Source organism: Triplophysa dalaica, chromosome 2 (genome assembly GCF_015846415.1).
Source record: "Triplophysa dalaica isolate WHDGS20190420 chromosome 2, ASM1584641v1, whole genome shotgun sequence".
In the NCBI taxonomy this organism is placed as follows: Eukaryota; Metazoa; Chordata; class Actinopteri; order Cypriniformes; family Nemacheilidae; genus Triplophysa; species Triplophysa dalaica.
This window is the reverse complement of record NC_079543.1, coordinates 13,845,009-13,989,187: the sequence shown is the minus strand read 5'-3', so window position 1 is coordinate 13,989,187 and position 144,179 is coordinate 13,845,009. Positions and strand designations below refer to the sequence as shown.

Sequence of the window (144,179 nt, the reverse complement as noted above, 5' to 3'; positions counted from 1 at the left end):
ACAGTGGTGAGTAAGAAACAGGTGGGTGTCCCAAGGGAACAGGGGAGTCGGAGCTTACTCCCTTCTGGCGCTGACGCCGGACTCAGTGGCGAATAGTGGACGGGTAACTCACACTACACCGATGGGTTTCAGAGCTGCAACAAACTCATGTCACAAGCGGAGCGGGGCTTTCGCTGGAACAGACAGAATCAAAGCTTCAGACAGCATTGAACAGGCCTCACGGGGGTGGCAGGAGACAGATTCTTCACGCTATGCAGATGGGCTTCAGCGCCACAACAGTAACAAGGTAGCAGTATTTAACTGTTCAACAGTCTATGCAACATCCAGCTGAGATACCTTCTTCCTTTCTGACCAGGACAGAGGCTTTCGGCGGGGGCATGTGGAGACCACCAGGCGAACAGGACACTTTAAGCGGAACACTCCACTTCAGCTATTCACTGGAACGATACAGCCGGGTTTAACTGTTCAACAGCATGTAAAACCTTCAGAATTGACAGAGCCGGGTTGCCTCGAAGTAATAAATCGGGCGCTTTGTTGTATCAAAAAGCCCTTCCCTGGAGACAGCGGATGAAAGACTGGGAGGAGAGTGCACAGCAGACTACTATTACTTCTCCACACAATAAACCTCACTCCATAACACAAACCGTGTGAATCGTCACTTCAGGCACAGCATCTCACTCGCACACCGTGCATTCGGGCCAGCACTCACCCCTCCGGTCCTTCTCCCACCAGCTCAAATCTCGTCCTTGCAAGGGTTCGATTTCTCTCCAGAGAAAAGCAGAAGACGGGTACAGATATCGTCACATTCAGCAAAGGGGAGGACAGAAGTTAGAGTCAGATCAACAATCCACTCGGTGTACTAATTCACTCGTGCCACACACTATCCGAACTCTCAATACCACTTCAGTGTTTAGTGCATAAAAACGATGGATCAAATACTCATCACTGGCGTCCTTTCCACTGCTGAAGATATTCCTTGAATTTTCCCTGATAATCCTTCACTCTCTCCCAGTCCAGGCGACGAATTCCACTCTCTTTCACTGCCCTTGGGTCCCACAAGCCACACTCTTCTTCCTTCACGATAACTCTTCAGCTGTAATACTCCACACACATTTCCCGATGGGAGAGACCAATCCCGGAGAAGGAAGCACAGCACAGCACAGCACAGCACAGCACAGCACAGCACACGGCACAGCACACGGCACAGCACACGGCACAGCACACGGCACAGCACACGGCAAAGCACACGGCACAGCACACGGCACAGCACACGGCACAGCACACGGCACAGCACACGGCACACGGCACGGCACACGGCACGGCACACGGCACGGCACACGGCACGGCACACGGCACGGCACACGGCACGGCACACGGCACGGCACACGGCACGGCACACGGCACGGCACACGGCACGGCACACGGCACGGCACACGGCACGGCACACGGCACGGCACACGGCACGGCACACGGCACGGCACAGCACACGGCACAGCACACGGCACAGCACACGGCACAGCACACGGCACAGCACACGGCACAGCACAGCACACGGCACAACCCGACCCAACGCACCAGCCTTCTCTTCCCCTTGTGTTTTATCCTCTCAAGAATGCTAGCGTGGCCTCAATCAAACACTCACAGTAAAGTCCCCACACCTGTTGCCAATCTGCCGGTTAGTTGCCATGGCGACAGACACACACACAGGCTCGGGGACAGTGTTACACTGGGAGTATCCCCACGGGAACACTTCTCTGGCGAATAGTTCCGGGGGTTGTTTGTCACCCCGTGACAAATGGGTACCTTTGTCCAATGTTAAAAAAAAACAGCCACATTGTTATGTTGAAAATGTCATGCAATCAAATAGGTGAAAATGATATACCCTGTGGCAGAAGCAATTAAACAACAGCTTTTTCATTTATTAAAAAGGCCATTTTGCCCAGTTATTAGTCAATGTAACCCCTGTCCAGCTGACCACTTCCTCTTTCGTCCATTGCTGGCGATTGGGAGGCTCGTCCTCTCAGCCAATATGCTGCAGATGGTGCATTAGGATTTCTTGTACTGTTCACAATATGCATTTCCTCTTGACAATTGGTAGCAAAATTGCCTGAATAATACTCAGTCATTGTTTCCTTGATGTGAATTTCACACTGAATAATTTTTCTAAGAGAAACAAATTATATAGAAATATTCATATCAAAATAACGTTTAGATATATAAATTTCTAACCGCTATATATCATATATGTTTACACTTTGTATACAATTTATGTCGTTATTCATTTATCTCACTCCTCTGTCATCGTGACCTTTTTCCAGTACTGACTGCGAGTTATGCTCTAGAGCTGTCCATGAAAACTTCATTTCCCACAAGTCTTTGCAACAAAATGGCGAGTTATAAGTTGCCCCGAGTTTCCCAAAAAACGTTGTCTCTGAATTAGGAATATGATAGTTTATTGTATAATTATAACACAAAATATATTTATTTGAGCTCTCAGTGAGCAATTGGCAATAAAAAAAACAATAGATATTCATTAAAAATGGGCGTTATTTATATTTCTGTTTGAACTTCGTTTGTCCAACAGGTTCCGCGTTTGTCTGTTTTCTTTTTCAATGACTCAATGTGGTTCTGTCAAGAAGTGTAACCCACGCGTCGCTTCAAACATGTCATATAAACAAGTAACACATGTACTTTTTGATATGGACGGCTTGTTATTGGGTGGGTGAAATCATTTTTAAAAGCACGCTTGAAAATCAGCTCCCATAATTCATTTGCTGACTTTTCTTTCTGTAACTCAAATGTCATGGAATCAGTTAATATGAGACCTTATTTCACGAGTCTGTTTAGATAGACGTGAACCGAAAGAGCATAACGCTTAAAGCTTTTTTATTCCGTTAATTAACATTGCAGTATCGCATGTTTCATTTAAATATCTGTTACAGATACAGAGAGACTGTACACAGTTTCGTTTCAGGAAGTTTGTGACCGTTTCAGTAAGAAGTACACATGGGAAGTAAAGTCGTCTGTGATGGGAAAGAAGGCTCTGGATGCTGCGAGATTTATCACAGACAAACTGGAACTCCCAATGACACCTGAGGAGCTCCTGGAGGAGAGCAGGAAAATTCAGGAGAGATTATTCCCCACTGCCTCTATTATGCCAGGTAATGACCCTGTAGGATTTAAAGTGGAACGTGTTTGAAGCAGAATGTAACTGAGGGATTGACATAGCCTCCAAGTCATAATAATAATGAAATCTGATAATCATCTTTAATCTTAATTTAAATAGACTGAATTTATTTTAGGTATAGAAAAGCTTATCAATCATCTCAACAAGCATGGCATTCCTATTGCTGTGGCCACAAGTTCAGCAGGCTTGACTTTTGAAATGAAGACCAGCCGTCATAAAGAGTTCTTCAGCCTCTTTAGTCACATTGTACTTGGAGATGATCCAGAAGTCATGAATGGCAAGCCACAACCAGACATCTTTTTGGTGTGTGCCAAGAGATTCAGTCCCTCTGCAAACCCAGAACAGGTAGGGGTATTAATTCTATTCTATTCCATTCCATTCCACTGCATTGCATTGCATCCCATTCTATTCCTATCCATCCTATCCCATTCTATTCTACACACTTAACCCTTTAGCAGAATGGAGATTCCAGTAGTCAGAGAGTTAGCATGCTGGCTGCTACTTTTCTATGAAAGTATAATCAAATTCACAAACAATTGAGGTTTTTGAAAATAAGTTTTCTAAGTAAGAGTAGAATTGTCAATTAAGATTCAGTCACTGCTGATGATAATTAAAGGGTCAGGTAAACAGCCCTGCTAGGCAGATATTTGAATAGACATTTCACTGCTTCTAGAAATAGTGTGGAATGTATCACTATACTGCCAGCCTAAAATAATGACATAAAATGTTGTCACAGTCACTCACTCACACCTTTGCTATTACTGCACTGTTTTTCTCGTCCGGTTGTTGTGATTTATGAATTTGAACTATTATTTAACTAGTCATATTTGTGGGCTTTGTTTGACATCTCGCTAAGCCGTCTAAACAAACAGTTGGCTTATTGCTAACAAAAGGGTGATTGCTGCATTGTTTTTACAATTCCAGTTGTCTAATTTCAGTGGATGAAGCTGTTTATAATCTTTTGTAAGTCAGCTACTAATTGCATATAAGACTTTAAACCCGGCTGTGAGATGAGAGAATTAGCAAATCATTGCACCCCTCATTTTTTTCTCAAACTTACAGAGTGAGCACTATGAAAATTAATGATTTCCTGTCTTGCATGCCTCATAGTTTGCAACTTGGCAGTGTTAAAATGCAAATGATATTTCCATTATTTCGTTCTGAAATGTTTAACTGTTTAAAGCTGCTTGTCTCTTCGCTAAGTGGCAAGCTGCTCATTTTCTTCTCTAATTGCCTTACATGACGGTCGCTAACAAAGTCTAGCAGGAAATAATCAATGGCAAATGGGGATTAACTTGATAAATGTTTCGTTTTATACCACCATAAAACCAGTTTGAGCTTTGAAAGGAAGAAATAAAAGAGATACAGGACTATGAATTGACTTGTTTCTTTTGTCCTTGAGGGATTGATATCCGTCCCTTCACTCTGTAAGGAGGTATTTCTTTTGTTCTGTTTTTGATCAGCTTCCTCCACCACAGTAATATAAGGCAGAAAATGAGGAATAAATTGGAAATATAGAGCCCATGCTTAAAGAATAGTTATAACTTTCATCTTACATATTCCTGCATATATATTATATATAGCAAAAGTATTCAGTAATTTGTTCTTTGTGATATTTAGGGTTTTACAGCTTTGCAGCACTTAAGTAACTTTATAATGACATTGATTTATGTTGGAAATTATATTCTTAGAAAAAAATGACTTTTACATTTACTTTTTGTAGAGCCAACTTTTGCAGCGATTCAGATAGCTTTAAGATGCTTCTCACACCAAGCACCCCTTTTATCACGCTGCCCCAACTCCTAATCATTTCGAAAATAAGTGTCAATAATCACCATGTCAACAAAGTTATTTTGTGGGTTGCATACATGTTTTCATTGAATATGGCTATCTGAGCTTTGCTCCAAATGTCCAGTATGGCAGTTTGTCGAACCCCGATTTAGATTTTGCAGCTTATGTACTCCACAGAAGTGTAAACACACTTTTTCTACTTGATTTATTTCGAAATAATTAATTCTGTTGGTGGTCATTATTAATTTAAATTAATAACATTAAGTTCTACCAATGTACTGTATGATTCTTGCTCATTTTTATGGTGGAGTTCCAGGTTGTTCTGAATACTTTTTCATTTGATTCTCAATAAAAAAGAATCAATAGGGCAGTGACATTTTTGGTGTTGGTTTTCTTCAATGTGTTTGGACTCATTATCTTGCTGGAAGATGAATATTCAAAGCGTAAGTTAAGTTGCAGATATTTTGCAGTTTAGTATTTTCATAGGAGTAGCACAAGCTTACACATACCACTGTAGGAATAGTGTTTACTGAGATGTGGACAGTGTCTGGTTCTTGCCACACATATAGCTTTGAATTTTGGCTAACAATCTCTATGTGTTTGCTGCTGGATCACCTCAGGAGCGGATTGACAAACTGTGTGCATTTACAGTCCAACTGTAAGATAACTGTGTCCTTGTTAGAGCAGTTGTTTTTCATTTAATTTTAGAGCTCCTGGGACAAAGGGCCTAGATGTGGAAAGAGAGAACATTTTCAGTTTATACATTTTGATTTTTGGATAAGTATTAGAATCAGTTGTAAATAAAGTTGTAAAAAAGATTTGAATACCTTGCATAAAAGCATACAGATATACATACACAGCAATCCTTAATATTGATATTTTGTTAGTAAGGTATGTTCTGTATGGATAACTTTGTGCTCTGGATTTTTAGTTTATATATTACATGCAGAGTGTCACTAACTGTGATTGGAAATGTTTTCTGTTTCAACTGCGATATTATACCTCCCTCCTGTGCACTGATGAGAGCTAAATCACAATCCCTCAAGGGTTCTTGAGAAATCAGAGTCAATTGGGTACTTAAGATCTTAGAATCATCAAACATCCCATTCTTTGTGGCTCTGTTAGAAGAGCATCATCAGTGTCAGATAAGCTTAGCTGCAGGATTTATATCAACAGCTATAGCCTATAGGTCATTGTGTGATTTCTTGAATATGGGAAGATGAAAAGCTCATGCAATGTTTGTTGAGGAATGTCTTTTGCGTCATGCCTTCTTTGGGATGTTTTATGAAAGGTCCACTGAACAGTCGGCTTGGTCTTAAACGGCACGATTATAACCTGCATCTCCCCTGATAAGATATGAAAGCAGCGCTGAGAGGGAATCTACAGTGATCAAGGGAATAACAAATGTTGCCGCACCACACGCCTGCCTCAAAGTGATCCATATGCTTCAACATTCGACCTGTGTTTGTATGAAAGAGCATCAGCAGATGAAACGACAGAGGCACAGTGGCATTTACATTAAGGGAAAATCCAGAAGACACACAGAGGAGAAATGAAGGGAGGATTGTGAGAAGAAGCTATTCAGAAGTTTATATGTTTGAGCTTGATTGCTTCCAAACCAGCATAAACCAGTTAACACCAGCATGGAAATTGTTCTATGTCAGTCATCCTCAATTGACGGACCACGGTCCAGATAGAACGAAGCAAAGGTCCGGATCCGGCTCGCGTTCTGCCAATTGAGGATGACTGACATAGACCAATTCCCATGCTGTAAACTGGATATGCATAGCCTAATAATCTATTTAAAACATTTGACTATTTTGCTTGTTTCACTCTCAGGAACATGTAACATGTTATGTAATTGATCTTTTGCCACTATATCCTCTAATTATCATTATCCATACATGCTTTGTTTTAACCCTTTCCGCTCTGCACGCACTGCTTCTCCCCCACCAAAGACGCACTGCATGAAGAGCAGCAGACACGTGCTTATTTTAAAAACAGTTGTGCAGATACGCAGAGGATGTAAATGGACACACAACAGTAAACAAAATGCAGCAATATAAAAGCATTTGTATCTTTCAGTCTGTTTTGCAAATGTATGGATACTGATCCTACTTTGTGTTGTTGTGGTGACCATTAAACAGGATACAAACAAATATCACACATCAATCAAGTCTGAAATAGTTAAAAATTCATTAATTTTGTTCTATATGTTTTCACGCATGGTCTGTAGGGCAAAGTTGCTTTAGAAGGTCTGAAGTCGAGGGGCTGTGAAACGATATAATAAAAACTATCATCATTACTTGTGCTATCATATCAGGTGGACACTTGGAAAGGTGAAAACCCTGTGAAATATTGCATCGATTATATCTGATCAAAGCAAAAGGGCATAGGAGGTAAAGAAAACTGGATGTTATTTTTTTTTACAGTGCTAGATCAGAACCAAATCAACGTATTTCATGTCATTTCAAAACACGGTCATCTAAGAAAATATTCTAAGCATGAATGTCTGTCTGTGAAATCAGACTGTTCATCAGCCTGCACCAGAATACTCTCAATAATATATGTGGGTTCTTGCTCTTCAAAGAAAACCTCAGATCAAAAATTTATACATCTCCATTGTGCATGCGTTGGCCTTGGACATGGTCAATACATAGTTTCCCTTTGAAAAAAAACATTCGTTTTGCTTTTGTGTTTAGATCTTTTTCAGGATTGCCTAGTCTCAAGCACATATTGAGAAAATTGGACCAAAAATCACCACATTGAAAAGCCATTAATCCGAATTGGATCGGAAACTGAACCTTTTAGTTCATACTAGTTAGCAGTAAAGTGGCATTAAAGGGTGACTTTAAAGAGGATTTTCTGGTCCCCCTTCATCGCATGCACGTGGCGATGTGAGGAGGCTAGCATGACGTGAATACTGAGTAGTCACTCCAAAGGCATGGAAGCCCTCTCATGCATGTGAGTAATATATGTATGCCCAGTCATCTGTCTCTATTGTGACCAGAGGCAAGGAAATGCGCCACCTCTTTAGAAGAGGCAGACATTTCATATCCTTCAATGCTGAGCAGTGGCCTGAAGGAAGTGGAGGTTTACAAAAGGTGGGTTCAGTCCTTTGGCGTAGACTAGTGAAAAATAGAGGAACAGAAGTTCACATTCTTCTGTGAACATGGTGGAAGTCGGATTACAGCATTGTCTATCATAACGTCAAAGAAAATGTGGATTGATCTGGCACATTTAAAAGAGAGACCAGGGGGCGCGTTTCGTGACACCTTCTTATCGCTTGGTCGTTCCAAAGTTATCCCTTATACTCTACCTTATCGTTAATATGAGTTTCCCGAAACGTTCTTAGTTAAGTACACCTTCTGTAAGTCATAAGTTCAGAAGGTTGGTCTGGAGCGCTCTTAGCTATACCTCATCACTGTTAAGGGTTTACCCCGCTAGTGGCTACTGTGACAAAAAGCATATTTGGAATTGTATTTGTGTAGCCTGCGATGTAAAGTTAAATGCACCAGTATATTGATGTGTTTTCATACAAAGAATATAATTGTATTTACACTGATGGTTTTTAGTTTTTTAATTATATTATATAAAGGTGCATCAGCTGGCAAACCAAAGAATTTAGAGTATATTTAGAGAGACAAATTGTGTTAGGAAGGTTAGTCAAACTACAGCGATACAGCATTTTTTCTACCAAATCAAAGACGGCGCCATCCACGGAGCATTTTAGTGCATTTAATCCATGCAAACCTGGCTAAAATGATTTTAAAATGGCATTTTAGCTTATTATAGAAATGTTAACCTGCCGGCAGCAAATTCAGCAGCTTTTTGATCTTTTGTTGGTCTGACTTTGTCAAGACAAACTCAACTGAGCAGCCCCCTAAATTCAGCTATAGGTTTTTTTTTTTTTGCTTTACCTGTTTACTATATGTTCCTCGTTCTGCGCTTTTATTGAGTAAACATAGCAACATATATTATGATAATATAAATTAGGGGTTCCCCAAACACAGGTATAGTAAAAGGAAGGCTATTTTATGGCACACATTTTAATTAGAAAATATGGGAAAAACACACAAATTCACTCCCATTTCTTTTTTTCTTGTCATGAATGAACACTTTTAATTGCTATATCAAAATACCTTATTTTAGGGCTGCAAAATGATGGCATACTTGTTTATATTATTTAACTTCATATTGTAAGTGTGATTAATAATGATGATCATATTTTAATGTTTTAATAAACGCGACCATAAGCTACATACTTAGCGCTGTAAATGCGGCGCTTGCGCATCAAGAGTCCAAGCACAATAAATGTGTAAACTAAACTGTACAAGTCTAATTGTTAGTTGCTGGTATATTTTTTTTTAATCCACCACAACATCAAGTGGCTTTGCCTGACCCTCCTTAGTTTGAGAACCTTTGATATAAATTACCATACTGCCAGTAAGTGATACATTTGTGCATGAGATTGCGGGTTCACAATTAAATAATATCCATGGTTGGATTTAGTTTGCAATTTGGTTTATTTTGATCCTATGATGCTGCTATCTCACATAACGCAGTGAATCAGTCCATGTAAAGAGTGAATAATTGATTATCGAACGATGGATAGCCATAAATTCAGCACCACAGCCATGGACCGCACCTGGTAACATGGGACGAAAGAAAGTAACCTCCTAAGGTATATTTCGGGAAACCCCTAGAAAAGGTATACCTGTATTTGAGGTGTAGCTTTAGAATCTTTGTAGTGCACTGAAACACTATTGGGAAATGCAGCCCAGAACAGAAGATAAGCGAGCGTGGTTTTAAGGGGTAATGATATCTTCCCCTTTTAGCTCTAGTGTACTTCAGAATCATTTAAAAAAATGCCGATTTAAATTGATCTGACCAAAAGGTTGTCTATATAAAGATTGACTTTCCAAATCAGAAAATCGTATGTCATCATAAAAATGTGATATGTACACTAGGTGACTAATTTATTGGTGTGTAAATATATTGGCTGTATACATGTTGTCCCTGTGCCGATTTATAAAAAAAGTTACTAATATCAGCATTGAAACGACAACTGAGTTTCAAAAAAATATTAGTTTGCAACATGTGTCAAATTTATTGTTCTATCACAGTGTGTAAATGTGTTATTTGTTGGGGGCACTTTGAACATGACAGTTATGAGCTACAAAATGGGATTTATGTATTTTCTGTTTGAGGGAGATGAGTAATGCAAAAACCTGCTCTACAGTGCCTTTGTACACTATACTGTTCTTACATGTATTTCACAAGTGTCTTCCACACAAACTGTTGAACAGAACACACTACCATTTTTTAAATTAGTTTGTTGCTGTTTGGTTACTGTTGGTTGGGTTAATGTGATTCAGACTTTGTGCATGGACAACTGCGAGAAAAAGGGAGTGGGTGGATGACCAATTGTTGGCTGTCTGTGACCCATGCCAGCACCAACTAAATATCAGCCATGAAGTGTGAAGAATTGTATGATTTTTGTTATTGGAAAAGTTCAATGAGTACCCACCCACAAGTACACCCAATTGTGTCTGTTGCTCGATTACTTCATTTGATTAGAACATATCTAGTCTCATAAACATTTATAAGACACCAATACATCAACCTGTAGTCTATGTACTAGGAATTGTTTCGCCAAGTCACAAACTTTGACGTTGAGACAATGTAGATTTTAATCCTGGAAGTGGTAAACAGCAGAGTTTTCTCCTACATTATAATGAATGAATTCTAGTGTCCTTTATGATGTGCAACAAATAAACCTCTGTTATAGTCTTAAAAAATACAGCTCTGTTTTTTTATGATGTTGTTAATGTCCAGTGAATACAATTTTGCAAATTGCGAATTTGGCTCACTCCACTCCTCCCTTTCGAAGCACTACGGAGGCTGACACAGGGCTTAGACAATTTCACGTTTTTTTTCTTTGCAGAAGAAAATAATGTATTAATGAAATGCGCTCTGTAGAGAAGTTTGTCCATTAAGGTTTACTAGAATTTAGAAACAACATGGCAAATTCCACATAAGGGGACCCACAGTGTATGTACCCACTGCCTGCAATTTGGGTTTTCTCCCCGAACACACTCCTGACACATAATACCCATACACAGTAGAGGTCGACCGATATTGGATTTTGCTGATATCGATAACTAAGGTGGTCATTACATACCAATAACGATTAATTATCGATAGTTTTTTTAATGGTATATTTCAAATAAAAATAACCCAAAAGTAAATTAACAATGACGTGTATTACATCAATAAACACGTTTTACAATACAAAAACTGTATTGTACTTTTAAATAAAACACATCAAAATTAACTACATTAATAATGTATATGTATGATTTAAAAAAATTATAAGTAGGTCATTTCTAAAATTGTAATAACTTAAAACATTCTTGGCACCAAATAGCAGAATGACGGATCCATTGTTGTTTGTTTACATTAAAACGAATGTCATTAACATTTGCCGTGGGTGCTGTTTCTGTCATCTGTTTTCTATTTCAGAGACGGATCTCACACGCACACAAACGCACATACACACACACACACACACACACAATACTCACAAATGCCTATCCATAGTTACAATAATGAAATTTAAACATTTCTGCGTGTATTTTTGTCACCATGTTATAACTTCTGAAGCTAAAGTTAATAGGCTACTAATGTAAGCGCTCTCTCAGCCCTGTCGGCAAAAATACTGCTGTTCACCATTAAACGCAGCATATAGTTAATACATCAATTACTTTCTAACATCATGTTTACTGCAATTGGCCCAACCTTGTCATCGCAAAATTTTTAAACCCCCATCTGATGTATTCCACTCCGTGCAGGCTCTGGTCTCGTGTCTCCAAACCATACAATGTATAGATCCAAACCAAACAGCCTGTCAGTTTTATTTCCACCTCTAGAGGTCGCTGTTTTACACTATACTCGGAAATCTCCACCTGCGTTTCACAGTAGAGCTTTTCCTGCTGGGTGTGGATCAACCAGGAAAACTATCGGTGGGGATTATTGCCAATAGCCGATAGTTCAATTTAACGTTATCAGTGCCGATTAATCGGCAAAAACAATGAATCAGTCGACCTCTAATACACAGAGACATGCGTACAATCATGTGACAAACATACAGTCACTTGAAAAGTCTTTTGATGAGCGCCCACGCCTCTCGCTTCTTGTTGTTGTCATCTCTTTTTTGTCATGTCTGTGTTCTGGCTGCTTATTGGAGCAGATGGACTTTGGCAAAGTAATTTCTGCAGCCTTATGAAACCGATGCGCGTTCATTGATTTGTGGTTGCATATCACAGGCTTTTTCAGCATGACTGTCAGCTGTCATGAATTAACCATTGGCACTTTTCTGTGTAGTTACATGCTATGCAGTTATTGCTTATAGCTGGATCAAGTCTCTGTGCCCAGCTATATAGCTAATATGTTATATAAGGCTCCAGAGGAACAGCAAAAGGTTTCCCAGTCAATTAAAAATTGACTTGCGTGACTTGTAGAGAAATAAGATATTCCTTCAGGGCTGCATCATGCACATTCTAAAACTCGGGATGCACTGATACCATTTTTTAAAGACTGAGTACGAGTACCAATATATTTTTTTCTGGTAGTCGCCGATACCGATGCCTGTCCCAATGCATGTACCTTTTCACAACACAGTGACACTAATAAAAAAAGAATAGCTTCATAATTGCAAACAACTCCACCTTAAACACATTATGAAAAAAAAATGTAATGTGTTGGTCACAAACTTTCAAAGCAAAGTTTACAACATATTTCAATCAGTTATGTCACATGAGGTATCGGTATTTGGTTTCGGTGAACTTTAACGAGGACGAGTACATAAGCTCAGTATTGGGCCCAGTACCGATACTGGTATATGTATCGGTGCATCCGTAACCAAAGCCTGTGCTGGGTTTATAGACATACTACTTTCTTTAAGATCTCAAAAGAATAGATAATTGAAAAATATCAGGACGACGTGTGTTTGTTAGCTTCTGTGATATATCTTCTCTGTATAACACGTGATGTTAGTCACACTGATGTAGTCTAGTAGAGATGGTCATCTGGCCCTTGACATTTCCCAGAGCGCTGGACTCCACTGTGTCAGTTCATCTCTGCATCATCTTAAAAATTCACATTGTTAAGTATGGCACGTTTGTGTGTGCGTATCAGAGAATATGTTTTTTTTACTATACAATAGTTATATAGAAGAAAGATATTTGGAAGAATTTTGGTAACAAACAGTTCTTGGACCCCATTGACTACCATACTAGGAAAATTACTTTATATTTTTTTGTTCTATTTAACACAAAAAAAGATATTTTTGAAGAATGTAGGAGAGCAAACAGTTCTAGGGCACTTTTGACTACCACTGTAGTCAATGGGGTCCAAGAACTGTTTGGTTACAAGCATTCATCCACATATCTTTCTCTGCGTTCAACCAAACAAAAACATTTATACAGGTTTGGAACAACTAGATATAATTCATGACAGAATTCACATTTTTAGGTGAACTATCCCTTAAAATGATTGCATAATTTTACACATTTCACATTTACTATAAAGATTATTAATTATCACTATGTTTCTTTTTTATTATCAGTGCTGTCCCACTGCACACAACTACAGTATACTATAGATTTAACTGTGGCACAGCGTCACTCTTGCATAGTGGTACATTAAACAGATTGCAGACAGATTTGTGGAGGTAGATGACTGAATCATTTATTATATCTATTTATTATATATGTATTATATCTGTGGCTGTTTTATGGATGGCCATTTACTTTTTGTTGTGATGTGTATTTACACAATTTGCATAATTAGCAAAAAGCACCATTTGTTTGGCTTAGTTCGAGCTCCTTAACTCAGTTCTCCTGATGCCTAGAAATATAGGCGAAGATGAGCTTTTAATAAATTGTGTCCTTTCGAACAAAAAACAATGTCTACCTTTCAACTTTTGGCTGTAAACGCTGATTCACTTCTTAATTGGAGGTGTTTGAGACTGTCGTCTCACCCTCTCATCCCTGGCTGTCTGCGCAAGTGACATGTGAATCTTAAGCCTTCTCATACGCCAGCTATGACTAATTACTGATTACTGAAATTAGACGTCCTGGACCGTTTCTAATCCAACAAGATGCTCCACTTCAAATTGCTGACAGTGAAAAAGCACACAATTGGCTGCAGCGCGGAGCTTTTGTCCTCCAGCTTTTTTATTTCCTTTCTTTTCACAAAAAATGCGTGCTTTAGTAATTATGGGTAATTTGCCGGCCTTTATGTGAAGTTGTAATTGCGCTGCCAGTATAAGGGAATTAGCTTAGCTTTACTCTCCAAAGGCAGCCCAGTGCTTCCGCTGGCCTTTGTGATGTTCTTCCACTTATGGTAAAACTGGTTAGTAACTTCAGTCAATTAGGGCCATTCATTAAACTCAAGTGCCTTTTTGTTTTGTCCCTGTATGTGATGAGAGGAACAGAATGTTAAGACTGTTCTTGTTTCCTAATAAAACATCTTGACTCTCTGATGGCTTTTGTCCTTACTAAAATATGGTCTAGGCTAATTTCTCCATATTTGGCTAATTTGTGATTAATTAAGTGAAATTTCCCCCTTGAGAAATCCCATGTCAATGGATTTTTCTGATTTATAGTATTTTTGTTGATTGTACCTCTTGTTTACTTAGTGGTTGATAAATTTAATTTAGCATTTTATTATAATTTTAACAGTTTGTATCATGTCATCCTTAAATTGTGTATTGGCATTAAACTGGCCATCATTTATCTTGATCTCTAGATATCAGTGTCTGCATAGAAAAGCTATTTCTAGCATATGCAACAAAGTCTCATGACAGTTCGTCACATAGTAATGAATTCCTAATTTATTGATTTGTGTTTATGGACATAAACGACGTGACTTTTTTGTGTTACCCTGCACAACCTTTTTTCGTATCTCTCAGCAAGACTTTCAAAACACTTACTGCTGGTTTATATACAACACCGTGCAAAAGCCATGGGCATCTTTGCAGTTTCGACCCCTATGCCAGTTATTTATATCTTATGCTGTAGTCTATTAGTAAGGAATATCAGTGTACATTTTCAAACTTTTCTTTTGCCATTTTTTTATTAATATAGTGAGGGTTTAGAATGCACAAGGTCTTTGACAATAGCTGGTGCTTAACATGGATATTTGGTTAAGACCACAAGAGCTGTGGAAATGTCTCCAAGATGCTATAAGAAACCTAACTGAAAAGTACTTTTGTAAAATTTCTGTGAATTGGAAATGCTTTAAAAAAATAATGTCATGAATAAATGTATTTATTCAATAACTTCTATTAACTACATCAGATTAATATTTGGTGTGGCAACAACGCTTTGTGTTAAAAGCTTCTTTTGTCCTAGATACACTTGCACAGTTTTTATAGTTTTGCAGGTAAGTTTCTTCTTGTTCAGTAATATCCTCTGTCTACTATCAAAGAGTACTTATACAAATGCATTAGATTTAACCACCTCCTCCTTCTATTCCAAGACAGAAATGTGCAGAATTTCTCTAAATATGGTGAAAATCAGAGGATTCAGATGCATTAATGTAATAGTCTGTTCTGGTTCTGCCTCTACAGTGTCTGGTGTTTGAAGATGCTCCAAATGGGGTAAAGGCAGGCCTGGCAGCTGGGATGCAGGTGGTGATGATCCCAGATGATAATCTGGACCGCAGCCTTACCGAGGAGGCCACCTTGGTACTCAGAAGCATGGAAGATTTTAAACCAGAGCTCTTTGGACTCCCAGCCTACAAATGACAGTAATAATCAGAGTGATTACAATAATGCTGCACTTTATCTCGTGAGTTTATGAAATATAAAATCAAGCTGCAGCATGGCTCATGCAGTCAAAAAAACAGAAGAAACTGATCTTTATTTCTGTTATCTGTGGATTTTGTCATCCAGGTGCAAAAAATAATGTTTTTCTTGTCTTTGCATCATTGTTCCAAATGATCACCTGAGGGACACACAAACTAAATTTGATTATTCGGCTCAGTTGGGCTTAGTTAAACCAAAAAGCCATATTGACATTTTGCATTTGAACCAATTACAGTGTGTATTGTTGAATTTTATCCAATTTATAATTGTACAATCTCATGTATTTGTGTTCTTTCTACATGTGCCTAGGTGTGTAAATCTTTTATTCAGTACAGCTTTCAACATGTTCACAACATTGCTGTCATGGTTATTATATACAGCATGTGATGGTTTAACAATACTGCTCAACCGTATGTGAATTCTATTACCATTACCTTTACTCCTAGGAGAGCTTTAAAAAAATATAAACGAGATTTTGGGGTTCCATCCACGTGTGATAATCCATTAACGCAGATCCGAGAACGCAGCAGAGACCAACACCTCAGAGAACTTAAGCCCATCTCCTTCAACCCCCCCTCCGGTAACAAGAAAAGTTTTTTTTCTGGCATCCACTTCCTCTGTATATGCCACGTCCTTTCATCCTCAAAGATGGGGTATTCTGGGAAGCTTTTCTTTCTGTAGGACTTTCCGTTCCAAGAAGGCCTTTTACATGTCATTTAATCTATTCATTTACCATGAACTAATAATTGTATTGCCATTAACCACCATTAAAATTGCGAATCACTAATTTGTTGATTTGATTGTTTGAAGAAAAACAATAAATGAGACCAATTAAGCATCATGATTTTGACAAAGCACTTGTGTGCACATGTGAGAACATGTGTACGTGGTGTATGTGAATAGACTGTACCTCCATTGAGAAACAAACCTGAATGAAGAGTGAAGAAAACCTTTGTGATATTTCTATTGTTTAAATGTCTGGCGGAACAAATAAAACAACATTTTAGTATATCATTGACCTCTATGATGTTATACCAAATGAATGAGTGTTGGAGTATGACATTTACACTAATAAATATGAGATTTCTAAAAAATGAAACTTACTGTAATGCTCTCTTAACACACAATTTGTACAAATACTTTTCATTTAAAGAGACATAATCTTGCCGGTATATAAAAAAATATTACGGGAATACTTGATTTTGATTGGTCAGTCATGGTCAGTTATTCCACCATAACATCCAGTAAAACTGCAGGTCATTTTGAATGGCACTTTCACACTGTAATACCAGATTGTATGCCAGATGTGTGATATAATGGGGTGTATTTAGTTGCTTGCTCTTGTTGCAAGTATTATTATCATTATTATTGGTTTTGACCACTGCAACGTTACGCAAACTATAGACCTCAAACCTGCACTGGCCCAAGCCCAACCACATTTGGTTGACACATGCAAACAACTAGTAAGGACTGATTCCCAAGTGATTTGCCTTAACATCATAAACAGTTAGAAGCTAGTAAGTGTTTTCCCCCAGTCAAATGGTAATAATTATATATACTGGCAAGGGAAGTTTCTTTAGCATGTCTGGAATACGCATGATTTAAATAAACTGTAAAAACTCAAACATTGCATAACAGTAAAATAGATTTTATGTGTACCCGTAATAGTGTCTGTTGCTTTTGCTTATTCACTTTGAGACAGACGGAGAGGCAACGCCTAAGGCTGCCCATCGGCCATGTCCACAGTTTACGTAAAAATGAGTCACCCCTGCATGACCAGAGTGCAGAAAGCCCATCCTGGGAACAGTTTGATTGGTCAGATATGGGACTGTCACCTGACTGCCAGCAGGCATTGTATAATATGCAGGCTGTGGGGAGATGAGCTTGCTTTATTTAAGGGCATTTTAAAAGACTCTGGAGACCAGCAGGGAAATAATGATTAGTGAAGATATGAAGCTTAAAGAGAGGACAAGGATAAGGAAAGAAAACAATGAAGGTTTAGGAAGGAATAATGAGACAGTGATATATATAAAAAAGAGGGAGCTGATTCCAGGAGAGATGTCGTTTTTCACACATTCTGTACCTCTATTCACTGCAACGCCAGAGGGGCAGTGTGTGTGGACTACATTTATCCACAATGTAAGTCTTTGTCAGGATTTTATCAACACTCTGGGAACCTACCCTTACCCAGGCCAACAGAACACAGTTGTGGAAGAGACTTTTGGTATGGATGACCTCATTTCAAACATAAAAGCTTTTTTATCCTCTTAGAAACTGACAGTGCATGCTTGAAAAACACCATTCAGACATATACTGTATTATATTATTAAATAAAAGTATTTTTACTGTGTATATATTTAGGTAGGTTTTATATGACATTTCAACATTTAGTTCTTTTCTGCAGCATATTTCATTTATAATTAAGCACCATTATGTACTGAAACAAAAAAGCAAATATAGCTAATAGGGATGTAACAATATTATCGATGTTGTCTTATCGCAATAGCAAAATTGTCTCAATATTATCGTGGTCACATGACTGTATGAAACGATAGGTCTTCCGGGCATGACATACAGAATGTTAGAAAAAAAATATAGATTTGTATAAATAATAACCTTTAACAATGTTCATCTGGTGCAATTATTTTATTTTATTAAAGGGATTTTTAGGTCATTTGACCCATCTCATACCATAACTCATACCTCTAAGCACACTTATGCTTGTGGCACGTTTCAAAGTCATCATTTGTTAATTTTGTCATCAATTTTAAATATTGCAATAAATATTGTACCGCAGACTTTATACAGAGGAATTACCATACAGTGAGATTTTGATATTGTTACAGCCCCAATTGTTAACCAGTGTTCTTACCAAGACATTGTTTTGGATCATAATATATATTTTAAACAAAATATATTTGTACATGCAGTATAAGAAATCAGAGCACTTAGACTGTTGTATGAAATATCAAATGCAACAACTGTTCATATATTTTGTCACTGCATCATTGTGTATCAAGTGGAAAGCATATTGCACTAATAATAAAGGGGAAAAATATTCAGACTCCTGGTTTTGACTGATCCGTCTTTGTTTACAAAGAAAAATAAAGATATTGCTCTGCAATTTTCCTGTAAGTGAAATGCAGGGGAAACCAGGCATAAGGTTTCAGCATCCTTTTTTCACACAGGCTTGATAAGAGAACTAACTCTATTATAAATTCTATTATGGCAGCAGGTGGTTTGGCAGAAATGGTGGAGCAAGAGAAAAACAAATATATAAATAAATGAACACCAAAACAGAATTGGATATGCAGGGAGATTTAGACTAACAATCCAGTTGCCAAATATTAAACTATGGTTGTAACATCACTACTAAATATATGCCATGTGAATGAGATGACCTTCATTGTTTAGTTATCAAATTGTTACTTTTCAAATAAATTTTGTGTATTCTGTTAAGTGTGGAAATCTTTGTTTCTTTGTAACTATTATTTTTCCATGTTTGCCAGTTTTTCTTTATCCTGAGTCTGTACCTTGTCAATGTGGCTCCCTGTTATTTTATCTAGTTGTATCTGTCACTGTATACAGTCTTCAGTGGTGTAGTTTTTGGAGGACAGATAGCATTGCACTTTTTTTTCAGCTTGTAGTTAATTTCACAGGGTTCCCTGAAAAGTTCTTCTCTGCTGTACAACAGGGCCACCGAGCCTAACTTTATTATACTGTTTGTGTGAACAGGTCAGAACCCTGTATGAAAAGCTCTTATGATTCAACCTCCACACATTACACTGGCTCAGGAAAGCTGATCCTTTGAAAAATAACCGAAAAATGATGTCAGAATAGAAAAGGATGATGTTTTTGTTATGCTTTCTGCTTTCTTTTGCAAATGCACAAGTTTAACTATATAGTTTGCTTACCTGTCTTTTTTCGCAGCTCTCCTCCTTGATTCTGATTTGTCGGTCACAACAATCGAAATGTTTTTATTTATATACCGATAATGGACCTCTCATCTGGGCACTGTGAATCATCTTGACCAGTTCTACAAATATTTAACTTACTGTATTTTTTCACATGCGACTTATACTAAACAACTAAACTAAATCAAGCACCAACATATTTCAAATCAAAATTTTGTGTCCAATGCTTTACTCCATAAGTGGTCAAATAAACATTCATGCAGTTGTTATCACAAACTAAACCCATTCAGGATGATACAAGCACTGTAAAACCTGAAAAGTTTTGAGAACTCAAACCATTGAAATCGATTGCCTCATTCTGTTTATCTTTTATAACCAGTTATTATGAGTATTATGCTTTTATTGCTTTTGACATTAGCATTATTTATGCTGCAATGAATCCTAGGTACAGCATCAAGATGTTATCCCATCATGCATTGCATCATAAATCGAAATATATTCGTTCATTCTCACCACTTTTGACTTTCACATGCAGGTTGGTGATTTCTGTGTGAGATAGAACTTTAAATCTTCCTATACAGCTTTTTTATTCCTTAAGAACATATTACATTTTATTATAGTAGAGCAGGTTTGGTACTGTAAGGAAATGATAAATGTTCTAGTGAAACCACACTCACTTCAAACTGAACTCAGTTAAACATTAATAATAACAAATCTCTGATTATTCTGAATTACAACTTTGTTCTTGTGAAAGAAGTCGAATATGTTACAATTATTATTTTTTCTTAAAAATGTATTCATTTTGTATTAGTCATTTCAGTTGTAAAAACTAAAAACTTTTTGATAATGGTACTTCATGAATTGAAAGGCCGTAACATGAATCAATAACTTAAGTTAAAATAATTTCTTAAAACTTAAAAGTTTGATTCACTAATCTCACATAAGTTTTTTTATGTGTGGACATAATTTTGTTTCAATATAAATAAAGGAAAATAAACTTACATTTAGTGGCAGTTTTACAGGTCCATTTTGAAATAACAACTGTCTGGATATACATAATCCCCTATATATTGCATGTAATATGTTCATGGAATATGCATTACATAAATTATAACAATTAAAATATATATATATATATATATATATATATATATATATATATATATACTGTATATAAATATCTTCATTAGCTCATTTTAAAAGTTTCTACAGTGTGACAGATGATTGTTTAAATCGCAGATATGCAATATAGTTTTCCAATTAATTTGAGGTCATAAAAACGGCATGCAAAATAATAAAAAATAATTATTAAACTGTTTGAAAGAGGTTTAGATGGAATAGCAGGGCACACCAGAACTTTCCATATCAGAAATCTCTATACATTTTTTAAAATACTTCGATAAGTAATTAGAAAGTTTAAATGTTAAAGTATTATGACACTCTGCTGTGTGTGTTCATTTTATTAGTCCTATTCAAAACATAATTTCTAAGAAAGCATTTATGATAGCATTTTAGTTTGTGTATTCTCTGACTATATGATTTCTTTGCTCTCTTATTCTTTCCCTTCCGTAGAATTGTATTCAGGAATCTGGCCCATTAGTTCAGTATTTTCCATTGTGACCATTGGAAATAGTCTCCTGCCTGCTCTCTCACTTCAATACCTCCTGGCACAGGAGGGGGTTTGGGCAGGTCGATGCCTCTGTTTCTGTTGGGGCTTGTTGCATGCTGAGATATCAATAGATTGTCGACCATGGGAGAGTGTTGTTGAACAGCGTCCACAAACTGTGTGAGCTTTAAAAACAAAGTGCTTCTCACTGACAGCCATTTTACAAGTGTATGTATGTATTGCCTGCTGTTATCAAACTGATATTGAACTGACCCTATTCTTGTGAAACTTTTTCTTTGTGAAATACATTGTGATATACAGAAACAGTACATGAAGTGACTCACATTTAATAACAAGTGTTGTTATTATTTGTGCTTCCTTTGATGAAATGTGTATTTTTAATCTGGTTAGAAATGCCAGGCTTCATGACTCAAATAAATACAGTATAGAGGGTTGAGGTTTCCTTGTGTGATTAAGCACAATGTCAGGGATAATCAGAAGAGTTGTTTCTGTTGGGGTATGGCAAGGATAAATGTCAGCACTTGTGGTTGAGAAATAAATTACACCCAGCATGTTAATCAATGTCATGAAGGCATTTATTATTATGATTATTGTTTTGATTGATTGATTCTTATATGCCTATTTGATTACCCATTTTGATTATTTTTCTCTCAGTCGTCTTTTTTCTTTGTACAAAGAATAGCATTCTTATCTTAGGGAAGGTGCTTTATAAACTTAATATTTAAACATTATTCACACACAATCAAAAACTATATATATTCAATGAAAAGAAAAATATAGCTGTTTATACATATTTTGTGTTCGTTTTGCTAATCATGGCACTATTTACAAACTCCTTACAGACAAATTGCTAATTAAAGGTCACACCTGATAAGTGTTTTAAGAAAGAGTATTAATGAGTTATTCTGTCACTATTCACAAATACAAAGACATCAACTGAACATAATACCAAAATGACTCGGAATATTCAGAAAATTATAGTGCACTATAAAGGATTCATGCTGAGCTGAGTTGCTGTCCAAGGTGCTGAAACAGCATGTGCTGAATGATGGTCTTCCAACTCTTTCCAAATGCTGATCAAGCTAACATAACACTCCACCAAATGGTCAATGGAAATTGGGTCAGTATAGTGCTTAAGTTTCTTTGTTTACATATCTATCTAAATGTAAATCTGTCTAAATTAAATGTATATATATATATCATATATAGTCACTGGTTTTGGTATCCTAGTAAACGTCATATGAGTTGTCAGTGCAAGGCAAACCTCTTGGAAACCCACAGGGCTGGTCTTCCACAGAATTGCTTTTTCGGTCTTTGCTGAATCTGCAAAAAAAATCCATCCTGCCATAATGTTGTATAGTACTCGGTTTTGTTGTCAAGATGGGGTAAAATTTACATTAGCGAAAGTGGGAATGCATTTTTTCCAGCCTTGCTATTTCTTTCCTGTTCATTCTTCTGCTAGACCTGCAATACTCATATAATAGCAGCTGTCATTTATCAACCTGCCCAGAAGAGCAGATGAACAAAGGAGAGGAAAAAGGAAGGACAAAAAGATGGAATCATTAGGAGGAAGACAAAAGAGGCCACCTCTGTTTTTCTTCTTTTTGATTAGAAAGTTATTGCTTTGTGTTTTGAATATATACAATCATCTCTCAAGGATACAATGGAGCAGACCCCAAGCAGCCTTATATTTTTGCAAGAAGTAAAATAATCAATTATATTAGAAGCAGTGGGGCAAACAAATCTATCTATGAGCAATTGATGAACACAAAATGGAGAATGCCCGCAAGTGGAAATATTAAGTGCCTCTCACAGTGTGAATGCAGAATGGAAGAATGGAATTTGAGGAGGCAGACACAGGACAAAGAGAGGTACTATTGGTCAGTGTTTATCCTTTTTGTGCATGTGTGTATAGTTGTGTATGTATACTTAAAAAAAAAAAAATATATATATATATATATATACACATGCATGTATGAGTGAGAATCACAGATTCACCTGTTGTTATCATGGCAGAATTGAGATTTAAGATCTTTATACAGTATATTTATTTGCGACCCATTGTTAATGTATATGTGTCATGTCTACAATTCATATTGATTCTTTAGAAATACATATTTAAGTCAATTTTAAATAAATAAGTAAATTAACCCAAGGATATAATAGAGAAAATTTATGAAAATGTCAGTTTTTTCTTAATTTCAAATGCATATCTTTGGTTTCTAACCTGGAAAAAGGTTGAGAAGTTATGGAAACTCTTTAAAATCAACTCTAGCCTATTGAACACATTTACAGATCACTCTCTCACATCACATTGTCCGAAATACATAATGGGTTGAGAACACATTGCGTTTCACCGCAGTAAAAGTTTAAAAGTTTAAACAGGTAATTGGAAGGCGTTGGTAAATAAATGGATGTTGTCTTGCTATGACGGTCTCTAAAGACTCATGTCCCTTAAGTTGTTACTTGTACCATGAATTGAAAAGAAAAAAAACACATGAAAAGTTCTCCCACAGTCTCAGAGGGAACTAAGCACTATTGATGTTGTTCCTTTCTTGACCTCACAGCTTCCAGATCCGGTGTGGGAGCACTCATGGGCTCTGGACAAAACGGAACTATCACAAGGATAAATTAGCAACGTCCCATGCGGCTCAGGACAAAAAGAGTGGCATTTTTACAGAGCTCCTTTGTTCTGCAGAACGTCAGAAGAAATCGTAGAGATTACTCTCTCATTCATTTCCACCCTTCACAATGCACATGCATGCTGTGAACAAGGGATGAGGAAAAATGGGAGGAAGATTAGAGATTTCGCTCTTCTCCCAGCAGGAGCGGCTATCGAATCACAGGCCACGGACGGAATGGGTTTTAAAGAGCCATCAAACATTTTAAGACTGATAAAAAAAACAGCCATATCCTCTAATTTGCCTTTGTTAATTAGACGGAAGCTAGACTCATCAAAGGCAGCACAGGAGTCTCCACATGGTGGGAACAGGAATTGGGTAAAGAGGGGAGATTTTGTTCCAGGGCGATTTAAAGGGATAGTTCTCCCAAAAATTCACCAAACTATAGGGCTGTGACGAAATATATGACGAATCCCACTAATTATACAGTGCCTGTCTCGGTCAATTCTGAAATTGCAAAGGCTTCGATTCTGAGTTTTATGCACTACGGCTCTGTGATCAGTAGGAAGTACTGCTCGATCTTAAATCACAAAGAGATTGAATCTTTATAATGTGCGACACATTGAATGTTTATAAAGCAACACTCTTCTTACATCATCATTATAAATATACATCATTATCATAAAAATACCTGAAAAGGTTTGAAGAACAGCAACATGACCATGGGCATTTCCTGGAACTACGTGTGTAAATCGTTCTTCATCTGTGTCCCATATTCTGAGTTTCTGCACGATAGCACCCTCTGGTTTTCAGATGTGGCGGCATTTAACCGTAATTCATTGAGAAACTGAACATAAAAATGACACAATATATCTATATATACACCTAACATTCTTCAAAATATATTATTTTGTGTTCTGCAGAAGAAAGAATGTCATACAGGTTTGAGTATATATATTTATTTGCTCATGGTATATATTCTATGTACTACACAGCAGGGAAAAGAGCATGATGGTATGACACAATGGCATAATGAAAGAAACTGTGCGAGCAATAGACAAAAAGCATTCGAAAAAGAGGTGCCGGATGCTTGGGGCCGGATGAAAGAACATTTAGTCACGTCTCCAGAAAATTTTCTTAGATCTAGAATTGTTTCACAGATTATGTAAGGCACCAAATAATATGTGTATTAATAGTACCATTATTTGAGCAAACCTTGTATATTAGAATGTAATAAAAGATGCAGCTTGTTTTCGAGGCAGGTCACACTTTGTCACAGGCATCCCTGAGTTTCATACTCTCCCAGGGCTTAGTAAATAGAACATAATTGTTTTATCTACTGTGGCAAGTGTGTACTAAAATTGTGTGTCTTTGTTGTTGCTGAAGCAGGACACCAGGAGGCAGAGACACTTCTTTGACTGTGAATACCTTCTGGCATGTCCTCAAAGAAAACACTCTTGGGAAGAAATGGGAAAAAACAATGATTTGAATTTGGGATTGACAAATAAGAACTGACCAATAAACCACCACTAATGCGGATCTTTACTGGATGAAAGTAATGATGCACTTATTACACTTCAGGAAATTTTGACTGCACCCTTCTGACCCAAAGGTGAAAATGAAAAGCAGCTTAAACTGAAAGAACTCAAGTGTTCCACAAAGGTTAGACTGGCTAGGGGCGACCGAGGATTTGACAAGAAAACACAGTCACTTAAAATGAAGCAAAAGAAGGATCTGCTAGTGCAGCACTGCCCCAGGTTAGTCTGCCTTTTACTGTTAGGAGAGCGAATAACAATGCAGTCAATCTTCCTCAATTTATTTCTCAATATAATTCCATTTCTTCTTCAATCCCTTTACTTCAAGGTATACAACGATTTTCTCTTTAAACCCCATTCGAGCCGTGTGTGAATATATCTCAGCCCATGAACTGGTGCGGAAATGAAACTAAACTGACACACCCTAGCAGGCTTGTATTGCATCTGCATGAATTAGCGCTTTCATTTGTCAGCCAGGTAAGACACGAGCAAAAGAGAGCCTGGAAGAATCACGCGAGATGGGCCCTGTTGACTTGCTGAAATATGTTGCCAACCTTTCCTCATGAATTCTAAATCAGGATGAATTAATTCATGTCCAAAGCACACCGCAAATAGAAATTCCTCGGCGGGTGTACAGGTTCTCTTAGACTTTGTGCATGAGGCATTTTTCAATGTCGACTCACCTCTGTAGGCCGTGTAAGAATGTGGTTTTCACATTTTGGAGTAAATATTGTTGCACCACTATATTTAGGCCAGCGGTTAGAGCAGAGCGATGTCTGTACATATTTAGCATCAGGGGGTTGATCTAGGTTTTGCTTTCCCTTGTTTATTCTAATCACCATCAGTTGGATGTTAATGGCATATATTACAATATATTACAAACCATCTGGGGCATGATTATAATATATGCTAAGGCTGGCCTTTAGGCGCACATGCTGAGGTGCTACATGTATAGCAGTTCCGGAATAAAGAGTTCTGCTTAACCTCCAAGGATATTCCCAGAAATATCTATTGAATGAATGGACTGTGGAGAATGTTCTCGAACACTCCGTAGTCCATTAGGATTATGCGGTAGATAGAGTTGACAATTTGAGAAAAAAGCTTTATATTCTGGTTAGAATATGAATCCTGAACATTACTGTATTTTAAAGTCGGAGTATCATTTTTGATTATTTTAAAGCTGCAATCTGTAACCTTTTTATTTATCAAAAAGCAGTTATTGAGGGAGTCTGTAAAAATGTGATTTTTAATCTTTCGAAAGATCAGTTTAATTTCATTTACGTTTGAAATTAAGTGTCAAAGAACTGCCATCTTTCAAGCAGAGATGGCCATATATAGTTACAGTACAGATTGCAGCTTTTAGCACAATTTGTTTAAAAATTCTGTCATTTTGAAAAGCCTAGGGAACCTACAGTTCCCCTGTTGTGGCATAACTCACAACATAAAGTGATTTAATAAAATCTATCACATGTCATTGCATTTATTTGTTCCCTTCCAGATGTTATTAAGTCTAGCACTCGCTGCGTCTGTCCTACCTATTTCTAAAAACTCTGTCTGTACACAACTGAGTGTTAAGAGTCTTAAAAATTGAAATAAAAATTTCTCTTTAGACAAAATAGTCACAGAGTAAATGGCAAACAACACTAAGCATCCAACATTTAAAGAGAATTCCACACATACAATTACAAAGTCATGGATATGTGGTGGTGTGCAGCACTGAGCCAACCAGGGCATTTGATACACAAATGCACGGTGGGACTAGGTTATGGTACAAAAATTCTAGTAGCAGCCATTAGAACCGAAGTGTAACAAAGGAAGTGGTTAAGGGTTTAAAGCTTTTTAGTGCGAGGAACTCTTTGAATAACTGCAAGCTGCAAACCACAGCGACACAGTTAATTTTTTCCCCTTTTAAAGGTGTTTGTTCATAATAGTCAATACTTGTGGCGAAAGATTTTTTTATTACTTCTACAAGGAATAATGTTGTAATGACATTTGATAGGTGCCTGGGTTTACCACGTCATCCGGTGAGTCATTGTAGTGTAATTGCTAATGGCACTGAAATACGGTCACAATCTTTCAATTATGCTTCTTTGATAGAGCACCGATAGAGCAAATGGAAATGACTAATTGTTACAATGACCTGCCAGCTACTTTAAGTCATACTGTATATAGGTGCATAAAGCCACAAGCCTGTCAAATAAAATTTGTAGGTAAGAAACAGTGATGTTTGGGGGAACAAACAGTAAATGGGGAAGAAATTAATTATTGGTAAGTCTTTTATACTCACCGGAAGTAACAGGTAACACTCACTGGTTTAGAGGGATAAGGTGTGATGATGTAGCTTAAAGGTAGATGAATGTTGTGTTGTGTTTGAGTTTGAGTGTTGATTATGTGAATGAATGAGTGAGAGACATTATTTTTTTATAAAAATCAAAGGAGAGAGGGCTCTTGAAAAAGAGTGAAATGGTACAGTGTAACTCATTGACTGCTATCAGCAACTGTAAACAAATCCGCTCTAATTTTGCTTCATTTGATCAGCCTCAGATTCAGCTGTTCCTTTAGAAAAGATAATTTTGGCATGAATATATGAACTAATAACTTCACGAACCCGTGAAACACCTCTTGTCAGTCCCTTTCAGAAAATATCACCTTTCTCTCTATATGCTCATGCTGTGAAAACTTCCACCAAAACTGAAAAGATGTTATCTCTTTCAGCTCGGAACACTATCTCCATTTCACCTGCTCATGCGGTGTGCTTCCAACTTTCTGCTCCTAGTTATATTTAATTGAAAAGCTGATTAAATTTTAAAACCTCAATTTGGTACAATGTGAAACTGTCTTTTTGTGTAAAGCAGCCAGTTGTGCGTCTTTGGAGGCTCAGACTGCCTAGAGGTGTTGCTGAAATATGCCATCGTAAAAACTGCTTCAACCTTACCTGGATATTACATTATATATCAGGTTGAACAATAAAATCCACCGTACTGGTCTCAGGCCAGTATTTATATATATACAGTAAATCATGAATATTTTATTCAAACTTAAACATCCAGTTCATTGTTTAAAGCAAATAAATCAAGCAAAGGTCACTAAATTCATTTAAATTCACAAATAAATGTACACATTAAAAAATAATGTTATGCCGTCAGCCTATTTGCACCGTTATCTGCAGTCACAGAGTCCAGTGGAGAGTAATGGCTACCCACTGTTTGATAGCAAACATCTCCCCACCTGTGTGTTCACACAATTTTTCATCCATCTGCGCGAATCAATCACATCCGGTCTCTCACGTCTCTCTCATTTGACATCTCACTATGTGTTGACTCGCTGCCACTCTGAATGCAAAACCTGACACATGAATACTGTAATACATGAGTTGCTGCAGCTACAGATATGTACACTACTTACTAAGTATAGCTGTCTGCTTGTGCGGTGTATAAATCCTCACCACATGCGGCCTGTTGGGTCAGACGAGGCGACATGCTCCACAGAGCGAGGATCAGATCCTGCAGGCTAAGGAAGTATCAAAGCCTCGGATAGTCGACCCTAGAGTTTCCCTTTTCGCCCCCGAGCAAAGAGATAAGACAGACTTCATAACAACAGCAAATCATGAGCCTTGGATAGAGTTTAGTGAAAGTGCTAAAAATATGCTGGTTTATGTAAACTCAAAGTCTTAGAAGGCAGCAAATAGTTTGATCAATGATGCATAGGAGTTCGGTTTTCTGATTACGTGGGATAACATTTTCATTGATTAAGGGGAAATAAACACAGCAGCCAAATGTCTTTGACTTTTAAATGTTCTTTCATTTAAAAATGTCTAGGTGTGCTGACTTGAGATGAGATTTTTTTCGGTGTGATATTTGATTAAATAAGCTTTTTTGTTCACTGAGAACTGACCCGCAAGATTGTAAATTACGGTGTGAAAATTACATTCAGCACTACGTTTTTGAGCATATTCGCAATGTTACCTGATTTGCATAATTCCTGCAGATAATCGTGTATTGATGATCCACGCTTACTATCGAGCAATTCTTGGACAGAATAAGAAAAATATTGAGCCAGATTGTCGATAGTATGTCAGTAGTAGAAATGCCTGGCTCTGCTGAATTTCTGAGGTGATGATATTTAGATACACTTTATCACACTGCCCTTCCTTAGCCTATGTGTGTCACATTACATAAGAGCTCAGAATGTGTTGCTGTATCCCAGTGGCTTAACTGAAGCAATGCTGATCCGACCGCCATGTCACAACTGGAAGTTTGAGTCTATACTGTCATTTATCTGACGATACATCAGTCTTTTCTGTTACCTGATATAATCACCTAATACAAGCATACAAACAGACAAACCAATGGCCTAAAAGGTTCAAATATTTTCTGCAAGTTCTGGCTTTTTTAAGACTCGAAGTGATACTTTACCCAAAAATGAAAATTCTTTCATCATTTACTCGCCTCGAGTTCTTCCAAATGTGTGTAAATGTCTTTGTTTTGATGAACACAGAGAAAGATATTTGGTAGCATGCTTATAACCAAACACATCTCAACACCCATTAACTCCCATGGTAGGAAAAATTACTTTATCGTTATAAAGTAGACATTTTGAAGAATGTAGGAAAGCAAACAGTTCCTGGGCACTTTTCAGTACCCTTTGTTTTTTTCCTACTATGGTAGTCAATGGGGGTTGAGATCTGTTTGGTAATACATATACTTCCAAATATTTTTCTTTGTGTTCATCAGAAGAAAGAAATGTATAAACATTTTGAACATCTGAGTTTTCATTTTTGGATGCAGTTTCACTTCAAGATTCTAAAATTCCAGGCATTATATTAAGACATTGCTACAGTAGCTTTAATGTTCTACTTGAGTTTTTGAATTTGTGATAGATACTTCAGTGCATTTTTGTACACTTTCAGCGTAAACCCTAACATGGAACTCATGATATCTTTGATAATCACTAGTTCCAGAAAAGAAGCACTTCAGCAATACAGTTGCACATGATTATGAATCCCAGTGATTCCCAGAACTGCAAAAACATAATAAAAATGTGGAGACCCCTGTGGCTGTCACTTGTCAAATAATCAGCCCTTAAACAGCCCTCTCAATGATGCACAACAAGACGATTCTTGTGATGATTCTGCCACTACAATGAATCTTCACAGCCTTGCAGAAGCATCTAGACGTTGAATATCCACACTACAGCTGTCAGCAACCCATTCTTAAAATGTTCTGTTCCTGCTCCATTTCTCATGCACTTCAGGCCAGAGATGTGGATGCTTTGTAATGCTTGGCGGCAGAATGATTTACAGATGAATACAGTGCAGTCTGAATACTGTATACCTCTGTAAAGGTCAGCTGGATGGCGAGAGAATAGGAGCAGCGCCTGTCTGAGACTCATATCATGCTGCCTGTTCCTCATGGTAGAGCTTGTCCTTTCAAGCTGATTTAGGATCAGACTTCCCCTGAGTAAATCTTAACTTCATGGTGAGAGCAGAAGTACAACAGATTTTGGATCAGTTTGGAACCGGGACTTCAGCCGACTTCTTTCAGTCGGGTCAGGTTGCAGAAATGAATAGCCATCACATGGGAAGACAGCAAGCACATAGAACACAAAAGTACTCTTACTAGACAGTAAAGATGCATCCTTTAAATAATAAAACACTCCTAGGTCTGAAGATATGCAGGGTATTTTTGTATGAAAGTTGCTGAAGGCTTTTTTGTATTGCTGATCTGTGTTGGAGTAAAAATGGAGCTGCAAGGATGTTCAAGTGCAGACATTTGTGGCCCACAAACTCATTCCCATGTGTTGAGATTTGTTAAGATACATTTCCACAGGGCATTCTCAGAATGTTAAACAGAAAGCCCATTGGTGTTCATTAAGCCTGATAGAAAATAGCTCCACTTGACACTCCCCACTGGATTATTAAATTGCAAGTGCAACACTGAAAGAAAGAGGAGCAGGGTGGCTCCACTTTAATTTAATACTCTTTGGGGGAAGTCTTTTTAATTAATAACCATTTCTGCACCATTTGTGAAAGACCACCTCGATGAGCTCCATTCTGGAACATGGCGTAATGAACACTTCTTGGAGTAATGTGCCGCCCCATTACAGTAAACCTGCTTGTACTGCATAAATTAACCCAACATGCTTTTAGGACTACAGCATAAGAGCTTTTTAGGACAGGAGAATCTGTGCACAAGTAGCATGCAGAAAACCCATCCAAATGTTGTAATCGTCCAAAATGTAGTAATTAGTCTGTGATCACCCATGAATGGTTCCGTCGTGTTGTAAGTTAAAGCACTGAACCAATTCAACCTTTGTTATTGTACCATTTTCACTTAATGTATTAAAACTTGTAACTTAATTATGGCTGTAAGCGAGTAACCTTGTTCGAGCTGGCTGTGGTGTGAACAGCATGACAAATTATACACAGACACTCTTGAAACAATTGGCGAAACTCCAGCTTAAATGTTATGCCACCTGTTTTAAAGCTATTTGTCTCTGGTTTGGGTTAATAAAGAGTGGAGTGAGGAGGATTTTGTAATCAGAACAAAAATATGGTATGAAACAAAAGTTTATATTTTGTGCACCAGCACCTTTAGCAGAAACCATGAGAAAGCAATGCACATTTTTGGTCCCTGCACTTCTGATATCCTAAGAGGCATAGGCACCGATCTTTTTGGAATGGCAGTATCACTGCAGTGTGATTTGGCACACACCTTTTGGCGTATGAGATCAAAGTACAATGAGAGCAGACTGCTCCATATATACTCCATATGTTCTCGAATTGCTCTCGCAGTACTTTGATGTTGGGGGGTTGCAGGATGAGCACTCATAAATTGACATGTACAGCATGCTGAGTGGAGAACCAGTTGTAGCAGATTTATTGATTTCAGATTCAACTTTTAATATTATATACAAATCCCAAGAGAAGTGTTAACTTTGCTGAAAGCCTTCCCTTACAAAAAAGACAAAAGAGTTTAACATGAGATCACATGTGTACAACATGTGTTTTACATGTGCAAATATACGTGTGAATCCCGTGTAAATTCCCAAGTGCAACATGTGGTGACATGTGAAAAACATGTGATCTGTGGAGACATATCACCAAACGTTGAAGACACATTTCATGTTTTAGCTCAATGAAATTTCATGTGTCTTTTCTGTAAGGGAATTGAAGATTTTTTTCCTCAGACATTGTGCTTAGTCACTGAGTCCTAAAAATGATCTGACATTTGTAAACATCTCTCTTATAGTCATCTGACTGATCTAGGAAAGGTTGAGAATTAACCGCAGGAACAGTCAGAGTTAATGAGGAAGTCTGTAATCTGTCAATGTAAGTCTACATCACACGAAACCAGGTCAATAAGTTCCTCTTAAAAATAGAGAAAATATTGTGTTTCAGCAACCAAAGTGTGTAAGATCATGTTGTTTTACAAAAATAACTACAATAATAATCTTTTTAGAATTTGTTTGGGAGTGAACAGCAAAATATACAAAATCAAAAGGCTATACGCCCTGTGCAAAAGTGTAGCGACGAAAGTTCGCTGTCGCCAGAAGTCGGGATGTCAGTTTTTGGTTTGCACTCACACTAATGCATTCTTTTTTTTTAAATATTGCTTTATAGTTGAAAAGTTCAGATGCAAAACCCTCTAAACTCATCAGATGACATACCTTTTACATCAGGCTCCTACATACTTTCAGCAATACCATTTGTTCAGAGTGTAGTATTTAGTGGGTTTTGAAGATAATTTTTTTGAGTAACATTACGTTTACTATTGGTGTAGAGCATTCACTTATCATCGTAATCTCATTTGGCTTTAAGAGGGTTTGCATCTGAACTTTCAGTTTTTCTGCTTTAATCTGTTGTAATTTGAACAACCTTGCAGCACTTCATAATTTCCTGCCCTGTCTCCTTGAAAAAAGTGTCTAGTACAGGAGAAACTCTTAAACAACTGAATGATGTGGAAGTATGAAATGGAATTGGACAAATGTTTTCACTTCAATCCCAGTGGGCAATTGATGTTAAATAGACATCAAATTGACGTCAAACATCGGCATCAAAGAATTGGTCAAAAATGCAAATCAAATCGATGTCAAAATTTGACATCAAATTGACATCAAGTTTTGACGTTAATTTGATTAGCAATTTCTTTTACATTTTTTAACAAATTGATGTCCTATTCTAGACCAATAAATAATGAAACAACAGTACTTAATGTAAGACATGTTTTATTAAATACAATCAGCTACAATTCCAGAAATTTAAAATGTTCTTAAACCACTAATAAATATAAAATCCTCCTTGAATTACTTTTTAATTAAATATTAACATTTAAATTGATATATAAATATTAAGTGATCTGGAAAAAGCCATCACATGACAAAATTGTACATATTACAGGTTTTGATATCATATGAAAGCTCTCAAGCCCTTTCCATTTGTTAAAAACATTTACATTTACGTGTAGTTATTTAGCAGACGCTTTTATCCAAAGCGACTTACAGTGCACTTATTACAGGGACAATCCCCCTGGAGCAACGGGGAGTAAAGTGTCTTGCTCAAGGACACAGTGGTGGTGGCTACTAGGATAGAACCAGCAACCTTTTGATTTACCAGTTCAGTGGTTTAACCCACTAGACCACCCACTCCATAAAAACAATTTGTAAATTAAATAAAAACAGTTTTGGAAAGGGCTTAATAGCTTTCATATGATACTAAAACCAGTATTTTTTATTTCACCATGTGATGGGTTTTCCCAGATCATATCCCAAATGAACAAAAATAATTTTGATAAACAATTGGCTTAAGGCCTACTTATTCAGAATCTGAACACACATCAATCGCCGATTTCCCCTTTTGTCGTCCCATACCCCCACATCTATCGGGAGCAGACCGGAGATTTTTTAGCTGTATTTTTTTATTTCAGCCTCTGATAATGAAGGTTTGGACTGCTGTAGTGCACCTAAATGAAGATGAAACCACAATTAGCACACCTTTTAAGACATTAAAATATACCTAACATTTTTCAGCAACCATCACTTGTACATAGAAGTTAATGCAAGTTGCTGCTCTTAAATGTTTATTAACACTAAGATGTTCCCAGGTTTAAATAAGTATCTGTTAAATTTAGAAATGTGCACTACTTGCAAATATTTAAGAGTTGTTAAATGTTTTAAATGTGTCAGTTTACTAAGATAAGATTGTAATTTAAGCATTACATGTTTAATTTACTTAAAATGTAGCATATGTTGATAGACACTACATCCTCTAATCATACAAGAAAAGTAATGTAGTACCTATTATAACACGACATAGCCGTGTTTTCCAAAGGCCTTCTTCATTCCTGAGCCATCCATATTCATTGTTGACATCAATTTGTTTGTAAGAATTCTGAAAAAAAAGACAACCATATCAGTATTCAATGATTGTTAAGATTGTTGAACAATACAACTAAGTGACCAGAACAGCTGAGAAGTTTTCCTTTGAGCACAGTAACACAAATTGTCATTGAACCAGCTTTTGGTACCTTTAGTAGTGTGGGCTGGTCCTGCTTGACACAGTGGACCTTCTACCAGGACATTTTAGAACACATCAGTGTGTATCAAATTATGAATTATAATTATGGGTATGTTTCGCTTTGTCGCATAGCATCGGTAAAGAGATTCAAATGAGGGCATTTTTATTTTATCCTAATATTAATTGCAAAACTAACATTACTCACTGACATTTCTAAATCGTTAACTCAACGTTACACGCTTAATGGATCGCACATTAACATTACCTCAGAAATCTTCACGGTACTTCTGGCGGGATATTTCAACTCACCAGATTCTAATATATCGCCAAGTCATATATTTCATCAAAACACAATCTTCTAGGTTTTCAAAGTTACCCAATATATATCGTATTTTTTATTTCATGAGACGTTTATTACTCACCTGATAAAAAGCGACAACCTTCTCCAATGCTTCGACCGCATAGCAAACACTGGCCTCTACGCAAGACGTGATGACGTACGTTTCAACGGTCAACGTAGTAAATCCTCCAAATATTTTTATAAATTTTATATTTTTACGTGTATGTATAAAATAATATGTTATACTACATTTGCATCAAATTTCACACAAAAAATAAATTAATTGTTGTAGTCCATTCACTAACTTCAGCTGCTGAGAAACCCGGAAATGTGAAATAGGCCATGGCGCCGTCTACAGGTGGTATTAAGAAATACATAAGACAGATAATAAATGGGCATTAAAACTACAGAGAATGAATGGGCATTGTAGGCCCAACATTTTTCATAATAAAATTAATGATTAATTAATGATTATTAATAAAAATTAAGGAAAAATAAAAATTTATAAAAAATAATAAAAAAGTTATAAGAGTTTTTTGACTAAAATGAACATGAAGTTGTAATACTGTAAAAATGGTACATACATTATAAGGTATTACAATTTTATGAGTATTTTCAATTACAGCAATGTTTTTCTAATTTTACAGTAATATAATATCACTATAAATAACCAAAATAAGGAAACATAATACTTTATGTGGGGTTACAGCAAAAATGCTGCTTTTGTTTTTAATATTTTAAATTGTAATTACATCTGAATGTATTATTGGCAAATCAGTATATTTTCTTGTAAAATTTAACAATCACTGTTTCCTTTTATTTCAGCATGAGTATTTACATACTTTTAAAAAAAGTGTTTTTTACCACAGAAGTTACAGCAGTCCACTTTCATGTACAAATCCAACAACTGCTTCAAAAGATGTGACAAATAGATGCATTTTGAGGGGCCAGTTAGAAGAAAAATGCTATTTCAACTGGATTTACATTGATGTCAATATGATGTCAATACAACATCAAATGAATGCCTATAATGCAACGTTGATTTGACGTCATTTCAATGTCAAACATATTGGGCTATACTTACATTAACCAATTTCAGTATGGGATAAACCTCATATTTTCACCTCATTAAAAACCTTGAAGAATTTAATGTATGATTTGAATTTGAAATGATGTGGTGCACCATCTTGATCAAATCTTGTCTGAAATTTGACGTCAAATTGACATCGAGGTGCCCGCTGGGATGCCTTGTTAGTAGCTTCTCCAATCCTAGCAGTGTGCATAATTCATAAATACTAAATCCAAGTAGGCGCAAACAGAAATTACACCAAGGCATGTGTATGGTCATGAACTTAATTACATCTGTGAAGCACGAATATCCCTGTCAGTTTTTAATCATTGGAGCTCCGCGACATAGTGAGAGCTTCTGCACCAGTGACATCCACTCAAGCGAAGCCTTGAAAATGTCATTCATATGCTCAGATATGCCTCTGAGGCGTCACAATAGCAAAACCTCTGTTACTGAATGTAACATTTCATCAGTACCTTCCAAGGACTTGTCTCTCAAGCATAACAAAAATGGAGCAGGGGATTGAAAATGACATTGGGCTTTATGAATGTAGTACATATTTCTATATATTTTTTTGTCAAACACATATAATGACAACCCATTAGACTGAATTTACACTACACCACAAGCACTGACATTTGCTGTTGGGGCAAGATGGGGTAAGTTTTTCCTAGTTGCAGTGTGTCCACGAGTCACTCTACAGATTTGGGGCAATCTGAATTGACATGTTCTCATAGTTTATGATTCTGATTTTATCTTTAGACTATGATTCCATCTAGTTAGTGGATATTAAACATTTTTGACTCAAATCTGAGGTTTCATACGCCATCGTTTTCATGTCTGTGAATTCTGGTTATACAACAATACAGTTATTTCTGAAAGCACCTGACTTGTGATATGTATGTTTGCAATTCCAGTTAACTAATGTAACAGCAAGAGCATTTACCCATCACATATTTACCATGGTGGGATCAATAAATCTGCACCTACAGAAGGTTAGAACTTCACGCTTCCCCACTGCTGCTTTCCATTTGAGATGAATGACTTCCGATGTATCAAACCTAGTTTACGGAGACAATGAAAAGGTGCATTTAGTGTGCGATGACCAATGTTTCAAAACCTGTTTTATAAATCAAGCAATGCGATCTAGTCATCTAACTGGCCATTTTTATTCTAGGCCAAGTTGCACGGGTGCTATCTGATATTAAAATAAATGTGTGGTGGTGTCTTATAAGACACAATCAGTTCTATTCCAAATCAGTTACTGTTGGGTGCTGTGGTCACATATCGGATGTTCAAGGTTACAGCTGTCAGCATATAGCCTCTCGGTTTAGAATCACCACATTAAACAAGCTAAAGTCTCTGTTTGATGATGCTGTTGACACTAACCGATAAATCTGAATTATGAGGCAAAGATAGAGGACCACAGCCAAAGTAACACCAGGGAGCAGTTGAGACAGTTTCACTTAATAAAACAGATTGTTTTTTTAATTGAATTTCAAGTGTTAATGCTACTCCAAACAAATATGATTGTTAGCTTATGTAAATCGGGAGATTCTGGCTGAGGGCTGCATGCAAGCTGCAGGAATTCATTTCCAAACTACAGGGCGGCACATGATCAACAGCAATCAAATTGCAATTAAGATTTTGCTGTAGTACATACAGCTTGGTTAGCCATGGCAATATGGAATGGCACAGATTTTTGATTAGGTAGTTTGATTCATTAAATATGCACACAGAATAAGATCAAATTGAAACCTTTGAATGTGCAGATATGTGTATGTATGTATAGAATGGGTATACATTACAGAATCTGGTGTACGTATGTCCGTGTTCAAAAGGCATTTTGAAAAAGTTAACATTTAACTGGAAATATCAAAGATAGACAAAATTGAAGTTTATTATAGACTAGAATGTACTGTAGCTCTCCCACACTAGCAAGGAAAGAAACAGATAAGGATTAACTGAAAAACATGGGTTAAATGATGCATACAGAAGAAACAGTCACAAGGGGCATCATTGCTTTGCTTTCGTCAATTCCGCTTTTTTCTCGTGCACTCATTCGCTAAGCTGATAGCCAATCAGTGTACTTATTCTTGCAGACGAGCTCCACATCCAAGTGCAGATTCAACACGCAGAATCGACTGAAAAACAGCTAATGGTGTCTGACTAGAGTAAACTATGGGGAACACACAGACAAAACTAAAGCTGACACTCAAAAATCACCTAGCATTGCCCAACTGCCGACTGTCGACTTGGTGTGTCCCAGGCTTCAAGCCAGCTCAGACTAGTCCAGTGGAGTGCTCCCTCTGGCATGTGTGTAGTGTAATGTGAGCATGTTTAAAATTAAAAAATCTGAAAAAAATCTATCAAGATTCTCCATGTATGTGTGATTTGAACCCATTTTTCATAGTCAGTTAGGACTTTAAAAACTGTAGTCTGAGCTGTTTTCCTCCATCTCCTCCATTAATCTCTGGTATAAGATCAGTTGAATGTTTCAACTGTCCTATCACATTACGTGTTTGTGTTTGCATTTGTCAGACTTGTCAATCTGTGCATTAGAATAAAAAATTAGCAGGTAACATTTTAACAGTGATTATCTTCACAGATCATTCAGGAACAAAACATCTCCTATTCATGCTGCTCAAAGACTATCAACAGTTGATTCTGCTTTGATTTCATATAGAGCAATTTTTGTTAAAAATTAAACAAAGCAACGGGCAATATTGTGTCGAACATTTACTTAATAATCATTCAATGTTTCTTATTAAACTGCTGTAAAAACATGTTATTGTTTTAATATCAGCACAGCTGTAATTATCTCTGACAACCTACCTCAGAGTAGCTGATATTAGAAAAGAACATTAAGTGTGATATTGCCAAATTATTTATGTTAGAGCCATATGTGATGGCTAAAACAATACAAATCTTTACATAGTTTCAAGTCATAAAAATTATGGCGATTTAAAAGAAAAGTATACAATATGGCAATATCTTTTCGTTGACTTCTTTATTAGATCGGCCCTATTATCTTACACTGAAAAACTTTTCTGTAATTTCGCAGGAGGTTTGCAAGTAATTTACTGTAGATTTAATGTACAATATTGTTTAAAGCATTGGTATCAGTTTTGCATAAAATATTTCACAAGCGAATTGACCAGAAGCATTCTTGCAAGCGCAATGAAGTCCTGCTAGGGGATAAACATTGTGTGTTGTGTAAATAGAGTATTAATAGAGTGCGTGACTCCCAATTTCCAACGGGTTAAAGACATACAAATGAAAAAGGCCGTTTCACAGAGGTATGTTAAAGCGCCCGTGCAACGGTGTTTCATGCATTCTGACTTCTTTACAATGTTAAACGTGTTGTCTTCTCATGCTCAACATTGTCAACTTGTCAAAAAACGAGTCGGGCGTATTACGTAATATTTCTGTGCTCAATACACTCCCCCAGCAATCGTACAGGCTTTGGAAAGTTTTTTTCAACATACTGTTTCGTAACAACTTTTCTTAGTCCCTTATTGGAGAATTATCCTAGAAAAGCACGCGCCACGGCCACAGGAGAGCAGGAGAGAGAGAGAGCATACTTTCGCAAAGGTCTGTGTGTTTGTTCACTGGATTTGGGTGATGCAAGTTATATAAACTGGGTATATTTCACTGGATTTGGAAATCGTTTGAAACTTATATATGGAGCCGTCCCAGAGCTCAAAGATCCCAGACATGAACCGCATGCCGTGAGTGAAACTGATGTCTGTGTTTTGTTGACAATGTGCTTTAGTTCAGCCTACCCCTCCCCCCCCCGTATGATTTCGGAATCAATCGTAAAGCTGTATCTATCTTTTATAAATGTGATCAAACTAAATACTCTTCGAAGATACAAAGTATGCCATACTACTCTATAGGTACTCAAGATTAATATGAGATCGGCAGGAACTACGTGTGTTAGGGCGGCTTTAAAAAATGCAAGTGGAACTACATTACATCAATATTTATCCATCTCATGAAGGCTGAAAAAATTGGGTTTATAATCAGGGTCAGGAAAATTGTGTATTTTCGCCCTCCTTCTTGTGTGTTCTGTAGGTAGTGTTTACTTAAATGAGGGCCATTGCAGTTCTTGAAAAGCATTCTCTATTAAAGAGAATAAATCATTTTGCAGTGGATTTTGAGCTTTGCATCATTGCAGATCTTTTAATCCTCACACAGCATCAAGCGATGCACTATACACAAAAGGGGCCTCACAGCGAAAACTTTGAGAACCACTGATTTAATGTAGCTGTAAAGTTCACCTTGTACCCCGTCTAATATAAGGCAACTTTGACAAAAAGGCAAAGTAACATTTTAAAGTAGAACAGTGATGTAATGAAAAGTGTAGACAAGGTACATCTTTGGAACTTAAACAATATACTGTGTCTCAGAGAACTTAACTGTATTTAGACAATCTCACAGTGAGATCAAATGTTGTCACCGGCTAGTCATACCCTTCAGGAAGGGCAGAGGTGCTGGTATTTGATCTGAAATAGATTTTAATTTGTCATTCATGCAACTGCTGCAAGTCTCACAGCATGGACTGTCAGGAAATAGATGATATTAGCCTAGGGGCGTTCGATAACTAATTTAACCCCAGACACTAATGCTGAGTCTGACAGATCAATCAAGAATGTGTTAGATTTTCTGACGCTTGTGATTCTCCGTGGTACTGTCAAACTGGTCTGTTAAGTGGAACTGACAACATTAGTGAACTCAATCAAACATCAGAAGTCATAAATGCTGATTATAGCTGATTATCATGAATTTAAGTCTTTAAGTACACACTGCCATGTAAAACAGCTACTTAAAGAAGCATCATGTAAGTTATTACTCAGAGACTGTATTTTCGGGAGAATATTTTAATAGTTGGGTTCCAAAATGAGATCACTTTATTTGTATTGTGTTATCATGTTTTTAATGTTTTAGTTTGTTAGTTAGGTTTATTTTGTATTATTCCTTGAACAAAACCAACCAACCAACTGCAGTTTGATGTTGATATTGAATTGGAATGCATATTTTTTGTTGTTGTTGTTGAAAAATCTCATTTTGGAACCAAACTTTTAATTTTTTATACCAAACAGCTTGAAACTTGTCAGGCTAATCCTGCTTGTACACTGCCCTGACGTTTTTTTATCTGATCAGTCTTATTAGGGTTGTCGAAGGTGGTAGTGAGTAACATCTGCCTCAGAGTAATGTTTATTAAGTGTCTGTCAAGTAGAAGACTGGACTAAGTGATTTACAGGGAGAGAGTAAGATATATTGAGCACATAATAAAGAAGCTGTGGGTTTACTTCTGCCACCAATACAGCTTTTCAACCATCCTCGGAGTTCAAAGCTATGATTCCTCTATTAGAAATAACAGACTTCCTGCAAGGTCATGTTACTACAAGTGCAGATCAACATTTTTTGTGGTGAATATTTAAAACATCTGCAAATGTGAACAATTTAGTAAGGAAACGTTTATTATTCTTCACATGTATTGTGGAAGGCCTGTTATCCAGCACTTTAACAGAGCAAAGTACACACTTCATTTGATGAAAGGATCCAGGTAAGTTTTACTTCTAAGCATATTGGGATCAATATGGTCCGATATCAAAAGGGTTGCCATGAAGGAAGCAATGATGGCTTCCTATTGAGCAGTCCGTATTTCTGCCACTCATTCAAATGTAATTAAATGGTTGTCAATACTTCACATTTTACAAGAGGCACATGGCCAACTCTTGATCTTGCACTCGTCTTTGCTTTCCTTATTTCAAGTGCAGAAAGGTGTTGCAATAGAATGCAAAACAACTCTCTTTTACAATTGAACAAAACCATTATTGGTTGGGAAACAAACAAATTACCTAAAATTGCTATAATAAGATACAAGGTTGTTTTGCTGTCGAGAAAAAAGAGAGGGTGTTTTCAGTCTTGCTGCGCAGCCTGCTGCAATCTGTAAGCGCTGATTCACAAATCGATTGCAGTGCGCGGATAGCTTTTTGATTAAGAACCTCAATCTCTCTCTCCCTCTCTCTCTCTCTCTGTGTGCCTCTCTCTCTCTCTCTCTGTCTCGCTGTCTATTTCTACATGTCCTTAATTTTTCCTTCGATTTTCTTTCTTTAAAGCCTCTGTCACTCTACCTACTTATTTTTTCTCTCCTATAGTGTTGATCATGTGAGCTCAGCCATCTGAAGATGCACATGGGATTTGTGACGTATGGAATGCATTGAACACACTTTTACAGATGGTGTCAGGTGGTGTATTTATCGGACCCAAAAACACATTAATTCATTCCAGAAAAAAATGTCCCAAGGATTCAGCATCTTGGACATCACTCTGGATCATGTCCTTCCCTCCTTTAACTGATGAGTCCATCCTATCCTTTTGGAGGCCAAAGACGCAGTCCAACATCCCCATGATCAAATAAGAAAAAAAAGAATGCTTTAATTTCGACAGGCTGTTTGATTCTCTTTGGATGGAGCTATGATTCATGATTGCTTGTCAGTTATGAAGTGCAAAACATACATTTAAAGCATTGTTTATTGGAAAAACAGTGCTCATGTTGCCCCTGGCATGCACTGCGTGTAAATGCTTAGAAAGAAACATAGATAAAAAATCTAACGGCTAAACACATTTTTTAAATATATTTTAGATATGTTACTAATCCAAAATACTTTTAAGGTAACCTATACTGTAAAAAAAACCATAAAAACCCGGAAATTTTACAGCAGGTGAGCTGCCAAAAATATACTGTAAAAAAAACTGTAAAAAAAATTTTTTTCTTTTTGTAAATTTGTGATTTGACAGTTTTTACCGTATTTCAAAAATACCTTAAAATTACTGTCTTTTGTACATTATACTGTATGTGATTTTTTTGTTGAAAAAACAACTGTGAAATTCTACAAAGTAAGCCTTTTTTACAGTGTTCAGAGCTTTGTGCCTTCAGTTAAACATTCTAGTAATTTCATTATTACCATTATTTAATTTCAGAGGTATCAGTGTTTGAATAGCCTGATATGAATTGGACTGTTCAAACATTGCACATTCATTGCCTCAGTGTGCCTCTGTCCACAGGTCTTAGTCCTACCAAGTGTTGTCTACAGTTACACATAAATGTATGTCTTACACACACACTCAGCTCGAATACAACACATTTAATATGTATATGTTCAAGAATTTCTCAGGCTAAGTTCTGTCCTGTCCAGTCTGTGATTCAGTCCTCCAAAGGGCAGATTGCAAGATCCATGATGTGCACATTTATACAAAATCTTCATCCCGCAGAAGACAGCAGTGTGTAATCCCAAAATTTTACATCTGTATGTCAAAATACTCTCTCAAGCAGACTTTATTGCCATCTTTCCCAGTCTGTTAAAACACATCTTCCTACAAGCCTCTATCACAGGGTTGTAGTAGGATAGCGTCGCCGTCAGACTGAAACCTTGTTTTTCCATTTTGCATAATTTTTCCATATATCATTACTTTTGGTCGCTCTTCATGTTTGAAAAAAAGTTGTCAACTTTGTAAAACAAAGTGCTTAATTATTTAAAAAATTGCAGTGTTATATTTCCCTGTAAAGTGTCAGTTTTGCATATACACACTTTCAGTCCAACAGTGGCGGTATGTTTCCTCTTACTCATCTGAGACCAGTTTTATTAAATATGTAGTTTAGAATCCCCAGGGAAAGTGGTCCGGGAATAAATTCAAAGGGCACTTTCTACCTAGAGCAACAATATGCTATAGACATTAAAGGACAAATTTATATCATGAGAGATCATACATGTAAGCACCACAGACCTTTTCATTTCAGCTGATGCAGAATTAATTTACTGTGTGCTTCTAGCTGGCTTGACAGTCAAATACGACATAAGAGCAATGTACTGTAGGTTATAGTCCATCAGGATTTTGATCAGTGAGCATTATTGTATTGGTGGAATTCTGGGTCAGGCAAGGTTGATCAGTGCAAGACTGAGAATTGCATTTTAAGTCGGCTTTGACTTGCTTTAGTATTATATATGGATTAAAGTATTTGTCCTACAGACTTAAGAGGGTTTAAATGAACCTCAAAGAATGTTTCTGTGTTCATTCATGCCGTTCCAAACCTGTATGACTTTCTTCTCCAAGAGCATGATCCTATTGTACTGTGTATATATATATATATATATGTAGTATTTTCACCTGTTTAGTTGTTGTTAGGGAGTCTGATGACAGCCGGTATGCTCAACACCGAGATCTGGTCTCATCATCATCATCAACTCTGTCTATTATTACATGCAGCATGAATAAATACTGAGACGGACTAAATCCAGAAGAACTGTTGCGATGTCTCCGAGATGCTTGAGGAAACCTTGTAATAATAGAAACACTTGATGAGGGTGAGACCAGGTACCGGCTGTAATAAACCACGCTAACATTTAATATGCGTTTATGAATGTGAGTGGAAAACAAATCACAAGATAATTAAAAAGGAAAAACACATAAATATTGATTCCAAAGAATGTTTTTTAAATGATGTTCACCACAGCAATACATGAGCAATAGAGTGCAAAAATGTATGTTTGAAGTTGTGAAAAAATCTGACTTGCTTAATCATATATTCATTTTAAACTGATCCTAAAATGCAAGTAAAAGATTAGTGTTGTGTCGTTTATACATTAATACTGTTGTTATTTTAACCAGTTTGTCCATTCCTTTCCCTGCTGTAATATTCAATGAAAAACATGTTTTGTGTCGTCTTATGTTTTCATGACTTCACAGAATGAAACAAAAATGATAATCACTTTTTCGTAAACATACCTAAAACAATTAAAAACATTTTCTTATTTTGTCCACTGCTGTATTTTACTGCTGGAATAACCTTGTGTTTGACCTGCCACGGCCATAGCTTCTCTTTCACACCTGGTACGCCTTGTACTGCTCATCCTTCCAAATGCTACTTATCATTTGGAAGCACCAATCTGTCACCACAGCTGTGTTATCTATTATCACAAGGTTGGGTTGCTTTGGCAATACTTCCTCACTACTCTACCTTTTTCACAGGAAGACATGACTTAATTGTCCCTACTCTCTGCCAAAGACACCAGTTTCTCCAAGAGATGCCCATTCTGTGTCATGGGGATCTTAGATTATTTAATTGCAACATAAAAAAATTGTAACTGCCTCTTCTTCACAAAACAAAAAGAACTAGAGGGGACCATCATTTAAAAATATTAATTCTGTCATGAATGTTGATCCAAATCTCCATACATTTCTTTGTTCTGTTGAACAGAAAGAAAGATATTTGGAAAAATGTTGGGATTTCGGGGTCATCTTTGTCTCCCAGGAAAATTGTTAATGGTAATCAAAGGTGCTCTAGAACTGTTTGCTTTCCCTAATTCTTTAAAATAACTCATTTTGTGTTCAACAGAACAAAATAAATATGATAAAATATTTTTTCTACAATGGTAGTCGAAATGATGTCCCAGCTAACATTTTTTTAAATATCTTTGTGTTCAGCAGAACAAAGAAATGAATTCAGGTTTGAAACAACTTGAGACTGAGTAAATAATGATGGGAATTTACCTTTTTGGGTGGAGCATCCCTTTAAGAATCAGAATCAGAAGGAGCTTAACTGCCAAGTATGTTAACAGACACAAGGAATTGGACTTGGCGACAGGAGCTTAGTGGAGAAGAAAGTGCGAACATAGATGAAAGAGATGAAATATACATTAAGATAGAAAAAAATGAAAAAGCAATGATAACAATAATGCACTGCATACAAAAGTTAAAAAACTACGTATAATTGTTTAAATGAATGTGCAGAAGTGTTATTTATAGGTTTTTCATATGGTTGCTTACAATGTACAGTTTCCAGATGTGCAATGTGCAGGTGTACAATGTGATAGATTAATTATCTGCCGTTTCAACAGTTTACATCTGATATAACTTGTACTGTATGACAATGATTGGAGATGTACTGTAATCATCATTGAACTGATCCTGCATTCATTGTTTCAGCTCCTACATTTTTTGGGGGTTCTGTCCCTTGTAGCCAGCTATCAAGAGCAGATATTAATAACTGGCAAGCAACTCCTCCAGCAGTTCTTTCAGATGTTAAAAAAAAATGTCAACAGAGAATTTACTGATGGCTCATGTTATCACTTAAGTCGGTACTTTAGCATGCTTCAACCAGGAAATCAAGCTTTTGTGGACACCTTACTGACTGAAAAGTAACATTTAGTAGAGGAAAATGTAAGCTTCAGCAAAAGTTCTGCCAGGAAGACTGAATCTTGCATCACTCACTTTTTATAGACCCAACTAATCATCACCTAGCCAATCACCATCTAACACTGGAATATATAAGATTCCCACTTACCCTCTGGTTGCATTCGCAGTTGAAGCAGCCGATCCACCCCTATCCTCACCACTACACCAGGATGGTCCCTGTCCATTAACCCCGATTGGGTTGGCTGCGCCACCCCTGCCTTCATCTTCAGTCAGGAAGTGTAGGAATTCTTGACCCTCTGGATGCGGGCCACGGACAGAGCCTACGCCACAGAACTATACATTTACTATATTCGCACCATGTTGCCGATCAGTTTTTTAATAAATGTTCATGGCTAATCATTTTGCCTCCCGAGTCTTTCTGGTAGAACTAAAGTAAAAGAGTTTTGAAAACACTTGACTTTGTTCCACTTAATCTACTTCATGATGTTGGGCTATTTTTAAAAAATGGGTCTTACTGGGACTCTAGAGAACTTTCTTTGTGTATTATCTTTGGCACCAAAACTAGTCTACTTCCAAATCTGCCATAACTAGAGATTGTCAAATGCCAACACTAGCCTACTTGTGATGGTATGGGGAATAAACTACCCCCAGAGAATCTTTCCAATGAATGCCACAGTTTATGAAATGACAATACTGTGTCCTACTGAACACAACACATGCAGGTAAATATATGTATCCTACATATATTTGGTATCTATCCTAAGCAATCACAGATCATGACCAGAGATCAAGATAAATACATCTCATACACAGCTTCAACACAACACTGCCTAAAGGTATTTCAAATCACAGCACACATGCAGCCAAGCATGCTTGAAATTACAATTACAAGATTACATGCTTACAGTTACCACAAACCCCACATGAAAAGTTAACAAACACTCACTGGGAAAGTCAAACAAATCAGCAACACATAACAACATCCACATACATGTAGTCCTATTCCCAAACAACATAACCAATTTTTGTGGTGTGAGAGGACATTAAAATTCAGAAGTAATGCAAACATGTTCTCTAGAAAAATGCAAGAGGTGGTCTTTTTTGTAGCTACAACCTCATTTGTTCAGAACATAAAGCAAGTAATATTGCAGTCAGTTATATAATAAGGTGATCTTAAGCTCTCGGTGGTCAGCAACTACAGATCAATATCACTCCTTTATTTCCTTTCCAAGTCACTCAAAAGGGTTGTATTTAATCAACTCAGTCGCTATATCTCACAGAGTGTCAAGAAAGGACATTCTACGGAGACCGCTCTCCTGTATGTCGTCGAAAACCTACAGCAGGCAAGGGCTAAATCCTTATCATCTGTCCTTATTCTGCTTGATCTCTCTGCTGCTTTAGACACCGTAAACCACCACATCCTGCTGTAGACTCTCTCCAAACTGAGCATCTCTGGTACTGCACTCAAGTGGTTTGACTCTTATCTCACAGGCAGATCCTTTAAGGTATCCTGGGTAGGGGAGACATCCAGATCTCACTACTGGAGTTCCTCAGGGATCAGTTCTTGCTCCTCTCCTCTTTTCTATATATACCAGCTCCCTGGGTCAAATAATTATGGCACACAGGTTCTCATACCATTTTAATGCAGATGACACACAGCTTTATTTCTCTTTCCAACCATCTCTGCCTGTGTCTCTGCCTGCCTTCTGGACATATCTTCTTGGATGAAAGAGCATCACCTCCAACGAAACCTCTCCAAGACAGAACTCCTGGTTATACCGGCCCAACAATCAATTGAACACCACCTTACCATTCAGCTCTGTTCCTCAACTAAACCACCCACCAAGTCTGTGAGGAACCTGGGGTGATGATCGACGACCGGCTGAAATTCACCTCCAACATCGGAGCAACCATTTGAACTTGCAGGTATGTACTCTACAACATCAGGAAAATCAGGCCTTTCCTGTCGGAGCATGCCTCTCAGCTGCAAGTCCAAGCTCTGGTCATATCAAGATTGGACTACTGCAATTCTCTACTGGCCGACCTTCCAACCAATGCACACAAGCCCTTGCAAATGATACAGAATGCAGCTTCATGTCTAGTGTTGGATCAGCCTAAAAGAAATCATGTAACATCCCTCCTGATTTCACTTCACTGGCTGCCATTTGCCGCCTGCATCAAGTTTAAATCTCTAACACTGGCCTTCAGAACGATAACGGCAAATTTGGTCATTTACCTAAACTCAATGCTTCAGGTCTACATGGTTGTTGATTCTCTTCTTTTTGTATTTCTTAATTTTTTTTACCCATAGGCCCTTATTTAAATCATCTGTGTAACTGTTTTGTATTGTTTGATGGTCTCTGTGTGTTGTTGCTGATTCTGTGTACTGGATGCTCCTGTCACCAAAACAAATTCCTTGTATGTGCAAACATAGTTGGCAATAAAGCTCTTTCTGATTCAGATGTACGATGTTATCTCACGTTGTCAAAACAGATGCGACATGTAACTAGCAACTAATGGGACATGCAGGCGGTGGAAAAAATAGGAAATGGAGCAAAAATATTTTTAATCTTTAGCTCTCCCCAAGAATATTGCCTTCCTTTGCAAAACCTTTGGGTTTCCCCAAGAATATTTTTCTTCCTTCAGAAATCTTTTGCATTCCCCAGAGAATATTTTGCGCTCCGTTCCAGCAAACATTACTCCGATCTTGATGAGAAGGCTGCCCTTCTGCTTTCCCCCAAAGGAATTACATTTGTTTTTCTTATTCTGCATTGGTTCAATATGGTTTATTTCCATATACTTAATCAACAATATTAAGCGATGAATCGTGTTTAAAACGGTTTGGCACCACTCTACAGACAGCCACTATTGATTTTGATGCGTCCTCTCCCTTACTCATTTCAATTAATTGTTATATTTATTTTTTAAAAAAAGGAACAGCACTTTATTACAGTAAAAAAAAGAACAAGAATCAAAGGACAAGAAAATAAATAAATAAAGGAAAATCTGAATTGGTAAGAAAATCCAGCAAAACGCTAATCTCAGCAAGACAGAAATCAAACCGGCTAAATCTTAAGAAATTTGTTAATTAAGATATAATTCCGACCGAGAAATAAAGCCCAGAGGGGGAATTTGAGAATTTTATGTTAGAATCATGCTCCTTTTTCTCCCTATGGAGAGAAAACAATGGCATACCTCATTGTACACTTTCATTTGCAGTGAACACTCTTCATCAAAGGTAAATCCATAACACTGGATACATTAGTCGTTGTATTTTCTTATGTAAATTGTTGTCACGGATGAGGCAACATATTACAGTGATTAGATACACTAACTGTTAGCTATGTAAGGCATAATGTACAGGCAGCCGGTTGTTATCGCCGGAATTATCCCCGACAGTGTGATAAGAACCCAATGCGTATCAGAGGATCCGATCCTTCCGTTAGGAAAACCTATTTACTTTCAGTTTTAGAGCAAGACAGGATGTTCATATGTCACAAACACACAATTTGGTTTAATCATTTGTAAATATAATGTCATATATGTAAGACATTCATATATTTTTTTTGTGGAATATTAATCTGTACCTGTCAAAATGATTTGCAGATCCCGGGTTATGTGTTATTAGTTTTGAGCGGTTTTTCTGGGAATACCAGACCTTGGAATGTTGTGATTGGCCAATTAGATTCTATCCCTATCCTAAGCATTCCATAGGGGTCTGTAATAAAGTTATCTAAAGTTTTGTGATGCAGTGTTGCACAGTGTCTTCACCAGACACGACCGCTTTAGAACCCATTTAAATTTCACCTTTTGTCAACACTTGTCACGTCCGATGTAGACACGATGTGAGTCATACAATAAATAAACTGAAAATGCAATGATTTGCAAATCCTTTTGCACACTACGACCATTAGTGTTAAAGTGTATGAGTATTTGCATGCTTCAACCATGTAGTACTATTGAGTGTTAAACTTGTGTTAAACTATTGTTTTGCTCAAAATCATATAACATAATAAATATTATTATTCATATAATAATGGTGGTAGAGTAAGGGGAATGATTTTACACAAATGAGATGTAAATTTTACTGATGTGGTGCTCTGACAAGAATCTGGAGTGATTAAAATACAGCGTCGGTTTCTGTATATGGATCACAAGTACCCGAAACTTGTAGTTTGTCTTCATATCTCAATTTGTGGTGCATTATTCGACCAATCATTACGCACTGGTTAACTGTTCAATCATAGCACACCTTGCTTTTCTTTGCAAAAAATCTGCGCGTTTCAGATAGGCGGCAAACAGGAGATACAAACATGCACGATATGTCTAAAATACTGACTCCTTTAAATATTCATGACTTGAAACAGAGGGACAGTTGACTGGCTTGTGCTGTGTCTCTATAAAATGCCAAAGCCCTGGTAGGACATGTTACTGAAAACTATGGATAGGAGGTGTTCGGGCTAAAACAAGTATATGTTATTGGTAAAATATACTTTAAATGAGAGAATCTGTTATTACTGACATGGAAACTTCAATTCAATTCAATTCAAGTTTATTTATATAGCGCTTTTCACAATGTGTATTGTTTCAAAGCAGCTTTACAGGGGCAAACAGGAAAAACAGAAAAGTTAAAACACAGCACAGTGCATGGTATTTATACAACGAGTAAGTTCATTCTAATAAATAACATCTAATTTCTAAATAAATAAATAAATGAATGAATGCAGTCTCCCGGTGAGCAGGCCAACACTGCCCTGCTGTGGCGAGGAACCCAAACTCCAATGATTGATTAATGGAGAAAAAAACCTCGGGAGAAACCAGGCTCAACCGGGAGGGCCAGATCCCCTCTGACGTGTCATAGCTGCACTCAGACTGCTGACGTGTGGTTTAGGTTTAGCATTTAATACCAAATATTGTAACTTCAGCATTAATAAGACAAATAGTCCGTCTTTGCTCTTGGTTGGGGATGTAGTGGTCTGAGCTGGGATGGTCCGATGGTCATATTTCTCTTGGCAGCTGGTGGAATTGCCTTAGATGGAGCTGGGATGGTCAGTCAGTCTGCAGCTGTATCTGGTGTAATCTCAAATTGGGGATGGGCATCTGTCGGTCGCCTGGACATGGTGGAACTTCTTCCTACCTCGGGATGGGCATCCCGAGGCAGAGGCGGAAAGAGAATAAAGAGAATAATTAGCGTAGCTGCTGTTCATTAACCATGCATTAAGTGAAAGCTTGGCAGAAAAGATGTGTCTTTAATCTAGATTTAAATTGGGAGAGTGTGTCTGACCCTCGAATAGTATCAGGAAGGCTATTCCAGAGTTTAGGTGCTACGTATGAGAAAGCTCGTCCACCTTTGGTGGATTTTGTTATTCTAGGTGTTGTCAAAAGTCCTAAGTTTTGAGATCTCAGCGAGCGTGATGGGTTGTAACGTGATAAAAGCTCGGTTAAGTAAGTAGGTGCTAAACCGTTCAGGGCATTGTAAGTAATTAAAATAATTTTAAAATCAATGCGATACTTAATGGGTAGCCAGTGAAGCGATGATAAAACTGGGGTTATGTGATCGTATTTTCTTGACCTAGTAAGAACTCTGGCAGCTGCATTCTGAACTAACTGTAGTTTGTTTATCGATGATACAGGACAACCACTAAGTAGAGCATTACAATAGTCAAGCCGTGAGGTCACAAATGCATTAATAAGCTTTTCTGCGTCTGCAACACATAAACTATTTCGTAATTTGGCAACATTTCTAAGGTGGAAGAAGGCTGTTATTGTGATATTTGAGATGTGATTTTTAAATGACAGGTTGCCGTCTAATATAACGCCTAGGTCTTTAACTGTATTTGTTGGAGTAACAGTGCAGCTTTCAATTTGCAGGCTGTAATCAGAGATATTCTGTTTACGTGAATTTGGTTCTATAAGTAATATTTCTGTTTTGCTAGAGTTTAAAAGGAGGAAATTACTAGTCATCCAATGTTTTATGTCCTCGATGCACTCTGCCAGTTTGGATAGCTTAAAGGAATCATTTGGTCTTGATGAGATATATAGCTGAGTATCATCTGCATAACAGTGGAAGCTAATTCCATGTTTTCTAATAATGTTGCCGAGGGGCAGCATGTATATGGAGAAAAGCAAGGGTCCTAAAACCGATCCCTGAGGTAATCCATAATTGACTTGCGTAAGATTTGACGATTTCCCATTTAAATGGACGTATTGATATCGGTCTGTTAAGTAAGATCTGAACCATTGCAGTGCCTGTCCCTGAATACCAATATAATGGTGTAAACGATCTAGTAGTATTTTATGGTCTACAGTATCGAAAGCAGCACTAAGGTCAAGCAGGACTAATAGTGAGATGTTACCTTTATCTGAAGCAATAAGAAGGTCATTTGTAATTCTAACGAGCGCAGTTTCAGTGCTGTGATGCGGTCTAAGGCCAGACTGAAACTTTTCGTGCATGTCATTATTTTGTAGGAAGGTACACAGTTGAGTTGACACTACTTTTTCTAGTATTTTAGACAAGTACGGGAGATTTGAAATCGGTCTATAGCTTCCAAGTTCATTTGGGTCTAAGTTTGGTTTTTTGATAAGAGGCTTAATTACAGCCAGCTTAAAGGGTCCTGGGACATGTCCTAGATTAATAGACGAGTTGATTATGTTACAAATGGGCTCAATTACAGCAGGTAGTAACTCTTTTAATAAAGTAGTCGGAATGGGGTCTAATAAGCATGTTGTCGGTTTGGATGTTGCAATAATTTTAATTAAATCTTCCTGATTTATAGGAGAAAAACACTCTAGCTTTTCTTTTTGGGTGACGGTTGAAACTAATTCTTCCGACAAACTTGGAGGTTTGGTTTTAGCTATGTTGTCTCGTATTATTTTGATTTTCTCGGTAAAAAATTTCATGAATTCATTGCTACCAAGGTGCGGCGGAATACCCAGGTCAGGTGGAGTCTGTTTGTTTGTTAATTTAGCAATTGTACTAAATAAAAACCTTGGATTGTTTTTGTTATTTTCTATGAGGTTACGGAAGTGCTCGGCTTTTGCTGCTTTTAGTGCCTTTTTGTAACAGCTTGCACTCTCTTTCCATGCAATTTTAAAGACCTCTAATTGGGTTTGTTTCCATTTTCGCTCCAGTTTACGCGTTTCTCTTTTTAGGGCGTTATTATACCATGGTGCTATGTTCTTTTCATTTATCCTTTTTGACTTCATAGGTGGGGGGACGGTGGCTTAGTGGTTAGCACGTTCGCCTCACACCTCCAGAGTTGGGGGTTCGATTCCCGCTTCCGACCTGTGTGTGTGGAGTTTGCATGTTCTCCCCGTGCCTCGGGGGTTTACTCCGGTTTCCTCCCCTGGTCCTCCCCTGGTCCAAAGACATGCATGGTAGGTTGATTGGCATCTCTGGAAAAATTGTCCGTAGGGTGTGAGTGCGTGAGTGAATGAGTGAGTGTGTGTGCCCTGCGATGGGTTGGCACTCCATCCAGGGTGTATCCTGCCTTGATGCCCGATGACTCCTGAGATAGGCGCAGGCTCCCCGTGACCCGAGGTAGTTCGGATAAAGCGGTAGAAAATGGATGGATGGATGGATGGACCTCATAGGTGCGACCGCTTCTAATGTATTAGAGAAAATAGTGCCCATGTTGCTGGTCATGTCATCGAGCAATTTTATATTGAACTCCTGACTCCTAAACTCCTGTGACTAAAATGTTTGGAAAAATGTAACTATTTATATTTAACTTAATTTATGTCATAACTAATTGTATTATTATTTTACTTCATAATAATTGTATTAAACAAACGATTTGTTAAATTTTGTTGTATGTTCATTTTTTTTTAAATGTGTTGACGCCTGTAGTCCTGTAGTTTCGACGCATGTAAACAAACCATATGGTACATTGACATCTAGTGGTTGAGCTTTGTATTGTAGTCTAAATTTAACATATTTGAGAGACAAGTTTAGACAAGTAAGGCTTCTTCTCGGTTTCTTTTGATTGTTAACAGAAATAATCTACTGGCACTCTCTTGTTTGTGAATGTGTACTGGAAGTTCAGTTGGGGTCACAAAAGTGTGCATGCTCAGTAATGTTTGTTTATGTTGTCAAGATGAAAATCGTCTACAGTATAGTATTAGTTGCTCATTGGTATGGTACAATCAGTCACAATTTGTGCATACCATAAAATAGAATGAGTAATGACAGGAATTTAGTACTTTTTTTCTCAAAATTGTCTGTAACTTCTTTTAAAGCCCCTTTTCATTAAAATCTCCATAAATTACTCACTCACTAAACTGTTATGGCAACCGTAATGGCAAACATGTAAAATAGTGGACAGTCAATTCATTAACTGATAAACTGTTTCTTCTATATTCAGCATACTTCAGCATCCCCTCCATCAACATCTATAACCATTACAATTTGCACTGTAAAAGAATTCAACTTAAAAACAAATATTCTTGACTTTTTATAAAAACTAAATCTTTTTTTATAACATTATAAATTATTACAAATTATTTGTATTTAAATGATATTAAGCTGAAAAATAGCCAAGTCTGGATTTCCTGTAAACTGACGCAGATTTTCCCCCATTCATTAAATAAGAGGATTTAGTTTACGATAATAAGGGGATATTAAGTGAGATTTTGAATATGTCTAAGTAAAACATGTATTTTACCTATGGGGTGACATGTTTTGAGTTAACATTTGGTCACGAGTCATTGGGGTAGTTTTGGGTTAGTTCTGATTTGACATTTTAAACCCAGTTTAAAACATTCATACATACTTTCAAATTGAGGCTGTATGCCAAATTACTTTAAATTAGAAAGAGAACGGCAACACTGCAAACATATGACTGATGCAGTGCATTGTCTCAAGGTTATCAGTGAAGGTAAGATGAGTAACATCATCAGTGACATCATATCAACATGTACATCAGTATCTATATTTAGAACACCATGTGACTACACCATCTCTCTATCTGACATATAGCTTCATGTCATGTACAGTGAGGGAAACAATTATTTGATCCCCTGCTGGTTTTGTAAGTTTGCCTGCTTACGTAGTACGAAACTCGCATTATAGAGAGTTTGTCTAATTGTAAAGTCTTAAAATGAATATGTTATCTTATTTAAAACATAATGTGTTATTTTTAACCTTGTGTTGTCCAAAGAAATAACAAAGAGATGTGTTTGGTAAAGGAAAACACATTAATGTGTTGTCCATGACTGAACACAAAATGTGATTTTTTCTACAGGGAGTGTAGAAACAACACTGCAAATTCCATGCAAGGGGACTTATATCTCATTCTAAGCTAATAAAATCATAACACTTCATTATGTAATTATGTAATTTTACACCTCTGAAGACATAGTTATGTATATTACATTGCATTTTGATATTCAATATTTCATATATACAAAAATATCAAGATTTAAATCAAGTCTTATCAGAAAGCTTAAGAAATAACTGTATTTTAGTTATATTAGACAGTCTTTTGTATGTGTGTCCCTGTGAGTGTCTTGGGAGCTAGAATCACCACTGTAAGCAGGTCATTCTTCCGAATGTCCCCATGAGTAAATCACCAGACTTCCATTCCAACACTAATGATCCACTACCACTTTCCAAGAAAGTGGAACATTCTATCCTCCTGACCGTATGAAAAATATAATAAAATACAAACATCTCAGTTACTAAGCCTATTCCCCACACCCACCCTGGATTTATTCTTGTTTAATAGCATTAAAACACGATGTGCTCCACACAAGAACTTTATTTGTTTTTTTGCCACTGATCGACAAAAATACTCTTTAACATCAAAGCGAAATCTGATTTCTACAAAGTGATTAATAAATTTACAATCCAAAAGGATACATTTTACAGTATTATATTTAAGATGATGCACCTCAATCACCAGTTCTGTACAACCAGGTTTAAGTCACATGGACATAAAATAGATTGTCTGTGTTCAAGCAATGGGGTTGATTAATGGATTGCAGTACAGTATACACACTGTGTATGGTCCAACTTGGTCAGTGTTTTGTCACAAATTACAGCTGAAAGAAAAATTAACACTCCAAACAACTCTGTGAACAAGTAAATGGAAATCACAACCAAGGGATGGATACAAGATGATTTTAAAGTGATTAAATATCCTTTTGAGGGGTTTACACTTAAATAATTAACAAATTGAAACAGCTGTAGTTTTACCAAGAGCAGGTCATGCAAGATGGAGACTGGTAAAGGAGGCTACCAAGAGACCAATAACAGCTGGAGTCAGAAGCTGAGGAGAGACTGTTGCCTTGGTGCCAGTCAAAGCTTTATGGGAGAGTACAGACAAATACACTGTTAAAAATATCATGTGAATCTCAGCGACAATTTGCCAGGCAAGTTGGAGACTTTAAGGCCAAGCTGAAAGAAAGGTCTTTGGCTGGCTGAACGTAAAATGTACAAGGTACACTTTGGAGACACTTCAGGCGTTTTGTTTTCAAGTTGAACTATGATTGATAACTTTACATGTCAGCCAGGCGGCTGGGTGATCTTGAGCCAAAGAATGCTGCTATCAAGCTCAAACATTTCACGGTCAGTCTGAAGGATTGGCTCAAATCTACAGCATCCATTTCATGAGACTTGGAAGGGTAGAATGTAAAATTAATGCTTGGGTAAAACCTCATGAAGCAAAACTGTTACTTGGGAGAAGGTTTGTTTTCCAGTGAGACAATGGCCCCAAGCACAAAAAAGAAAGTTACTTTGTAATGGCTTCAAAACAGGGCAAGTGTGACATCCTCTTCTACACAATTAAAATGTAATTGAATGATATTAAAAGCTTTCTACTTATGTTCTCCAAACAAAGTCTTACTAGAGGACTTTTACTGTATATGCAAAAAGACTGTGAAAAATAAGTACCTGTAATGGCTGCAGAAGGTGCATTTTCGCATCAAATATTATATGTTGAGCAGTGAAAAAATAAAGACAAATTTATAGACAAAAGCATATACCACTTGCACAATTTGACTCCTTATATTTTGTACACAAGATTACTTCTGGCATATACAAAAATCTAGTTACATTTATTATTTAAATAATATTGCTTAAACAAAACAACTATATTGATTTGTTAGTTGTAATAAATGAGTTTATAGACAAATGAATTTACCACTGGCACACATTACTCCTAATATTTTTTGCAAGATTACTTCTGCCATACGTAAAAATATTGTTAAATATATTATTTAAATAATATAGCTTAAACAAAACAACTATACTGAGTTGTTGGTTGTAATAAAGTAGATGAGCTTTGTTTGTTGTAATTACCAATGAAAGTTAATATTGTTGCATATTTCCCCAAAGCAGTAATTCACTTCTAGGTGAAAAGAGCACAATGTAGTAAATATTTATACCTCCAGTGATGTAATGCTACAAAAGGATCATTTATTTATTGTCATGTGATATTCCTGATTGAACCCGGTCAATATATTCACATGAGATTGGTCAATGAATGAAGATTTTACGTCAAAACTGTCAAACATTCTAACTAAGATTCTCAGTCAAGCATACTGTATGTGGACTTGACAGCATTTAGGGTTTGCAATTAGTTGATAGCCCGTTCACTGGCAATCTACTCGATAAGTTGTTAAATTATTGATATTTCAGGGAGCATATTTTAAGAATACAAATATTAATAAGCCATTAAAATGAAAGGGGCACTTTTGAAAACGTTCATAAATTATTAACAGCTCAGGTCAAACCACATCATCCGTATCCATCAACGTGTTCCGTTTTGACATTGATCTTTCCCCTGTTGCCTTCCATATCTGTTGCTGCTGAAGGACAGTAACACTCCAGTTCTTATTTTAGCTGGTCTCATAATATGGAGATCCTTCAGCATTGGACCACTCAATCTGTCCATCAGCCTTTGTGAAAGTGGCAGATGTCACAGAGCATTCGTGTCAAAACATAGCTCTTCTATCTGACCTGAGATAATGTGGACCCTGTGTGTCTGCGTGAGGCTTTCGCGTGAGGGAAAGGTTGCACCCTCTTTGGGTCATTTTACCTTGCTTTCTCCTTTTTAACGTCTCATAACCCTGTGACTGTGAGGAATACAAAGCGTTGGAACTCTAGATGTTACAGTGTAGGGAATATATACTGAAAGTGTAAGCGATATAGTTACTCAGAAGTATATTCCTTGTGGTTAAATTGTGCTTTTTACCAACAGCTTTTTGCCGGATAATATATAATAAGCCAAAGACCATTTGGTTGTTGTAAATTCAGACTCCAGAATAAATTCATGTTGCACCCTCACATTCTCTTAAGAATATATTCATGCTCAATATGTTGGTACTAGTTCAGTATACTCTCAAAGTATGTGATTTTGGATTCAGTCCGATTTTTATTATTTTTATTGTTACCCCCATCTAATAGCAATGTGAAAGACTGACAGCATGACAAGACATATGAAAACTGTGATAAAAATCAAGGTTGTCACCAAAAATATTTTTGGAACTTCCTAAATTGCCCAAATATTATTGTTGTATTGCTTCAAGGTGAAAATTAACTTGTTTTCTTTGCAGTTTTTGAGGTCTGAAAAAATACAGTGCATTTTTCTGTTATTTTGACATGTTTCTCCTGTTTTTATTTTCTGCACATACAATGCACATGCAAAAAAATATTTAGTAGTATTTGTTAGTAGTTCACAGAAGAAAAATGCACAATGTGGCCATGGCATCGTAGTACCCTGTGCCTTTCATCACTGTGTCCTAAGAGCTTTGAGTTAGATCTATTAAATAGTACATATTTATTATTTTGGGATTTAAAGTACCTTTGATCAGATTTTCATGCAAGTTACTTTTCCAGAGTTGTCTATACAGCCATTCATAGTCTGCAGTGTCTTTATATAAACTCTTTCACGCTTGTCTTATATTGTCTTGTAATCTGTTTTAGATAAACCTGCCCAATCCCCCAGCCCATACAATATATTATGGTGTCCATAAATAAACAATGTTTGGTCTTTTTACATGTTGGACAAATTGTGTAGGTCAGAAAAAACTAAACTTAGAACATTTACAAACTTTCAATGTGACACTATGACACAAATAGCCACTTGATTCTTTATAACAAGACTGTGAAATTTCACCAAATTATATTCTGTCTCATTTAACAGCAGAGATGGAATTTTCATCAAACCTGAAATCTCATCAAGATATGTCAATGATGAGTCACGTGGTTTTCACAATTTACATCTAGTTCAATTCATAAAGAAAACTGTTAAGGAATTAATTCCCAGAAAAGATATTTAGAAATGCATTAGGTCAGAGGGAGTTAATAAATGATTATTTATTCATGCATATATTAATATTTAAATTGCATATTAATATTCATTGAGATTAAGAATCCATATTTATCACATAAAGTAGATGTATAACAGATACTGGAGTCATTTTTCTTTGAATATCTGCACACAGATTATCTGGCACATTATTAGCTTCGCTTTCCTAAATCATCTAAAAGTATTTAAGCAAGTATGAACATATACTATGTAAAATATATTATTATATAAAGTATTTTATGATAAAATAAAAATATATATATATGCAAATTGTATTGTACAGCACATTTCCCAACTTAATGTGATTGACTAAAAAAGCAGGGTTTACAATACCACCCCCATCACATGAAGAGAGCTTACTGGTCCCATTTAGACCTAAAATAAACTTCTCAGTATGGAATCATGAATATGGCTCAACCAAGATATGTCAGACACAGATTTTCTTCAAGTGTATCTCTAAACCTTTCTGTATTTCAGCTTTCTCCCTAAAGCTCAAACTTTTGTCACAGTTGGATCCATTTGGAAACTTTTTTACTCTATAGTACTGAAGTCAAATGTAATTTGCAATATCAAAAACAGCTATAGTGTAAGGCAAATTAAGAACATTAAATATTAAAGAACATTCGGTTCAGTCTTCTTCTTTTTCTCACTCATTCTTTCTGACAGGCACATTTCAGGTGTAAAAGCTGATATGATATTCCATACCACCCACAGCTCGTGGCCAGATCTCAGCAGCCACTGATGCAAGTGTCATGTCCGATACATCATGCAATTGTTGCGTGGCTGGAGGATGCAGCCAGATTAAATGTGTGAATATGTTTTGGGTCAGCATGCACTAGACAGATCCCTGCTATTAGACTGAAAACAGGTAGACAGTGAGAAACTGGCTGAACCAAATAAGTGAGAGAATTTGAAAGATGACCTAAAATTAATCAGATAGAAAATGTTGATGAGGGATGACTGAAATGTAATCGAGTAATTGGAGAGCGGTAAGAATGGACTTGAGTTTTCAGTTTGATTTGGATACTAGAAAGTACTGTAGGCTTTCACACAGAAGATTGCACATCAAGTGTGTGGTATATGATTACATTTTAAAATAATCATGCTTTGTAACAGGTTTGAAGAATAGTGAGTAAACAGTGGCAGGGATCTACTCGCAACACTCGCATGGGCCCTCAGCTGCCATATGAATCCATTTGCTGCCCCGAGGCAACAACCTTCATCTGTGCCGGGAGTTTGAACGCCTGGAGAAATGAGCGCCCCTGGTCTTTGATCTATCTCGCGTGGTGATTGTATCTCTGCAATCTAAAGCACTTAGGCACGCTCTGTAATTTCCACTAAAGCCACTGCAGCACAGTGCACCAGCCACTGTAATAGTAGCCTACCTTCCAAGCATAACGACTCATCTTTTCAATGTAAACATCCAATTACACCTGCAATCAGTGATAATACAAATAAAAATGATAAAACCATGTGTTAAAACAAACTGCTCAATATATAAGTATTGCTTAAATCATCTGCTTAAATCACATAAGTCGTTGCCATCTTAGTCACCCATATGCCAAACTCAATGACAGTGTTTTTAACTGCTGTAAATAAGTTATATTTGTGTGTAAGAGATGTAGCTCAAAAAAGCAATCACAAACACTCTGCAATTAGAAAGGTAATAGCAACTGTTTAAAGTGTGATAGAGTGAATGCGGCAATATATTGGTTGTAGGCACTGTAAATTTCATTCAGCGCAGTCCAATAGCAACTGGAGAGAGAGAGAAAGAGAGGGAGCGAGAGAGAGAGGCGATTGCTACAGCATCGGTCTCTCTCTCTTTAATCTCTTTTTTGTCAGCAGTCCGTGCTGCCTCTTTCTATGGAGACAATCATATTCTCTACAATTTACAGTTCTTCCGCAGTGATTTCATTGCATTACCTTCATCTATATGGGACATTTCCATCAGATATGTTGAGTCTCCATTGAGCAGCCCCGGTGTGCCACCTCTCTATCGGACGGCATCATCTTGTTGGATTCTAAAAGGGGTAGAACGGAGTTTTATTCCCCCCTCGAATTGCCCATACATTCTGAGCGTACCTCGGAAAGTCGGGGCGGCAGGACCGAAGCCGTACAATGCAGATACCGCAAAGGTAAGAAATGCAAGCAGTCATTGAAGTAAAAGTATCTATTTTGTGCCTATACAGAGTTGTACTGTTGGGCAGGCGTCGCGTACGCGCGTATTTTTAACTGGCACCCAGGATTGATTCTCTCCCTCGCAGTGAAAGCGCTGCTTCATCTGACGAACGACGCAAAGATTTGACATTTAGCATTTAATACGCTCAGAGCACATGTGCTGATTTGCATTATATCATACAACCTGTTTACAGTATTTCTTTTTGGTAATAAATCATTGCGCTACATTTTTTACATTAAAATTATTAATATGTTTAACCAAAACGTTATAATATGCCCTATTAGTATCCCTAGAAACATTTAGACGCGCAAATACACAGCATGAAATAGTCGGTAATCTTTCACGACTCATATAAATACATGTACGCAGTTGGAGACTCAGTAGAGAGCGGCAAGGGCTTTTTTGACAGGGAATTCGTGAGGCAGAAGTGTTTATTGATAATTACTTAAATGTGGCTAATCAAAGCACTGTTTTTTAGGCAATCTCTCTATGTGAACTAAGAGATGTTGTAAGTTGGTTTTCTTAACGTCATACTGTTATCTGCGGTGCGTCTCCAAATGCGTAACAATCGTCTCTTACAGATGTGGAAGCAGTAAATCTTTCGAGATGTTATTTTTCAAGAGTCATTAATTCGTTGGCCCAGGGTTTCAGAAATGTAATGCAATATCTATAACATAAATGAACAGTCCGTGGCAAAAACAAGTGTCTTCAGATACAAGATCTCTGTTGTACGTTCTCACTTGCTTTGCTATATTTTTGGTTGTTCTCATGAAAAGAGTCCGGACTTTCATCACATGGACCATTCTCCATCACAAGTTAGTACAGCAGTGAGCCACAAGGTGGTACTGTGGACATCTCCTGCGTACGTGCGCGTTGTTGGAACCGATGGTGCGAGGAGGGGAAATAGGACCGTCTCTCGAACATTCGTTCTGTGTTGCATTTTAACATTCATTTCTCTCAGAATAGGCGGGAACATAAGCAAGTCTGTTCATGCAGGTGCTCTGAGTTAAGTTTTTTTGAAAGTTAACATTTCAAATTTATAGTTTTGTCTTTGAACTGTACAATCCCTTGCATATGTCCAGTTACATCACTCTCAAGTTTCTGACAATAAATAATGAAAAAATTGCTTTATTCGCCCTGCACCGATCTTAACAAAAGACAAAAAAAATATGTTGTGTTATTTAATTGTTATTAATTTGATCTGTGCCAATGCACAAATATAACTAATGACAGAGCAGCATATGATGGTCACCAGAATTAGGGATATAACAAAATATGCTTTTTTTAAACGTTAAACTGGATCACTGAGTTTAGACTTTGGATTTGATTTGATCTATTCTGCGATCTCTTTCTCTCTTTGCTCCCTGGAGTTCATGTCCTTACTCAGTCTACTGCCAGAAAGATGGAGGGAGTGAATATAGCTGAAAAAAAAACAAATTCCAGCTGACTTTCTTGCCCAGGCGCCATGTTGAATAAGTCATAGCGCATTTGCTGCGGAATCACACCACGTTTATCCGAAGTTCACTGAAAGGTCAATTTGGCTTCTTTGTTTTTTTCTTAGCTTTTGTGTCCATTGCTTTGACGGAATCAATTCTGTCATCTTTGCAATGTGTCCGTCTTGTGCAACTGTTACAGCTCCGTCAAGCAGATCATTTATTATAATTAAAATGCAAAGCAAGACCCAGAACCTTCATTGAAATTCGTCTGAGTCATCTTCGGATACCACACAGGCAGTACATGCGTTTTTCTCTCCTTTTAGTCCCCTTGGTCTCATCTCAAACTTTATGTGGTTGTTATACTCTCTCATGACATGTATTTATGTGATAGATTTTCAATTAACAACTTAATCAATGACTCTTATCAGTGATTTGAAATTTTTGTGAACATTTTACCAGGGATTAAAAATTACACATGAAGTACTAGACAAATACACATTCAGTTAATCTAAAAGATGTGTACATATTGGGATGTGAATTGGCAGTGTAATTTGATAAAATATGCTGAATTTGGAAAATTCTACTACACATTATTAGACTTATACTATAACACAAAACCTGTAATAATGCATTTACAAAGGTACCTGACTGAATGCCATTTTGGGATTTTCGTGCTGTTTTAAGGACTAGTTGAAACGTTTTAGCCATTATCACATCTTTCACCAGCAGCTGTCAATCATAGGTGAGACATTCCACCAAATGGGTGCCTTTTGCTTGTTGAAACTCTTTAAAATTAAACAGAATCTAATAACAACACACATGCTTAACTATTCAAAATGAGTATTTGTCATTCTAAAGTACTTAATTTCATCATTACAAGGTTTATAAATGGAACATGGATGCATTTTGAGTAACAGGACTGAAGGGGTTAGGGTAACAGGACTGAGTGAAAACCTGGAAAAACGACTAAAATGTGTTTTTTATCCAAGATATTATGTAAATATACACTGTACATGTTTATTTTTTTTTAAATAAATGTATTTGAAGCAACTGTGATGTATGGAGTGACACAACAATGCATTTTTTAAAAGATTTTAATCATTATATTTTAAGTTGAAGTGTAGTGTTAGAGACTGGGGTCAAGCACGAAATGGTACTTTTCAGTGTTTAAGGTAGTTTTTATCAATCTTTTAAATGTTACAGCTCAGTATAAATATGTATGGACACTTCTCTTAATAATAAAATGTATTTTGAAAAACTAGTTTTAATGTTTATTTATATATATAAAGTCCTGGGGATAGAAATGGCACCCATTCGGTGGAAAAGCACAAGTGTGCATGGTTAAAACAAAGACAACTGTATGGCTTCCATAGGGAAAAACAGAAATCTGATGTTTTTCTGTAAGAATTAAAAAATGCTAGGAAAACATTTTTTGGGGGAAACTTAATTCACATAATGATGACATAGAAAACTCATGTCAAGATCCATTTTAAGTTAAACATTGCTTAAATTGTAGCACCATTGGCAGAAAGCTACTGAACAAATACCTCTGGGCTGGTCTAGCCAGCACCAGACACAGAGCACATGGAAGCAGGTGGATGTTGCATCGTTTTCTTTTCTGCATTGGAAATTAAATTGCCTGCCAGACATTCAGGCCCATCTGCCTCAGAGGACAAAGATGTACGTGAGAGAGATTCTGAAGTGCCCATCCCAATTTCATGATGTGTGATGATCAAGCACAAAGAGATAGAGAGCTTATGTTATCTTTCCACCTAAAAACCAGTACCTGTTAAATCTCTGGTAGGTTTTTGATGGATGGAGCTGTCTTTTTCACTTTTAACTCTTGTTTCTTTTTGGTGGACAAGTTCTCTTAATGACTTTGCAATAGCTTTGTTGCAGTATGCAGAAACACAGAGTAAACAACATAGCACAGGACTTGATATCTGTGCTAAATAATGGTTTTAATTTAAAAAAGAAAGGCCTTAAAACCCTAGGGTGTCCGGAGATGTGTCTTTCTCAGACCAACAATAAAGTTCTTTTAAAGTGTGTCATGTGTGCAGGGACTCGAGTCTTATTAAAGTCTACTCCTTCATTAGATGCAGTCTTAGATGAATATCACCTTTCACATGCTTCTAAACCCCAGTTAATAGTAATCAGAATAATGTTTCCAGTCATTTCCTGGACGAAGGGGTGTTTCTGTATTGCTGAGTGAACATTTAAATTTACGCATTTGGCAGACGCTTTTATCCTCAGCGACTAAGATTGCAATATCATATACAAAGGTCCCCTGGGAGCGAACCCACACACTTGCGTTGTTAACGCAATGCTCTTACCACTAAGCTACAGGAAACAAAAGTGTAGGAAACAATGCTTGCTTATTCCTCCATTTCTCTTGTGACTGTAGGTGCTTTAAATACTTTCCAGTCTTATAGCATTTTGTTATGAAGTGGTGATAACACCAATCCTTTTGTAATTTAACATTGTTCAACACCAATTTCAGCTAATGTCACTGTCTCATTGAGTCAGTGTTATATCTTCACTGCTTTGTTTGCATGATTAGCTTTCCACAGACTTACTATCTACCATCTGATCTCTGCTGAAATTGCTTCTGTGATATTATGAAATGAAAATCTATCTAATCATTTGTTGAATTTTCAAAGATTATTTAGAAGGATTTTGAACATTACACTATAGATCTAAGAAAGCTGATAGGTTTAATGCAGTCTAGCAGTGTGCTGGTTGTGACATTTGTGGAGGTCAACATATTCACAGCTGTGAGCAAAACCATGTCTTTTGTTAATGTCCTTGTATTCTGTTAGACTTTGAATAAGAGGTACAGATCTAAAACCAGTGCTTGGAAGATTCCCCATTCCACTGTCGCTGACAGAACTATGAATGGAGAGATCATAGAGAACGAGAGAGTTCATTAGATTTACTCCGGGCTCAGGTCATTAAAGTTACCCTCCAGAGGGTCCACAAGTCCAGTTCACTCATTTGAGACGCATGCATGATCAGTGCGTATTAATAACTGTTTATGAATTTCAACAAATCGGAGCAATGCTTTTGTGTGATTAAACTTCAAGAGTATCGAAAGCAGCAAGTGAGGATAACATGACTATCATCCTAAACCCTTTTAGTTTTCACACCCACTCTCTTCCCTTGTGTGGATGAAATGCATGGAGCATTCATTATTCACATTCTCGCTTAGGGTAGTATTCCTTGTGCATAATTTGTTCTCAGCTTTGCGTGGTTCTTCTGTTTGCTCATTCAGGTGGAAAGATGATCATTTGTTCAGACAATATGTGTGATGCAGACATTTCGTTTGACCATTCACATATATTTAAATTTGAGGCGAATTTGTATTCATGTCTACTCCGGTATATGTCTCTAAAGAAAATTTCAGTTGAATGCTTTGATTTATTTCTGAGAATTCGCCTGGAAAGATTCCTGGAAATGGTTTAACAATCAACCTTTCTTTCGTTTTCTATAATTTGTGACAGGTTGCCTATTTCTAAATTCTCAAAATTGTAATGTTGCTGACGCAGTCAAGGTTAATGGACAGATCTATTATAGACAACTGGAGATGACTCAGCAATCAGTGACGTGATGAATTCAGAGAGAATGAAAACTGTTCAAACCCTATGGTCAATTTATTTATTAAATGAAAGGAATGAATAGTGAATGTATACAGTGGACTCCACTGTTGCTCTAAACTTACTGCCAAATCATAGGGCCTATTTCAGACATACAGTGGATAGACAGTTTCCTTGCCAATAGATCAATAAGCGTTCTGAGCATCCTCATTCAGTTGAACTAACCTCATAAATGGATATACTGCATTTTGTGTGTACACTATGCAGTTATTTGAGACTATCATTTTACCGAACCACTTGTGAAATCGTGGACCAGACAATGTGAACGTAGAATCATATTTCAAAATAACCTGTGTTTGAATTGTGAGTAAATAATGATGTCTGAGTGTTATCATTAAATTTCTCAATATGGTTCCATGTCTGATATCCGGTATGAAATAAGAAGGACTAAATTCAGAATTTCGGAGGCTTTTTGCCTGGTTTTGGGCAGCAGGATATTGTTGCACTTAAGTAAAAATTATGTATTTGGCCAATTTCGGTTGGTAAGGTACCCTATTGCTCTGCTCTGTTTTGCCCATGATAACAATTGTGAATTTATACAGGCCATGTTTTCTTTTCTGCAGGCAGGCACATAAAGGAGGAATTGAAAGGGGGAAATAGTTACACCAGTGGACAGCTTGAGGGAAAGAACAACGTTCTGCTACTCATAAAAAAAGGATAGGACTTACAAACAACACAAGAATACAGCCGAGATCCAGAATCGCACTCATGGCATGGGTCAATGCCATGATTGTTGAGCTGATTGGTGGGTTTGTTGTTTATCATAGTTTCATTACAGCCTGAGGGCAGGGTTTCACCTTGGCTGCGGGAGAAGGAGTAGATACTGTGAATTCAACCATCTCTGCCAACCGCAGCTGGACCATGTCACGGATCGGAGGAACCACATGGATACCTCTCACCATGATTCATTCGCTGGCTACTCTACGCCTTTTTATCTGGATTGTGCTTGCAGCTGCATGGGTGTCTAAAGCGTGTGCACAACAGCACCCTATTGTCACAACAAACTACGGCAAGCTGAGAGGCTTAAAAACAGCTCTACCTAATGAGATTCTTGGGCCTGTGGAACAATATCTGGGGATTCCGTATGCCCTTCCACCCACAGGGGAGAGAAGGTTTCAGCCCCCTGAGCCCCCCATGTCCTGGCCAGGGATTCGAAATGCCACACAGTTTGCCCCTGTTTGTCCTCAGTTTCTGGAAGACAGGTTTTTACTCAATGATATGCTACCCGTATGGTTCACGGCCAACTTGGATACTGTTGTTACCTATGTTCAAGATCAAAGTGAAGACTGTCTGTACCTAAACATTTATGTACCCACAGAGGACGGTAAGTGTTCTTCTATTCTCAGAAAATATATTGTGATATACTGTATGTGCTTTATGTATTATATTTGACAAGTTTCAGCATCAGTTTTTTTGTTTATTGGTTTATTGGTTTGCTTATTTGTTTATTGTTTGGTAGGTTTCTCAGATCATTTTGCCTTGCTTACAGCAGCAAAATCAGTTTAAGTTAGCACCAACATAAAAGGATCATATATCGTTCCAGTAAATTCAGATTTTGCTATGGATTTTTGCCTGGTAGCTCCAAGCATGATATTGTTGCACTAGACTACAAATAAATGTAGCCTCTTTTTGTTGGTAAGTTTCCTCATTTCAGTTAGATCACTAATATTATAAATATTGTCATAATCACATACAAAGAATAAAGTAGGAGCCAATTCATTGTTTTCATGCACATTCATTGAGTATTATTTTAAGGGGATGTTTCTCTTTTGGAAATGGTTTTCGTTTGACTTTAGCTTCTTATATTTTTTATTTTAGTTAAATATTTAAAATTTCGATTTTTTTTTAGGTAAATTGCTTAAAAATTTGTTCATTTTACTAAGTCTCAATCGAAAGGAAGAACGGTTTTAATGCCATTATAATTGGGAGATATGCTGTTAGTCGTCATTGGTTTGTCGTCTTAACTTAAATGTAAGTGTGTATGTATGAGCGAAAAGGAACGAACCCACAATTGAAAATCCAAATGCATGTAATAACAGATATTGTTCTGTTAGAAATGTCTCATTATGACACAATTGACAGAAATTTGGTTTTCAGCATTTCTATGAATTACAGTAATTGAGAAGCGAAATAAACTACATGTCTCCATCATTATTTAGGAATATGACTACTGGTACAGTGTCTCCCACAGATTTCTGAAAGACGTCACAAACTATTTAGCATTTTTCTGACGTCATCACGTCGTGTTTGCAATGTGTTCGTGTTAGCACTTGATATCTGTTTTTTTTCTCATCTCTGATGAGGCCGTGGGCTCGCACACACATGGAGCTCATCGTAAGAGAGAGCATGCGAACACGGAAGAGGAGGACGCACACGCGGCCACTCACACCAAACAAGTCAGAACTGAGAGAAGACGCAGAAACGCTATTTTTCCAATAATCGATCACAGATACAGTAATTATCACGTATGGATAAAAAAAAATGTGACACCAAATATACTTGGGTGGCCAATAATATACCTGGGCTGATCGGCCAAGAAAATTCATTGTATGGAAAACAATGGATAAATAGAATTGCATAAAATAATTGTCGTCAAGTTTTGACGTACTGAGCAAAATCGTTATTTAAATTAATTTAAAGGGGTCGTATAGCGCGAACATGTGTTTTTATGTGTCTTTGGTGTGTCATATGTTGCCCAGGCATGTATTAGACATGTAAAATTGCAAAAAATTATGTGTGGGAAAAAAGATGCATTCTATCTAAAAGCGAATACTCACCCAGACCTACCTGAAACGCCTTGTGTAACCAGACCCCAACAAATCTACGTCAGTTCGTGTTATGAGTTGACTTAGATCACCCAAATGTATACTCAAGTCAGTTCAATTGGTTTGGAACCTGATGTTCCAAATATGGTAAGTGGTGTTACATTTCCGTCACACACTTGCAGTAATCAACCAATCACTACGCACTGGTTAACTGGCCAATCATAGCACACCTCGCTTTTCAGAGCGTTGAGCTTTGTAAAAAATCTGTGCGTTTCAGAGAGGTGGGGCAAAGAGGAGATACAAACATGCACAGTATGTGAAAAAAAATACAGCATTTTTAACCTTAAATCGTGTGTAGACATTTCATTACATATAAAACAAACCATAATATTTGTTTTAGCCGTGTCATATCACCCCTTTAAGGGAGCAGGATACATAAGTGGAAGCCACTATGTAGCCCACAGACCTTGACTTGAAAAACATTCTGCTGCTCCTGAATACATTCGAATATTTATTATATTTATAGTCATGCTTCAACGTTCTGTAAAAAAATGTCAAAATATTCTGAAAGCCAATTTTGCCTTAAAAATTCCCTCTTGTGAAGTTAATATTCAGTCCTGTTTTGTGGCCCACTGAAGATGGTCATCCCCTGTTAGTTTTCAGACTCCAGCCGCCCATCATGCTTCAGCTCTCCGAAATGCTGTTTTCAAAATCCTGTGTAATATGAGAACATCCTGCCATTTTTGACTCAAAGAGGGACTTTCTCTGTAGTTGCGTTTCTCCTATAGCAGAATCATTGGTATAAAAGTCCTTTAGAGCAAAGACCAAATCAAAAGCAAATGCATGATACTCAAGGTTAGAATGGAATACAAGGATAAACTGCTCCTGATCTTCAGTTGGCTCAGAAAATAAAGGTTAGTGAAGGATAAAATATCTTTGTCTGTTAATGTCGGAGTCGGCTTTATCTCCCAAAACAGTTACAAGGGAAGGCTGGGGAGGAGGCATCCTGTTTTTCTGTGAATTAATCACAATGAATGGCTCAGCCTAAAGGGACGGTCTGGTTGAAGAGACAATGCAGGCTCCCCTCCATTCTTTAACTGGGAAAGCTAGCCACTTTCATTACCAGTAGACTATTCAAAAACCCCATTCAAGAACGATATTCAAAGGAGGCAGTCGTGACAAATCAGCGCTTGTTTTAATTTTAACATGTTAATGCATAGACTTCTTTAACATACTGTCTAAAATCCAGTCTTGTTATGGATATTTGGTGCAAAGCAGGAAACTAATTATTTAATTATTTCCCTACTGTGCAGTGGTCCATTATCGTAACTCTAACTAACTCTTGCTCTAGTTTTCCCCTCTACTTTTTCACTATCTTGGCACATACCTTTAAGCTTATAATATTTTTCACCAATGGGAAGAAAATATAGTTTACACAAGTAACCTTTACTGACAACACTCCCCAATAACATGACATGTCAGCACCCTGTTTCCACAAACAACATTTACATTGTCCTTTTGTGCTACATGTAAAAATACAATTATTATAAAGCACAAAACAATTAATGGAACAGCAAAAAATCATTTTGGTTCCATAAATATGATTAAACCACTGTTTGACCTTTGTTTTACAAACTTAATTTATATGGGAAAAAATGCAGAACAATGTAGATATGGAAAGGTATAAAACATCCATTTTTATTTACAAAATAAATAGTGGTTAACCAGTTATCTCAAACCCCAATTTTTTTTTTTGTGTTTCATGGATATAAGAAGGTCTTACATCGTGTCTACACTTAGTTGCTAATATTCATTCAGTTGTACCTTTTTGTGTATCACAGTTAGGTTAGTGTACAAATAACACGAAAAATATATAGTTTGTCGTCACATCATATCGTGTCTGGTGTAGATACAGTGTTACAGGATTGGAACAACTTAACATAGCTGTCCAGCTATCCGTCATGCATATAAGAAAAGTTCACTTGCAAAACAATATAAATCTTGTTTTTTTATCTGCATTTAATTAACATAAATCACTCAGTAGTTTGGTTGTATTGATTAAGTAATAATAAATAAAAAATACAGCTAATGTACACAATATAAACATGATAACACAATAAAGAAACATCATTTGTTGACATTTTTTGCAAATAAACATATAGGTTTTATGTTGAAAATAAAAGTAATAAGGCAAATAATGCTTTTGATTAGTTTGTGTGTTCCGCTCTGCTCACAAAGCTAATTTAAAAAAGTCCCTCCAAGCTGTTTTACTTGTCATCATTTAGTTACCAGTCATTGATCTGCCATTCGAGGTTGGCACAGGGCTTCACTTCTGCCTCAGTGAAGTCAATAATTGTCCTATAGTTTGTGGTGGAGCGGAACTGCTGGTTGACCCAGATGTGTGTTTAAAGCAGTGAATTACTCTTGCAATAACAAACACTTGTTGTGAAGTTGATGAATAAAATTGAATGACCTTACAGGTAGATAATGGTGAAAGAATGATTAAAAATAAAATTCTGATTAGATATACTGCTCAGTAAATGGAATTAAATGAACTTGATAATGTTATGCATCTGCTTTAAAGTTTTTTAAACATCAATTTAAATAGTTATGCTACACAACACATTAAATATATTTGGCACATTTCTAAACTGTGGGATTTATTTGAAAATTTCAGCCACACTTAAAATGTGTGAATGTTTATATAACAAAATATCATTATGAGTGCCCTATGCTTAAAAACACACAAAAAAAGACTTTTCATGCGAAACTTAACCTTGAGTCAAAAGGTTAAAAGCTGTTCTGAAAAAAAGTTAGTATGATTTTTTTATTTCATTTATTTATTATTCCTCTAATGCAGCAACATTTCTACATATGTTCAAAGGTGTTGCAATACTTTATACATCCGTGACCGTTGATCTTTTAGACTGTTTCGACGTAACAGTTTGCAGGAAATATGGTAGGCTTGCCGTTCTGTGGGTGAAAATGCTTCATTAGAAAGCGGGGTCGTAGGAGAATGGCCAGCTGACAGGAATGAGACACCATCTGAATTATGCAGTGCAACAGTGGTATGCAGAATAGCATTTTGAACCAGTCTGAGCTACAAAACACACCTGATTGAGCTGACACCTGTCAGTTAAAATCAATAAATCAAAGTTATGCTGAGCACAGGCTCACCAATCTCTGTTTCTGCTGCGACATTCAGTGTAGACAGGCAGGGTCAGAAATTGGTGTAAACAAAATAAATCCATGGATCCATCCTGCAGGCTCAGGCGGCTGATGATGCTTAAATTGTGAGGGGACTATTTTCTTCCCACACATTAGGCACCTTAATACCAAATTGAGCATTGTTTAAATGAGGCAGCCACCTAGGGTGTCAAGTGTGTATTGTTGCACTTTACGGCCACAGTCTAACCATTTCCTAATAGCTAATGTGGCTTGTCACAAAGCATGTTGTCTCAAACTGATTCCACAAATATTTCTCTGTGTGTTTTAGTAGCTCCCTAGCAACAAGAATATGACTACTCAATGTATTAGTTTGTATTGGTAATACTAACAACATGAGTTGTGATTGATATTGAAATTTGTTGTTTAGTTTTGCATGAATTACATCACGTTTCGTAACAATAAAGTCCTCATTCTGTACATCCTTATATAACGACTTTTAATTTGTCGCTGCCAATGACCAGTATGAATAATTGGCTATTTCTCCCAGTTAATGTGTTTTGTGTGAAACTTAATAGGGCTGTATTGATTTTGGATAATGACATGTCCTTTGATGCTCAGCCGAAAAATGTGTTCAAAGCTAGTGTGACTTTGTTCCTCATATTCTTGTGGATGAATTATAAATGAATATCATGCAATGAGCTAAGGAACAAATTAATGTGCTTCATCTTTATCCTAAAAAATACAGTTTCAGCCTCTGCTAAATCATCATTATTCAGACGAAATTGTTGATAGCCATGGTAGCTACGGTGACCAGATTTTTTCTTTCTTCTTTTTACTTAATAAAGTGGCAGGTACAGGGTATCCCTGTGGTTTTTCCATTTAAGGTGCCCACCTACATTTCAACATAACAAGTGGAATAATAGGAGCTGTATGTCTGTTTTCATTTATTTTCAATGCAACTAACTTAAAGGGGTACTTAATTTTACTTAAAGGGACTTTTTATATTTGGCGAACTAAACCTTTAAGAACAAACATACCTAACACTAGCACAGTAGAATTTGATCCACTTGAATTTATAGTTGAATATAAAAAAATAAATAATAATCAGCAGAATTAAATCATGTTTCACATCACACTACGTCTGCGACAAAAACAATTGCACTTTTGACAAGAAAGACAGCCACATTAAAAGTGTGTCTATTGCTAGAAGGTGAAGAGGTAACAGCCTACTCAAAAGAGACTCCATCATCATTACTTCATAGCATACCCATCACATTTCTAATATCCGGCATCTCTCACTGTTGGGTGCTGGGGGGGCTGGGAACCGACCTTATCATTTTGTCCCTAGCTCTATGAATTTTAGAGGCAGAACCGCTAAAATATTTCTTGATTATAAGTGAAAGTGGAATGAAAAAAAACTGTAATTTCATCTTATTGTGAACCATAAGTAACAGAAGAGGTGAGAGCTAACTGTATTTTTTATAAAATTCAGCAATTTGTGAAAATACAGAACAGCTCCGCACATTAAATTCTAATGTTAAATTAAATTCTTAATCTGAACTAAACATAAACCCGGATTCACAGACAAGGTTTAGCTTAAGCCAGGACTATGCCTTAGTTAAATTGGGACATTTTAGTCGCTTTTATTAAAATGCCTTAGATATAAATATTACTGGTGTGGGTCTTAAGCCAAAACAATGGCAATGACATGTCTTAAGATATGTCAGGGCAATTCTATTTTCAATTAAGACAGCTCAAACTATCATTTTAGTCTGGGACTAGTTTTAAGCATTGTCTGTGAAACCGGGCATACATGTTTTGTAAATTGTCAGGACACCATGCAGGACATTTGTGGTTACCCTAATGCAAAGTCTGCTAACGTTATAACTGTTCTTAGTTTTTTTTCGTTCCATAATTTTTGCTCAGATATTAGACACCCCAATGTACTTTAGAGGCAGATATTTTTTTCAGGGTAGGGCAACCTTTTGAAATATACAGCTGTCTATTCTAATTTCATATTGATGTTAATCATATTCACCCCCCTATGATGCAACAGTGTAGCAAATCAAGATAAGCAATAACTAAATAAATAAAAATGGATGTTAAAATCTAGCATTTAATTGATAGCATACCAAAAATGTACCCAGAGCTATTTCTGTTTTATGGCTTAGGGAATTTAAAGCAATATTTTAAGAACAGTTATTGTGTTTAAGGGATTCATCCTTTAAAAGAGTTATCATTAACATTTCGAAAATATGTCCTTTAACCTATGAGCCAAAAATTGCTTTCCATTTATTCTTGTTGGTGTCTAAGAGAAACAACATTTAATTTGTGATTTTTATTTCCTTATGGGTAGGGGCAAACATTTAGCAGTCATGGTTGTTTTTGTCAACCTGTGAAGAAAATTATTTTGTGAAAAATAAGTAATTTTGTGCAAGCAATCTGTATAAGCCAGTGGATCCATAACATTTAGTTTCTAACAAAATGCTAAAACTATCTTGGGTATAAACAGTACTGGAATATTTTTAGTACTTGAGGCTACACTAGTCAGAGTACCCTTGGGTAATTTGTTGTGCACCTTGGATTATTTATTAAAATACATTTATAGACTGACACCTAGAAGGGTGTAAATTTGGCGGCACGACTGCCCTATGTGTCAATTCCTGGTTCAACCAATGGTGTCATAAGTGTGGAACTACCTTTGTTTGAGCAATGATAAATAGGAGTTAGAGCTGATTTGAAACCTATTCAGTAACCTTTTTTTTTATTCTGTTCAGTGCCACTGGAGAAGAAGGTATATGCTGCTTTTCTCCAGAGTCCATTCTGGCTGTGCACAAGAGATTGATGTGTAAGGTATCTGTGAAAGGAACCTTGGTGCCCCAATTTTGGCTGAGAGCACAAAACTGCGTCATAAGGGGGTGGAACATGTCCAAGTGATTACACAGCAATGTGTAGGGCAGTGAATGTCCTTCTTCTGACGGATACTAAGTCAAATGTGTAGAAAGATGGAAAGTGTCTGTGGGGTCGGTCAACCATAGAGAGCAAATGTCCCTGTTGAACGACACAACACATGGGGCCATGTGTTCATAGATACGATCACACGCACAGAGTAAACCACAAATGTACACACATGCAAACATGATTGCGCAACGCCACCTTGGTCCATCAATGCACAATGTCCACACTTAAAGTGAAATTGAGGTGGGATGCAGCAAAATGACAGCCAATGAAGAGCTCTTTCTGTTTGTGTACTTCCTACAACTGGCAATACCTTCATCTGAAGAGAACAGAACTTACATACATACCTTACATTTTCAAATGTGTCCCATATTTGCTATGTGTTGATTTAATTCCAAATAATTCATTGATATCATTTCCAATTAACAGTTGTAACAATTATTTGTTATACTATTTTTTTTTGTGTAATATTAAATTATTTTAAGATGTGTTAAGTGTTAAGAAAAATTTGTAGAGGCTTTTACATGACCATTGAAATTAATATTATGTTTATAAAAACAAAATATATAATAGTATTGTATTATATGTAGTATGATCGTTTTAATCATGTTAGGCCAATGTCTACTATTTAAACTAATTGCCCTGTGGGGATATAAAATAGAGTTTCATGCAAAAAAAAAAGATCAAATAAAACAATCATCAAGCATTCATTAAAGATTTACTTTAAAAAGAGACTTACATCATTTTTAATGTGCATATACCAGCTACCAAAATAAAATTTAAATATCAAAGTTCAAGCTATCTTCTATGGTTCAACACTGGTGCAAAACCTGGTCAAATCTGCTAGTACACACTGGGAAAAGCTGAGATGCAAAATCTGAAAACTGCCAGAAAGAAGCTGAACCTGGAAAAGCTCCAGACAAAAAAATCAATGTTAAATTTTTTTTGAATTGTCAAAATGTGTTTTTGTTACTGCTATAAATTTAGAATGTAGAATTTAACTAAATTTGAAAGTTCATAAATGTCAATTTAAGACTCCTTAATATAAACAGGATATAAACATGTCTAGGACATGACACTGTTTGTATTGATATTGGCTGTGATATTTTGCTCATTTATAAAAAACATAATATTATGCAGATGAAGCTGTTTATTGAGCCTTGTTATTTTTTTGTCAGGACTGAAAACAATTATTTCTGGTGAAATTTGAATCATGAAATACTTTTTATAAGTTTAATTATAAGTAACACTATTACCTACATTTTTTATTGACGTTATAGGCAGATTATTTGACATGGCTCATAGTAATTTCTCTCTCAAGTCAATCACATTCATATTTAGCCTTAAAATCTAACCTTAAAAGACAGTAAGCCTACATTTAAATTATTGAGATAATTGAGGGATATAATACAGATGTAAAGTCCTAAGCTTTGATTAAAATCTGCCATTTCCTCATAATTTTATGATTATGCACAAACAAAGCAATTTTCCATCTTATTTAAGGCAGTCTGAAACTTTATTAAAGGCACAAGCCATTATCTATGCACAAGTCATTAGTTTAGTTTACTTTTTATCAGCAAAAAGACACTTACTCTGTATTTTGAATTTTCTTATAATAGACGTGACAAAAATAAATACATATATAAAATAGCTGGCCAAGGGGTGTAAGAAGATGTTGTTCTTTACTTTAAACTCACCGAGAAAGCAAGAAGACAAAGAGAAGCGGCGTTAGTTTGATGTCATGGAGACCAAGAAAACAGTAAATGTGCACTATTGTAACAGAGCAGCACATTATTCAAGACAGGAGGGTGACAGAATAAGCCATTACTAAAAAAGTAAAGAGTAAAAGTTCAGAGTTTGCAGAAATTCATCATAAAAAAAGATGTATTGGTGGAAGATCTAGAGACAAGGGCAAGTTTTTAGGCAAAACCAAAATATAGCACTAGCATGCTTTAGGATTACTTTTAATCAGCAGGGACTGCACTTTTCATCAAAACCAAAAGAAAAAGTAAATTTAAGATGAGGACTGGTGTTGAGAAACATTGCTTTATTGAATAAATATATAATGGTCACGTTTTTTGCAGAAGGCCTATGTCCACTTACAGCTTACTTACCAAAACACTGATAACCACAGTACAAATAAAGTACTGTACTTTGTATGGGTTAGGTTATGTTTAGGACTGGCACAGTACCCTCTGTAATCAGATACTCTTAAAGCCTTACTGTACTTAGACAGTAGAAATAAAATGCTACCTAGTGTAGCCTGTTTTAATTTTAGTCCAGTCTTTGTGTCAAGTTTTTATTTGAGTTTTTATTAGTTTTAGTCACGTTCATACTCTTTTTAGTCTAGTCAAGTTTCAGTCGATGACTGATGTATTTTAGTCTCTTTTTAGTAACGCAATTCTATTTAAAACAGTCAGTATAGTATAGGTACCTAGTAGCAGTGGTGTTGTGGTCCCTGCAGAAGTGGGTATACTCTCAATTTTTGCCCAGAAAAACGCCCTCTTTTAGAAACAGTGACATGTAAGACTACTCTATTTAGTTTTCCCAAAAATCCATCAGTAGTATTTGCTCATTGCCACATAATGTCTGCTGCTTTATCTCAGGGAGGAAGGATAATAAAATTACTAAACCAATACTGGCCCACAGACTAGTGAGAGACAACAATGCATTTTGAGTGAACTATTCCGTATTCCTGGAATGACACCTATTCTCTCACGTGGCAAGTCAGAAGTTTCTTTCTTATCTTTGAACAGCTGATTTGCGACAGATTGCGTGTAGCATCATTAACATAAGCTGAGCTGCTAGCTGATGTTGATTTGCAAGGACGTTTACCTTTTTTAAATGAAATTTTTGTTTGGATCGCTCGCTTCATCTTACCAGTTAATGGCAAAAAGACAACTCATTTAAGCAAACTTGTAGCAATATTTACCTCGGCATGACCCACCCTTCTCTGCCTCCGATTGGCTCATTCATGCCTAAACTTAACATATCTAATCAGTAAAGGCAGCAAGTACTAGCCAATTAGAGTTAGAGTAGCATGGGTCATGGCTTCACCATCCTAGGAAAAAATGGGCAATTTGGCTCGCCGATACTACTGAATGTTGCGCATCAGGGGGGATTTAGAACTGGGTATATGCAATGCTGACTGAAAAATAAGTGGGTATACGCTGTATACCCTGGACTACACCGCTGCCTAGTAGTATAGACGAAACCAACATTTTCTTTAAGCCAAACCCATTTCAAACAAGGTTATCTTTGTTGTTACCTTATAGACTCAGTATAGATCAATTTTTTGTCTGAGTGTTCAATTTAACAGGACTTTTATTTTGGAGGGTCTGGAAAGACGCTTGAGTTTTTCTGTTAGCCGATAGCTTCACTCAAACAGTAAACGTTTATAAAATGAACTCTTAGAACAACTCTGGAGATGAAGTACATTTGTTCTCCTCAAACAGCGCAGACGTATGTTAAACTGTGCACATAATTCACTCAGACACGCAGAACAGCCAGATCACATTTAAATAACAGAATTCTGCTCCGCACCTAGGTTAAAGCATCAGACGAAATAACGTTATAACATGTCGTCAAGTCTCATTTTGGTCAACGAAAATAAAGAGACATTTTAGCATAGTTTTTATTTTGTAAACCACATTTAGTCTCGTTTTTATTCGTCAACAATATTGGATTATCGTCATAATTTTCGTTGACAAAAGCAACACTAGTGCTACCACATTATTAAAGCTAAGGCTATTTTTATTTTATTTATGTATTTATTGTCAAGGTCAGTGATGAAGTTGAAACAAGTTTTCGTATCAAACAGAGCAAAAATACCACATACTCTTGGAAAGTCTATGCATGCTTTGAAATATGTAGTAAAACAAGATTAGAAAAGTGTATTAAATGGTCTTTTAACCATTTCTTTATACAATTGTAAAATGTTTCTGCAGTCAGCTCTTATAATCCATGTAGTGCAGTGCTTATGGCCCACCATGATGGGTTTGTTGTTCACACTCTAGTGATTAACACGCAACTTGCTTTTGTTTGTACAGCTTGACATCCCACAATCCTCTTTTAACTGAGCGTATATTGGAACCCGCATGCTCTCTCAGCGGGTGCCAATGTTAACACACAGTGTTGTATTTTTAATGAGCCAAGGTCATTTACAGAAACACCAGAATCCTCATGCAATATTTAATTAATTTGAGTTAATCTTATAGCGTTTGCACTTTATTCAAACTATGCAAAAAAACTACTATTTATATACCATGTAATAAAATATTTTTCATAATTGGACATGTACTATTATGTGCATAGATACACATTCTTTGACATTGATTCTTCTGTCCTAATAACTAATGGATGTTATCTGTTTATGTATATTCCACTATATTAACATCAATTAAAAAAAATATATATATATTTGTGTGAGCTGATGTTTTAAAGTATGTACCTCCTTTATCCTCTTTACTTTTCCCCTGTTGTTGACAGTAGGAGCCCACACAGTCAAAGGCGATGATTTCACCAATAATGAGGGTGGCGATAATAAAGGTATTTTTTATGTCTTCTCCATTCTTCCTAGAGACAAAAAAACCTGAGAGACCAGCCTTTTGCATGAAAGCAAAACCTAGCATCTTTTCCCTTTAATTAACTCTTAACATTTATTATATTTAATTTTTACCTTTTTTGGCCATTGAAGCATACCATCACAAAGCACCTCGCGGAACCCCTTTTTGACACCTCTTTCCTTTTTGAGGATTCCATGCACAGAATTGAAGTACTGTGTGGAAAGGCAAACATTTGCCTCTGTAGAAAATTCAAGAGCATCTCCTAAATAACAGTTCTCGAAGCTTCTCCCAGTTCTGCAAAGTGAAAGATGATCGACTAAAACGCAGCATGCTATTATTCTCTGCTCCTCAAAGAAATTATTAAACAGTCATGTTTCGCCATATTTTTTCCTCTGTTTGGTTATTTTTTTACCTTCATTGCCCTGCCAAGCATGAGCACTAACCTGTGATGTTTTGACAGTGAAAATCTTTTCATTTGTAACTTGTGTCAAATGGTGTGGAGTAGAAACTGCTCACAATGAATTATTAATGGCTTGCTCCTTTGCATGCCATTACACTTAGACAATGACATTCTTTAAGACACAATGCATTATAAGCCAATGAAAGGGTAGGGTTGTATAAATGAAAGGAGAGGAGTACCCTATATTTCTCAAGCCAGCACAGGTCTTAGATCTCCACATATATGATAATTAAATCGATTTATGTTTGGTAGGCTACATGATGTGGTCGTGTCTTCATGACATGTCTGATAAATAACCAGAATGGATTCACACTGTGGTTTGTGGAGTTGCTGAGGTAGTCAGCTGTCATGATCTCTGAGTGATGCGCATCATCATCGATTGCTGCGGTTTACATGTTCTACTCGATTCTGCTTGATTTCCTTCTGATACCAAGGCACAGGGTAATCATGAGTGCTGTATTTAGCTGGGTATCTCAGTTGAGATTCCTAGCAAACAACTTTAATATGTAAATACAAATAAATAAAATAGAAGGTACCCTAATGTTTGGTTATACTGGTAAACCTTAATAGTAAATTACAGTTTTTGACATCCACCTATTTAAAATACATAGAGGCTTTTCATTCAAGTACATCCACCAAGTGCTACTTGTGCTGAAAAGACGAGATGGTGTTTTCAGCAGGGCAGGATCGATGAGCTCTGTCTGTGTGAACATCTGCAGTGGCGATGAATTACTCTTCCTGGCTCCCTTGAGGTTACCTATGCCATAAGACTCCCCTGCAAATCAACCTACAGCAATGCACCAGCCTCCACAATTTCCTGGCACCTTTAAAACTCACCCAGAAAGACTGTTTTAATGTATAGATATAAAATAGAGAGCCGCTCTCTTCCCCTGTAGTCCGTTTGAAATGATCATCCTCTTAAGACACAGTCTGCACAGATATAAAAAGAGCTTTCATTCGGAAATGAACAAATGAAAGAATATCACTTTTCCAGCAGTGTCTTAATTGGTTAAAATCGCGTCTGAATGAAGGGCCTACGGCATTACTTTAACAACTTTATTAAAGGTTGATGTTAAAAGCTTACATTTAAAACCAAGTAGTACATGAATGCAAAACAAGGTTCATGTCCAGTGGGCACAATTTACTTCGGCTTCATGTGGAACAGAAGTCTGACAGACAGTCGTCATATAGTTGCCATTAATGATATATTACAGCTATGTTTTAGCTTGTGTGCCCATTCCGTATCGCATTTAAATTAGTTTCAGAGTCAGCGGACATCTAAAGAGAACATTGCTATTGCACTGCATGGTCATTAGCTGTCTACTACTTAAAGAAATATATCACCCAAAGTTGAATTTCTGTCATGAAATGTATTTTGTGTTCCAAAATCACATGACTTTTATCTGGCATACAGGGACAGTCCTGGTCACCATGTAATATCATTGTACAGAAGATAAGCTTGGACATTATTGCTGGACTCAAAAGTGTTTTCCACAGAAGAAAGTAAGGTTGGGTAAATGAGATCTGTTGAGTCTAATGAAGAATTCAGCTCTTTCTCTCTTTTTGTGTCTCTCTATACTTCTCCCCTCTCTCTCATTCTGTATAAAGATGAGTAATGTGTGCGGTGCTGTGCAGCACATGAGGGAATATTTTATCCTCCTCGGCCTGTCCTGGCAATGATGAATGTCCAGGGTGTGTGCACTGCAGAGTCACCCCCACACGCTCTCTCTTTTCTGTTCGTTCTCCCTTTTCTCTTTGACACTTGCTCTCTCTCTATCACTTCCTTTTACTTTCATTGTGTCTTTCATGTTCTCTCATCACCTGTCATCATCTTGACCTTCTTCTTCTTCCTGCACAATGCCACAGATAAAATAAGAAAGGTAGGGCCGAATCAAAGGGCCGTTGACACAAACATTACAAAGTTCCTCCAACTTGTCCAATGATGCAACTCAATAACTTCTTTAAACACACAAGCTTGTCTGTAAATAAAAATGGAAATTAAGAAATGTCTAAACTAAGGGGTTTATCAACCATTAAATTGTGTCACTGTTGCAATGTTATGTGCACTATTAGTGCTGTTATTGTAGTGCAAATATTTTTTGGTGAATTCCACCGGAGTGCTTTAATTTTATCCAATTTGTAATTTCTTGTTAGACATTGTTGGCATAGAAAAAAGATTTTTAGTAATCCAAAAACAAAAGCTTTTAACAAAAGGTCATTCACAAACAAGGGCCCTTGTTTTGCTCATTGGTATTGGGGAATAAAGGCCCCTATGAGTCTGAGACCCGAGACAGGTCCCAAAAATATTAACTGTTGCTGCTGTTAGTTTTACTTAACCCATCCTTGTTCACAGTACATAAAGAATGCAAGTTACTGAATAAACGTAAGTTATTTATATTATTTATACAAAAAAAAATTGATCTGTCAGCTTTAACAAGTGTTTTACTGGTCAACTTAACATTGTTTAGTAGAATGCAAAACCCTATAATATTGGACCTATTGTTGAGTTTACATAATATAAACAAGTTAATTCAGCATGACTGGTTGAGGGGGATTTTTCCATTATTCAATGAGCTTTAACTGTGCTAATGCCAGTACTGAGATCCCTCTCATCTGATTATCTCATTGTGTTTGACGTAAATGCAGTAAGTCTGTATATAATTTATGTATGACAACAAAAAGTACAATTGAGAAGGATAAATATTGAGTTTAATTAACTTAAAACTACTGGTACAATCGGAATGGTTTTACTCAAAAAAGTTTTGTCAACATTTCTTAAATTATTTTGTTCAACTAAAGTGTTATAATTGTTTTGTGGAACCACTTGATGCAGCTTTTTTAAGTAAATTCAACAAATAAATGTTTTGACTGTTTCTTGACAGAGGGGAAGATATTTATAATATCTTCTAAGGCAGTGAAATGCTGGGCGCTGACATCTCACTTGGTCTGATTCATCATTGCTCAAGAGCCTAAATGCTTTTCCAATGTCAATTGAGTTTGGGCACACCTGGGATACAAAATGTGTTGAGATGTACTGTCTTGTTGCTAATAGCCCATCTAATATGTCCCCTTGATCTATGTGTTTTGCTGTGAAGAACCCAAAGATGTGTATCTGTATCTAAGCTTGACAAGTTCATGGCAGAACTCCATTACCTTAATGTGCTTTTAGAAAGTTCCACTCACTTCCAATAGCTGTTGAGATGAACGATTTAAATGGTCTTCTTGGAAGATGTCCATCAAATTAGCAGTCTAGTGCCTACTGGGTAACCATGTAGTTTCTTTTTTTTCTTCTTAGCTAAAATATCCATTCTTTGGATGTCTGACAGGCTAATCACCCTTACCGGTTTAGGCTCAGAGCCTGGGCATCTTCCTCCATCGGGCCACTTCTCACCATTGAAGTCTGTCAGACAAGAGTGCTCATAACAGATCTTTCTGTGTCTAGTCTGTGTGTCTGGGAAGTTTTGTAAGTGGGGACATAATAAGTACATTTACAATTTGGGATCAGAAAAGGTCATTCTAGCCCAGTGTAAAGGGTAAACCGTGAACTGAAAGCTTGTGTAATATCTCCACTAAACCAGAATCCCCTGCGCAGCTATTAGTCTGCCTGGCTGAGAGGCTTAGTGTTAGACAGGAGGTTCTGGCCTTGCTGACGGTCCAGTGCAATAAAGGCCCTGCGACGGTGAAAGTTGTACACCAGCAAAGAGCTGCAAAATAGATGCACTCGCATTAGTGCGCTGCCTGGCGCCCACTCAGAACCCGACTGAGATTAATCACCTGTCACGAAGGGTTGTTTTCTACCTCTCTTTCTCTCTCTCTGTTTCTCTCTCCCTCTCTCTGTTTTCTTTTGCGGGGGAGCACGATACACAGACTTGTCTTTAATTCTGCTCGCCTGCCTACAGGCGCTACAGGATTGTGCCAACTCTGCAGCAGACAACATTGTAATAGTGTGTGTGTGTGTGTGTGTGTGTGTGTGAGCGGCCTCTTCAGTTAATGAAGGCATATGCAACAGAAACCAATAATCAAAGTACAGTCAGGTGGCTTTGGCTGAATATAAATTATTCCGAGTCTTATACTGGCCCTCTGCTGGACTGCACTCTTGTCTGAGAAGCCAGCAAGGGCTTTTTTAATAGAGACATATTGCTCCCATTGAGAGACAGCTGTTTTGCAATATTTACACAGAGGATGCTGATGGAGACACACAGAATTACAAGAATTGCATGTCATTACCCATTCTATCAGATAGTTTAGGCATGCTGAAACCATTATAGGTAACACTTTACATTGAGGTTGCCTTTATAAAGCATTTGTAAATGTGTTCATTAACGATAAATAAGTCATTTACAAATACATTATAAAGAAGATAAAACAATGATATAACGTGTAAACTCTATATACTGGAATTTAAAATCTTGCGGTCATGTTAAAATTGCATTTTCAATTAGGAAACAGAGGGTCAGTTTCTGGGACAGGGCTTAAGCCTAATGTTAGAGGTGTCTTGATGGAAAATAACTTACATTGGCATATCTTCAAATATATCAGTGCGGTTGTTTTGTCTTAAAATGCAAACAGTGATGGTTTTTGTAAAAGTGTGTTTCTAAAAAACTACTTCAATATCCTCATTTATGTAACTAAGCCCTAGTTTTGGTTTAAGCGGATTGCTGTCTGGGAAGACACCCTAGAAACTTTTATCATTGTAGAACCAACCAAACTGAATACATGGAAGTAATTTGAAAAATTTGGAACCTGTGTAATTTTTAGATAATTAAAATAACTAAAGCAAATTTGTATCATTGACCATGTCAAGGGCAGGGTAGTAAGTGAGTTGTCTGTTTTTGAAAAGGAATTCTTCAAGTATAGGCACATCTCAGGTGTGTGTGATGCTGAACCCTTATGGTGGGTGGTGTACTGGCTTATGGTGTACTAGCTGCCAGTGTGTCAAAACGAACTTTAACAGAGACACTATTAATGTTCTGCTTTATGTATAAGCAAATACATGTTGACATTTTATAAAATGATTGTTTTTGTCAGTCATCTTATAGTGTATTTGCTGCCTCACTTTTATGGCCAAAAAAAGCCTAGCTCCTCAACAAAGTATAACCAATAATCAGACATGTAAGCCATAATACACAGTAATATTTTTTTTTAAATGAAGAGGCCAAAGGGTTCCTGCTGTGCAGCCCTGAGCTGAGCAAAGTTTAGTTGCTTTACCATAGATTGTTATAACACATTTAATTAGGGAAATACACTTATCATTCACACTCAAAATTCCATAACCAGTAATTTCCTATCCTTCTGAATATTTTGTTTTTAGTCTTAGAGGTTTTACTGAGTTCAGATCTTTTTATTTAAATTGCACTTTCCACCAGGATGCATTGATATAAATGTTCATAGATATGAATGTTCTATAATAAGCTTATTCTTCTAGAAACATTAAATGCATTTCCATTGCACCTAATTGCTGGAGACATCTGCATCTACATCAGCTGTCCTGTTCAGGACCATTAGATATCTGATGTGATAAGTCTAGTCTGACGAGCCTGCCTGCAATATCTAAAATGTTATCAAAGATTCTTCGCCATTCGAAGGCTCCATGTATCTGATTTTATAATCAACCTCCTACACATGTACTAATCAGAGGCTTTAATCAGAACAAGAGAGCCCCACAAATAACCAACTCATCTGGAGCAATTACGGACTTCCCTCTGCATTAGACACATCTTGAGGTGTCTCTCTGAGAGGTGGGATTTGTTTCCATGAAAAAGTTGCTTGGTATTTATATAAAGAAGCAATTTAAATTGAGATGTAGGTCTGGTTTTATCATTTGATGGTCGACAGATTACAGTATATCTTTTCAAATAGTTAAGCAAAAAGTAGGTTTCTCACACTTCTCACACTTTTGTAAGGTCAATATCCGTTGAGGAAACCTTGTATATTAATCGTCAGGTACATTATGAGTCTTTATAATGGTTTGTTGTTAATTTGTATTTTCACAGACATCCATGATGAGAATGGACTGAGGCCAGTCATGGTATACATTCATGGTGGGTCCTACATGGAAGGTACGGGGAACATGATCGACGGCAGCATTCTGGCCAGCTATGGAAATGTCATCGTTGTGACCCTGAACTACAGGCTTGGGGTGCTGGGTAAGTCATTCTTTTTATTGAAATAACTCTGCATGGTTTTCAAAGAGAAATCTTGCTGACCTTCTTATGTTCTTTTTATGTTCAGCCTGTAATACATGTAATAAACATCTGCACATGTATTGAATAGGCTGATGACCTTGGAATGGTTAAAGAAGGGAAGGATCATCATTTAAAAGGTCACATTAAAAACCAAGATGATGTGAAATTTTTTCTTTTGTTCACTAGCAATGATAATAAAATACAATCATGTTGTGGTTTTAAGTGCTTATTGGTTATTATTCAACAATACTGTATATTGACAGAGGGCTGTGTGCTCCAGCCATGCAACTGCCTTTGAATTACATAGGAAATGGTAGCAGATAGAGAACGCAGCAATTAAACTTCAAAATGTTACTATAGGTCGAATTGTAATATGTTGAAATGGGCTATCTTATAACCTTTAAATAAGTCTGGATTACATAAACCCTTCTATATCACATGCCATTGCAGTACAGATATGCCTCAGTACGATGTGCAATCAATTAAAGTTTGAGAGACTCAGTCCTTCCATCTTTTCTTTTTCCACTTGGCTGTGCCAGGTAAACATTGAAATGGCATCATCGTTTTATTCACAGTCTTCCATTTTAGCTGTTCTCAGCCTTCGTTATCAGCTACGGCAGTCTGTGAGGCTGACTATATTTAGACGTGTTAGAGCCAGAGCGAAAAGGTGTAGACCTGCTGGAAAAAGTGTGTACCGGGGATTCAAGACAGGAGATGATGGAGGGAATGGATCTGGAGGAGAGGGAGAAAAATGTCTTTGTTATATGTGTCTCTGCTTCTCTGCCTGACAACGCTCAGCATGAAGTTGATGGAGATAGTCTAAAGTGCCTGGCTTTCTCCGCATTGCCTAGTCTTTATGGAGAACAGTTTGAAGCACAGTGGTGGTGAAAAGCAGTGCCCTAAATGTGATTGGGATATGCTCCCAAAGATGGGAAATTGCAGGCTTGTGTCCCCTTTGTACCCCTTCTCAAAGAGTGAGAGCTCTATCTCCAACTTAAAAGTTAATTCTTAACACCTCTGAGGTATGCTGCTGACAGAATGTGAGTGTGTTGGTGAAAGCTGCACAGACTTCTGCCTAGTTGGCTGATGCCCAGTCAGCCACCAGTGAGACAGATTTTCTTCCCAGCTGTTTTTAGACCTAGTGTTACAATGGCTTTATCCCACTTTTAGACACATGCTCAATGATTAGCGGAGGTTGAGGCGACCGTTCCGGTACGAAGATACCGTTCACAGAAAGTCATACATTTCTCTGTGGGATTAGCTAGTGACAGTAAAGGGCAGACAAATCATAGTTGTTTGAAATAGAAACAGTTATCATATGCTTAATAGGGTTGTTAGTGTGATAATAATCTGGGAATGGTTGCGATTATATGGGGATGCATTAATAAAATAATATTGTCTGATCAAGAATATATTTACAGTGTGTTTGCATGACAGTCTGACAGACTACCGTTCAAAGTTTAGGGTTACTTTTTAACGATTTAGAATAATAATTAACTGTAAACAATAGAATAACACAGAAGTAACTTTGGGAATTATGTTCTGACAAAATAAATAAATATATGTTATTTTGAGTTTAGTATTCAGTGCTGTTTATCAACTTTATCAATTCTTCTTCTTAAAGTATCCCTATGAGATGTGTCTTTAAACAAATATTCTAGCATGTAATTAATTCTTTCTTTTTCTTAAATATTCAGACAAAACCAACAATTTCAAAGGAATTTTATTTAATACAATAATATTTAGTATTTGTATTGAAGGAAATTATTATGCATGGCACAGTTAGAGAACGTTTACATATGTCTGCTGTTCAAAGCGGTGCAGTAAAACATTTTGGCTGGAGAAATAAGTACAGTATGTGAGGCAGCAAAAACATACAGCATGTTTTGGCATAATTGGGCATGCCTAAAGACTGAATACGTAATGATGTCATCTTTTTTTACATCGTTTAACAATGCAAAGAAGTCAGAATGCATGACACATTTTTGCAGCACCCCTTTAATAAAAATATTCAAAAATCATTACGTCACTATGCGTGTGTGCGTTCTTGTGCTTGTTTCATGCTGTCCTAGTAATTGCACCATCTGCAAACGGACACATGTGGCCTGCCGATGGAGGCAGTTAGAATGAACTGAGATGTGTCACTGGCACATGAATCTCTCTCCCGCTTTCTCTCGTACCGATGTGAGCAGACTGCTAATGCACTTTATAAAACAGCAGCATGTGCCTGTTTCTGCACTTAACCCTCTATCACAGAAAATGATTGTACCGCTTCCACAATTTGGATTGGATTTATTTTCTAAACAACATCCAATTCTTCCAATAATCAGTACCGGACTTCTGTGATTTCATGTACTGATTTGGACAGGACTGGGATCTTTCTAATTATTACTGAAACGGAAGAGTCTATTATCTGTACATGGGCTTTTCAAAAAAGGTTTTATAAGAAAGAAAATAACCCATACATGCGTTCAATTCATTTGGTATAAAAAAGGAATTAAAAGTGCATCTCTGAGGCAGGAATTTACCTAGCCGTGCTCCCCAACCTCAAAACTTATAACCTTGAAAGCTTTCCCTGTCTGAATAGCACTAACGTTTATTTTCTCATTACGCTTTATTTATGCAGTATTAAAATGAAGAGTAATATCAGATTTATGCTCTTTATATCACCGATCTCTGGCTGAATCGTTGGGAACCTTGAGACACAGCGCCTGCTTCCTGGTACTTTTCACTAAAGTCTATAACCATAAAATTGAACTGCAGAGAGTCTTGCAGGATCGGTGCATATCAGCTTCTATCAAACAGGGCATTAAAAAGCTCCCCAAATCACCCGTTCAGTCATTTAACAGGTAGTAGCTTACGCTAATAGACCCTTCTGCATTGGGACAATATCCACACAAATTCTTTATTCTATTGGTTTCTGTCTCTGTCAGTCTTTGTCTCCAATCCTGGCCTAGGAGCCTGTGCGTGAGTCTCCTTAGCAGGGCAAGGACAGACACTGCCCAGAGGAGGATGGCAAAGCAGGCTATTCTCAATCCACAACAGCGAATGAGAAACACAGTGATTTTGGGTCATGTTTTAAGCCAGGGGTGTCAAATTCATTTAAGGTCATGGTCCACGTCGGATTAAATGTCGCTTCATGTGGCTCTATTTCTGGTATTTGCTAAACCCAGGTGCACCCAAGGAGAGTATATGTGCAATACAAGCACATCTGGAGTAAGAATATAAATGTTCTTAACTGAATAGGTTTAATAAGGCACCAGAAAGTGAACATTAAGGGCATTGTTCACTCAAAAAAAATCTTTAATTAGTATGATAGTTCAAAGCCATATGACTCTTTATTCTCTGGGACAGAGAAGAAGATATTTTGAGAAATGTCTTTGTTGTTTTTTTCTATGCAATGGAAGTCAATGGGGGGCAATTTTGTTTGGTTACCAGCGTTCTTTAAAATATCTTCTGTGTTGTGCAAAATATTTAAGGTCATGCAGGTTTTGCACAACAAATGGTGTTGAAATGGTGTAAGAATTTCATTTTTGGATGAAGTAGCCATTTAACACGAAATGAATCCCCAAAATAAAGAGAACTGCCAACACAATCTCATTGCAATTCTTAACTATTTTACAATGTGCCAATTTCTTATGAATTCATAGTCATTCACAATAACCTTAATTATAAATGTCCTGGTTTTGTGCAAGTGATGGGTGGAATTATCGGTGGCGCTTCATTATTGCTTTTTTCCCATTTTGTCACAATTCACCATCATTATTTTATTATTATGAATTTCCACCCTAAAATAGTTCTGCATTGCTGTGAGAACTGTCTGGTAATGCTTAGTTAAATTATAGCCATATGGTAACATAAGGTATTTAATTGGAATTGGAAACAATTGGGAAATGAATTCCTTAAAATCTTCGTTATAGAGTGCCGCTGGGATGACGTGTTGTGTAGACAAACCCAGAAGTTAGCATTGTAGTGCACAGGTCACATTTTTGCATCACATTTTTGTGCAGTAATTACTTTATCCACAAGGTGACAACCATGTCTGTGTCCTTGGAACACAGTGAAACCTGCCTAACTGCACCTTATGGACCCCTGTAGGCCAGAAGAGAAAATTGCAATTAGTTGCAATGCGCATGTGTTGAACACCTGTTTGCGCCTTCGACTGTGAAATTATGCATACTTAGGCCTCATATAAAATGGCTACCTAAAAATATTTTTAATATCATGTATCAAATATCATTTTTATCCCTCAAATTATTTATGGGATATCATTATTTTGTGTTTTATGTATTTCAGAAGTCTTTTAAGCAATAGATGAGCAATAGCGTGTTACATTAATAACTTTTGGTATTTGGTTTCTGTTGACCTGTTGTGCTGTTTTGCTGTTCTGCTGGGTCAAAACGCAGAAATGATTGTTGCTGTATCATCCTGCCTCTAACTTGGCTTTCCTTAACACACACAAATGATAAAAAAGGTGGCATCTTATAAACACAAAGGATGTCAGTGAAGGACATTATGAGGTAGATGTGTCGTTGAGGGTTTGAGTGGAAAAAGAAGTGAGTTATCAAGAGAGTTTCAAGTAGATTAGAGATAATAGATCAACCCTTGGCTAGAAAGGGGGAATTCACACACAGAAAAGATGCCAATGAAGGAAAGAGGAGAGATTAAATGAGACGGAAACAAATTATACAATATATGATTGGAAATCGATAAAATCATGTGATACGGGATGTGATATGGGTTTGAGTTCAGCCTGATAGCACTTCAGTTCTTACTTAATACTGCTGTCCAGTTGCAACACATAACCTCTTTAAATGTATTGTGACTTGTCCCAACTGGTTGCACCTCTTTTGATGATGTAAAATATTGGTGGGTTCTGTTTTATTGATTCATTTAGGCCAAACCTGCCCAAATTAAGTATAAATACTCAACAAATACTCAACCTGTGAGTATATATTTTGGTGAATGATTAGAATGAAAGATTAGTCACAGGGTGACTGTCATTTTGACAGTCATACATGACTGTTACATGTTAAATGATAAATGTTTTATATAATATTATGTATAAGATGTGACTGTTAACCTGCATTTAATATAATTATTCATTTTAATAATTTGTTGAAATCAGATAATAGATAATACCATCAATAGATAATACCTAGTGATCTCAAACTTTTGGACGCCAGTGTTTTTAGTACTGTATGTCATAACAGCATACAGAATATCCTGTACACACTTCTTGTCATCTGTCTACATTTCCGGTGAATAGGGAATAGTATGGATGCAAGAAGAAGAGGCAACAATGTGAAGTTTAAGTTGAGGCAACTGCCTGAGGGGAGTCTTTATAGCGTGACATATGCAGCACACGCAAAACGGTGCTGTTAATGTTTTCCAACCACAATCAGCATAGAACACACAAACAATAGGTAAACAAGCTCTTTCTCTTGGCACTGATACCCAAGGCGGATGAGAGAGCTGATTTGTATTTACCAAAAGAATAAAAACAAAACCTAATTAAAGACAGATCAAGCCCCCACTGACATTTTCCTTTTAACACGTACACACACCTCACATGCTTTTGGAAATGCAGACCTCTAGGATTTAAATAAATGAGCAGAATCCACCCTGGATGATGCAAGTCCTCTTGTAGTGATTATTCAGACATTTTGAATCATCGTGGTCCTGGGAGAGGGTCTGGTTGCTCTGATAAGGTAGGCTACCTTGAGAGCCACTTGTTGAAATTCCTCGGTTGTGTAATTTATTACCTTGTAGCATGTTAATCTTTCCAACATAAAATAAGCTCAAAGGGGAGTGGGGTAAGCTGTGTCACTTGTTACTCAAATTGTCCTCTATGCAAAGAGAAACGTGACTCAAAATGAATATAACAGATTATGTTATAGGATGGCGAAAATCAAGAAAGTGTGCAATAGGTTCATATACAGTGTTGCCATAAAGCCTACTTAACTAATGTATTTGTAATTGAATTGACTGGTTATATTTAGTCAGCAACTGTTTTATCTTAAGAACCTTTAAAAATAGGCTACAGACTGCAATGTTCAGCCCAATTTTGCCCTATAATGTTTGGTGGTTTGTTCCTCTTTTAAATGTCATAATTGTCAATTGAATCATGTGAGGTAAGATACAGACTCAGATCCCCCAAACTGATCTTGTTGGGATTCCATGTTTTATAAGGACATTCCATAGGTATGATGATTTTTATACTCTACAGACTGTATTTTTTACCCCTAGACCGAAACACTCACACAAACCTTATTCCATTTTTCCATTTTCAAATAAACACAACAAAAGTTTGATTTATAAGATATTTTAGTAATGGGTTCTAAAAAATTTTCCCACAGGGTCGAACATACTGGTATTACTATCTTTGAAGAGACATTTGGTCCCCACACTGTATTAAACCTAAACAAGCTTCATTCTTCAATACATTTCTGTTAGATCAGAGGTTTGTGAATTAGACACATTTTTAACAATCCTCATTTTAACATAAAAGCTAGTTTTGCACATAGTGTGCCTGGTAAGGCTGAACTGCAGGCACATGAAGTATTTTTTATTTATTTTTGTTCTGAAATATTGTAAGCTTAAGTACTGTGTAATACATTACAGGAAAGAGAACACCTTGAAATGCCTTGATCACATACTGGATCAACTATTTACAGACCTGCAGTCATCAGTAAACAAATCTCCTCCTGTCATCTAACCGAAGATATACCGTGTTCGGCATAACCATATCTCTACAGGAACAGCGAGCTGAATTTGACCTGAAAATTGAGCTTTTCGTGAACCAGATGTACTGGAGAGATCTGGCCTTATTTTTTCCATAACTCTAGATGGCCTGGTACCTTTGAGAGGAGGACCCCTTAGTGTGTTGATTGGTTAATCCTTTGAAAACTGTCTGAAGTGCTGTGGATGACAGCTTGAAATTCAGAGACCCTGTGTGCAGGGGCACAAAGGGCAAAGGGTTAATATGAATCTGGCTGATGGCTCTGCGGCTGGTTCAGGCCTCTTGGGCAGTCAGGCTTAACATTTTTGTTGACTGCTGTGCAAGGGTAGATGTAGAGTTTTATTGCCCCGTGTTCATCATGTGGATGCTAATGTGTTATTTGTATTGCTTGTTTTTTGGTTTTGAGCTGCAATGTTGCAGTGGGACGGGATGGAGTACAAAGTGTAATTGGGAAAAACACAACATCTTAAAATTGCAATTGCTCTGTCAAAAGACAAAAATAAAGCAAGAATGGAAATATAATTAGAAATAACAGGATTTTTTTAACATGACAGAACATGACCATAACTTGACACAAGCAATTTAAGAGCACTACATTTTTAACATGTGTCAGTCCATTCACTGTTATAGGGGAAGGCTCACTGGAAGTGGTTGGTAAAGTTCAAGGGGTTCTTTTGTTCAAGTAAGGAATATGCATCCATTCTGCCATATTTACTTACTCTGCATATAGTTCTTTGAACACCTCCTACAACATTTATCTGTTTTAAACCTGCACTTTTCATTAACTCATCATCAGAGCTGATCACAAATATTTTCAGGAAATCTTAAACATTAAAAAGGAAACAATTATTATGTTTTTGGTGTTGTTGAGATGTTTACTGATGCAATTATTGTTATTGGGGAAAACGGATTGAAGAATCCAGGGGATTCTTTAAACATTATTTGACAGTTTTTCAAGCATAACATATGTAAAGTCCCTGTGAACCGGAAGTTGTGATAGTTTTTACTTCCGTATTTTGATCCATTTCCGAGTGAAATGGAATTTCTAATGAGAAAAATATTGGCCTTTGCTTTCGTCTTTCTATGCGACTTTATTGGATGTACGGTATAAAAATAGCCTGGCAGCAGACTGACTCTCCGAGTTACAGTTTACTAACGAGCTAGCTATAGAAAAAAGTTAACTGTACAGAATTATATGTTATGTTAGGTGACAAGTTGTTTACATCATTGATGGCTTCCTGTGGTTAAAATATTGGTCAGGCTCCCTACTGAGGGCCTGTTGCGCATATTACTTCCAACTTGAAATGATGGACAAGTCACATACACTCACCTAAAGGATTATTAGGAACACCTGTTCAATTTCTCATTAATGCAATTATGGTGGTGGTGTAATGGTGTGGGGGATGTTCTCTTGCCACACTTAGGCCCCTTAGTGCCAACTGGGCATCCTTTAAATGGCACAGCCTACCTGAGCATTGTTTCTGACCATGTCAATCCCTTCATGACCACCATGTACCCATCCTCTGATGGCTACTTCCAGCAGGAAAATGCTCCATGTCACAAAGCTCGAATCATTTCAAAATGGTTTCTTGAACATGACAATGAGTTCACTGTACTAAAATGGCCCCCACAGTCACCAGATCTCAACCCAATAGAGCATCTTTGGGATGTGGTGGAACGGGAGCTTCGTGCATCCCACAAATCTCCATCAACTGCAAGATGCTATCCTATCAATATGGGCCAACATTTCTAAAGAATGCTTTCAGCACCTTGTTGAATCAATGCCACATAGAATTAAGGCAGTTCTGAATGCGAAAGGGGGTCAAACACAGTATTAGTGTGGTGTTCCTAATAATCCTTTAGGTGAGTGTATGCCCAGTGCATTATGTGAGCAAAACATCTGCCTATACAGTAGTATTAAAAGTGTTATTAAGCTGTCAGATAAACAGAACATGACGGAAACTGGGCAACAGGCTGTCAGCTTGCTATGAAGACCAACAACAGAAATCTTAATGATACACCAGTCTAAATTCAAGTTTTTCTGTCTGAGGTAATATTTTACATGACACAATCATTACAAACTATCCTCATATTCATACATGCCAGACTTAATGGATTTTACTCTAGCCAAAACTTCTAAGCTTCTACATTAATATGCAGACAATGTAATGCATGGATTCATGGATCTAGAATTTAAGTAATTTAATATAAGGAAAAGCCATTCTGAGATTGTGGCTTAGAGATGATAATTATGTTCCTATTATGTTCTAGTTTTACTTTTGCCATGAGACAGAAATTAAGAAGGCTTGACCTTTGCATTTTCAAGGGTTTTTAGTAGTTCATAGTTTATTTATTTACTTTGTTTGTGTGTTTTCCTTTTTTCTAGCTCATGCGTTTTGTTCTCAGTTGAATTTCATTTTAGGATCAACTAGTCTCTGGTATGAACTAGATGTTTTTCTTAAAATGGGGTATATGCACATTGAGAGATGACGTACTTCCACTAAATTCTCAGCCAGCTTTGTTACATCCAGAGCACGCAGCAACAGTATGCCGTTTTTCAACGACTTGTGTCAAAATATCCAAACACTATATCATACATCGACAAAAAAAGGAGAAGTGCTTCAGGTTGTCCTTTTCAAGCTACATTCACAAATATGAAAAAGGTAAACTTTTGCCATTACTTGAGGCTTGATCACTGAAACAAATAACAATGTTCAGTGCTTAAACTGAAACTGAAGCAACTGAGACAATTTTTTAAATATACTATATGTAAAGATTATTTAGGCATAAAATGAATGTGTATTGTATTGGTAAAAACATCTATAATAACTCTAATAAACAAGTTATAAAAAACATTAAAATAACAAAATTAAATAGCTCCTTGCCATGCTGTATTGTTCCATAAAGAATCTTTAACATCCACAGAACCTTTCTGTTGCATAGACAAGAAAAAAAGGATCCACAGACTGTAAATTGTAAGAATGAGATGGTCATTTTTGGCAATGTTGCTTTAGCCAAAAATTCAATAGGCCTGTCAAGCTTTGTATATTTCCGAACAATTTAGAGTCCAGAACAAAGTTTAATGGAGTGGGGAAACCCAAAACCTTCTCTACATTGAGTTTTCTATTTTCTGCTTGTCGCCCTCCCCATGCTCACTCTTGAGGGAAACATTTTAGCAGTGGGTTTTTTTAGATGAAAGATTACTTTTTTAATTGAAAGTTACTGTGATATGACCGTGTGAACTGTACCAGCTTTATTACTACAATACACAGAAAACGAATGAATTATCACTACTTAATTTCAGAAACACTTATCACTCTACACCAATATATATAGCCAATTAGAGCATTATGAAGGTACTTTAAAGCATAATAGTCAAAATTTAGGAAACTGCAATGGCAGATCTGGTTTAAGTTCTCCATTAGCCTATTGGCCTGAGATCCATGAAGCAGATTAGCATAAAATGCAAGAGATTTACGATTAATTTGTGTGTTGATGTTGCTTAGGACCTCCAAGGTTAGGGGTTCGATCCCGCTTCCGACTTGTGTGTGTGGAGTTTGCATGTTCTCCCCGTGCCTCGGGGGTTTCCTCCGGGTACTCCGGTTTCCTCCCCTGGTCCAAAAACATGCATGGTAGGTTGATTGGCATCTCTGGAAAAATTGTCCGTAGGGTGTGAGTGCGTGAGTGAGTGTGTGTGCCCTGTGATGGGTTGGCACTCCATCCAGGGTGTATCCTGCCTTGATGCCCGATGACTCCTGAGATAGGCGCAGGCTCCCCGTGACCCGAGGTAGTTCGGATAAGCGGTAGAAAATGGATGGATGGATGGATGGATGTTGCTTAGGAAGTAGAAAAACTAAATGTCCTTGTAAAGACATATTTAAAACTGACACAAGCAAAGCTGCTCCTTGATATGGAAAAAAGTTCAAAACTTAAATTCCTTTATGTTAAAGGTTCCAAAGATACTATTTTGTTTTCTCTAATTAGAATTTTCCCTACCAAAATAATCATAATTGAGATTTGTTAATTTTTCCTATTCATCTCAATGTCCTACATTTTTCAGCTAGTCTTAAATTATACATAATGTTTTGATGCGGTTGTCTGATTAGAATTCATGAATAAGATTTTAAATATGCTGTTAACAGACATATAATGGAATGTTAATGGCTTGACAGTAATTACTGGCTGATCCCTGCTGAGGATGATTTTAATTACATGCGCTTGAATCAGATTAGGACCCTTAGTATATGTCGATATTCAGAATGTCAACATGAGCTGTACTTACCTTTTAAGCTCCTCATATAACAAATTACTTTCAGCTATATGTGCAATTTAATGCAAATAAACATCACTTTATAGATTATAGTTTGTGTTTTTAAATCAAATAATACGCAGACAAACACCTTGCTAAAGGTCACCGGTGGGCTTGTGTTTTAATGTTCCAACATATAGCGCTAGTGTGCTTACGGTAACCCAATTTTGGCAATTTAATAAAGTATTGTTCCACAAGTCATAAGGGCCACTTTCAATAATTTATTGCTTTTCTATCATTTTCTATCCTGCAGTCCCCCTTCACTTTAATTCTATTGAAAAGAGTCGCCGAGATAGCTCTAAAATATTTACTTTTTTTTTCCACAGAAGAAAGGAAGGTTTGGAGTAAAATAAAAGTGAATAAATACAGTTTTTTATTTTGGGGTGAACTAGTCAATTTAAGACTAAAATCTGCCCAGGCACGAGTTCTCTGAAATAAATACTGATTGCATGTTTTCGTTTTACAGTGTTGTACCAAAGACCGTACTGTTAGATGAGTGCTTATTACTGTCTGTAATTGTATGTATGAGGTGATTCTTTGCCATAGCTGTTCTCGGGATGATGTCTACAAGTACTAAAGACATCCTGTAATGGCATGTCTTTCTCTATTTTCTGCTTCATCCAAATGATACTCATGAACACGTTTTCATCTGCCATGCTGCGATAAAAGACAAGACATCTAATTTAGAACAATGCGATGGCTTTCATGAAGTACAATGCTTGGGGTCACAGTTTGGTGTAGTGTTTAGAAAATCCATCTGTTGGTTGTTTTTTAAGCCAAGCTCACACTCCGGATCCTGCAGAACGAATGCTTGAATTTCAGTTGATACCAAGCTGTTCACTGTAGCAGGTATCTGCCTGATGAGCTGAAACTGAGACCTGTCAGAGTAGATGCTGTCTATTCGTTGCAAATCTTTGATAAAGAAGAGGAAAATAGAAAATCCAGAGGTTGCCAAAAACAGCGTTGTCCAAAGCCTCTTTTTCAGGTCTATTTAGCTACAGTTCTGCAGGGGTACTGTTCTCCACAGTTTATCATCAACCCTATTGTCAATAAAAAAACTTCTAAAGTTGTCTTATATTTTTAAGTAAAATAAAATTGACTTAAATGTTATTAACACTTTGACTTTAACAATCTAGTTCTATTCTACATAATGAAGGCATTTCAATTACAATATATAAAATATAACTAGGTTTTTTAAATCAGCCTAATATAATTTTTTCCGGATTAATTTAACATTTTTAAACAACATTTGAACCACCGTTGAAATAGGCTACATATCTGAGCAAACATTTCCATTTCCCTTAATTATTTGAAAAGAAAGGTGTTACAATGTACAAGTTATGCAGTTTAGCTAGATTTCAGAACAGAAAATTAAGAAAAGAAAACATTGTGTTGCTTAGCAGATGCTCTTTCATTACGCAGTTCTCAGTTTTAATTATGAATCTTGTATTTGTTGTTTGTCTCTTTCAGACATAAAATGAATGTGCTTGGCAAGCCTCAGATAAGATGTAAAGAAGTTTAATGAAATGTTTGTAGACTTAGTATTATGAAAAACCAGAACACAGTTTGTAAAAATTGTCTGATCTCTTCTTAAACAACAGCTGACATACTGTATGTGAGACTGTGACCTCCGGATATGAGATAAAGATATGAGGAATAAAGATAATAAAGACGTTCAGTCATGCAACCCATCAATTTTCTATTTCTGTATGAGACAGATATAAGGCAACCGGACCTCATGCTGTGAGGTTTTTAGGCTTGTTTTGATTTCTCTGAAAAAGGACTCGGGTAAAGCATTAGAGAAACAAAAAACAAAAGCAAGTTCATTTGCATGTTTCTCTAAGGAATGAATTTTTCTCCAAGATTAAAAGTGATTAAATACAAGTGTCACAAAATGACTAGAGGCTATCGAGCGAGACAGCAAATCATCCACCGGTCATGATAAAGGTCGTCACCCTCATGCAAGGCACACATGAGAAACGCTCTTTATATTACATTTAATTAAAAAGAGGCTTTGTAAATGAATGTGCATATAGCTGTAGTTTCCCCCTAGTGCTTTAGTACGAACAGGATTAGCATATTTTACTATGAACGCCAAAGTAAACAGCTATACGGGACCTTGTTGTAGAATCACAGTAACCAGATTTATTACAATGTATCATGTTTTAAGTGAATGTGCTGTTCACGTAATCTAATTAAGGACGTTCTCACATCCAATTGAAATTTACGAGAAAGACATTTGCGATAGATCATGTTCTAAATAACAAAACCTTAATTGTATAAGATAAAACAACTACATTTTAGTCACACTTTTTCACACAAGCTTTCACAAACTATTTATTATGCTACTTCATGGGACCACAGTGAAATATAATATGATTTTCACATCAGCTAGCATACTGTATATCAATCCAAATGTGGCCACTTTTGTTCAGAGTTAAATCTGCTTTCATGTGTATTTTATGAATGATATCGTTGGTTTTTCATTTGGGTCATGTGTTCCAAGGCCTTGTAAAGAACTCCAGCTCTTGTCGAGGATTTGTTTGTGTTTTGACATGGTTTTGTATTTGCTTAGTATTGATCCAAGTCTAATGTGTCCTCTCTACTCCCCTCTCTGCATAAACAGTCTCAATGATACAACAAAGAATATGAGCACCCAAGTACTTTCTACTTAGAACAAACTCTATGAAGGACTTACTTTGTGCCAGACAAATAAATTAAAAACAAAATGAGACTAAATGTCACCACTAATTGGTGCCATCCTTCATATTAGTGTATCAGTACTGAGCTATAAAATTAGAATTTGATGGGAAATCTAAGGATGGTTTCCTTGTAAGCATGTACTGTATGTACAGCCACAGAAAAAACTAAGAGACCATTTCAACTGCTTACTTTGTGAACTACTAACAACATTTCTCCCCAATTTCAAATTAAAATATTGTTTCTATATGCATTTTATTTGCAGTAAATGTAAACTGGAGAAACAGGTTGAAATAACAAAGAGGTGCTCTGTATATTTTCAGACCTCAAATACTGCAAAAAAATCAAGTTCATATTCACTTTTAAGCAACAGGCTACAACAGCATATCTGTATGTATTTCAAAAAGATTTTTTATGTGATAACCTTGATTTTTTAACACCGTTTTCATGTGACTTGTCATGTCAGTCTTGTTCAGAAGTCAGTGCAACTGATCAGAATGTCAGCCATTTTAAGTGCTGTCCCAGTCGTTAAATTGTTCATTCCCTAAAAATTCCTACAATGCAACGCAAAAGTCAGGGAGCATTAATGCTCACTATGTTCCCTTACCGGAAATCATGTGAAGTTTTTAAATCAGTTTAAAGGAAATTGCACAAGCCAGCTCAATAAACTTAATGAAATGTGAACGTTTAGTTCATGTCATGTATAAACATACATTAGACAGGCAGGGAACACAATATACTTAACAATTTAATTTCATATTAGACCAAATTTGTGCACAGATAGGTACCAAAATAATCCAAGTGTTTCTCGTATATATGCCAAAAAAGATTAAAAATAACATAGGTTTTGATTGGAGGGTCATCCCGTCATCTACAGTAATGTGTTTTAACAGTATATACAATAATTCATGAAAAAAATGCCATAAAACACAGTCATGATAAATATGTTAACAAACAAACAAAACAAAAAGTGTCTTTCATTATTTATACAGTATTGACTATTATCATTCGGGGGCTTTGTGCAAAACTATTTGTTTTCAAGTCTCAAATTTTTAAGAACGTGTCAAACCAGCATTGTATTCAATGTTAACAAGTTAAATATTTTAATTATCACAGTAACTCTTCCTCACACCGGCTTCGTCATTGCCTGGCTGATTCCTCAAAGTCAAAGGGGAAAAGCATTGCATTGTGTTTGGTTCTTGTGAGCCTTGAGGTGCAGATAACCTGTCTAAATGAGCACAGCAGATTCTGACATCCATCATCCTCAGCGACAGGAAAGCATTTCCCTGGCGTGATGTTCATCTTGCGAGTGAAAGATGGTAGCCTGTAAGGGACAGTAGACTTCATCATGAACCTGTGTGGTTCCCACTAAACTTCTGAGGAATGTGTACTCACTTCCCTGCAAGCAGATTATGATGGAGTGATTTGAAGAGGTCTGACTTTAAAACTGAAAGGTGATTTGTGCTGGTGTTATTGTTGTCTAGAGGTTAAAACCCCTTACCTCCCTGTCTGCACTTGGGTCCTCTGTCCTCATCTCACCCGAGAATCATGACAAGAAAACTGGAGTCTGTGGAGTATTATGAGAGACACTTCATGAAATCAGCAGCTTGTGACAAGATCATAAAATATTTAGTCTGAGTAAACAAAAAATAAATCGATGAATTCTGATGGCAAATTTAATCAATAGTCCGACAGCCTCATAATAAATGCGTGTGTTAATGCAGCATTTTCTAACTAGCTTCAATATCCTACAAACTCAAAGAATAATACTGTACATGGTGTATAGATCGGGCAGATTTTGGCCTCAAGAGAGCTCTTGCAGAGACTTGGGTGTTAGTAAGAGAGAACTCAGTGTATTTGTCAGATGGCATGGACACGTGGGTTTCGCTGCCCTGCAGATAGCAACCTGGAAGACTCTGATGGATCTGATTGCCATGCTTTTTGAGGACAGATGGCTTGTGTTGAGGTGTGTGTGTGTGGACTCGCAACAGTGGGATTTAATTCCCTCTGACCCTGATCTTGGTTAAGCAGTCTTCATGTTTTACCCTGTCCGTAGTTGTAGGAATCCTGAAGTGATAATATGTTATTTTCTGCTGAACTGTAATATATATAAATATACATATTTTTTTGCATCTGTTCAATCACAGAGTATTTATGGAGGCGTGTCGTATCCTCTGCCTTTCCTGCGGCTTCTAGTAAAGGGCAAATTCACATTATATCAGACATCAAAAAATAAGAAATTCCCTCACATGTGGTTTGGGAAATCAGTCTTCACTGAAGGAGTTTCACCTATGGATCAGAGACACTGATGAAACCCAAGTAAAAGGGTTTGATCAAAATTCGTGTTCCTGCTTTGGGACAACATGCAGTTCAGAGCGTGTTTTATTTATGTTCAGGAAGTGCAATCAGTCTTACATCTCAGTTTTTGACCCCAGTGCATGACAAAAATTGGGGGATATAATTTGACGTGACTAATAAAACTTTGGTTTTAACTTCATTCTTATTTTATGGACACTGGTGTATGCTCTCCCATTAGATAGAATTGTTATAATTTTACTAAATCGCAAATGAGATGGCTTTAATGTCTTATAAAACAATTATATGAAAAAGAGAACAGAAAGAGACTTCCTGAAGTTTGTTTTAGAAGCTATCAGCAGTTGCTTAAAGCTGCATTCAGTTACACATTAAAAATGAAATAAAATGTTACTGGGCAAAGAATGAATTTGTTACGATTATATTGAACCATCTGTATATATTAAACTGAACCCTTGTTGATAGAGTCTAAACGTAAAAAAATGTCAGTCTATGAAAAAAAATATATATTTAAAAAAAAAGGACGCGTTTTCAATAAACAATATACTTTGTAGGATTTCTGTAAAATAAAATGCACAATCCAGAAGCAATAATACCCAATGTATGGAGAAGGGATGCCTCTTTATAGAACATGAAATAGTTACTTTATATCAATTTCATGTGTCAATTTATGAGGTACATTGGGCGTTATGGATGTGACAATCCTGAAAATGGCACTTACCTAACTAAAAAAAAATGTCATGCACTAAAAACAAAACAAATGTGCTGCAAAGTTCAAAGCATGGAAGGAAGGAGGCGGGAACCAGCGAACATTTAACAAACTTTAATCAAAATAAACAAACCATAACAAGGAAGTAAAAGGTCGGCAGGCACCTCAAGGTCGACTGCCGGCCATAAGAACATAAATAAAAACTTAAACATGTCCGGGCCCAGTCCTCTCTCGTCCGTAGTCCTGTCTCTTGTCCTCTTATGCTCCCGATCTCCTCCGTGAGATAAGCGGGACCGGTCTGCACACAGCTGATTCCAACCATCACCCAACTATCCCGCCTTCCTTGTTACAAAATGCTTTACAAATTTGAAGAGAGAACATCTGTGCTGTTACCATAGTAAAATCACTTGTGAAAACATAATTTTTTCGTGGTGATGTTGACATTTTCACGGAATTGCCCTACTGCGTGTTGAGAATTATATTGTTAAAATTGGTCTGTGGTCCTTATGGCTGTGATTTCCCACAGTTTAAGAAAAAAAATAAAAAAAGATTTGTCAAAGGTTTGAAGTCTTGAAGTGAACAGCAATTTTATTTTCAAACATGGATGGCGAAGAAAGGCAAAAGTTGTTGATTACAGCTGAAAGGTTCATTGTATAAAATTTAGATGTAGATAGAAATAGAAATAGCTCATTCTAAGGTAATTAAAACATAACTCTTCATTGTGTAAGGTCTTAACAAACCTCTAAATATAGCTGTTTTGGTCGTGTGTTGTTTTTATGAAATCATAGTGTAATTAAAAAACAGACCACGACACGCTTTCTAAGTTGTGTCACACGTCAGCATAGGAGGCAATTCTCGCTATTAACAAACCATTAGCTACAACTTTTCCCCCAATAAACTCTTAATTTATTGCTTATTATTAGTAAGTAAGGTAGTTGTTAGGTTAAGGTATCAGGTAGGATTAGGGGTGTAGAGTATGGTCATACAGAATATATGCTATATAAGGACAAATAAACAGCCAACATGTCAAGGCATGCTAATAACAACTAATTACTAGTGAGAATTGCTATACCCTATACTAAAATGTTGTTCTTCATGTAAGACATTTACTGTATGTCCACTAGAAATGTTTAGGCCTACATCAAATTTCAGATCTCTATTAAGTCTCCTGCCCTATAAATGCGCAACCTCCAACAATACATTTAACTCTGTCCAGACATACGCTATACCTCCCCCATTCCTATCCATCAATGTCACATGTCTGTTCTTCAGATGAGCTGTCGCTGTACAGTGATAAGCCGTCCCTGTGGACAGACACCCACACACTCTTGTGTCCTTCACCTGAGTGACCTGTCATTCTGAATACTTTCCACAGCCTTGATTCCTGTGACAGCTGAACCATACATCAGAGCAGGAAAGACCTTCATGATCAGAGAGTGTCTGGACCCCATTACCCAAAGGGCCCATCATCAGTCTCCCACTCACTACTGATCCTTGTCCAGTCAAACTGAGTAGACTGGACACCTGTCTTAGTGTGAAGTATGAGACATACATGTAAGATAGGCTTAGGACAGTACTGTGTGCATACTGTCCAGCAGAAGATGATTAGTGAGCAAATAAAGTAAGGTAGAATAGGAAAGCATCTTTTGGTTATGCGTTTTTAATCCCTCACATTGAACTGTAAACATGACACACGCCGTTTGATCTCTGTGAGGCATAAACTGCCATCAAGGGTTTTTTATTCATATTAATACTGTTTTGATCATGGGATATTGCTCTTCAAATCCTACTGTGTCCATGTACGCAGTTGGGACTCAGAAACAGTGTTTTCTCTCCACTAGAGAGCCGACCAACAGGCGTTCACAGCCATAATGCAACAGCTTAGCTTCCTGTAGACGAGCTGGGTAATATGTATACCTTGAATGCACTATAAGCGCTGTGGAGAAAAGCATCTGCCAGACATATAAATGTAAATATATTCTACAGCCTAGGTCCAGGAGACATAACAGCCATAGGTTATTGAGTTTCCGGGAGTCATTAATGCTTTTATGAGCAATAGAGATTCATATAGACACAGAAGCAAAACCATATAGATGCCTTGGGAGCGAGAATCCCCACAAACAGAAAAGCGTGAAAATAAAGCACCAGACAGAGGCAAAAAAAGAGCATATTGGGAATATATCATGGTCCGGAAAAAGACATCGTCCATCAAAATCTGTTCTTCTGACAAGTGCAGAATGGCAGCAAGTGGAGCAGAAAGAGAACTCCATCAATTACCGGTGAGTTTTTTTGCTGACATATGAGAATATTTTGCCTTTACAACATCCTGGCCCTAAAGCTTATCCACTGCTCAACACAATGCTGCCAGGACTAAGTCTTATAGAGTCATATATTAAAGATTTTCTTATTTGTGCATCGGGGGCCAAAGATAAAACACCGACCCACAAGGGCTAAAGATTCAACATCTCGCTGTGGCTAATTTCATAACAGTCTATTGAAATTAATTCATAAATTTATGAAGGCAATTACATTCACAGCACAAATTGGTCTAACTGAGTGCAGACTGAGGTCTAACTGCCTCTTAACTCAGCGTGTGCGTACGCACACACACACAAAAAATATACTTCCTGAACTTGCATGAGAACTTATTAAGAGTTATGAACTGTTCGTTCCCTCAGCACTACAGCTATTTTTTACTGTAGCATCCTGCAAGCCATGCAGTACTTCTCTTAGGGGTGTCAGATAGATTCTAATTACCTCGGCAGAATTAAATGAACATACGCTAATGGATCATGGGAGGCATAGCCTGGCTCCAAGGATGTGTAACCAATTGCACTCTTCACGCTTCAGCGGGACTGGAGGGGATGGAGGATTTTTTTACACCAGACCTTCTATATGTATTACCTATCCATCAGGCTGTTTTGTGAACAAAAGAGGGGAAGTTATTGATAATTTAATTTTGTTCATTTAGTCGGGACATGTGTGGTGCATTGTTACACATTTGAGGATAGTGACCTGTAATGCTTTATTAGACTGTTAAAATAAATGATTCCTGATTGACAGCCGCTAAGTATGTCTCTGTTGTGCTTGTCAATGCACTTAAGGGACACTCATCTCATCATCATGGCAATGGTTTGTGATCAGTTCAGATAATGCCAGGTCGTCTCTTTTTCGTATCAGTGTGAATTTAGCTTTAACTTTTGGCTTTAACACATAGGTCCAATTAACTTTTATGCTTTGTCCTTTCCTGTTTTCAATGCAGCATTTAACTTTTTAAAATATCTTTATTTAAGGTTTTTTATATGGTCTAAACCAACTAAACTAAATTAAACCAAAAGAAAGTTGATGTTTATTAGTTTTTCCCCAAGAAAAGGTGTCAGAGTGATTGTAAGGTATATACCAGTTTCATTTGCTGCATGTGGTGAACAGAGTTGAAGTAAAACCTCAGTGTTGCACTGTGTGTTGACAGTTGCTTCAGTTTCCCTGCTGTCTGTACTTTTCCTCTCCTTTGAAATGAATGGTACCTGACTGAGCATAGAACTCTTGGTATTTTACAGTCCTGTTTCCCACGTACATACTGTGAACTTATTACAAAAAAAATAATAAAACTCTTTACTTACTCTAAACTTAATCGTCCCTTATGCAGCCTTCTCTGATATTATAGAAAATGACTGCCCATCAAAAATTTACTTTGTTTTTAATGATATTTAAGAGATGTACGTTTTTTTAAAGCTTTTTTATTTTGCTTTAAAAAAACAACAACAACAAAACAAACAACATAAAGGAGGGTCCTACTACATCATTATACAAAAACAAAAAATACAATTATTGGTTACACGTACACAGAACAATAACAACATATACAGAATACAAATTAAGATAATCTATCCAGTATTTAGAATGTTTAAAGATAGTTTAAGTCAAGAGGTTTTATCGAAATCAACTTCATATTAGCAACATTTAACATTTAACAACACTTGCTTCTGAAGAAGTAAATAAAGAGATCTGATAGCTACAGATAACTGTGGCATCTGCCGATATGCCAAACGAATATTAAAGTGAACAGGTGTGGAACATAGTAATGAAGCATAAAGTGTGAAATATAGTATGTGTTAAGATATCGAAAAAAAGAAAAACAGAAATGACTAAATCAAAAAAATAGGTGACTGTATATAGGTCCATAAACAACATCTATAGAATAATTTTTCTTAACAAAGGTTCTTCAGAGTAAAAAATGGATTTACAGACTATACATAGGAAGAAAGAAGTAACTCTTTTAAGAGCCTTTGACTTGCTGTGAATAATACCTTTGAACCTTAGAATTTTAGAGTATACGGATACCTTTTATACCCTTACATCTGGAGCGTTTGAGATGAATTTTGTCGTGGTTAGAAAGAGAGGCAGATCCATGGCATGGAAGAAAAGGAGTCACATCTTAGTCATAATGACCTTGAATGACTTCAGGAAGTAGCTATCCATAGGGGGGCACTCACCTGACACACAGCACAGTGTGGCGTCACACAGGATGTTTACAGTCTTTATGCTTGAGATCAAGTTCAAGTCTACCCCTGATGCAAGATGTAATTTGAACTAATTTTCAAAAAAGAAAATTTGACAAATAGGTGGTCTTTGAACATTAACTAATTGACTCTATATCACATTGGTAAATCAATTATTATTTTCCTGTATCTGTTAAGCTATTTATGTGGTAGAATCTAATAACAGATTAAGACTTTCTGTATTAATGCGCCCCTATATTTGCTCACAAACAGATAAATATACCTTGCAGTCTCTATTATGAAGTTAAGTTGTAGGCCTACATTGAATAGGATTTTACAGAAAAATATATGTAATCTCATTTATGGTTAAACTGTGTGCGTGGTGCTTTGATGCGCGGCAGGATTTTGAGCTGTGTCCAGCTGGCATGTGTACTGTCACAGAAATGTTTTTGATCTGTTAAAAGAATTTTAGATGGTGTGACGCTATCCAACGTGGCACCACGGATCCGGTGTGCGCTTCCCTTTAAAATGGTAGTCAAAGATGCCCCGGAACTGTTTTCTTTCCTTCATTCTTCAAAATATCAAATTTTGTGCTCAACAGAAGAAAAAAATTCTACAGATTTGGGACAATTTACGGGTGATTAAATGATGACTGAATTTACATTTTTGGGTGGAATATACCTTTACTGACATGATATTTTTTCATCAATGCATTTGAATTATCAAAGTGTGCTTTTATTCATGGTTCTTTGGTAGACATGTATACTTACACATTCTTTCTTGATTTTCAAAATCAGGTAGACGGCGTAAAGTATCTATAAAAGTAGAATTACAGATTTGGAGGCATTTTCTTGGTCTCAAGCTAAATACAGCAGACTGGTGGTAGAGAAGCACGAGATGCTCCTGGAACGGCACAATTCTCACTTAATCAAGAACAGATGGTACCTTCACCACATAAAATAGACTCCCTGATAATTACACATGCTCATTTAAATCACTGTGCTTATCCATTTTATACAATAGGTGTGTTAGAATCCTAATTCTTCCAGATTTTATCCTTCAGCTGACACATTGGTCAAAAAAAGCTAAATTATATTTGCAATACTAATTCAGCATTTTTGAAATCTATGTTGTTTATACAAAAATTATGTTTTGAACAAATCTTTATCCTGTAACCATAATCAGCTGTGAGACTGGGCTGGCTACTGATTTTAATTGACTCTTGATCTAGATATTTCTAGTCTTAGAGAATCATTGTGACGGAGTGACTCAATCTCTGCAATTGACCCACGTAAAGATGGTACACTCAAACATTCAAATGTTAATAACAAAAAGAATGTCTCTGAAACACTAATGGCTAGGTAATTACCTAGGGAATTATGTACCATCATTCTTAGTGAATTAAGCCACAGGAACTGTCTAAATTTTATTTATTATTATTTATTCCAAAAATATCTGAATTTCTTAGTTCAGAGTACTAGTCATTAATTATCTAAATCATGCAGTCTGTCAAGCTGAGAGTAAATCTTCAGGATATGACCTCACGCTGACGGCACAGTTCTACATTAAGTCCACAGTGACAGACAGAATCCTTGTTTACTCAGAAACATCAGCAAAGATCGAAGACAAATATAAGTATACTAAACATTGTGCCACATTCCAGTTTGCATAATATCAGTGAATGAGAGGTTAGGGATTAAAATAAATGTAATTAAAAAAGTTTGAGGTCAGAATGAGTAAAAAAAAACTATGCTTTTTGATTAACATTAGGATTGTGAACATATCTCAGCTGTCATTTTATATCGCACGCACTAATACACCCAGCTTTCACTATGTACGCAATTTGACAGCTCTCCCTAAGCTATGTTAAATGAACTCATCTAGGTTTAACAAGTGCTTATGGCTCAGTTTTCACATTTTTAGCTGATACCCGTTTCTTATTTTCTCAGAGAAGTTCTTTTCAATGTGCTGGCTAGGTGTCAGTTATGGAAATAATAGGCCAAAGTGTTATTACGTATAACTGTCATGAAACTCGAGGAGACAAGGCAGGAGAACCCAATTGCAGGAAGACAAGGCGGATTAGGGTTTAACAATACTTTAATGATAAACATAAAACAGGAACAAAATAAAGACCTGCGATGGGGTATGGATAAATAAGCAGGACGAGAACTAACTGACACTAGACTGAACTAAACAATACTTGATATAAACTAAACTTAAACACTTACTAAGACTGGACAGGAGCTTCGACCAACAGGTATAAGGTAAACAGGTAATACAGGACACGACTTGGCAAAACACACTCAGCATGGGGGTTACAGGGTACAGGCTACAGGCTACAGGGTACAGGGTACAGGCTACAGGGTACAGGGTACAGGGTACAGGGTACAGGGTACAGGGTACAGGGTACAGGCTACAGGCTACAGGGTACAGGGTACAGGGTACAGGGTACAGGGTACAGGGTACAGGCTACAGGGTACAGGGTACAGGGTACAGGGTACAATGAACGAGCACAGGACAATGAACACAAGGAAGCTTTAAAGGGGATACAGACAAAGGATAATTAATGAGGACCAGGTGACAGAGATCAAACAACAAGGGAAAGCTAACGAGACGAAAAGGGCGGCAAACACAGACGAGACACGAGAAAGCGCATGACAAGCCAATATAAGGAAAGCCATGTCTTTCTCACACAAAACCCTAAAGCTATGCCATGACTCCGCTCCAAGAACGAGAATAAACATGACATGATAGCGGAATCATGACAATAACCCTCTCTTTTATATCATCTGTGGGTGTTGCATTAAAAATATTCATTTGATGTTAACCTTGGCAAAATAGACATGTTTTAGTTATTACTAACATGATGATTATTACGATTTCAGAAGATTAAGATCTAATTAAGTTGGAAGGGATAACTTAATGCGAGCCAGCCTCAGATATAAAATCCTTAAACTTAAAAACAGTATGTCTTCTTTTTCCAGTGCCTATGCATAAAACAATACTAACACTGCAGACAGACAAAAGAAAACAAAGGGGTATGTTTACATGTTAAGACTTGAAATACACAGAGAAAGAAATAAGCTGCAATGTCAAACAAACCTTTTAGAGAAAGTGAATTGATTTTTGCAAATGGCAAGTGTTCATCGCATTGGTTGTTTGATACATAAACATTATGATTTATTGATGTACATCCAACCTCAAACATAACCTACATATTAAACATGGATATATTCATTTTCGTATAAAAAAATAAAAATAAATGTAGATCCCATACATTGTAAATTGCCATCGCTTTAGTATTGTGTTATCTCTTATATAACCATCATCTATCATAATAAAAAGTGGAAATACAAAGAAGCCCATGAAGCAGGTGTTGAGAAACATTATTATTCTGAAACACGTAATGTGAATTTATTTGTTGCTATTTTATAGTCAAATATTTATGACATGGCAGACATAGCTGCACATAAATCAGTCGATGATTAATAGTAATTATATACCAGCTAAAAAACTTTTGCTGTCGTAACCCACAAACCCTGTTCTTATAGAAGACCCCACAATGCAGCATGTCTCCCCAATTAAAAACCTGTTTTAAATCATCGGCCAGAATCCTCCAAACACTGAAATTTCTATGTTAGATAAGGGAAACATGTAAAACGGATTATGTTGGAGGAACTTAATGAACACTGATGGACATGACCTAATGAAGTCGATTTGATTCATTTAAAGGTCCAGTGCAAGAAATGTAGCTGTATCTAGTGGTGAGATTGAGAATTTCAACCAACGGCTCACTCCACCCCTCCCTTTGGTACCACTACGTAGCCTGACAGAGGGATAAGATTTAGTTATGTTTTCGCTTCTTGCCGAAGGATATAACATATTCATAAAACACGCTCTGTAGAGTAGTTTGTCCATTTAGGGCTTCTATAAAACAACATGGTGAATTCCATGTATGGGGACCTGCGCTGTACAGTATGTAGATAAAAACAGCTCATTCCAAGGAAATAAACGCTCCATTATGTAAGGTCTTTATACACCTTATATAGGTATGGGGTATAGCGGTACGCGTACTCGTGCAGACCGTCACGAGCTGTCGAGGTGAAAATTCTAAAATGAAGTTTTCTTTCCAATGCCCTACGAAGGGCAGAGCCATTGAAGTATAGACATTGAGATGAGCAGGGGATTTGCGTGCCATTATGTAGACGTTTGGAATGAAAAGTTATATACTACATATAGCTTTCCTGTAGCTCAGTGGTAAGAGCATTGCGTTAACAACACAAGGTTGTGGGTTCGATCCCAGGGGATTGCAAATACCTATGTAAAATGTATAGAATAAAGCAATGTAAGTCGCTTTGGATAAAAGCGTAAATGTTAATGAATTTCTGTCAAAAGATTCTTCAAAGAACCACACACAGCACATTTAAAGATAATTCAGCTAGTGTCACATAAACCAATTTTTTGACCTAACCAAAATGTGTTGACCAGTCCAAAAGCATAATAAACCCATCAACAAACATATTTTTGGGCCAGTGCTTATGAACCCATTTATTTGGCACACACTTTACAGTGCACTTGTAAGAGGTCCTTGTCTCCCCTCAATCTCCACTGATTTTTTGTCAATAACTATCCCAAAATATATATTTGAACACACACTGACTGTATAGTCGTACAGAAATAAAATGAACAGGACAACGAGGTCTAGTGTGAATGTGATGATAGGAGTCGATGGACTGGGGTTAATTTTCCATTTCTAATGGTGGTCATTTTAACCAGCACCTGCACCTCGGAGATGCCGCACCAGGCATCATTACTCTGCTGGCGTCATTTTGATGCAAAAACAGAGAGAAAGTATCAAACTTCTTGGGATTGTGTTTGACCTGACCTCATTGAACTTATCTAAAACTTTCTCTCACGTCGCTTCCTTTGAAAATTAGCTTTCATCTGGGAGCCAAAAGGATTATCTTGCTGACAATAATACAATTTGACGCTATTATTGTCAGCCTTTCAGAATGTCGACTTGCTTTTCTTCAATTTCTTTTTCCTTTTTATGGCATATTTTGATTAAAAGCAGTAGTTAATGACTGCCAAACCTGTGTATTAAAGACAAGAGAAGGATTAGGCATTTGCAACACAGTTTGATGATTGTGACAGTTAGACAATTAAACCGTTATAAAATTAGAGTGTGTCACCACAAAGGAATGAAATCAATATTTACCTTATTTCCCTATGCACAGTTATCCTCTTCAATCTGACATATGTATTTCTATCAGTAACGAAAATTAATGTTCCAGTCAATTTGGAGCACTACCACTCCCTTGTCATGGTATCATTTCTGAATCTTTGTTTATGCAACTAATCGATATTTCTTCTGGATGTTCTGTCTAGACGTACCAGGTAATTTACAAGTCACAAAGCAAATGGAGCCATTGCACATCACAGCAACCTCTAAGGAAATTAGTAATAAATTGTAAACTGTTTGTTTTTACCTGCTTAGAATTTAGCTAAAAGGCATTTTAAGTTTATGCTTCAGTTCCCAAAGTCATTAAAATCCAAAAGACAATATGCAATACCTAGTTTTTAATACATTATGTTTATGGAAATGTGTAATTTGTAAAAAAACTGAAATAGATCCCCAGTGGGGAATTTTGAATGTTTTGTTCTGATATATGGCATTCACCTCATATAACAGACAACAAATACTGTCTAATGCATTCATAATGCAGAGTATAATAAGATACTTTTTATCTGGCCTGCAGACAACTTTACACTTTGATCCTTATGCTCTTTTTCACATCCCCCAGAGGTTTATCTGTTTGGTTTATGTTTGCTTACATGATACAGCTGCATTCATCCTCTTAAAGAGCAGCATAAAAGGTACGTGACTGTGTTACATAGAATTCCTGAGGTTTAGTTTTCGGTGTTCGAGTCTTAAAGGGATAGTTCACCCAAAAATGAAAATCTGTCATGAATTACTCATTCGATTGTTGTTCCAAACCTGTATAAATGTCGCTGTTCTGAGGAACACAGAGAAAGACATTTGGATGAATGCTTGTAACCAAACAGTTCTTGGACCCCGTTGACTATTATTGTAGGACAAAATACAATGGTGGTCAAAAGTGCCCCAGAACTGTTCTTCAAAATTATGTGATCAACAGAAAAAAAAATCATAATAATAGTAGTTTTTCCTACTATGGTAGTCAGTGGGGTCCAAGAATAGTATTGTTACAAGCAACATACTATATGTTGTTATCCTCCCTTAAGGCCGATCTCATTCTTCCAGCCAATGAATCTTAAAGTCACCATGAAATCAAACAGGAAAATTCTAAGTGTTTTACACAGTGTCGCAGTGATTATTATAATGATATCCATGCACACCATTATTTTTTCAAAATTAATTTGCACTTGTTATCTTTAATAAAGAACATTAAGCTCCTCTCCCCCTCTAATCAGCAACTCTTCATCACATGACGTCAGCAACTAAAAAGAGGTGGGACTAAACTGACGGTCCAAACAACAGGCATTTTAAGCCCTACCCTCCATGCCCAACTTACAACAAACCAAACAAAAAGGGAAAGGCAAAATAAAGCCTAGCCCTTAATTTTTTCAAATTTCACAATCCGTTTCACTCAGATAAACGTCATGATGCCGAAAAGATGTCATTCGCAACTTCAGTTTCATGTTGACTTTAATGATTGACTCTTACATATGAGTACTCTGCAGATAACAAGCAGATGCCAAGAATCCCCTTTATTCCTAAAGGGACACATTACCATATTCCTCTTCAGTCAAATCTGTCATCAGCCTGTAGTTGTCAGTAATAGCAGGCTGATGGGTGGAAGTGTAGGAAAAGATGTTTGTCTGCAAGCACAATTTATAAACCACTAAACATGCAGGTACAGTATTTTTTAAGATTGTTTTTGTTATGAGTGTGTTCTTTCATTCTAAAAAGAGACCACCTTACCTATATTTTCTTAGATAAACATCTCGTCAAAATCTGCTGTCATCTTTTCATGTTTCCATGTTTACTTTACTCAAGAAGTCATAACTGTCAATCTAAACCTCTTTTTGAAAGGGATTTTTGCAGGTGCCTAATTGTGCCGCTCACACCACGCTGTCAGGAACAGCATGATCACTTTTTCTTCCAAACATCCTGCTGAGGTGGGTTAAGGATACATTCGGAAGTGTTTTAGCAACATGAACTGGCTGTCAGGATAGCTAGATACTTTCTGTCACTGTTGCTCAGTCTTCTGATCTCTTCATAGTTGTTGGAGTTGGTTATTTGAGTGGTGACCTATATTTCTGTGCACGTCTCTCATTGGCTTCGCCATTTAATACAGCAAAGGATTAGTGAGGGACTTACTTTGAGCAACGTACCGGGAACTACATCAATCCGGAGTGTCTATCCTAATACTTATACAAAACCATCTGGAACACGTGGCCTAGTATTTATGTAATACTTCACTCAGTAAAGGGGAAAATGTTACTTCTTTTTCACGCTGTTTATAGTCACTACAAATATAGTCATGAATCTCCCAACACTTAAAGTTCAATGTATTCATGCTATACATTTAACAGCTTTTTTCAGTAGTCTTGACTACTGGGTCATAACTGAGGTTTGACTACACACTTGGTTTTGACTATAGTAAATTCTAGTATAATTACATTTTACTGCAAGTTAAACGACAAATTTAGCATAATGTTAAGGACTGACAGTCTCAGTTGCATTCACTGAATGAACAAAGAAATGCCCTAAAAGCGAACAGTGACTGAGGCTGTATGTTATCACCTTTTACTGTGTTCAGCTGAAGATATGAAAAGGTCATGGAAATGTCAAGCTCAATGAAGACATTTTAGGAGAGCAAAGGCTCAAAGAAAACTGGATATAAGAGTATGATTTACATGGCTGTTGACTGTCCTTGTATTATTGGTAGCATTTGTATTGCGGCTTTACATAGATGAGCTGGAATCCAGACTCTTATTGCATTGTTCCATGCTGTTAAATACAATCATTTTTCAATTCTCCACAAATGGCATTAGCAAAGGTTTCCTACCAAATCAACTGAAGATTTTCTGTGAGAACCAGATCTTTCTCTAGACATTCTCCTTATATAACTTGAATCGATAGAGGGGCATTGTGCTCTGTTCTTGGGACTTTTTGAAGTCAACAGTATGGGCAAATAAACTTAACAGTTATTATTGTAAGTATTGAAATACTATCTTTGCCACATTCTTGATTCATAAGTAAATGATGGCAAAATCCCAAAGATGAGTTAAACAAAAGAAAATAAGATTTATTTTGTTTATTTTATCATTTATGTCCTAATTACGGAAAATTGATAGTTAGTAATTCAACTCTAATTTTTATTTTTACGGTTTTACACCACATTTTTACATTTACATTACACATTTAGCAAATGCTTTCATCCAAAGTTACTTACAAGTAAAACAATAAGTTAATTTGTGTTTTAATTGAAAAACAACAGACCAAATTTTTATTTCACATTCATTCCATCTCAGAAAACTCATACATTTTATATAATCATTTTATAGATACAGTTGAAAAAAATAATTGTTCCCCAATACATTACTATATAAATATTTTAGGGGTCACATATAATCAAAACATGCCAGGAATTTATCCATACATTCATGCTACTGTATATACTGTAGTGTAACAATGTTTCAACGGTGGATAAGCAGGTTCTTCATCTATACTCTCTTGGATGCAGGGAATGCTCAATGGTTGTGTGTTTGCTGTTGAATGTTGCCCAAACTTTAAATAATTGCGTCTTTGCAAAGGCGACATTGCATTGTGACAGGTTTCATCAAGCAACGCTCAAAGAACTAATTTTTTTGTCCGATATAATTGGATCTATCATACTTCCTGCTGAGCTCCTTCTTTGACTGGAAAGGCCACTGAACAATATATACAGTTAAAATGATCCCAATTAGGGTATTTTGCTACTGAATGTTGGGTCAAAGATGGGCAAACTCAACCATGGGATATTTTATGTTACAACTATATACTAACCAACACTTTAAAAATAACTCAATAACATGACTGGCTCAGCCCAGCCATTGGGTAGATAAAACAACCTCACTGTTTTGCACAATTTTGAGTTCTGAAAGCTGCAATATTTTCATAAAAGTTTTATTTCAAACGTAGACTGTCCTTGGCTTAGAGATGGCCTTGAAGCTCACACTGTGAATGGATTATGGAACAATGTTAGAAAAAAGAGAGATACAATGGTGGACAAGGTGCAGTATGCACCAGGTGTGCTTCATTGCACACTGCCAGCAATGTTCCGTTTCATCGGCAACTGCATTCATGAGCCTTCTGTGGGGGCGTTGATGATTGGGTTGAAATATCTCCTCAATACTGTCACTCTAGCAATGGCATTCACAGTCCTAGTATACAAGTTTACAGCCTTTATCTTCTGAATGTGTTAAAGTGATATTCTGAAGACATCCTCTGCATTGGGTTTCTGCTACTGATGTTCTCTGGGTTTTTGTGTAATCCCCTACCCAAGGCAAACCTGTACTTTTTAGGCATGACCAAATGGATTTGTCCCCCTATCAAAAAGCAACAGTGGCTAGCCCACCTTCCATTGCTTCTCATCCTATTTGTCCAGAACTATTTGGTCTGGGACTAGCCCCCATGCGTTAGACCAGGAGAGTGTCTTTGCCAGCAGTCAGAATTGGATATCCAAGCCTGGGCAGTGTAACAGACTCGAGCCCCTTGAGGCCGTTCCGGGTGTCGCTAATGGGTTTAGAACAGTCTGCTAATTTGTCAACCAGTTTGTGATTTTGTGCACATTGACAATCTTGTTAAAGAATGTTGGCACACATACATGAGCTGATCAGAGCAGTGTGGCTGTATATATATATATATATCTGTTGCTGTATATTGTCACTTTTGATGTGGTGTCACTCCAAATATGAAGTGATTTTGTGAACCAAAGCCTAGAGACTAATCACAATTTAATAGGAAGGGACTGCCCCCCCGCCAGCAATTCAAATGTTAATTTTGATTAGAATCTAGTTCTTTTTTAAAGACTCCAACAAAAGTTACAGTCAATCCATCAATTTCATGTCGTTCATGCCAATGGAATACCGGCATGTTTCTATGAAACACAACTTTCCTATAGCTCATTGGTAAGTGCAGTGCATTATCAACGCAAGGTTGTTGGTTCAATCCCAGGATATTGCAAATACCTTTGTGAAAATGTATAGAATAATGCAATATAAGTCGATTTGGATTTGCCAAATGTGTAAATGTAAATGATTTTGCTAAATTGCATCAATTAGCATTGATGTATAACCTCAGCTTTTTCCATAAAGACGGTAGAATAACCCTATTATAGTTCAAATTGCAAGCTTGAACTTTCCTCTATGCCTGTCTCAGCATGTCTCTCATACCTGGAGTGGGGCCTTTATTATTGTTTCTCAATGATGGCTTTAGTGAAGAACAGATTGGGTACTGAGGTAATAGTGAGAGGATAAGGAGGGCAGCCATTAGTGACCTTAACATGAAATAACAGTGAAATGTCATTGCGGGTCTATTCTCACAGTTTTGTGTACACCCTTTTTAAGTCAATTGCATTGTTGGTTATAAACAACACACGTAAAAATTAGCAATTTGTTATTTAAAGGCACAAAATGAAAAACCACAAGATGATAAAAACAAAAGAATTCATATATTCTAATATCACAAAGCAACTAATTACTTTCTACATGTATTGATGTCAAAAGCAATATTATCTAAACTTTGTTGATCTTTATGGTTTCACTAGGGTTCTTAAGCACAGGTGATCAGGCAGCCAAAGGGAATTATGGGCTGTTGGACCAGATCCAGGCACTCCGGTGGATCAAAGAGAATATTCAGGCTTTCAAAGGCGACCCAAAGAGGGTGACTATATTTGGATCAGGAGCTGGAGCTTCATGTGTAAGCTTGCTGACTCTGTCACACTATTCAGAAGGTAATGAAATTATTAAAATATTTTTGTTTTCAATTGTACAAATGGTGGTATGGCTTATTTTCATAGCTTACACCATGAAAAACTGTACTCAATGATATTACTCAATTATTTATAAATACAATAAATATTGTAACATGTTAAAGTGATCGTTCACCCAAAGATTTAAATTCTGTCATCATTTCCTCACCCTTTTGTCATTTCAAACCTGTATGACTTTCTATATTCAGCAGAAAACAGAAAGTTGGTAATCGAACAGTGTCGACACCCATTCACTTCTATTGTATGGACACAAAACCAATGCAAGGAAATTGGGCCAGTTAACCACATTCTGCCAAATATCTTCTCAAATTTTTATTTTTGGGTGAACTATTATTTTAAGACACTACTGTATAATATTACATTCATAAAACAAAAAATGGCTTTTAATATTTACACTTGAACCATGTACTGATATACCGAGTCGTTTTATAACCCAAAAGACCTTGGTCTCTGTATGTCAGCATCTAATTTTCATGTGCAACAACACCCCTGCAAGGCATTCATCTAGAACTCAATTGTCCCACCATAAAAAAAATTGACTTTACCATTCAATGTTCAGCCTGGCTAGATAGCAGACAAAATCAAGTAATGGATCAAATGACCTCGAGCTACAGTTACTCCAAAGTAACACAGCCTCAAATAAGGAAATGCCATATTTGATCAAAATAACATGGACAAGATGTGCTGATCGCTCTTGGTTTTCCTGTTTAGAAGGTCGGACATGATTTATGAATGATTTATGAATTGCATAATGTAAATAGCAAAGTGCAGCGAGAGACATATCATTTTGCTTGTGAGCCCTTCCAAGCCTTTTTACAGTATGTCTACTGTATGTCTAAAGAGTATAATGTGTACCATTGAAAAGTCTTGAGCTCTTTTATGTTTGCCAGATACACCAAATCAGGCCCGGTTCCAGAACCAAATCACTGAGGGAGTTTTTGAAAATAGTGAGGGTGCTCACTAATATATTAATATATTATGTTGTAAATAGCCTGTAATCATAAACAGAAATATTTTCACCAAACCAAACATGGTATTATCCATATATATAATATATATGCTATATATGTCACTTACTAATAAGAACAAAATCTGTAAAATTCATTAAAATGTTAACAATGGCATATTACCAAGAAATAGATTATGTCCCTTACGAAAATTAACCACAAAAAAAATGTAAAAAGGTTCAATAAAAGGAAGGAAGGGGTCGGGAAACGGCGAACATTTAAACAAACTTTAATCAAAATAAACAACAATAACACGGAAGTAAAGACCGGCAGGAACCTCACAAGAACATAAACACAAACTAAACACATGTCCGGTCCCATTCCTCTCTCGTCAGCAGTCCCGTCGCTCGTCCTCTTATGCTCCCAATTTCCTCCGGAAGATATGCGGGACCGGTGTGCGCACAGCTGATTCCAACTATCACTCACGCCACCGGCCCCCCTGCCGGCACCCGTCCCGCCTTCTCACCACAAACATGTTTTTTAAAAGCCATAGTTAAACAATGGTTTTACAATAAGTAATCAAAACACCAAAAAACAAAATAGTTAGGGATGAGATTTAACAAAAATCATTTAATTTTAAACCATGTACACAATGGATATACTTTCTCACTCACTCACAGCGGACACAGCACCTAAACGGAAGAGAAATACACATTGAAGAGCTAAATGAACGAATATTTCTACAGCCACTACTAAAAGGTCGATTGGGGTATTTCTGTAAGCATGTCACATGTAAGGCTCTTCATCACCTTTATCACTGGTTCCCAAACTTTTTTCCTTGGGCCCCCCACGTACATATATGACAATCGGAGCCCTCCCCCTACCCTCATATATGTGTGTGTGTGTGTGTATACACAAATAATTGCTACTCACACACACATACATACATAGTAAATATAAATAAAGTAAATTAAATAATTTAATCATAAATTAAATTAAATGGTTAAGATGAGTAATTTAAAAGATTTTAATGACATTTTTACTTGAATACTCAAACAAATGTTCAGGTTAGAGCAGTGGGGGAACGTGAGTGATTATTGTCAGCTGCGCGTTGCAACGGTCTTGCATCTATCACGGAGGAGATCGGAAGCATAAAAGGAGGAGCGGTAGGAGTGTACGACGAGAGAGGACCAGGCCTGGATTTTTTGTTATGTTTTATTATGTTTGTGTGGCCGGCAGTCGATTGTGAAGGAGCTGCCGGGCATTCTAATTTCGTTTTGTGGTTTGTTTTATTTTAATAAAAGTTGCCTCCTTCCTTCCCTACTTGGAACTGTGTTGCAACGTTTCTCTGCTATTTCTCCTTGTGATTTTTATGTTGACACGAACCTTGACGATTGACAGAGGAAAATTCTCACCTGAGTCTCATAGCGAGAACAGCCAATGTCAGTGCGGCCAGCTACCGCAAAGCCCTGTGTGAATGTCTGCCGATGGAGCCGGAAATTGGAATAATTATTTTATATAAGATATAACTATTTTTGACTGCATTATCTTGCCATTGTAAGCACATGATTTTTATATAAAATGATTATTGGAACATTTTATGCAACTTTATTTAACTTCAATGTATGTCAGCTCCCGCGTCCCTCATGTGAACTCTGGCGCCCCCCTAAGGGGGTCGCGGACCCCAGGTTGGGAACCACTGACCTAGATCACTCGACGCCGTTGGTGGCACTCCCTGGCATTTGAAGAACATCTTGCTTGTTTGGGCTTTATTTAGACAATTTCTGATGTCCATTATTACATTGTTTTGGGAAAACATGGACAATAAATGTTTTTATTTTTGACCAGTCAGCTAGCAGAGTTGACTTCCAGAGTGGAACGCTACAAACAGGCAGTAAACAATTAAAGAGATAGGCTTACATGCACTTCACGCTCGCTGAAGACATGAATCAAAGTAAACCCCATTAAAAGAATACAGATATAATGAAATTATGAGTTTGATTCGAAAGGTTGTGTTTATTTATTAAACCCTTAGCACTCCCAAGCACCCTCGTAGAACCGGGCCTGCACCAAATGCATATGAATTGTATCTGGATAAGTGCATAAATGCTGTCCATTGCTTGGTATCAAGTAAATATCTCACACATAACTTTCATGCTTTACCAGGAACCAGTACATTCTGACCAGTAGAAGTGCTTTTTATATATACCACATATAAAATTTTCTATGTTTCTTGTTACATTATTCAGATCCTACAGCTTAAGATGACTTGCAGACCAGTTCTGATCTGAACCCCGTAAATTTAGTCAATTATTTTTTTTCTGCATGTTAACCCCCTATGTTTATTTTAAAATCTAGATGTGAGTGAAAGCTATTTTTCACCCCCTGTCAGTTCACGAGAGGGCTCGGTTCAGTCTAGCGAGATGTGTGCCCCAAGGTATTGCTATTTTCTAGGACACAGTCTGTGTCATCGTGTTATGGCCACATCTGGCTGAGCTGACAAAGGTACAGCATGCATATTACTTGGCAACTGTGTCAAGTATTTTTATTTTTTTCAAATGACAATATAGATGGAAAATAAACAACTCATCCAGACAAGGAAAAGTCTCTTTAATATTATGCCTCAGGCATCCTTACATTGCATTCTAATACATGTCTTTGATTTTCATGCTGAGTGATTTATGTGCTTTCTGGCAAGGTACATCGACCGAATGACGCACTTTAATCATGTTTTTGTTTTCCTTGTTTTATTTCTCTTTGATTTTGTTATTTCAATACCTCTGTCCTACTCATTGTTTTCTTCCATTCTTACAGTGATCAGTCGCTCACCATTTCTCTCTTTTTTATTTTTCTTGTCAGATTTGTTTCAGAAGGCCATCATCCAAAGTGGGACTGCTCTGTCAAGCTGGGCTGTCAACTACCAGCCGGCTAAATACACACGCATCCTGGCTGAGAAGGTGGGATGCAATATGCTAGACACTATAGATTTGGTAGAATGTCTGCAGAACAAAAATTACAAGGAGCTGATAGAGCAGTACATCACACAGGCCAAGTACCACATCGCTTTTGGGCCGGTTATTGATGGTGACGTCATCCCTGACGATCCACAAATTCTGATGGAACAGGGAGAGTTCCTCAACTATGACATAATGCTAGGTGTCAACCAGGGGGAGGGTTTTAAATTTGTAGATGGCATCGTGGACAGCGAGGACGGTGTCTCTGCAAATGATTTTGACTTTGCTGTGTCTGATTTTGTGGACCACCTCTACGGTTATCCAGAGGGCAAAGACACGCTTCGAGAGACCATCAAGTTTATGTACACCGATTGGGCTGACAAGGAGAACCCAGAGACCAGGCGAAAAACTTTGGTTGCACTTTTTACTGATCACCAATGGGTGGCTCCAGCGGTGGCAACAGCAGATCTGCACGCGCAATACGGATCTCCAACGTACTTTTACGCCTTCTATCACCATTGTCAGAGCGAAATGAAACCTAGTTGGGCGGATTCAGCACACGGAGATGAGGTGCCCTACGTGTTTGGAATTCCCATGATTGGTCCAACGGATCTCTTTAACTGCAATTTTTCCAAGAATGATGTCATGCTGTCAGCTGTTGTGATGACCTACTGGACGAATTTTGCAAAAACAGGGTAGGATATGTTTCAAGTATTAATGTTCCATTAATAAAAAATAAACATTTTAAGACTGCATGAATAAAGGTACCAGTTTAAATGTGGGTCAGTTGTGCAAAAGTTAACCTGTCTAAAGTTAAAATATTTTTTAAAGATAGTGTTGTGCTTTAATGTTGTCTTATTGGTGAATTAAACACTAGGTTATTTGAAAGCGTTGTGTTTCACCCTCCACCAGCGGTGTCTCTCTGCTCTGTGCTCATTCATGTGTTTCATTTCTGGTTTCCGTCAGCATCATAGCACAGAGACAGTGGTCATAAAGATAATTAATGATATTCGATTAAATTCTGATTCAGGCAAAATATCAGTTCTGGTTTTACTAGATCTCAGTGCTGCTTTTGACACTTTAGATCACACCATACTCCTACATAGGCTGGAAAACTGGGTAGGGCTTTCTGGGTTGGTACTTAAATGGTTTGGGTCATACCTTAAAGGGAGAGGTTACTATGTGAACATAGGCAACCATAAATCTGACTGGACACCCATGACTTGTGGTGTTCTACAGGGCTCAATTCTTGCTCCGCTCCTCTTCAATTTGTATATGCTCCCACTTGGCAAATAATGAAAAAGTACCAAATTGCCTACCACAGCTATGTATATGACACTCAGATCTATCTAGCCCTCTCACCCAATGACTACAGGCCTATTGACTCTCTTTGCCAGTGCATTGATGAAATTAACAGCTGGATGTGTCAAAACATCCTTCAGTTAAATAAAAACAAAACTGAAGTCATTGTTTTTTTTAACAAGGATGAAACTAACAATGTAAACACATACCTTGATTTAAGAGGTCTAAAGACACAAAGTAAGGTAAAAAATCTTGGGTTCATTTTAGAGTCTGACCTTAGTTTCAGCAGTCATGTCAAAGCAATAAGCATATCAGCCTACTACCATCTCAGAAACATAGCCAGAATCAGATGTTTTGTCTCAAGCCAAGATTTAGAGATACTAGTCCATGCTTTCATCACCAGCAGGGTGGATTACTGTAATGGACTCCTTACAGGTCTTCCCAAAAAGACCATCAGACAGCTGCAGCTAATACAGAACAATGCTGCCAGGATTCTGACCAGAACCAAAAAATTGGAGCATAGCACTCCGATCCTCAGGTCCTTACACTGGTTACCAGTTACTTTTAGAATCAACTTCAAAGTATTATTAATTGTCTATAAATCACTTAATGGTCTGGGACCTAAATACATCTCTGATATGCTCATTGAATATAAATCAAACAGACTTCTCAGATCATCAGGATTAAGTCAGTTAGAGATAACAAGGGTTCACTCAAAACAAGGCAAGACAGCATTTAGTCATTATGCCACCCGTAGCTGGAATCTGCTTCCAGAAGACATCAGATGTTCACCAACAGTAGCTACTTTTAAATCCAGATTAAAAACACACTTGTTTAGCTGTGCATTCACAACCTGAGCACTGTGATGGTTAACATCAACTGCAATTCTATTTCTAATTTATTTTATTTTTGCTCTTATTCTTTTTATATATACACTCACATTTTTAATCAATTTTATTGCTGTTTTATTGTTTCTTAAAATCTAAAGTATTTGTGATCTTAAATCATTTGCATTTTAAAGATACGTTTTATTTCTTTCTGTCAATCATTTTATGCAAAGCACTTTGAATTGCCCTTGTGTATGAAATGTGCTATATAAATAAACTTGCCTTGCCTTGTTTAGGAGGAGGCGTGGCTTTGAAGAGAGAAGTGGAAAGAGGGGGATATTTCCCCTTCTATATGTTCAAAGCTAGCTTGCTATTGGTAGCATTCTATTGAAATGGCCAAACCTAAAATATGTGTATAAGTGACCTTAAAGTGGAAATGAAGCATCCAGTTAAGTTAACATTATTTATTAAAAGAGTTTCCACTCCAATCAAAATGATATAGTAAACCAGATTAGTGTTACCATTTAAAAGAAACAATGGATGCTTTATTATAGGCTTTGTAGCAAGGGCACCGCCATCTTGCAGTACCTCTGATGGTGCAACAAGGGGTTGGTTACCTTGCCTGAGTTCCTCAGACACAATGGGAGAGACTCGGTTAAATACAGGACAGTGGAGGACAAATAAGGAAAGATAAATACTGATATAGACTTTCCCCATATATTATGTATATAATGAGCTCATCAAAATTATTGAAATAACAAACTGAACTATGAATTTAGTTGTGATTTTAAAAAATCGAAAATAAATTAAAATTGTGTCATGTATTATTATCCTAAAGGTAGACACCCTTTGCTTGAAGTATCTTGGAACTTTTTAACTAGCTTCTTAGGGGAACATCGTGAGATGCTGTTATGATCTGCTTTACTTCATTATTCACTTCATTATTCATCTTTCACATTCGTGACCCTGGGCAAAAAAAATAGCCTTATGGGTCAATTTTTCGAAATTGAGATTTTTACATAATCTGAAAGCTGAATAATAAGCTTTCTATTGATGATTGAGTTATAAGAATAGGACAATATCTGACTGAGATACAGGCGTGTAAAACTCTGGAATCTGAGAGGTCAAAAAAATCCAAATATTGAGAAAATGGCCTTTGAAGTTGTTAATCAGGGGCACTGTAGCAGGCCATCCATCCACAAAAATACAGTGTTTATATATTTAAGGTATGAAATGTACAAAAAATATGTTTGTGGAACATAATCTTTACTTAATATCCTAATGATTTTTGGCATAAAATAAAAATCGATATTTTCGACCCATTCAATGTATTTTTGTCTTTTACTAAAAATGTTCCCGTGCTACTTAAGACTGGTTTTGGGATCCACGGTCACATTTGTACATAATTTATTCATCTTAGCGTAACACTTTATACAGGCAAGTGCAGAGTGTGGGGGGGGGTCGCTTTGAGGGCTTGAGCCCAGGCCCCTTTTTCTTTCTTGTGCTCTTTGCTGTAAATTTTGAGTTTATTTCCCCTTGGTATGAAGTTTGGTTTGTACATTTGCTTTAACTGCACTGTTAAAGGAGTCATGAATTCGGACATCAATTTTAACCCAAGCTTTTGTTAAATAAGAGGGAATCGTATTCAAGCGAATATCCTGTAAGTGTCAGAACTGAAAACGCCCTTGTTACTGAAATTACAACTGTTATTGACAACCAGTGCCTGGGTGTGGGGGAACACATTCACAGCATAACCTTCCTTCAGATTCCCGAAATTGGTAATGCGTTGTTGAAGTTTATTTTTAAAGACGTTCCAGCTCACGTGGGTAAAACATTTAGCGTTTGTGTGCTTCATCTCACCACGGATTGCTTTGTGAACAAGGCACAGGTCGAGGCTGGATTTGCAGAGAGATTAAAAACACTGCTGTGCTGTCAATATTGGATCCGTAAGGAATAGCGCAGCATTTATGTGAGTGAAACATACCTGTACTCTGCGTCACTATTGCTTTTTTAGAGATTGATGGATATGCTCTGGTAGCACTATTCATACCCAGGTAATACACATGATTAGTATTACCTTCGGACCGTTTTATCCACCGTTTGCAAATAATGGAGGCTGTTTTAAAGGGTTTGATATTATTTCAGGTGCTGGGTCATATCCATGCCTGCCGACACTGTCGATTTGGCCGGGAGTCTCCCATTTGTTTATTTATCATGGAAACTCTCGTAACATTTGAGACCCGCTATCGGGATGATCTTCTATCTGGTTCGCAATTACGGGTGTCAAATGCTGAAAGGGACGGTCATATATCATTAAACACCATACAACTACAGGGTATACAAACTATACGCAAAGCCTTGCCATCACATCTGGGAAATAAGTCCATAAATTTAGAGTAAAATCACAGGCTTCACTCATCCCATGCGAATGCGCCACATGAAATACAGATGTGGGGAGGTAATTTCTAAATCACACGAGATCCCCAGATAATACTCATCCCGTCTGAATGGGGCTAATGTGTAACCTAACGTAACGTGTCTAACTAAATTCACAGAAGGCTCCAACTAAGTTAACTATGCAAACTGGTTCCAATCATAGCAGTGGGCGTTTACTTCCAAGTCTTTCCATTATAACCAAGTTTTTGTCAAGCTGGCCTCAAAACCCGAGTAGAAAATAGCCTACTACTTATTGATTTAGATGCTTCTGAAAGTTTTTGAATGTAAAAACCACGCAAACGCATTTTTTAAATTGTTTTATGCAACAGTATAGGCCAGTTCATGATACATCGTCCTCGCTCTGTTAATGCAATAATTCATCTAAGCTGCTCAGTGCTCTGGAAATATCACTTTTAGGCCGTTTACACCAGATCGTTTTCAACTAAAAACGGAAAACTTTGTATGTGTTTTGCCTTTGTGTTTTACGACTTTTAGGGGGAATGAAAACGAAAACTTTAAAAAAAGGATCTCAAAGTGCATGTTATTTTTCTCCAAAAAACTATGATGTAATACGCATGCGTCTTTAGGCATGCGTAAGTATTCCATCCACTGGCCTGGAATGCAGAATACATCGTTTTATTTGGTTTCCTGGATCCATGTAAATGCAGATCGTTTTGATAACGCTGCAGTGTGTAAGTGAAACTTTTCAAAAATGCAAAGGAAATACTTTTCAGTTTTTTATGATGTAAACATACTCTTAATCACAATTTACAATCAGAATATATGCAAAGCTGCAGACATTAACTAAATACTGGAACATATGCTAACGTCAGTGCCCCGCCCACTGAACTGTAAGCTTTAATAGGTTTTTCCCCTCAAAAGACTAGTCAGTTATTGTCTGAAGTCCAAAGATGCAGTAGTTTGAAAAGTGCCTGTCAAACGCAGGGTCAACCTACTTCTCCTTTGGCAACTTTGTTTATGTTATACTTTTTACTTTTGATGAAAAATAAAAGTTAAATACTTTGTTTTTGTTAAACTCAAGTAGGAGTAAAATAACAACTATTGAATTGTACTTAAGAAAGTAGAAAAATTGTCAAATTTACTCAAGTTCGTTGAAGAACGTATTTGTACTGACTACTTTCCACCACTGTGACCAACAGCCGATAGTAGGAAAATTTGCTTTTATCAACCAATACTGATTATTGGCTGATATATCAGTGCATCTTTACTATTCTGTACATACTGTGGTCAGTCCATATCAATGTTTTCTCATAATTGTTTAGTGTTGAATAGGTTTATCTATTTCTATGTGTCTATTATTAGAAGCACCACAATTATTTTGTTAAGACATTCTGTTGTTTGAATGTTTTTACTGTGTTACTGTAAGAGCCACACATGACATATAATGTGTGTTGTCGTGAATAACCCAGATACAGTTTTTTTTTTTCGAGCATAACCAGTGAAAACAGTTTGGAGGCTTAAAACTGTTGCTGATAACACTGCACTTTTTACTTAGGGACCTTCACCTAAATGACTGAGTTTTTCTTACACAAAACCTTCAGTCGTCTTCTTACTGTATCAGAATTTGAAGACATAACCTTGCCTCTCAAGACCATCCATGTATACATTGCCCCTCTTACATTTAGGGTTCTATTAACACCCCATGGGTTGTTTAAGGCCGAACAAGGTCTCCACTCCAGATGATGCCTGTGTGTCAGGAGATGGATTGGCAGGCTCATCAGTCCCTCACGTCAAGCTCCTCTCCACCCTCTGGCTAAGTGTTTCTCACTCAGTGCGAGTACTTTAAAACTGAGCAGAGAAACAAAAGCAATTTCAGGAGCACTTGGAGAATGCTCACTTTGCAGGAGAGTCACTCCAGCCTCTGGTAAACACTCCACTGGTGATATCAGCCTGAGTGTTTCCAAAAAATGAGACAGATAAATCACGCATGGGGAATGCGTAACACACAATCCGGAGGTTTCACCAACACTAAATTGCAGCTGATTCTATACTGCAATTGGTGGAATTGGCTATTTTGCGGGTTGTTTCTCAGTGATGCCATTTGATAAATTACTGATACAGTACTGTGATCAAAAGAAAATGTGCATCAACATTTTGGTGCGTGTTGTGAATAAGCTTTAATATATAATATGTCTAATTTACACAGAAAAGAGGCGTTATTGTACTGAAAACAAATGGCAATGCCATGCTTTATTCAATGCATTTTGTGCAGGAGTTTTGTGAATAAGATGCAGAGGTTTGTGTTGAAATGCTTCAAAATGCGAATGGATTGGCCTTTAAAAATTGTGCACTATTTTCAAAACTTCTTATTATTTCTCCAATATAAATGAATGTGCAAACCGGATTTCAACAAAACACCTTCAGTTTAAAATTTGCCTGTAGCTTCTTTATTTGCAATCAGTCGATATAAAGGACAAGTTCATATGTCTGTTAGTTATATTCTACTACTAATCTGTTGATTGTTGGTTGTATGTTTTTTGTTTTAACTGATAATTAATGCATGTACTGTATCCTTCTGAAAAAAAACAATAGAAACCAAAATCATTTCAGAAATTCTAAAGGTTTCCATTAAAATACCACTATGATCCTTTAGCTTTTTCTATTAAAACCGTTACATTTTTCTAGTGTGTTTTGGGCCTTACTCCAATAGGATCTAAAGGTGTTGTTTTAGTTCCCATCTGTCAAATAACACCGCACCAATAGAATACTGTACCATTAGACACCACTTTGCGATTGAACCCATTACATTGTCTATTGTTTTTTTTTCAGCAGGGTAGGTAGGACTACAACCCTGATATCAGTATACCTTTTTTGAGAGCAAGGCATGGTACATTAATATCAGCACTAAGGAAAATAAACATCCACTAGTGCTCTGTAAGTCAAGGAGACATATCAGGTGGGGAAACCAGGTTCACTGAACCATGTTGAAACATAGACTCATTGATTTGATATGTCAAATATATTGTACACATACATTTTCTTACACTTCAACAACAGATTTGTCATACAAACATGAAAGTAAACTTCAGTTGATGTCTATTTCTCTCTGGAAGCAGAACACTTCCACTGTGAGCATTAAAGAAGAAATAAGATTAGTACCTAACCGCCATGATATTATATTGTTCTGCCATGCATCACAGCAACACTGGACGATGTGATGAACTGGACATGAATTTTGTTATGTGCCACTTCCTTGCTTAAATGCTTTCTCATTTCAACGCAGTCAAAATTGTTTATTGTTACTGCTTAACACACTAGTTTTGCAATCCAGCCTCTAAAATGTGGAGATGCATTACATTACCAATGACAATATTGGGTCTACACGGCTATTCGATTTCTTAATATCAGGATGCAACGGCATATTAGAGACTGTGGAAAATGAGTATTCTCAGTCATAATCTACACACACCATTAAGGGGATCTTTAAGTAAATGTATTTTTGTATCATGAAATCACACCGTTTACCATATTCTGGCTGGCCAATTCAAATGGGGTCCTGAATGCAGTCAGCTTTCCGGATTGGCGTGTCAATGGGATTGGTCAATACCTTTTTGAGAGATTTTGTTGTTAGATTTTTACAGCTACCCAGACGCTCAATAAGATCACTTGTTAGTTTGAAAACAGAGTTGAGGTTAAGGAAGTCTGTACAGAATCTTATGGTATCGTCTGTGTTGGAGACCAGGACCGTAGGATGACACCATTCACTTTTAGATGGCTCAAGGATCCCCAACTTTAACAGCAGATCCACTTCTTTCCTCAGACACTCTTGAAGTCATTTTGGTACCCTGTAACTCATTCTCCTTGCTTTTGCATCATGTTTTAGCACAACTCTTTTAAGGTTGTAAAACCAGGATATTCAGGGTATTTGGTAGGCACAGGCTCCTCACCTTGGACTGCTGTTGCAATGACAGATGATCTAGATAAACCTTTCCTAGAGAGGGCTGTGGCAGACATTCATCCTTACATTCCTCCTCCACTTTCTTAATCACCAGGGCTTGAGCAGTCTTTACCAGGCAAGGAATCCATTGCTTAAGAAGGTTGACATGCAGAATTTGAGTAGGACTATAGGTATTGGAGCCCATCTTCTCTTGACCTCAAACTGCCCTAACCATTTTGCCAGCAGTTTACTTTCTCGACTTGCCAGCCTTACAAATACTTTCTGACCTGGGTCAGTCCTTCGTTCTTGTGCTACATGCTCATACTGTTGGGTTTGGGCCACAGTCAAGTGAGACACTCCCGCATCTGCAACACATACGATACAACATTAATTTGCTAACCCCACTGTGGCTCTCCCTCCCAAGTTTCTCTGAGCAACATTAGAGCTCCCCTTACATCTTGATACCTGGTTGAATAATCGGTGATCACCAGCATGAATCCATTACCCAAGCGGCTTCTTTCAATCGGGCCATCAACATCCATTCCGAGTCTTCCAAATGGAGTACCTACGATTGGGAGAGGCTGGAGAGGGACTCGCCTCGGAGTTTAAAGGGACAATTTTTGACATTCAGGGCAATCTTTGCAGTATTTAATCACATCTGCTTCCGACCAGGCCAGTAAACTGTCTTTTAATTCTAGCACTGGTTTTATGACTCCCTTGGTGGCCAGCCCATGGAATTGAGTGGCCCAGATGGAGAATGACGTCCAGCACACTCTGAGGCCCCATCAGTTGCATCACTGACACGTGCTGACTGTAGAGTATCCCCTGCTGGAAGACATACAATATCTCTCTTTGGTGCTGTTTTGATCAAACTCACTCACCGTGTCCTCCTGATTTTCGGAAGAGACTGCCAACCTCTTGTTGTATGTTCATGGGTTGCTTTAATCCTTATGAAAATTCACAGAGAGGGTTATCCGAAATTTAAGCAGCATCATATTTATGGGACTTTCTATGCTTCGCGATATCTGAAGTTTCCATCTCAGCCTCAAAAAAGGCAGGGAAGACACAACTGCTTTGCCTTCACTTGTCTTCTCACTTTAGCTCAGGTAACTACCATATTGCATATGGGGGCTGGCTGTAATAGGTCCCACAACTCTGGCAGATCACATCCCAAGAGAAGAAGAAGTAGTCCTAGGCACAAAACATGGGTGAGTATCTTTGGCATTTTTGGACACATTGGCTTTGTATGACCTTCTTGTTCACACAAGTAGCAAATTGTTACCTTTTTAGGACCCTTAAGGGCAGTTACATATTCAGGCCCTCCTCCTGGAGGCTTATCAGTACTTGCAAAATTTCGCTGAGGCTTATGGGGGAAGAGTTTGTTGGCTTTTATCTCTGTTAACTTTCCACCAGGGCTTGCCTTTCTTGCGTACAGCCACAAACACATCACCTAGCAATGCAGCTTGAAAAGAAGTCTTAGGATCATGCTCACGAATCCAAACCTGAAGCTCAGGAGAAAGCATTCTTATAAATTGCTCAAGAAAAATAATTTCCCCAACTACCTCAACTGACTTATTCTTTGGCTAGATCCAAATAGAAGTGGGCGGCTAGAGGCAGCATCCTTATTCCCTGGAACTCCCATGGGGTCATAAGCATCAGCATATGATAGTAATTCAGGTGTTGGGGTGTTACCTCCAGCTGTAACAGACTAAAGTGATGTTGAAGAGCTTTGAAACATCCTTCCTGCTTTGCATACTCTTTATTCCTGTGAGCTTCATGAGCTTGGAAGAGGCTTGTCAAGTCAGCAAGTGTAGGTTCTCTGAATTTCACGCTTGTCCTTCTTCCTGCATTGTTCCAGCCCCACACAGATCTTCTAACACGTCCTCAGACTGCTCTGCTGGTACAGTACTTGAAGCTGCCAAATGACAAAACACAGAGACATTTATTGGGTTGGACTAGTCAATTTAGAAACAACAGGGGGTGGAAACAAAACATGTACATCAAAATACAATAAACATTAACTTAATCAAAACTAATTCAATTACAACATTTATAAAGAAACCCAAACCCATTTACATTTACATTTATCAGTACAAAAATATATACAAATAAATCCATGAACATGCCATTGTACACCCCCTTCAGTTCAGCGTCTATTGGAACAGGCAAGCTGAACTAAAGAACAGTAGAAACAGTGCCCCCTGCTTTTGAAACTGGAAACCCAGGATCTCTCCACATATCCCCACACCACAGTAACGCTTAGAATGTGTGGCCGCATCACAGGCCATCACATTTATGAACAATGTGAAAAGATAATATGTTTTGAGTACCTCAGAAAAAGAGATAGATTTGGTGCTGCTCAGTCCAAATTCAGATTTATAAGAATCTTAGAGAAATCTAATTTACAATCAGACATCTTTAATCTTTCATTACAGGACAAATATAATAAAAAACTCTCACATGTTTTACATGTTGTATAATTTAGTTTATTTATTTATTACCTGCAGTACAGCTGGGTTTGCAGACTCCCAGTTTTTACATTCTTAAAATTGTATATACAGTATATCCCTGGAGATAATTTCTGATAACAAGCTAAATAAATAACAAGAACATTACATTAGCTAGCAAGTTGAAATTATGTCTAGGCAGTATTATTTTGTCTTACTAATAGAAGAACCAGGGGTGGACTGGATGTTTTCCCGGTGGGACGCTCCATATTTAGGCAGACTCGGGGATGCATTTGCGACAGACCAGTAGAACCAGGACGTAATATATAGTATTCTGTTTTTAAATATTTTTTTTAACTCTTATGCACCAGCTTACCAAGGCAAATTTCTTGTACATGCTAGCTCATTGTTATTGGCAATAAAAAGTTCTTTCAGATTCTGAAGTGCCCTGTTGTAAAATTACATATCATTATTGCTTTTTGTGTTAAAGAGTTAAAGGCTATGCATTTGCAATAGTAAGTAAGATTTTGTTACTTATTTACCTACCTGTCTGGTTGTAGAAATAAAAATGTCAATTAGAATGAATTGGGAAATATTTTGAATACTATGCCACTTTGCTAAAATGCTCCTCTTATCTCAAATACAGTCACTGAAGAGCTGTAGATTATTTTTGTCGGTAAAAAATATCACAGCAATTCTTATATTCACAGGTCTGACATTTTGGGATTCATAAATACAGGTGTGAAACGGACAGTTCATCACGATACAATCCAATATCGATTTTCTACACCAACAATGCGATATTTGTAAATATCTCAGAATTTTTTGCATTTTGATTCGATAAATTGAATCACTATTTTGATATTCTTTGCCTAGTTTACAGAAGCAGTTACATTTTTAATTACTCACAGATGCATCCAAAATATGTAAGATGAACGTTTAACTCTTTGAAAACAGAACATACTCTGTCCAAATGGGACATTTATAACAATAAATCGAACAAAAAAAAGATTTTCTGCTATGATTTTATTGAACTGTGGGGCTTGATTACGTCATAAGCTAATTAACATATCCATGACTTTATCACATAGTTTTTTTGTGTTGCAAGTTCAGAACCGTTTTGCTTCTACTTTCTAAACATTTTTTTTTAATACAACATATTGCCCTATAAAGCAGTTCTGTTATACACAACAAGTAACAGTATCATGTATTTGGAAACACATTTTTTTTACTCATTCATTCACGAGTCGTGCGCTGTATACGCTGAACTGAATGTGATGCTTCTCCCGAGATACTCTTATTAAACGGAAATGGAAAAATAGCATCTGGACTCCTTTCCTGTGTTTCGCTAAAGCCAGGTTATTAGCATTAGCTGTTACGCTTTTTGGCTAAAGGTTGTAGCCTTTACGTCTAGTGGCTTTGGCTTCTCCCTTCGAAGAGTGGTAAGTTAAACCCCATTCACACAGACCACTGATTCCGGAAAGGGGACCTAGTATCAACAACCGAATAAATGAAAAACTTTTATAGTTAAGCAAGTATTGTTTGTTAATAGTAAATCAAAAAAACAAAAACATTGGCCTAGGCTTCTATTTGTCTTCAGCTAAATGGTGGATGAATGCAAGAGTCTAAACTATTAACACGAAAATACACAGTGCTTCAATAAACTTGATTGCTTACCAACCTTTCAAACATGGCTGTGTGCACCTGCTGTTCTCGTGCTGTGCTTCAGAAAACTGTTAACAGACTAACTTTCACCTGCACATTTATGTGCTTGTTTATGTTCAAAAATATTGTATACAATTTTAACAAGATCGTACACCGATATAAGTGTTAATTAATGGTTTTATAAAATTGTGCGCAATATGCTTTATGCCCTGTGAACGGATTTTTCATTCATATTTTTTTGATCTGTCAAGAAATTACAGCATCTATCATGACAAAGCCTAAAGCTCCTGCCACATAATTTAAGTTGCTTGATTTAAGTTTGTCAGTTTATTGTGGGGACTCATTGTTTAATTTAGAAGGACTCTTAGAACAAACTGTGGCAGACCATCAAAACATTTAATTCATCCTTTAAATGTTACCACAGTGACATAACTTTAAAGCTTGGTAATAACTTAACTTTTGTTCTGTTGAACACAACAGAATATATTTTGAAGATTGTAGGACAGCAAACAGTTCTGGTGCCCTTTTGACTACTATTGGTATTATTCCCAGTATGGTAATTAATGGGGTCCAAGAACTGTTTGGTTACAAGCATTCGTCTAAAAATATTTATAATGCATCATGGGGGGGAACTATTCCTTTAAGTGGCTCAGAAAACTGAATTCACAGTTAACTCACACAGACTAACAGCCACACATGAAATGGTCCAGTTTCATATAAACGTTCACTTAAAAGGACTGAATTTACTGTTCTAAGAAACTATAAACAGCACCAGAGTAAAAATCTAATCAGTCAATAGATTCAAATTGAGGAATATGTAATATTTATGCTTTTCTGTATTGAACTCACATATTGTGCTGTAGATACAAAAACACTATTTTTACAAGGCCATTTATGTCATTCAACACTAGGCGTGAAATGTTTTTAAACACAACAGCAAAATCAAATTGTCATTGTTTTTCATATTGTTGACAAAATGATTTTGTTTTTCTAAACTATGTAAAAAGCCTGTTGACAAAAGAAGACCGCCAGGGTCATTTTCTAAACAAGCATATTTTGATCTGTGTAGGAGGGAAGCTACTGCTCCGGCAGCAAATCCTGACAGTGCTAATGCAATCAGAGAGAAACACCGGCCTGGTTTTACCACCTCATTTCCATATTTAGAAACCTTTTATGCCTGTCTAGATTGTCTGCTGTACTCCCAGACTGAATAATGTGTAGGAGTGGTAAATTGGCTTTCCTGTTGAAACCTTTAGCACCAGGTTTGCTCTTTCTGAGGCAGGGAAATGTACACCAGTAATGACTTTTCACATACACAGCAATGTTGTATTTTTGAGTTCAAGCGTGTCATTTATGAAATTGTCCAGGGCTGCATGGGGTCGGTTATGAAAGTCAATAAAAAATATGTCTGGGCGTCATATCCTGTTGCCTGGAGCTCTGTGTGTAAATAAAAGGCAATTGAATTGCATCTATGTTATCCTTAGGTTGAATATCTTAAGGTTAAGCTATTGATATTGTATATCGTATGTGTTCTCATACAACATAATCTCTAGAGGTTAAAGGACCAGTGTGTAGTTTTTTACAGGATCTATTGACAGAAATGCAATATACATAGCTGTGTCAGAGGTGTCATTACATAATGAAGTGTTATGTTTGTATTACCTTAGAATGAGCTATTTCTATCTATATACAGCGTGTGTCCCCTTGGATGGAATGTTGTTGTCATGTCGCCATGTTGTTACTACAGTAGACCTAAACAGACAAACTGCTCTACAGAGCACGTTTCCGAAATATGTTGTCTTATTCGGGAAAAAAGCGAAAACGTGGCAACATCTTAATCCTCTCTCAGCCTCCGCAGTGCTTTGAAAGGGAGGGGGAAGGGATGAGTCAGCAGTTGGTTGCAGTTTGCAACCTCACGGTTAGATGCCACTAAAAATTACTCAATGGTCCTTTAAGTCTCTAAAAATAATGTTTATATTATCCTTGGTTAAGCTTTAGTATTTACTGCACAAACTTTAATTAAAATGCTTTATGTCTATCTTTATGGACTGATGTTATTTTAATTCTCTTTACAGGGATCCAAACCAGCCAGTTCCACAAGATACCAAATTCATCCACACTAAGCCTAACCGCTTTGAGGAAGTAGCCTGGTCTAAATACAACCCCAAGGACCAACTCTACCTACACATTGGGCTGAAGCCAAGGGTGAGGGATCACTATCGTGCGACTAAGGTTGCCTTTTGGTTGGAGCTAGTACCTCATCTTCATAACATCAATGAACTATTTCAGTATGTTTCAACCACAACTAAGATACCCCCTCAAGATACTACCCCTTTTCCTTATACCAAGAGACTAGGTAAAACATGGCCATCCACCACACGCCATCCTGGAGTTCCTCCTGCCAACACCAAACAAACAACAGACCAGCGTAAAGGCAATGATTTGAGCGATGACTCAGCAGTGGTTATTGAGACAAAGCGAGATTATTCCACTGAACTCAGTGTGACTATCGCGGTTGGTGCCTCCCTCCTTTTCCTTAACATTCTGGCCTTTGCAGCACTCTACTACAAGAAGGATAAACGACGACATGAGTCCAACCGACGAGGGCCAAGCCCACAGCGAAACTCTGCACCGGCTAATGCAGCAGCTAATGCAAATGACATAGCACATCTGCAGAGTGAGGAGCTTATGTCACTTCAGATGAAACAGCAGCAAATGGAGCATGAGCACCATCATGAGTGTGATTCTCTCCAAGCCCATGACACGCTTCGTCTTACCTGCCCGGCAGATTATACACTTACTCTGCGACGGTCACCTGATGACGTACCGCTCATGACACCAAGTACCATAACAATGATTCCAAACTCACTGGCCGGAATGCAACCTCTGCACAATTTCAACACCTTTGGAGGTAGCCAGAACAGTACCAACCTGCCCCATGGGCATTCGACCACCAGGGTATAGCTCTGTGCTGTGCACTGGAAGAGGACTGAAAGTAGCTTTTTCAGAACTACATGGTCTGCTGAAGCATGGGTTAAAAACCTTTGTTTGACTTGACAAACTGAGCTGAGTTTGTTTTACTCTGAGACTTATCTTGGTGGATGAGATGTTATTTTCCTATGAAGCCTTCTTGCAGAATATATCAACGTTAAATATGACCTAATTGCGAAAAAATGAATGTTACTAAAGTATTACTTTATTTGGAGCCAACTTGATAAAGGCAAAGGACTTTACATCAAAAGACAAGAGGAAGTCTTTCTGAGGAACTGGTTTGCTTGCATAGAGAACATATACACACAAACAATAAAAGGGTTATAAAGGATCTGACTAAACTTTGTATGTGCCATACCTTATGTCATACTCCAAGAGCAACAAAGAGCAATGTAATAATCTGAGAAGTATATTTCAAACGTTATTTTCCGAGTGTTGTCACATACAGAACATGTGGACTTAAAAATCCCAGCCTGAAATGTAATTATAACAAAATTTGTAAAGGTGATAAAATGTAAATACTCGTGAGTAAATACAAATGTTAAAAGAATTACAAAAGCTTTTATTGCAATTTAGTTTGAAATATGACTATTAATGAGCTTACAATTTTGTTAGGGTATGTGTAAATATATATCATTATCTTTTATTGTTTTATTTTATTTATTATTATCTTTTTTATTTTATGTCTGTGCTAAACAGCTTTTACACAGAAAAATCGAATAAAAGCAGATAGCTGTCTTATTCCAAAGCCTCTTAATATCCGTTTCAATCATCTGAATGTTCTTTTGTCCCAGTCCTTAATGAATATTGCATGTTTGAGTGTTGCTTTACATTTGATGACCCCCTACAGTGACCCCTTACAAATCGTAAAAATGAAAGATTGCCTCTAATTACATTGCAGTGCTGGGCTAAGTTGCCAATTCAAGCTGTTCAGAGACTTATTTTGAACATTTGTCTCATTATGCTTAAACTTGGGGTTTTGATGGAGGGGGGTTGTCTCAAATCAGAGCAACTTCTACCCACCCAAATTTGCTTTACATTCATAAATTTCTCTATTTCTGATATGTTTTTGTTCTGTAACATCACTGCCTGAGCTTTATATATGACCAGGATTGTATTCTTAAAAGTATCTATAAAGAAATAATCCAGGCAGTGAATTTGGTTATCTTTATTAGTTGGATATGTTTGTAAAGAAGTAAATGTTAGATATTTCTATTCGTAACATGCTAGCAATATGTAAAGTACTGTGCCAGGCTTGTGATATTTTGGGTTAAATCGTAAGTGAATGAGTGTAAATAAATAAAAATATGATTACTATAAATAAATACACAGAAACAAAATAAAATAAATTAACCCCAATATTTTTTTTAGTTTTGCATCCTATAACAAAAGATGTTGAAAGTGGAAGAAAAAAATGAAGTTTATAAATGCCAAATGGAAGTTTATAAAGTTACATTTGTATATTAAATCATTATTCATTTTAGCCCTTGGTTTTGTCAGTATAACAAGGGTAAAATGTAGGACTCTTAATAATAGTTTGTCTTTTATTGTTTGCTGTTTTTGCCTTAAGTGATAGATAATATTTCTGGCTGGACACCTGTATAAATTTTTCTGCAGCATTTTTAATAAAATATCACAGTATTTTCTAAACCTTTGTCTGCAGATCTATTGACTAAACCTTTAATGGAAAATGATGATGATGATGATGATGATACCAAGGAGAAGCATATTATGTTGATGTTTTGTTATGTTATGTTTCCAAAATGGTCTTGGTCTTTGCTCCTAAATTGACTGGTATTGTTTAAATTGGCAAAATGTTGTGGCTATCGATATTTTTATCATTTTTTTTCACATATGTATTACTGTAGTAAAAAAAATAATTGTTCTTTTGAAGTTTCACAATAATATCCATTAAAGCAAAACCAATTAGATAGCAGAAGGGGGAGTAAATGCATTTGTTCTTGTCATTTTCGCTTTAGCAGTTTCAGCTCTCATTTATTCCAAACGCAAGGCTATATACATTACCAACATTATTCTGGTAAAACTTATAATGCACACATTTTTATTAACACTTCAGGATGTTGGGTTTTGAATCTTGCTAATGTGACAACAAAAATAAATAAATCTCTAGGGATTGCTTTAGTCATCATCATATGAATGTAGCCACTGACTCTGCACCCAGCATCAATAGCCCGGGGCCATTTATGGATAAATGCTAGGCTGGATTATTTGTTTTATTCATTTACTTTACAATTTAATCCAACCTTTCCTCAAGATTAGTACTAGTAAATTAATCTTTATATAAATTGTACTTGCAATGTTTTTGTGTCAAGTTTTTGCACAGTTTTTAACCTAAACATGGTGGAAAAAACTTGACAAATTAACATCAAATTATTATAGTTGTTGACTGGATAAACACAGCTGACTGTCGCATACAACCATTAGAGGCACGGGCGCCGTATAGGGGGGAAATATCAGGACAATTCCAAGGGCCCATGACTGACAGGGGCCCCAAAAAGATGTAAAAACGAATATACAATTATTAAACCATCATCATTCAGTATATATATTTATATAATAATAAAATTAATGATCTCTTTGTTTTTGGCAGTACAAATTAAAAATCCCCATTGACCAAAAAGTAAACATCCATATTGACCGACCATGTATTTGCATAAAATGGTTTGGTCCTGCCTTAGCGCTCTCAGTAACTGTGTTTAGTTGCAGTCAGTAGTCACTAACTACAGTGACCACAATGTTGCCTAGTAATGTTAAATCAAAATCTGGTTTTCAAAAAAGGAAAGAGAGAAAAGAGAGAGAGGAAAGACAAAAGGAAGGGTGTGAAACTGAAACTGAAACCCAGTTTTTCACCAAGAAAGGTGTGTAGCCTATAGGCTGGCAGAGTGGTATTAACATGTTCGCTTAATATCCATAGTGAAATAAGGTAGCTAGCTACAGACTAGTGTCAGCCTACATTTAATCACCATTTAATCAGTGCAGGGAAACGTTTAGCAAGATATTCATATTAATATATGTGCAGCTAAGTAAAAAAAAAATGTTTTGAGAGTATGATGTTAATTTATTTGTATAGAAAAGTTAATATGCATTTAAGTTTGTTCGTTTTTCTCTTTTTAAATCTTTCATTAATAATAATTTTGTTAGGAGAATATTTCATTTTGTCAAATTTTACAATAAAAATACATTGAGACTGTAAAAGATGGCCTTCAGCACCTTTTTTATGGTTTCTTTTAATCTTGCATGAAATGGTGAACTGCATAATAGACTTGCATGCATGTACAAATCACCAGCAGTAAATATTGTGCTAGTACTAGTATTGTACTACAAGAAGCAAGACAGTTGTAAGCTTTTAATTAGAGCTATGTAAAGCTTTTGATGGGACAGTTGGGATAATTAAATTTTTTGTCATGGGGCCCAAAATTGATTAGAGGTAACTTGATTTGAACCCATGTTCAGTTTATTAATAAAGCAAATAAACAGAAACTTAACTATGGCATGACTGAAAACTAGCAGTAAAATATAAACAAAACTCGGTGAGAGACAACAGATTTGTTGGACTCAATATGGGAAGACATATCAGCCAGATTTGTCGTCCACTTCTCGGCTGCAAGGGGTCAGACACCTGCTGCGCCATAGTGACATTTGTGCTGCATTTGCTTTTTTCACAGAATAACTGTCAAATTAATAATTGTATAAATTTTAAGTAGCAGCCAGAAACCCATCTTATTGGAATGTTATACGCTGTCACCAATGTTATCTCAACTGTCACTCAATTGGACCCGACTGGTAACCCAGCGTTTGGGTTACTCAAAAAATGACCCAAGACTAAGAAAAAAAACCAACAAAATGACCCAACACTAAGAAAATAACCCAACAAAATGACCCAACACTAAGAAAATAACCCAACAAAATGATCCAACACTAAGAAAATAACCCAACAAAATGACCCAACACTAAAAAAATAACCCAACAAAATGACCCAACAGGCTCAACCCAGCTGTTGGGTTAAACAAATAACACAGCATTTTTTAGAGTGTGATGTTGTACCAGCCGAGATGATTGTGATGAGGTCACATGCTCGAGCTATATTTGATAGCTGACGATAGACCAGCGGGCTTATATGCTTATGTTCCTCCCGAACTTTGTTAATAAATGAATGGGAAATTCACAGCGCAATATTGGAGGAAAGACACACGGCTGTGAACCCCACTCCCTCAAAGATGCAACAGAACAGTGGCTGTTTAGGTCTGAAAAAGAAAAGGTAGGTTATCTTTTTGAAACTATAACCCAAATTATGTATAAAAATAATAAGACACACATATTGATGAGGACAATACTGTAAATTAATTTTGTGATTTTTTTGCGGGGGTTCAGTTGCCGTTGTTTTAAAGTGCCCTGTAATGGAAGAATCTCATCCACTACTTTCTGGTTGGCACACAATTCAAGCTCACATGCATTTTGTGTAGATAAATATAATTTGTAATATAACATTTACATATTGTGTATCTAGGCTATGTGATTAATTTTATATAGAATGCATCATACAAAAAGCGCTTCAGTTTACCAGTTGTATCACTCTTCAGCTTCACCTCACGCTATTTCTATTAAATGTTTACTGTATTAACCACTATTGGTGGTGATGTTTAATAATCTAACAGTGTTAAATAACAATTTTCTGAACCCTGTCATAGTTTTATCAACAAAGATTTTAACAGGCCTTTAAATAAAATATCTCCATTGTCTATATGACGCACACTTGATTAAGCTCCACCCCCTTTTAATCGAGTACACGTTTCTCAAACCTGTGGAGTACTCGAAATGAAATATGATCCCTAATAAGGTTGCAAGCTGATTATATAGGAGTTTATTTTTTCATAAAGACAAACAAACAAATGAAAGATCGCACTAAATCACTAGCAAGAAGGAGAAAGTCCTATATCAGCAGTTGCTCAACATTACTTTTATTTTGCGCAATGTTTCAGTTCATTACCCAATGGCATACTGTATGTATCATGCACAAAAGATCACGGAAAATGTAATAGAAT

General features: G+C 36.9%; 2 protein-coding genes and 1 long non-coding RNA gene across 5 annotated transcripts; 2 read left to right on the top strand and 1 right to left on the bottom strand.

Annotated features, from left to right (window-relative positions):
- The first annotated feature begins 2,585 nt into the window (after positions 1-2,585).
- Positions 2,586-16,938, top strand: pudp (pseudouridine 5'-phosphatase). Its single transcript, XM_056740379.1, has 4 exons — positions 2,586-2,718; positions 2,943-3,161; positions 3,303-3,532; positions 15,615-16,938. The coding sequence occupies exons 1-4, from the start codon at positions 2,613-2,615 to the stop codon at positions 15,789-15,791; spliced, it is 732 nt and encodes a 243-aa protein (XP_056596357.1). The 5' UTR covers positions 2,586-2,612; the 3' UTR covers positions 15,792-16,938.
- Positions 16,939-33,757: 16,819 nt separating this feature from the next.
- Positions 33,758-35,777, bottom strand: LOC130409106 (uncharacterized). Its single transcript, XR_008904818.1, has 3 exons — positions 35,485-35,777; positions 34,843-34,936; positions 33,758-34,508 (listed from the first exon to the last, which is right to left on the bottom strand). It is a non-coding gene; the product is annotated as an uncharacterized LOC130409106 (long non-coding RNA).
- Positions 35,778-61,786: 26,009 nt separating this feature from the next.
- Positions 61,787-141,320, top strand: nlgn4xa (neuroligin 4 X-linked a). 3 transcript variants are annotated; one of them, XM_056734610.1, is made up of 7 exons: positions 61,787-62,122; positions 67,819-68,579; positions 80,638-80,694; positions 87,165-87,317; positions 119,425-119,610; positions 123,456-124,245; positions 138,201-141,320. In XM_056734610.1, exons 2-7 carry the CDS (start codon positions 68,117-68,119, stop codon positions 139,087-139,089), a joined length of 2,538 nt encoding a protein of 845 aa, XP_056590588.1. In that variant the 5' UTR covers positions 61,787-62,122; positions 67,819-68,116; the 3' UTR covers positions 139,090-141,320. The 3 variants fall into 3 exon arrangements, with proteins under 3 accessions (XP_056590588.1, XP_056590577.1, XP_056590596.1); XM_056734599.1 differs by having other exon boundaries at positions 80,635-80,694; XM_056734618.1 differs by lacking the exon at positions 80,638-80,694.
- Positions 141,321-144,179: the final 2,859 nt, after the last annotated feature.

What these genes read in the sequence shown, in the direction of transcription:
- pudp (XM_056740379.1), top strand. Translation starts at nt 2,613, where the DNA reads ATGACTCAATGTGGTTCTGTCAAGAAGTGTAACCCACGCGTCGCTTCA. An exon ending in CACTGCCTCTATTATGCCAG is followed by an intron (nt 3,162 to 3,302) that starts GTAATGACCCTG and finishes AATTTATTTTAG; the next exon opens with GTATAGAAAAGCTTATCAAT. An exon ending in CCTCTGCAAACCCAGAACAG is followed by an intron (nt 3,533 to 15,614) that starts GTAGGGGTATTA and finishes CTGCCTCTACAG; the next exon opens with TGTCTGGTGTTTGAAGATGC.
- nlgn4xa (XM_056734599.1), top strand. Translation starts at nt 68,117, where the DNA reads ATGTCACGGATCGGAGGAACCACATGGATACCTCTCACCATGATTCAT. An exon ending in TGAGGGTGGCGATAATAAAG is followed by an intron (nt 80,695 to 87,164) that starts GTATTTTTTATG and finishes GTATTTTCACAG; the next exon opens with ACATCCATGATGAGAATGGA. An exon ending in TCTGTCACACTATTCAGAAG is followed by an intron (nt 119,611 to 123,455) that starts GTAATGAAATTA and finishes TTTTCTTGTCAG; the next exon opens with ATTTGTTTCAGAAGGCCATC.